At 48.6% G+C, this 141,792-nt stretch overlaps 4 protein-coding genes and 1 long non-coding RNA gene across 8 annotated transcripts; 3 read left to right on the forward strand and 2 right to left on the reverse strand.

Moving 5' to 3' along the window:
* Positions 1-17,519: 17,519 nt before the first annotated feature.
* LOC129539510 (uncharacterized) lies at positions 17,520-52,618 on the reverse strand. Of its 3 annotated transcripts, none has more exons than XR_016038699.1 (5): positions 52,557-52,618; positions 41,627-41,836; positions 28,578-28,675; positions 24,117-24,216; positions 17,520-19,185 (listed from the first exon to the last, which is right to left on the reverse strand). It is a non-coding gene; the product is annotated as an uncharacterized LOC129539510 (long non-coding RNA). The 3 variants fall into 3 exon arrangements; XR_016038700.1 differs by lacking the exon at positions 17,520-19,185 and adding an exon at positions 22,668-23,197; XR_016038698.1 differs by lacking the exon at positions 28,578-28,675.
* A 1,578-nt stretch (positions 52,619-54,196) lies between these two features.
* On the forward strand, positions 54,197-80,862 carry VAX2 (ventral anterior homeobox 2). Its single transcript, XM_055400067.2, has 3 exons — positions 54,197-54,489; positions 72,859-73,046; positions 80,120-80,862. Exons 1-3 carry the CDS (start codon positions 54,252-54,254, stop codon positions 80,558-80,560), a joined length of 867 nt encoding a protein of 288 aa, XP_055256042.2. The 5' UTR covers positions 54,197-54,251; the 3' UTR covers positions 80,561-80,862.
* Positions 80,863-82,652: 1,790 nt separating this feature from the next.
* On the forward strand, positions 82,653-109,185 carry ATP6V1B1 (ATPase H+ transporting V1 subunit B1). The gene is made up of 14 exons (XM_055400772.2): positions 82,653-82,886; positions 89,568-89,623; positions 100,890-100,988; positions 101,195-101,288; positions 101,847-101,924; positions 102,472-102,611; positions 103,542-103,643; positions 104,089-104,186; positions 105,250-105,373; positions 105,523-105,673; positions 105,917-105,999; positions 106,964-107,068; positions 107,272-107,401; positions 107,496-109,185. Exons 1-14 carry the CDS (start codon positions 82,769-82,771, stop codon positions 107,657-107,659), a joined length of 1,542 nt encoding a protein of 513 aa, XP_055256747.1. The 5' UTR covers positions 82,653-82,768; the 3' UTR covers positions 107,660-109,185.
* A 14,637-nt stretch (positions 109,186-123,822) lies between these two features.
* Positions 123,823-128,567, forward strand: ANKRD53 (ankyrin repeat domain 53). Its single transcript, XM_055401226.2, has 5 exons — positions 123,823-123,960; positions 124,265-124,464; positions 125,690-125,854; positions 126,201-126,321; positions 127,848-128,567. The coding sequence occupies exons 1-5, from the start codon at positions 123,823-123,825 to the stop codon at positions 128,565-128,567; spliced, it is 1,344 nt and encodes a 447-aa protein (XP_055257201.2).
* A 643-nt stretch (positions 128,568-129,210) lies between these two features.
* TEX261 (testis expressed 261) lies at positions 129,211-137,217 on the reverse strand. 2 transcript variants are annotated; one of them, XM_088841564.1, is made up of 6 exons: positions 137,035-137,217; positions 136,039-136,118; positions 134,749-134,902; positions 132,880-132,947; positions 132,100-132,217; positions 129,211-131,904 (listed from the first exon to the last, which is right to left on the reverse strand). In XM_088841564.1, exons 1-6 carry the CDS (start codon positions 137,102-137,104, stop codon positions 131,789-131,791), a joined length of 606 nt encoding a protein of 201 aa, XP_088697690.1. In that variant the 5' UTR covers positions 137,105-137,217; the 3' UTR covers positions 129,211-131,788. The 2 variants fall into 2 exon arrangements, with proteins under 2 accessions (XP_088697690.1, XP_055256070.1); XM_055400095.2 differs by having other exon boundaries at positions 132,100-132,202; positions 137,035-137,216.
* Positions 137,218-141,792: the final 4,575 nt, after the last annotated feature.

Here is a 141,792-nt window from a genome sequence, read left to right on the forward strand (position 1 = left end):
CAGTAAGGAGACCACTGCAATAAAATTCAACTTTCTGTTGTTAAGGCGTCTTAAGTGATACGTGCCAAGTCGCTTCAGTCATGTCCAACTCTGTGCGACCCTGTGGACTATAGCCTGCCAGGCTCCTTTGTCCATGGGATTCTCCAGGCAAGAATACTGGAGTGGGTTGCTATGTCCTCCTCCAGGGAATCTTCTTGATCTAGGGATTGAACCAGCCTCTCTTAAGTCTCCTGCATTTGCGGGCAGGTTCTTTACCACTAGTGCTACCTGGGAAGCCAGTATCCCTTTATAAAATGGGATTTGAGATTCAAATGTACATGTAAGAGTTGGGTTCTCCTCTCTGCTTCCTACACTCATGAGGGTCTCAGACAAAGTGGGGAGGATCAGCAACATCAGACCAGGAGCTGTTCCTTCATTCATGGGAGATGCTCAGAGCAGAGAGCAGCTGATTCGGTGCCCCTCTCTGAGGGACTAAGTTTTCTTCTGGGAAGCCTCTCATACTTTGAAGAGGTCTGCCAAATCTGAGAAGCCTGGTACAAAACATATTCTAAACCAATATTTCCTGGAAGATAGAAAAGAGAGGAGGGAAGAGAGGAGGGAAAGAGAAAAGGAAGAAAGTTCAGATAATTGGATGGATGGATAGAAAATGGATGTGTGAAAGGATGGGTGGATGGGTGGGTGGATGGGTGGCAGATGGATGGATGCGCGAAAGAGAAATGAATGGAATAGGTGATGGCTAATCATGACTCAACTCTGAAATCCCAGCCTGTGGACTGGAATCTGTCTCTTGGAAGCCACTGCATTTTTCTTCAGCCTCCAACTGTAAAAGCATGAGTCAAGAGTGATTTTAAATCTTATCCAAATACGCCTAATGACTCCGGCCACAGGACTAGAAAGCTGACCTGGCCTTGCTGACTCTGAGTCAGTGGAGCTGGAGAACAGGTTGGTGTCAGGGACCAAGGTTGGAGGCGAAATGATCAGGACCAAGGAAATAACTCTACTGGCAGTGGCTTCCGATGCCTCTGATATCTGAGAGGGTCCCACCTCCCTGGCTGACCAGTTCATTGCACTTATAGGCCCCTTGCAGCTCCCTCTGCAGGCTGAGTAGGCCTCAAACTGGAGCTGTTTCTCTGACCAGTTGAAGGAACCAAAGAGGACTCTACCCTGTACTTTCCAAGTGCTGGGAAGGAAGCTGAGTCACAGGATAGAGTCCCTTTCAGTTTCGTTTCCTACCTCTCCAAATAGCACCCAGGCCTGCCCGACTGTCGGCTCTAAGCCTTGACGTTAGCTAACTCCCTGTCAGTCTCTGAACAGTGATAACCATGCCCACTCTCTTAAAGCTGCTCATCTAGTTGAAGAGCCTTGGTTCTACCAGGGCTCAGCAGGAGTGAAAATGTTCTGTTTCTGGGCTCTCCTTCTTGTTCCCCAGTCTAATCCCAGAGTCGCCTCAGCCTTTCTACTCCTGGTTCCTGGCCCCACAGCCTCACCCCAGGGCCTAGAGATAGAGAGGAATCCAGATTACTCAAGACCCTGGTAGAAAGTGCCCTTTGGGATCCTGGTCTCCTTCTGAGGCACTTGAGAGCGAGCAGCTACCACAGAACACTCACGAATGTCTGACCCTTTCCCTCTCTGTTGAAAACTTGATTTTCCTCAAACCTCTGCTGGTACATGGCATGAGTGATTGATGGAATGCCCATGTGCCCTACCAGTGGCCCCAGGAAAGGGTCCGGAAGCCTTGCCAAGATGGGACAGGACTCAGTGCAGAAGAAGGGACTGGGATTGGGGGCATCTGCTCAAGTGATGGAAATGGGAGCTGCAGGTAGATGTTCTGCTGATTGCTGGACAAAAAGGCTGATCCAGTATGAGGAAGCTGGGCAAGAAGCAACCACAATTCTGTGGGCCCTCTGGGGTTTCAGAGACAATTTCTTGTAAAAGCCTCGACCATGAGGAGTTTCATTTCCCATTTTGCAGGGAAGTTGCGGATCATGAGCTACATTCCTCTAATCATGCTTATCCGCAGGTATTTCCTGAAGTCTCCCTGGGTGCGCTGTCTCTCCTGGCCTGACAGCCCAGAGGAGAGAAGAGGAGGAGAAAAGACCAAGCAGAAGGCAGGTGCCCCAGCCTCACTTTCCAGCCAGGAAGGAGGGCTGTTCTCCTGGACACTCAGGAGATCCCTGCTCTTCCAAACAGAGGAGGAGTTTGGGGTCAGGTCTAGAGCAACCAAAAATCACTACAGTGATGAGAGACAGGAAGTCGGTGCTCACTTTTCTGTTTCCCCACTGCCATGCTCCCGGGGTTCTAAGATCTTCTCTGGATAAAAATGGAGGAAGGAAACACTTTGGTCACTTTCCCCTTCTCTGGTTGGGACTCTGCTTATGCATGGAGGTGGACTGTGGGCATAATCAATGGGAGTGGAAAAGAGACCCAGGCCATCTGACACATCCCAGCAGTGCTGACAGTCATCTCCAAGGTGTGGTGATCCGAGTCCTTCCATCCAAGGCACAGAGGAAACTAGAGTGGACAACAAACCAGGGAGAGGGGATGGGGGAATGGGGGGATGGAGGGGAGGGGAGAATGAAATGAGAAAGCAGATGGTTATGACAGCTGAGCAGACTGCACCATGGGCTTCACAGGGGACCCCTATATGTCATGTAATGAGGGATTTGACCAGCAGATCCCAGATGCCAAAGGATGTCATGCTATCCTCTGGACAGGCGCCCTGCGAACAGGGGATGGGACAGAGAAACCAAGAAGAAAGAAATGGAAGGAGGGCCCTTCATCCATCCTGTCCCCTAGAATGCTTGCTCCGCACCAGCTACAAGGAGAAAGCCAGCCATGAACCCTGCCCTCAGAAGCAGTGCTTCTCTTGGGGAAACATAGCATCTGTCATCGCAGGGAGAAGGGAAGAGTCTCTCAAGACTGGAAACGGCTGCAGACACTGCACAGGGCCTCCCCAGGTCCCCCTTGACCCTGGGAATGAGCTCCTCTTTTTTAGAACACTGGGTAGGGGCACTGTTTCTCTGGCACAGTGGCCACGGCTAGACCTCAGTAAGCAGGCAGTTCCCTCTGGTGCCATCATAAATAGTGTGGCACGGATACGGGTGAGCGGCCTGGCTGCTGGGAAGGATGACTGTGTTCCAGGCAGAGAAGGCTGCTCTCAGCTACCCAGGTCAAAGAGCCCTTGCCTGTGACTCTAGTGAGAAGGGCAAATTCACGACTGCTGCTGCTAAGTCACTTCAGTCGTGTCCGACTCTGTGCGACCCCATAGACGGCAGCCCACCAGGCTCCCCCGTCCCTGGGATTCTCCAGGCAAGAACACTGGAGTGGGTTGCCATTTCCTTCTCCAATGCATGAAAGTGAAAAGTGAAGTCGCTCAGTCGTGTCCGACTCTTAGCGACCCCATGGACTGCAGCCTACCAGGCTCCGCCATGCATGGGATTTTCCAGGCAGGAGTACTGGAGTAGGATGCCATTGCCTTCTCTGACAGGAAACCTATGAAGAGCCCTTGGGGAAAAGTATGCAAATCTTATTTTTGTATCTTTTAATTCTTTTTTAATGGTACTTATTATAGAAGATAAACCAGGTGAGCAAAAAGGAAAAAAAATTATCTACCAAATAGAAAATTAACATGGCTTTACGCACAGCTCACTCTTCGTATCTACATGTGTGTACGTATAGTCATTTACATCTACAGCCATGTTGTTGCTGCTGTTCTTTAGTCACTAAGTGTGTCTTTTGTGACCCCGTGGACTGTAGTCCACCAAGCTCCTCTGTCAATGGAATTCTGCAGGCAGGAATACTGGAGTGGGTTGCCCTTTCCTCCTCCAGGGGATCTTCCTGACCCAGAGATCGAACCCGAGTCTCTTATGTCTCTAGCATCGGCAGGCAGGTTCTTTACCACTAGCGCCACCTAAGAAACCCTAATCTATATCCATTGTGATACCCAACTATAACTGTGTATATATTTATATTATATTTATATAGTATAGTATATATAGACAGCTCATATGTCTTTTCCCCAGCATTCTTCCCATCTCCATTTCTGATACGAAGAGTTAGATCCCCCTCCTTTGGGAAGCTATGCCTCCTTCTCAACCGCTACAATGCTTGGCTCAGAGCCAGCGTCCATTGGCAGGTTGAGTTTTTAATCACAATTCATTATTCTGACATTGAGTCTTCTGTCTCCTGCTTCCACTTCTAAGGCCTCTTACACTGGGCCCACTCAGATAATCCAGGATAGTCTCCCTGTCTTAAAGCCAGCTTATTTTTTAATATATTTATTTGGGGGGTAAGGGCATGCAGCATGGCTTGCAGGATCTTAGTTCCCCAACCAGAGACTGAACCAACACACTAGGCAGTGAAAACGCCAAGTCCTAATCACCAGACTGCCAGGGAATTTCCAAAGCCAGCTCATTAGCAGTCTTAACTTCACTTTACCATGTAACTTAATATACACTTCACATTTCTGGGATTGGGATGTGGACATTTTTGTGGCCATTATTGTACTTACCAAGCTTCCTCCTTCTATTAAGTTCAGTTCAGTTCAGTCGCTCAGTCGTATCCAACTCTTTGCGACCCCATGAATCACAGCACGCCAGGCCTCCCTGTCCATCACCAACTCCCGGAGTTCACTCAAACTCATGTCCATCGAGTCGGTGATGCCATCCAGTCATCTCATTCTCTGTCGTCCCCGTCTCCTCCCACCCCCAATCCCTCCCAGCATCAGACTCTTTTCCAGTGAGTCAACTCTTCGCATGAGGTGGCCAAAGTATTGGAGTTTCAGCTTTAACATCAGTCCTTCCAATGAACACCCAGGATTGATCTCCTTTAGAATGGACTGGTTGGACCTCCTTGCAGTCCAAGGGACTCTCAAGAGTCTTCTCCAGCACCACAGTTCAAAAGCATCAATTCTTCAGCGATCAGCTTTCTTCACAGTCCAACTCTCACATCCATACATGACCACGGGAAAAACCATAGCCTTGACTAGATGGACCTTGGTTGGCAAAGTAATGTCTCTGCTTTTCAATATGTTATCTAGGTTGGTCATAACTTTCCTTCCAAGGAGTAAGTGTCTTTTAATTTCCTGGCTGCAATCAGCATCTGCAGTGATTTTGAAGCCCAAAAAAATAAAATGACACTGTTTCCACTGTTTCCCCATCTATTTCCCATGAAGTGATGGGACCAGATGCCATGATCTTTGTTTTCTGAATGTTGAGCTTCAAGCCAACTTTTTCACTCTCCTCTTTCACTTTCGTCAAGAGACTCTTTAGTTCCTCTTCACTTTCTGCCATAAGGGTGGTGTCACATGCATATCTGAGGCTATTGATATTTCTCCCAGCAATCTTGATTCCAGCTTGTGCTTCTTCCAGCCCAGCGTTCTTCATGATGTACTCTGCATATAAGTTAAATAAGCAGGTGACAATATACAGCCTTGACATACTCCTTTTTCTAATTGGAACCAGTCTGTTGTTCCATGTCCAGTTCAAACTGTCGCTTCCTGACCTGCATATAGTTAGGGTGGCCTTAATAGAACCATTCAGGAAGTTTGGTATTTATCCCTGTAGTTTGAGAGATAGAGTCTGGTACTTGACATGTGGATGAAAGGTCTAAGGCTTTCAGTGGGTGATAATAAATAAATAGTAGGTAAATAAACTGTGGTACTTCTAAACAATGAAATATTATTCAGCACCACAAAGAAATGAGCTATCATGTTACTGAAAGGAAAACAGATACATAAATCAATGAAACAGAAAAATGAGAGCCCAGAAATAAACTACACATATATGGACAATTAATTTATACAGAGAATCAAAGAACATACAAGAGAAAGAATGTGTGCTTAGTCACTCAGCTGTGTCCAACTCTTTGAGACCCCATGGACTGTAGGGGATTCTCCAGGCAATAATACTGGAGTGGGTTGCCACGCCCTCCTCCAGGGAATCTTCCCGACCCAGGGATCAAACCCAGGTCTCCCACATTACATGTGGATTCTTTACCATCTAAGCCACCAGGGAAGCCCAAGAATACTGAAGTGAGTAGTCTATCCCTTCTCCAGGGAATCGTCTCTTCAATAAATGATGCTGAGAAAACTGGACAGCCTCATGCTAAAGAAAAAGAAAGAAAGAAACTAGACCACTATTTCACACTACAGGGAAAAACCAACTGAAAATGGACTAAAAGACTTAACTGTAAGCCATAAAATTCCTAGAAGAAAACATAAGCAGTACACACTTTGACTTCAGTCTTAGCAATATATTTCCAGAAATGTTTCCTCAGACAAGGGAAACAAAAGCAAAAATAAACAAATGGAACTACCTCAAACTAAAAAACTTCTGCACAGCAAAGGAAATCATCAACAAAATGAAAAGATAGACAACCAAATGGGAAGAGATATTTGTACATGATATTTCTGATAAGGGGTTAATATCCAAAATATATAAAGAACTTACACAACCCAAAAACAATAACAGAAATCAACTTGGTTAAAAAAGATGGGTAGAGGAGCTGAACAGATGTTTTCCCAAACAAGACATACAGATGGACAACAGGCACATGAAAAGAAGTTCAGCATCGCTATTTGTCAGGGAGATGCAAAGCCAAACTACAGTGAGGCATCACTTCATACCTGCTAGAATGGCTTTCATCAAACAAAGCAAGAAATAACAAGTGTTGGTGAGGATGTGGAGAAAAGGGAACGCCCATATGCTATTGGCAGGAATGTAAATTAGAGCAGTTATTACAGAAAACAATGTAGAGATCCCTCCAAAAACCAAGAATAGAATAGCATGTGGCCCAGCTTTCCCACTACTGTGTATTTATCCAAAGAATTCAAAATCACAAATTCAAAAAGATATATGAGGACCTCCCTGGTGGTCCAGAGGTTAAGAATCCACCTGCCAAAGCAGGGGACACAGGTTTATCCCTGGTCCAGGAAGATCCCACACGCCACCAGGCGACTAAGCCTGCGTGCCACAACTACTGAGCCAGCACACCTAGAGCCCACGCTCTAGAAAAGCCACCGCAAGAAGAAGCCTGCATACCGCAACGAAGAGTAGCCCCCATTCTCTGCGGCTAGACAGAGCCCACACGCAGCAATTAAGACCCAGTACAGCCAACAATGAATAAATAAAAACAAAATTATAAAAAAGATATACACACCCCTATGTTCACGGTAGTATCATTTACAAAAGCCAAATTATGGAAACAACCTAATTGCCATCAATGGATAAAGAAGCTTCATGTGGCATACTACTCAGCCATATAAAAGATGAAACCTTGCTGTTTCCAACACCATAGATTACACTCAGTGAAATAAGTGTGAAATAAGTGAGACGGTGAAAGAGAAATGCAATATGATGTCACTCCTATGTGGGTGAAAAAACAATAAACCAAAGCAAAAAATAAATGAATAGACCAAACTAAAGGAAAACAAGGACACAGACAGATTCAGAGAATAGAACAGTGATTACCAGAGAGGAAGGGCCAGGAGGGAGGATGGAATGGGAAAGGGAGTCAACTGTATGGTGATGGATGGAAACTAAATTTTGAGTATTTTCATTCCCATAAAAAAGTGTATATTATTGTTAATGGATCCCTAGGATTCTAACTATAATGATTTATGCAACCAGTTCCTTGTTAATAAACAATCAGGATGCTTTCCATTGCTCAGCACTATGAACAGCCTTACAGAGAATATTCTTCAGTAACGTCTCTGTGCTGTATCCATAATTTTTCCTTGGGATAAATTCTTGCAAGCATAGTTGCTGGACCAAAACATATATCTTTTAACAAATAAGATTTATGATAAGTTTTGACAAATAATGCTCTAAAAAGATTTGTATATAATATTAATAGAACAGTTAATTTCCCCTGGACCCTCAACAGTGGGAATGAGTAATTCCTTTTTTTGGACCAATATAATAGTCAATTTTTATACTGCATTTTCTCGATCGCTAGTGAGACTACTGAAGCCCTCATGTGTTTTCTCAGACATGTTATTGTCTTTTGTGGATGGAGTTTATTATTATTGTCTTCATGATTTGTAAGCATGATTGAAATATTGAGGCTATTAAACCACTGTCATATGCTAAAAAAGAAAAAAAACTTAGCTATGATGAAGAGCCACCAGTTATGGCCATGAACAGAGAAAGGGCAAGAGGTGAAAGTGAACATGGCCTCAGCCTATGTGGAGAAAGAAGGAACATGCAGAAGGGAAGCCACAGAACCGAAGCTTTCCCCTTCACCACACGGACGAGGCATTAGCACTAGCAAATGTATCAACAGTCAGCACTAGTTAACTGGTCAGCAAAGAGGAACTGAAGAACTGTTATGATAACAACAGTGTAACTGTGGCACATATTTTATAGTTCATTCATCCATATTTCACACTGCTCCTGCCCAGGTCCCCTCCCCCAGCAGCGAGGGGGTATGGAATGAGAGCTGACCTTTCGCCTCCATGAATAATGCATAAATAACTTGTACAATAATCATTTAGTACTTGACCTCATGGATCCTGCTTGGCCATTGGAGTAAAGTTGACAGTAAGTAAAATCCAGCAAGTGTCCAGTTCTGTCTTAATGGGACTTTTTTGTGGTGCATGAACTACTCAAACCGGTGCCCAAACCCACAAAAAAGAACAAGACCTCCAAAAAACCAAAACTCCATGGTAATATCTCTAATACCACAAAGGGACATTTGTCCTCCACAAACTAAAATCATTAAGCCAAGAAATTATAAAATCCCAATTTATGGCCACATTCTCATAAATTGTAACACAGTTCACTTTATACACCAAGTTGGTTCCCTCCAACTTGCTTTTTCAATCTTAACTACAGGCTTCTTTTCCCAGATATTTTCATTCCGAAGGGCACTTATCAGAAAGTAAATAAGATAACTGCTCTCGGCAGCTATTTTGTACTTTTAGTTTCTTTTCCCATCTTACTGAGGCTACCAACTTCTTTTTCCCTCATTAAGCTCTCCAGCTGGCCCTTCAGCTGGGTCAGTCTCACCAAAAGAACTTAAAACTTTCATTTCCTTCCTGCTGCTCCCTAGAGATGTCCCTGAAACCGCTGCTTTGACCTAGAATGCTTAGAACGGGTGTATTTCTTCATATTTTTAATGGGAACATCCCCAGAGAAGTGGCTAACCTTGCCTATCATCCATCCATTCAGGCATCCATTTATCCATTCAGTGAAATGTATCAAGTGCCCTCCGTATGCCAAGCTCTGTGATGGATGCTGAGAACTCAGCTATGGTTCCTGCCCCGTCAGTTCAGTTCAGTTCAGTTCAGTCGCTCAGTTGTGTCCAACTCTTTGCAACCCCATGAATCACAGCACGCCAGGCCTCCCTGTCCATCACCAACTCCCGGAGTTCACTCAAACTCATGTCCATCGAGTCGGTGATGCCATCCAGCCATCTCATTCTCTGTTGTCCCCGTCTCCTCCCACCCCCAATCCCTCCCAGCATTAGACTCTTTTCCATTGAGTCAACTCGTCGCATGAGGTGGCCAAAGTACTGCAGTTTCAGCTTTAGCATCAGTCCTTCCAATGAACACCCAGGATCGATATCCCTTAGAATGGACTGGTTGGATCTCCTTGCAGTACAAGGGACTCTCAAGAGTCTTCTCCAACACCACAGTTCAAAAGCATCAATTCTTCGGCGATCAGCTTTCTTCACAGTCCAACTCTCACATCCATACATGACCACTGGAAAAACCATAGCCTTGACTAGACGGACCTTGGTTGGCAAAGTAATGTCTCTGCTTTTTAATATACTATCAAGGTTGATCATAACTTTCCTTTCAAGGAGTAAGCGTCTTTTAATTTCCTGGCTGCAATCAGCATCTGCAGTGATTTTGGAGCCCAAAAAAATAGTCTGACACTGTTTCCACTGTTTTTCCATCTATTTCCCATGAAGTGATGGGACCAGATGCCATGATCTTCGTTTTCTGAATGTTGAGCTTCAAGCCAACCTTTTCACTCTCCTCTTTCACTTTCATCAAGAGGCTTTTGAGTTCCTCTTCACTTTCTGCCATAAGGGTAGTGTCATCTGCATATCTGAGGTTATTGATATTTCTCCCAGTAATCTTGATTCCAGCTTGTGCTTCTTCCAGCCCAGCGTTCCTCATGATGTACTCTGCATATAAGTTAAATAAGCAAGGTGACAATATACAGCCTTGACGCACTCCTTTTCCTATTTGGAACCAGTCTGTTGTTCCATGTACAGTTCTGACTGTTGCTTCCTGACCTGCATTCAGGTTTCTCAAGAGGCAGGTCAGGTGGTCTGGTATTCCCATCTCTTTAAGAATGTTCCACAGTTTATTGTGATCCACACAGTCAAAGGCTTTGGCATAGTCAATGAAGCAGAAATAGATGCTCTTCTGGAACTCTCTCGCTTTCTCCATGATCCAGCGGATGTTGGCAATTTGATCTCTGGTGCCTCTGCCTTTACTAAAACCTGCTTGAACATCTGGGAGTTCACGGTTCACATATTGCTGAAGCCTGGCTTAGAGAATTATGAGCATGACTTTACTAACGTGTGAGATGAGTGCAATTGTGCGGTAGATTGAGCATTCTTTGGCATTCCCTTTCTTTGGGATTGGAATGAAGACTGACCTTTTCCAGTCCTGTGGCCACTGCTGAGTTTTCCAAATTTGCTGCCATATTGAGTGCAGCACTTTCACAGCATCATCTTTCAAGATTTGAAATAGCTCAACTGGAATTTCATCACCACCACTAGCTTTGTTCGTAGTGATGCTTTCTAAGGCCCACTTGACTTCACATTCCAAGATGTCTGGCTCTAGGTCAGTGATCACATTATCGTGACTATCTTGGTCATGAAGATCTTTTTTGTACAGTTCTGTGTATTCTTGCCACCTCTTCTTAATATCTTCTGCTTCTGTTAGGTCCATACCATTTCTGTCCTTTATCGAGCCCATCTTTGCATGAAATGTTCCCTTGGAATCTCTAATTTTCTTGAAGAGATCTCTTGCTTTTCCTATTCTGTTGTTTTCCTCTCTTTCTTTGCATTGATCACTGAGGAAGGCTTTCTTATCTCTCCTTGCTATTCTTTGGAACTCTGCATTCAGATGCTTATATCTTTCCTTTTCTCCTTTGCTTTTCGCGTCTCTTCTTTTCACAGCTATTTGTAAGGCCTCCTCAGACAGCCATTTTGCTTTTTTGCATTTCTTTTCCATGGGGATGGTCTTGGTCCCTGTCTCCTTTACAATGTCACGAACCTCCGTCCAGAGTTCATCAGGCACTCTATCTATCAGATCTAGTCCCTTAAATCTATTCCTCACTTCCACTGTATAATCATAAGGGATTAGATTTAGGTCATATCTGAATGGTCTAGTGGTTTTCCCTACTTTCTTCAATTTAAGTCTGAATTTGGCAATAAGGAGTTCATGATCTGAGCCACAGTCAGCTACCGGTGTAAAATCCTGAGTCCTGGGATGAAACTCTGGCTCTGCCACTCCCTAGTGGGGTAGGTGATCTGGGGACCCCCTCCATCACCTGTGCCAGTTCAAATCGAGTAAGATAATGCTGTGTGGAAACATCTTGCTTAGTGCCGTGTGACAAGAGCTGCCCACTCTGAAACACTGTACTTGACCACTTATATTCAGGATCTAAACAATACACAAACTAGTGAATATGACAAAAAAGAAGCAGACTCACAGATACAGAGAACAAGCCAGTGGTTACCAGTGGGGAGCAGGAAAGGGGGAGGGGCAATATAGGGGCAGGGGATTAAGAGGGACAAATCACTAGGCATAAAATCAGCTTCAAGGATATGTTGCACAACATGGGAAATACAGACAATAGTTCATAAATGGAGTATAGCTTTCAAGTATGGTGAATATACTGTACACCTGCAACTCATATAACATTGTACAGAAACTATACTTCAATAAAAAACATAATAAATAAGAAAATATACTTTAAAAAGTAAAAGAGTTGCCCAGTCTGGATGATTATTGAATGAAGATGACTGGCAACGTTTGTCCAGAGTTAAGGGTCTTGAACCAGAAATGGAAAAAGAAGACAGCCACCTTGTGGCCAAAAGAACCAACCTCAAGCCCCAGTAGCTTAACTGCTCTAGGGCTGCAAGGGTCTAGAGAAGGACGCACCCTGTCAGTCACACACATAGAAAAGAAAACACGTGCCCAGAGAATCAAAAACACACCCAGAACCTCTCACCAGAGCCAATCAGACTGAGAATGTGTGGTTTCAGAGACGCGGGAGAGTCTTCAAGGAAAATCTTGGGAGTCCTCTCACAGCCAGCCTCCCTGATGCTGCCCCATTTTCCACATCTTCACACTGAATCTAAGAGCAAGGGGTTGTGAAAGTGAAAGTCGCTCAGTTGCGTCCAACTCTTTGCAACCGCATGGACTATACAGTCCATGAAATTCTCCAGGCCAGGATACTGGAGTGGGCAGCCATTCCCTTCTCCAGGAGATCTGCCCAACCCAGGTCTCCTGCATTGCAGGCGGACTCTTTACCAGCTGAGCCACAAACATCCCAATAAATTGCTGTGCTGTGAAAGTCGCTCAGTCATGTCCACTTTGTGTGAGCCCTGCCAGGCTCTTCTGTCCATGGAATACTGGAGTGGGTAGCCATTCCCTTCTCCAGGAGATCTTCCTGACCCAGGAATAGAACTGGGGACTCCTGCACTGCCGGCGGATTCTTTACCAACTGAGCTACCAGGGAAGTCCTCCTTCCCAATAAATTCCTTTTCTGCTTAAATTACGTAAACATGGGCTATGTTTCCCATCAAGAACCCTGAGTATCATACCCATCAAAATAGCTCCTTTCTTCCTAAGATGGATCCAGTTTTCCCAAAGTGTTGCATAGAACACTAGTCCAGAAATATGTTTTGCCCAAAAAGGGTTCCAAAATTAAGTAAGTTTGGTAAATATCCCATGCTCTGTGGCTTTCTTAGAGATTCATGGTAACTGATCATATTAAAGATTCTGAGACACCCTGTGTTAAGAAAAGCTGTTTAACATTGTTCATACCGGAATTTCTATTACCATTTTTCTTTCACACTTACTTGATGGATGACACTTCTCACTCTGATAAACACTGCCCTGAAGCTATGAAAGGAAGATTCTGAAAGAGACTCCAGTTCCCTCAGATTTCCAAATTCTAGTTTGCTCTGAGGTCTTGTCACCTCCTCAATTACAGAAAGACTCATCAGCCCCTTCACAAGTGTCCATGCTAACCAGAGAATATCAGCACCGTTCTGTTGGCTAATCTGTACCTTCACCATTAATTTCAGATGCTTCCTGTGTTTGACGTTAATAAAGTGTCTTATTCTGGGGTCTGTTGAGGGCCTCTCTAGTCTGTTTCATTCACCTAAGAATTCTTTCAATATACCAAACTAATCATTTCTTCACACAATATTTTAAAATATGGCAGGCCCCCTTTATCAACATTTTTATTAATTAAACCTTTCTTAGCCATTCTTAATTTGTTCTTTCAAATTACCTTTTGGCAGGTTACAGAAACAAAGTCCTATTAAGAGTTTAAGCAACGCTGAATTTTAGTAAATTCAGTAATTTTAATAATGCTGTAAAATAGCTTAGGAAGATTTGGAATCCTTAAAAATAATCTTCATACTGAGATGTACATGAAGTTTCTCTATTCTCTTTATATCTGTCAGTGAACATTTTTCAGTTTTAATGGAAGTCCCAACTTTCTTTTAGAGAAGAAAGAATTATTATTTGCACGACATCATTTTTTTTAAACTATGAAATCTGAAAGAAGCATTTGGAAGAGTTATCTAAATTGAAAAGAGAGTTTAAAGATCATATGGACAAAAATAATCCACATGAATAACTTTCCTGTATACCAAAAATAACCCATTGAAAATATGGATATGCAGTAGAATTGAGAGCATTCCAGATATATTTAGGAACAGAATTAACAGAGCTGGGTAATGGGTTTGGTATAGAGTGTGGCAGGATTAAAGAAAATTTTCAGAATGCTGTATGGCTTGCTTATGCCCTACCAACACTCTCCAGGAGAATCATGTTGGATTGTATAATCTCATTGCAATTTTAGAGTCCAAACTGTTGCCTCCAGATAACACTTTTCAAAGTTCTCGGCATTCCTACTTTCAGCACTGCTGGTGTGACCTTAGGCTACTTTCGTTCATTTGTCTTTTTCATTTTGGCTGGGTGACAGTGGGTCTGGTTACCTATGCAGCGCCTAGAAAACCATAAGTTTCTTTGTGACTATCTCTCACTCCTTTCTGGGTGTTAGATGAATTAGGAGGAAAAGATCATTTACTGGAACTAAGAAAGATCATCTGCTTGGAACTGAATACAGAAAACTTGAAGGCAGTTGAGTATTTACAATAGCATAGAGGAGAATGGGAGTTGGACTACAAGAAAAGCTGAGCACTGCAGAGTTGATGCTTTCTCATTTGGTGCTAGAGCAGACTCTTGAGGGTCCCTTGGACAGCAAGGAGATCAAACCAGTCAATCCTAAAGGAAATCAACCCTGAATACTCATTGGAAAGACTGATGCTGAAGCTAAAGCTTCAATACTTTGGCCACCTGACACAAAGAGCCAGCTCATTGGGAAAAAAAAAAACCCTGATGCTGGGAAAGATTGACGGCAAAAGGAAAAGGGTGGCAGAGGATGAGATGGGTTAGACAGCATTACCAACTCAATGGACATGAGTTTGCGCAAACTCTGGGAGTTAGTGAAGGACAGGGAAGCCTGGCGTGTTGCAGTCCACAGGGTGGCAAAGATTTGGACACAACTTAGTGAGTGAACAACAGAGGAGAATGAAAGAGGAAATTCGTCAAAGACAAGGAAATGGAGCAGGAAGCTCTGAGACCACATACTCATAGCAGCCTGTGATCCAAAGTGATTCTGTGAATTTCACATGCTCTCAGACCCTTTGAATAAGGAACTTACACATGGAGGCAGGCAAGGAAATGCCAAAGGCCCTTCTCTGGACTAACTTAAAGCCTTGCAAGTATGCACTCAGAAAAAAATATATATGTATTAGTGTAAATATTGTTTTCAGGGCATCAAACTATTGAGTGACAATCAATTAGAATAGTGGACTTTTAAGGGTTAAAGGTTAGGGCTTCCCTGGTGGCTTAGTGGTAAAGAATCCACTTGCCATTGCAGGAAACACGGTTTGATCCCTGACCCAGGAGGCTCCCACACACCTCAGAGCAACTAAGCCAGTACACCACAACTGAGCCTGAGTTCTAGAGCCCACGTGCAGCAACTGCTGAAGCCTGTGTGCCCTAGAGCCCATGTTCCATAAGAAAAAGCCCCGCAATGAGAAGCCCGCGCACCACAGCTTAAGAGTAGTCTCCGCCTACCGCAACTAGAGAAAAAGCCTGCATAGCCACCAGACCCAGCATGGCCAAAAATAAATAAATAAATAAAAATAGAATTATTTTTTTAAAAAGAGTTAAAAGTTACACTTCACAATACATAACAATCTCTGAAGTCCAGCGTCTTAAAAGACTCCTGTGTTACATGAAAACAGCATTATACACTTTCAACAAGTCTTCTCACTGGCAGGAAGAAAAATCCAATGCTCTTTGTGAATATTCTCAATACACCTGTTTATCAGGACTCACTTTAACTAGGTCTGCTTTCCTGTAGTTTTGTAGGAGGGAATATTGTCTCCTTAAATTTCCAAGATCTTTATTTTATGAGCATCATGGTCAAAGTTAAACCTATTGTCAAGGTTAAGTTCATTAGCCCAGGAGAAGAGGAAAGTCCTAAGAAACTTCAATATTGAGGGGAAGAGAGTCAAAGAGAATTTCAAATGAAGAGAATACACAATGTTGTGCTCACAGATGTTCAACAACTGATCCTCTGGTTATAAAAGAGAAACTCTCTTATATAATATTTGCCAGTTACTTTTGTAGATTGTTGTTGGACTGCAAGGAGATCAAATTAATCAATCCTAAAGGACATGAACCCTGAATATTCATTGGAAGGACTGTTGCTGAAGCTGAAGCGCCAATACTTTGGCCACCTGATGTGATGAGCTGACTCATTGGAAAAGACCCTGATGCTGGGAAAGATTGAAAACAAAAGGAGAAGGGGACGACAGAGGATGAGATGGTTAGATAGCATCATCGACTCGATGGACATGAATTTGAGCAAACTCTGGGAGATAGTGAAGGACAGAGAAGATTGGCGGGCTGCAGTCCATGGGGTTGCAAAGAGTCAGACAATGTGTCAGTCATTAGTCATTAAGTTGAGACTTAATGACTGAAAATTAACACCGCTACCTTAGCCAATTTCATGTTGCTATCATGATGTCACTGAATGCAGAACTGCGAAGATAGGCACACAGTAGGCTCTTGCGAGCCAGTAAGGTCCAGTGCCCGCACATCACTAAGAGACAACAGTGTTTTCTTACTATGGCCCCAATCTATCCAATTATGTGGTTTTCTCTAACCTTGCTTTCCAGGAAGGAAAAGAGGGGATTCAGATGTAGGTCTGGCAGAACATCAGGGGTACTGTTCAATGTCACCAGGGAGACGCAGAGTGGGGAAAAGATGCAAAGACTCAGTACAAAATAGAGGAAACAAGTCCCCTTTCCTCTTGGACATTCTCTATTCTTAGAATGTATTTGTCCATTTATACCAATTTCCACCAACAATGTGCTATTGCTTGTTTTAAGTTCTCTGTAAATTCCAGAAAGAACCATTTCTCTTCCCTGGCTGCACCTCCCCCTACCCTGACCACACTGCCTGATGTGGGCACCTCTCCCTTTCCTTGGTGTGAGTCCGGTCACCGACGGTGACCTGATGGGGAAATCCCCTGGTTCCAGGGACAAGAACTATGAGGGCCCCATGTCTGGTCACCAGAGAGACGGGTGAGGGAACAGCTACACACTACAAGAAACAAAAACCCTTTCTGTGGGTGTGGTGACTTCAGGGGCCTGGGGACATCTCTGGAATGTACGGGAAGAAATGAGATGCATAATGGGATTTTAAAACATAACATTCCTGTAACTCTTGTAATTCAGTCATTCGTGTGCCTCCTTCATGAGGATTCAGTATGGCTGTGGTGCTGTTATCCCTCTGATAGGAACTCTAACTCTGTGTAAAGCCCCAAAGTTCTGTTACTTATTTTTATTTTATATTGTACTATATTTCATTTACAGTGTTGTGTTTGTTTCAGGTGTATAGAAAAGTGATACAGTCATATATATATATATATGAATTAACAAAAGCAGTTCCCATCTTTTGATGGGGTGCTCATGGTTTATAACATAAATGGCATTATTTTGAGAGAGGGATAACTTAGGTATGGCATTGGGTTTTTTTTTTTTTTCTTTTTGCAGACTGAGGCAGTTGTAAAATAACTTGATGTAGCTTTTTACAACTCTGTATTCTATAGTATTTTTTAATTTGGTGAAATTTTAACTGTTAATGTTTTTGGCATTGTGCTTTGTACCACTTATTAAATAAAAATTTAAAAAAATAAAATAAATTATATTGAAAAATAAAATAAAACATAAATCTGACCAAGTCTGTTGCTTCAAAGGGATTCTCCCTTGATGCCCATTACCCTTAAAAGAAAATAAAAAATCTTTATCATCTTTAACAGAACCATTTAAGATCTGATATTTGTCTGTCTCTGCACTCCCAGCTCTCACCATTCCTTCGTCCAGCCGTCTTTATGTTTTGAAACATGTCAAACCTGTTTATTCCATTTGGACTTGAATTGTATATGTTGATATGTATGCATAATATGTATATGTGTGTGCGTGTACTCAGTCGTGTCCAACTCTGAGACCCCCTGGACTGTGACTCGCCAGGCTCTTCTGTCTGTGGGATTCTCCAGGCAGGAATACTGAAGGGGGTTGTCATTTCCTTCTCCAAGGGACCTTCCCAACCCAGGGATCGAACCCTCATCTGTTGCATTTCCTGCATTGGCAGGCAGACTCTTTGTCACTGCACCACCTGGGAAAGCCAAGTAAGTATGTACACATACACATTTTTTCTTGCTGGACCATCTGAAAGTAAATTTCAGCCTTGTACTATCATTTAATATTTCAGCACTTATCTCCTAAACACAAATACAATCTCTCTATAATCAATCCACCATTGCCACACCCAAGGAATATAGCATGGCTGCAATATCTAAGCTGTACATGAATGTCTAAAATAAAAAGTCCCTTGTACGGGGGAGTTTCCTGACTCTTGGATCCAGTTAAGTTTGGTTCGTTGTGTTTGACTGTCATGTCTCTGTAGTTTCCTGTAACATACAATAGCCTCACCACCCCCACCATCACTCACACACCTCTTTTGATCGTTCATGCCATTAACATCATAGAGAGTTCAGGACACTTGCTTATAGAACACCACCAATTCTGGATGTGTCAGATTGTTTCCTCATGATTATATTCGAGTTATGGCTTTCTTTTTTTAAAAAAATACTGTTAGTACAACTTGACAGCCCCTCATGGGGAGGATGTTGAGAGGTGACTGAACCAGGAACCCAGGACGTGTGCATCAGCTGTGTGGCCTAGCCTGGCCTGCAGGTGTTCTCTGCAGGGCTCCACAACCCTGAAGCTGCTCCTAAACCCTCCCAGCTGGAACTAAAGAATTTTCTGGGCCAATAAGTGCTCTGGAGCTCCTGGGGCCAAGTGTTTATGGTCTTCTGACAGTGATACCTGAGCCCTGGGGCAAACATGTCTTGATGGAGGACATAGAAAGTATGAAACAGCTCTATACAGAAGACCATGTTCTGGGGACCCCTCACCAAGACCAAGAAGATGCCCCGTTATTAGGTGGAGAGATTATTTCTTGCCAGTGTCGGCCCTGGGTGTATGTGTAAGGTCTCCTTGTGAGACCACGAGCCAGATATGTCACATGCCTGTGATGCCAACCGCACCCAGCTGGTGTGCAGAGGATGATGCCTTCAGTGTGGCCTCCGAGGGGTGCGGCTCCGGTCCACTGAGATGGCCCAGGAGCTTCTAGTGGTGTCTTTAGCCATCCAGGAATTTGGCGAGGCCTAGTTCAAGACTAAAGTGGTTGAATGAAGTCTTCTACTGCTGGTCAAGACAGAGTAACAGAGTCCACGTTTACTCTCCTGCCTCTCCTGAGGAGAACGGGTAGGGGGTGGCCAGAGAATACTCAGGAAACACCAGTCTTTAAAACACTGGACATCAGGCAACGAAGGATGTTATCTGCAAGATGAAAGAAACAAGTGAAGTGAGCCTAAGATTGCCCCAATTTACTGTCTTGAGAGTTTCCACAGCACAGGGAGGAAGAACAGGCAGAGCCAGGCAGACTCGCTGGGTTGAGGAAACGGAGCTGAGAGTTCAGCAAGACTGAGGCCGCCAGAGTTCACAGCACAGAGCACAGAGGCGAGGGCTGCACACAGAGCTCCCAAGGCCTGCAGACCAACGACCCCTGCAGCACCCAGCAGAGCACTAATCACGCGCGCACGAGGGAAGCCCCCGAGGCTAGGGAGAGACCCCGAGAAAGGATTAGGGGGAAAAGTGGGTGGTGCTCACACAAAACCTGTAACAGTGCCTGTTTCTGCCAGCCAGGCCGAAAAACTCGTAATTCATGGGGCCCTGGGGAGAGTTCTCAGGAAGCTGTGGTCTGAGCTGTAGCGGATACCCAGCCCAAGACTGGACACGTCTCTGGACCTGCCTCAAAAAGCACGACAGATAAATCTGAAAGGACCTGTTACCCAATAATACTGCACCCCCAGAATGAAGCAAAGAAGACTCTGCTGCTGCTGCTGCTAAGTCACTTCAGTCGTGTCCGACTCTGTGTGACCCCATAGACGGAAGCCCACCAGGCTCCCCCATCCCTGGGATTCTCCAGGCAAGAACACTGGAGTGGGTTGCCATTTCCTTCTCCAATATGTGAAAGTGGAAAGTGAAAAGTGAAAGTGAAGTCGCTCAGTCGTGTCCGACCCTTAGCGACCCCACGGACTGCAGCCTACCAGGCTCCTCCATCCATGGGATTTTCTAGGCAATAGTACTGGAGTGGCTTGCCAAAGAAGACTCACAAGTATGTAAAAATATCCACTGTCCACAAAAGAAAAATTCATAATGCCCAGAATCTAATCAAAGACTACTAGGCGTGCAGAGAGGCAGAAAAACCAAACCCATCATGAGGAGAATAATCAACCCACTTAAATCAACCCAGAATTGATATAGCCCTTATAATTAGCAGAGGCAGACATTAAAACAGACATGTAACTGTATTCCATATGTTTGAAAAATGAAGTAGAAGGAATTCCCTGGTGTCTAGTGGTTAGGATTCCATGCTTCCACTGCAGGGGACTTGGGTTTAATTCCTGATTGGTGAACTAAGATCCCGTAAGCCACAAGACTTGGCCAAAAAAAAAAAAACATGAAGTAAAGACTCAAATCAAACTTCTAGAGATGAAAACTCTAATGTCAAAGATTTAAACAAGCAAACACACATGCACGCATGCACGCACACACACAAAAAAATGAGATGGGATTAACAAAGATTGAACACTGCAGAAGTAAACCTGAAAGCATACCAACAGAATCCCAAATAAAGTAGATAGAAAAAAGAATTTCAAGAAATGAGAAGAGCATTGGTAGATATTAAACTTTAAACAGCCACCTGGATTTCCTAAGGAGAGTGGGAAAAAAAATTTGAAGAAAAATAGCTGAGACCTTAAAACTATAACCCACAGGTCTAAGTTCAACAAACCCCAAGCATAAGAAACAGGAAGAAAGCTACACCAAGGCACATTAGAGTCAAATTGCTCAAATTAGCATGATCAACATTATCAAGGGTTTTAAATATATCTTAGCCAAGGTGAAGATCCTTCCAAGATGCCTGTCAGGACAGCAGAGGAAGCCCTGGGGAGAAGTGAAAGAGATGACAGCATCCATGTAGACATGCCAGCCAGGTCACCACCAGGCAGTGGTGACAGGCAGTGTTCTATTTGGCCAGCTGGGCCCCTGGTGTGGCCAATGCTTTTACCAATACTTACTGTGTGACAGGAGCCCCACCCACTGTGCCCAGCCTTGTGCCCTACGTGTACTTTGTCATGAAAATCGTCTTTCGGTCTTATGTACTGTTTAGGACATGTCCAATTTGCATTGAGAGCCTACCACACATTATTACATGGCCTCATCCATCCAAGGGCTTCCCTTGTGGCTCAGCTGTTAAAGAATCCACCTGCAGTGCGGGATTGGGTTTGATCCCTGGATTGGGAAGAGCCCCTGGAGAAGGGAAAGGCTACCCACTCTAGTATTCTGGCCTGGAGAATTCCATGGACGGTATAGTCCATGGGGTCACAAAGAGTTGGACATGGCTGAGCAACTTTCACTTTCACTTTTATCCATCCAAAACAACCTCTCAAAGCGGGACCCACTTAGGTCCCCTTGAAGAAGTAAGGAAACTGAAGCAGAGTCCCAGTGGTCTGCCCAGGATAACAGATAATATGTGACAGAGCAAAGGTTCAAACACAGCCTGAGTCTGAAATCAATGATTTTCCTGGCAAAGACAGTAGGTGAAGCATAATAAGCCTTCAACTCTAAGTTCTATAAGCTCTGTAAGCCATTCCAATAAATATGTTAAATGAATAAGCAGTTCTGACATTAGACAAGCTTTGTTCAGATCTTGGCTCCAATTTCCCGGCTTTATGACATCAGAGCAAGTCATCTTAGCCAGGTGGGATTAATAATCAATAGTACCTATCTCCTGGACTTTAAAGCTTCACTGTGGAGACTGTAAAAATGACTAGCAGTGTCTATCACAATAGACATTCAATAAATGTGTTAAAAATTAAAATAAGTGAATAACTGAAGCTAGTGATGTCTCCCTGCTACCCATCATGGCTTTCCTCTTGTGGGAGAATTTCGGCCCTTCCCGGTTCTCTGCTTTCCCAGAAATTGAGGCTACTTGAGTCCTGTCTTTGCTGTGAGGCCACAAAAGGGAAGCTGACCGTGGGGAAGGAGAGGCTGGGGAAGGGGTGCAGACACCACTGACAACTCCCTCTCTGTCTCTCATACACCTACCACCCAAAATGAGGCAGTTTGGGAGGGTGACTGACATCCCAAGAGCAGCGAACAAGGGGAAGCTGCGGACAGCATCCCTGCCCTTCATGCGCTGCGGATGCCATTCGGAGCCATGGCCATCACAGACCAGCTGTCTCACAGAACGGAGGATCTCCCAACTCTAGAGGTCCCAGTGCAGGAGGCTGGAGGGCAGACCTCTGTTCTGGGGTACCAAGTACCTCAAAGGCCTCCCCCGATCCCCGTCACCCCTCACTGCCAGCAACTCAGAAAGGAAGAGTCCGAACGGGGGTCCCCATTCTTTTTTATATTTATCTATTTACTTGGCTTCGTCAAGTCTAGGTTGCAGCACATTGGATCTCTGTTGCATCATGAGGGATCTTTCACACAGTCCACGGACTGGCTAGTTGTGGTGCACAGACTCAGTAGTTGCAGCTCTCGGGCTTAGCTGCTCCTCAGCATGTGGGATCCCAGTCCCCCAACCAGCGATCGAACGCAAGTCCCTTGCATTGCGAGGCAGATTCTTAACTCCTGGACCACCAGGGAAGCCCCAGGGGGTTCCCACTCTTGAGCAAGGGGAGTAGGTTAGTATGAGTCCTCCAAGAGGTAGATGTCAAAACAAAACGAAACAAGCAATAAATTTATTAGGGGAAATGCCTGTGGGGGAAAATCTGGAGGAGCTGGAAGAGGCTGAGGAGCCGTAAGACCCCAGTGAAGTAGAGAAGAGGGGAGGTTGGGGGAAACTATCCCAGGACGCTGGTCATCCAAGAGTGTCTGGCAAAGCCAATGGGCAATCCTGGAGCCAGTGACCAATCAAAGGAGACTCACATCTCTCAGGCATCCCCTTGGGATCCTGCCTTTGACTGGGAGCCACGGTGGGAAGCACAGCCTCAACACTAAGGAGGTGACAGATTCAGAGTGCAGCAGCTGAGGACCTCCATCAATCACCCTCCTGGAGTTGAAGATCTGACAGGCGCACTTTCAAGACCGCCATGGGCCAGGTCTAGCAGAGTGGAGGTTAAGGAGGAAAAGGAGTAAAGTGGGTCTCGCAGAAACCTTCAAGGGCATGAAATTTCTCTGAAGGTTGCTGTGAGCTTCTCACCAAGCTGGTGACTCAAAGCTTTCTGCCAAATTAGGATACCTCCTCCTTCTTCTTGAAGGTCTCATTTGTTTCAGATTCATGCTGCATGCAACAAAATGAGAAAAAGAAAGAGGAAAGATGATCGTTCCAGAAAGGACCTATGGTCAGCTCACCTAGCTCTCTGCCTGCAGGCCAGCAAGATGTTGCTGTGGCTATGTCCGGTGCAGGACAGACCCAGGTGTATGGAGTCCATATTCCCCAGCAGACCACAAGCACTTGACCAGGAAGCTCAGTCAGACGGTTGCCACCCACCCTCAACTAGGATCTATACCCTGGATGGGGAGAAGAGCCTCAAGAAAACCTACAAAAGACCTTTTTCCTCCAAATTCATCCCAACTGCTGCTGGATTGTTCTTGAGGTCAGCAGCATCCTCCTCTCATGATCTTCCCCCTTCTCAGCACTCCTTCCTTCCTATTCCTCTGCATCCCCAGCTGGACCCAGCACTAAGGTAGCACCTGCTAAGATGCTTAACCAAAGACCCAGATCCTCCCCAGTGGGCTCCCCCAGAGCTGCAGGGGAGCAGACAACCACGAGCAGAGAAGGACTGAGAGAGAAAAGCTGTGTCCCAAAGGGAGGCACGTAGCTTGGGAGCACTTTCAGGAAGGAGCAGGGAGACCTGACCAGACTCCTCCTCCTGAGTGTGGCCCCTTCCTGGTCTGCTGTACCCTGTACTGGGCTGCTCTGAGGAGTCCCCCACCCTAGTTCCCATTCCAAGATTAGAAAGACCAACAGGATCGTTTGCCTGTGGCTCTGCTCTCTCTGAAGGGCTGAGTGGGGTGTCCACAGGGCTAGGAGGCAAGGTACTCACTAGGACACCCAGCAGCCACTGCCAGGAGATGCCCCACCGGGCAGGCCCCGTCCCCATCCCCTGCATCCCTAGTCAGCCACACGTGGGCAATGCACAAGTGGAATGGTGCATCTCCACTGAGCAGAACATCACCAGATCCCCCAACCCACTTACCGCGCACCTAGTTCTTCTTCCAGTGAAACAAGGCGGAGCGAAGGCTCCAGGTGACGCTGTCTTCTGGAGCATGCTGGCAGAACAGCCGCCTTAGGAGGCACTGGGGGCAGAGAACAGAGGATGAGAGGGAAGATATCTGACTACAGCTCACCTGGCTTCTTTCCGTTCTGCTGCTCCTCACTCACAAACCCCCACACGCAAACTGGTGCCAGGCCAGGAGACCACCCTGGATCCCTAGCCATGAGCAAGTCTCCATGTCCATCACCCTTGGAGAAGACCTAAATTCATTTTTAAATCTAAATCAGACCATGACACTCCCCTGATTAAAGTTCTCCCATAATTCTCCATCCGTCATAAGATAAAGTCTACAAAAAATAGACTCAAGGACCCCAAAAGGCCTGTGGCTGTCGGCCGCCCCTCAGCAGACCCTGAACTCAGTGCTGTATTAGTGCTGTCCTGGCTAATGAACACTTTAATCAAAACCACCAATAAATGCTTACTTTATGCTCCTCCTGCTCCAGTTTGAAAGGCAAGGAACAGGCAATGCATTTAGAATGATGTACAGCAGATGACTCATTGGAAAAGTCCCTGATGATGGGAAAGATTGAGGGCAGGAGAAGAGGGCGTCAGAAGATGAGATGGCTGGACAGCATCACCGATGCAATGAACATGAACTTGGGAAAACTCTGGGCGATGGTGAGGGACAGGGAGGCCTGGCGTGCTGCAGTCCACAGGGTTGCAAGGAGTCAGACATGACTGGACGACTGAACGACAGACGTTGGTGCAGACGTAAGGACACCGGACAGTGCTGGAGCTGCAGTCTTGGCTTCCTCATGCTGTGTGAATTTGGACAAGTCACCTAACCTCCCAGTGCTTTAATTCCCTTCTGTATAATGGGAGCTAAGATATCATCTACCTCACAGGGTTGTTGTGAGGGTTAATACACATTTTGAGAATGTCTGGCACGTGGTAAACAAGTATCGGGTATTATTAAGTAAATTGAGATACACAGACTTGACTTCTCAGCCTGAATTTGATTGCATCCAGCCCTAGATTTCTCCCCAAGCTGTGATCCACTACTCTGCCCGCACAACTACATACCCCATCTCCATCACTTTTTTCTTTTTTTGGTCATACTCCGGAAAGAAAAACTTTAGCTCTACTTTTGCAGGGCACAGACATCCACAAGCTTGATCTTTCCCCGCCCGAATGCACACTCAGGCTCACATATTGGTCCATCCATTTCTTGTGTTTCTTTCAAACATCTGGTCATTAAACAAAAATCACATCTCTATAAAGTTCACTTCTCATTAGTCAACAGAAGAGCATGGAATCAGGCTCCAGAGGGCCCTGCCACTGATACTCCTTTGTGTTATCACAATTACACCCAGGCTCACTCCTCCAGTGACCCATAGATGGCACTGTTACCTTTGGCTGGGCACAGCAGGACTATCTGCTGTTTAGAGTAGTATCTTAAGTGTGAATCTGGTCCTCCTTGCAATTCTATGAGGCTGAGTGATAGATATGATGAAATGCTGGCTTTCCAGGGATTCCAGACCCCCTCAATAAATGTGGCCAGTAATTCTATTAATCCCAAACCTCCCCTCCCTTCCTAAGGGTGTAAATGGATTAAGACATCAGTAAAAGGATAGGGCTGCCAGATTCTTTGAACAGAGAGACAAATGCTGGCTTCATGGGAGACAAATAGCTGCTGGCCTTATCCCCAAGGAGAAGACACAGAGGATCAGTCTTGGTTTTTGGGACCTAGCCAGAATGGAGGTGGCTTCTTTCCCACCAACTGTTGAAAGCACCAATCCCTGGCAAGTTCAGTCCTGAGAATCTAGAACCTCTAGAAACAAAGCACCAGGGCATCCTGTTGTGAGGATGTCCCCCAAAATGTGAGTCAGGTGGCAATGGGACTACACACATCCTTGCTCCACCAAAGCTGTTCTTGTCAAGGTCACAGTGAAAAACTGCCCCATTTGTTTTTGTTATGGTCTGAATGTTGATGTCCCCCAAAACCTAAATGTTGAAATCCTAAGCCCCAGTGTTATGTTCTTAGCAGGTGGGCCCTTTGGGAGGCAACTGGGTCATGGGGGTGGAGCCCCCATGAAAGGAATTAGTGCCCTTATTAGAAGAAACATGCAAGATGATTCCCCTCTCCACCATGTGAGGGCACAAAGAAACAACAGCTGTCTGTCAACAGGAAGAGGGCCTCTGCAGAACCTGACCATGCTGGTACCCTTGTCTCAGCCTCCCAGGCCTCAAATAAATGTCCACTGGTTTTCTGTTACAGTAACCTTAACAAAGGCAGCTTTGCAGCACTCCTTCTTGCCCCCGCCCTGCCCCCACCCCCTTTAAACTCCCTGTGCCCTTGGGCTTTGTGGCGCCAAGTACTTCTGGTTTTCTCCTGCTTCCCTGGCTGCTCCTACACAGAAGCCTTCATGACTCTCTCTCCTTCACCTTTTCCCTCTTGTGGGTCTTCCTTGTAGGTCTAATCTTGATGCTCTTCCCTGCTCTCCACACAAATCCTCCCTGAGTAAACCTCCTCTCTTCTCCCCTCACTCCCGACTCTAAGTCTGAATCAGCTAGCCAGACTCTGAATGCAGCCACCATGGTTCCCTTCGCTTACTCATCACGCAGACCCTCTGAAGGCAGTAAAACCTGAATCAAACCTCAGCATCTGTCTACCGCGGTTCCTGTCCCCGCCCCAGCCACCGAGTCTGCCCTTGCCCTTATGTCCCACATGTCACCTACACCAGAAACCTGAGCACCACCCTTGACTCCTCTATTAGTTTTCTAGGGCTGCTAGAATTAAGTACCACTAACTGGGTGACTTAAAACAACAGAATCTTTTTATCTCACAGTTCTGGAGGCCAGAAATCTGAAATCAAATGTTGGCAGGGCCCCTCCCTCCAAAGGCTCTGAGGGCAAGATCCTTCCTTATCTATTCCAGCTTCTTGTGGCTCCACATGTTCCCCAGCTCATGGCAACATCACTTCAACCTCTGCTGTCAGTCTACTCATGGCCTTCTTCTCTGCCTCTCTGTGTTGTTTTCTCTTATAGGCAATCTTTCTCACTGGATTTAAGGCCACCCTAAATTCAGGGTGATTTGTCTTGATCCTTGACTTAACTACATCTGCAAAGATCTCATTTCCAAAGAAACTCACATTCTGAGGTTGAGGGTGGTCATGAATTTGGAAGGGACGTTATTCAACTCACTAATATTCCTCCACTCCTCCATTCCTCCCACATTCTAAGTTAATTCTACCTGCTTCACACAATGGACCCACTCACATCTATTCATCCACAAGGTCAGGCCACCACCTCCTGGGTCATAGCATCTGGTCCAGGTCTCCAGGCCTCCAGCACTGCTTTCTATCCACTCCCTATACAGCAGCCAGAACAGATCAAGTCCTGCTCCTTACCTCACAGCTTTCAACACACATACACACACTCTGCACACATTGCCTGGGCCCCAGGTCTCTGGAGATGCTGTTCCCTCTGCCTGAAATGCCTCTTAGCCCTACCTCACTGCCCCACTTCGCCACCTCACTGAATCATCCAAATCTCAGGTTAGACACGATGCCTCTGCTTAGATAGTTCTAATCCTCACCAGGGCAGATTCCCCACGGGGCTCTCCCATCTCCCAGGCCACCCCCAGCACGGCCCTGGTTGTTCTGTACCACCTGCAGCTCCCTCAGCCACGGGCTCATGCTCACCACTGGGCTCAGAGATGGATATAACAACATAATAACAAACACCACACTGTGAGTGCCCAGTGTAAGCATGGGCTGTCTTCAGTATTACTGAAATGTAAAGCATTACTCTTTGTCACAGCCCTATACTGTTAGCTAGTATGATTCCCATTATCCTCTAGTCAAATATTTATGGAAATAATTAATTAGTTAAATTAGTTAGCTAATGTAAAATGGAGTCACTGAGGTCCAGAGAAGTTGCTAATTTTTCCCAAGTTCACCAAGGGAGGTTAGTTCTTTGACTTAAGCTTCAGTAGTTGTGGCACACGGGAACAGTAGCTGCGGTTCACAGGCTCTACAGTGTAGGCTCAGCAGTTGTGGCACATGGGCTGAGCTGCTTCAAGACATATGGAATCTTCCTGGACCAGGGATCAAATCTGTGTCTCCTGCATTGGCAGGCAGATTCTTTACCACTGAGCCAAAAGGGAAACCCTATTTTAAATTATTGGCTGTCCATCTATTCTAATTTTTCAAAAGATGCATTGTCTAATTTTTTCTTTCCTTTTGATTTAGTTGTTCTCCTCAGGTGTCTAATAATTTTGACCTGTGACCTCATCTTGCCCACATAATGCCAACTACTCCATCTGACAGTGAGTGTGGAAGAGGAACTGAAGCTCAGACCCTAGTTTTGGTCAGTCCTGTGAGCACAACAGGAGGCAGATGCACCCTGAGTTCTGAGCAGCAGAACCACAGGTAATCTCACCTGTTTTCTACCACCCCACCAGGAAACTTCTCAAGTCAAGGTTTGAACCTCAGACCCATGGAGAAGCAGCACTGGGCAAAAGCGGTCTCCCCTGCGACCTGGCAGTGTGAAGGAGGAGAAAAAAGTGAAAATTAGTCTCTCAGTTGTGTCCGATTCCTTGCAATTCCATGGACTGTAGCCCACCAGGCCCCTCTGTCCATGGAATTCTCCAGGCAAGAGTACTGGAGTGGGTTGCCATTCCCTTCTCCAGCGGATCTTCCGGACCCAGGGATTGAACCTGGGTCTCCTGCATTGCAGGGAGATCCTTTACCATTTGAGCTGAAATAGAGGATAAATGCAGGAGACCAGTCAGTTGCCAATGATTTTCCCCATTACTCCAGCAAAGCCTGTGTTCTGCCCTAGCAGTATCCCCATGGACACCTGCCAAGACTTATGGGCTGTTTTCACAGACCAAGGGAATAAACAGTGGTGTCCCAAAGCATCATGGTGGGGGCAGAGCAAATGGAAATTCAAATAATAGTCTGCCGAAGTTAAACTGACACCTCCACTCCCGTGCAGGTGTTTAATGTCAGGGTTTGAAGGAGTAGTTCCAGGTTCACTTCAAAAATCATACAGCCCTGTCTTTGGCTTCAACAGGAATGCTTCCAGTGTTCCTTAAGTTCAAGGCAGCTTTTCGTGTACTAATACTGAACCATCTTCAAAATATAAGTGAACAAGCAGGATACAAAACAGTGCAGTAGGATGTTGTTTGTGTAAAGAGTGGATGCGTAGGTATATGTGCATTTACCTGTATATGTACCAGACACTCCTGGAAGGCTACACAAGAAAGTAACACTACCGAATGCCTCTGAGGAGGGTGTCTGAATGACCAAAGACTGGGGTAGAGCATTTAAGCTGTTAAACTTTTTTTGTAATTTTTTATTTTAAAATATGACTTTTTCAAGTTAATAAATATCTCAAGCATATACACAGTGTCTTACCTTTAGGTTCCAGGGATCGCCCAGCTTTCAACTAATGTCTCGATGAGTACAACACATGTCCTTCATTCAGCCTTCTCTGAACACAACAAGATTGTCTTTCTCCTGTGAACTCTCAGTTCCTTTTGGGGACAACTGTTTTAAAGGTCCTGGTCACTTTCTACTACCTGTTAGTTACCAGCTTATCTGTCATGGCCCTACTCAGTCATTCATTTGGCCCTGAGGAATACAGCATTCCACTTGATGCTAAAATGGGTCCTGTACGCGAAACACCACAAATTCCCAGTGGCATCCTCCAGGCTCCGTCTAGATGATCCCCACTCACACAAGCCACACATTCGGCCATACCAGTGTCCCCTGGTAGCCACTGTCCTGGTCAGGGGCATACCACACCCCAGACCAGTGACCTGAGGAGTGCCAGGCTTCCATGTTCTGATATACCAATGAATTCATAGTCAGGGGCCATGTCCTCCAATTCTTCACAAACAACAAGACTGAGCCACAGAAACCGATAGTCAGAGGTGGCCAGATTGAGGGATGACAGCAGCAGCCTCTGATTCCACTCTGTGACTATTCTAGACAACAGCCCTCAGCCAGGTAAAGTCCTTCCCACAAGACAGAAGGAGGGTCTGGGAAAGCCTGTCCCCCTGATCCTTAAGGGGACCCACCTTCCCCTGACATATTCCTGCGGCCATGCTCTACCTGTTCAGTTGAAGGTAATGATTCTCTTAAGTTGGCAAGCACAGTAGAGAACCGTCACCCCATGGTCTTGAAGGACCTAATTGCCCACCCTGTGCCAAGATGTAAGACCGGAAGCTCTGGAAAGAAACAGGCGCTGCTGCTAGGAACAGAGCAGACCCAGAGGTCAGAACTGCTCCCCACCATCTCTCTTTCCCCAGCCCTTCTGCATATGGAAGGTCCATCTGGTGGGCCCCAATAGGTGCTGCGGAGCTTTGCTCAGGTGCAACCTCTTGGTGACCCTGACCCTCCCAGCACCAGGCTTGTACTTTCCACCCAGAATTATTCTCCTATACGTCATTCAGCCTCACTTACTCGGACGTCTACCTCCCCTCCGAGACACTCAAAACGGGCTCTGGTCACTGGGAGGAGGAGGGCGGTGACGTCAGGCCGCGGGGCGGCCGGGGTGGGGGCTGCCACTGTCCACTGCGTCACAGTGGGGTCTGCATCATCCCTGGACCTCGGCACCCAGAGCGAATGCACGGCGCTCCTCGCGGGGCCGCAGTCCTCCGGGCTCCGGGTCCTAAGGGGCCCCTGGTCCCGCCCCACGCCTACCCCTCAGGAGCGACTGGGGCTGGCAGAGCGGACCCCGGCCCCGGGCGCAGTCAAGTAAACCAAGGACAGGCGACCAGCTGCTCGCGCCTGGCCCCTGTCCGAGCTATGCCCCCCACTCCCCGACCGCCACCCGCCACGGCTTCCGCGGACCCTGGGCGCAGCGGAGCCGCGGGGAACCGAGCGGCAGGCGCCCACGACCCAGAGCGCAGGCGCGGGGAACCAGGCGCGGCGGAGGCGCCGTCGCGGCCGTACGCCCGCGGCCAGCAGGGGGCGACACGAGGCCGCGTCCCTGCGCTGGCGACGGGCGTGCGGCTTCCGGCTGCAGGACGGGCTGCCGCCTGACCGAGGCGGCGGGAGAGAGAGAGAAAGGGGGCCCCGCCTCACGGTATAATGACCGTGAAGACAGAGACGGCGCGGCAGTGTGCATGCCTGGAGCACGCCCTCATCACACGTGGACCGGAGTAGTTAGTTACGAGCTTGTACCGCTGTCACTGACGTATGGCATGGGGCCCTGCACTGCAGAGACGAAGGAAACAGCCCTGAGACGGAGAGAACTTAAGTCTCACTGTTCACCGTGTGACTCCCGGCAAGTTATCGAACCTGTCTGAGCCTTGGCTTCCCCGCGTATTAAGTCAGGGCGGTAGGGTCCATCTCGTTCGGTCATTATGGAGCTCACACGCCTATGATGAGTGCTTAATAAATGTTAGCCCTTATCAGCACTTTTCTTATTGCATCATAACTGCCTGTCTGTTTCTCCTCCTCCACCCCTCACTAGACCCATCGCAGCGGCTCACACTGAGAGCTCCCCTGGGTAGATAACACGAGTCAGCCATCTTGGTATTACCTGGCCCAGCACCAGCCCTTGTAAAAAATAACCGCTCAGGAAGCTAGTCAGAAGCCAAACTGAGTTGGGATGAGGTTATGGGGGTTCCACCTAGGGCCCTACAGAGTCCTGCCCAGACCTCAGTTCAAATCAGACAGACAGACCCTAACACTCCAGTCCCACAGAGCTTTGCTCTCTCCAGGCAGCCTAGCCTCCCTGCTGTGTGAAAGGATGGATGGTCTCTCCCCCAGCCCCCAGTGGTCCATCTAGCCCACACTGGCTGTTTGGTCCACCTGAGAGGGCTCTGCCTGCACCTGAGTCTCCATACACTTCAGTCTCTGGCTCCACCTAACGCTACCTGTGCTTGTGTCTGTCACAGGCTGTTGATTCCAAAAAGATGAAGAGAAAGCATGCATCATCTCTTTTTAATTTCTAACTCAAGTGCCAGAAGTTGGTGTATATAATCAGTCCTCCTCAATTCTTCCAAAGAAAGCAAGATGAAAGCTCCTAACCCAGTCACCTCCTTCTGCAGCCTGTGAACATTCTCCTCCCCTGGTCATGGCACAGCCCTACTCAGGCCCCACAGGGTAGGATCTCCCCAGAGAGCCTGCGCTGCCCTCCCTGAGGGACTGCTGGGAAGGGACACACTCTTCAGGAAGAGATGGTTGGTGAGAGAGAGGTCCTGGGACCCTCCCCTGGACAATTTCATGTGTCTGGCCTGAGGCCATGGAGCCCTGGGCACTGGCTCTCTTGGCTCAGAGGCAGGTGCCCCTCTAACCCATGCAGCACCTCTGTGAAAATGAGCTTAGACTGGTTTTCAGTCCCCATTTACTTTCTGGGCCAGGCGACCTTGTCCAGTGGACAAGCTACTCCACTGCGTGGCAGAAAACTGCATTCTGCCAATCCCCATGGAAAGGGGAATTCAGACTGTGAATATGTCTGTGATCAGGCAGATGTCTACTTTCTACCTTCACACTCTGGAGCCGTGAAGGGAAGAGGGAAATGGGGAAGACAGTCGCTCTTCTTGTGAAAATATAACATTTGTCACTTCCATCTGTAGGCTCACAACTCCCCATGGCTCTCTCCAGAGACTTTGACTCTGGACCTGATGGAGTTTACTGGGCAGTTTCAGGAAGCTTGTCAGGGGACCTTCTCTCCCACTGCCTGGCATACCCTGGCCAAGATGGTTGACTACGGCTCTGTGTTCAGGTCTGTTTCCTGGGGGCAGTTCTCACCACCTAACTCTTCAATGTCCCTTCACATTTCCAAAACCAGGAGCCCTTCTCAGTGACACCGTCTTTCTTCCCAAACTCTTGTGTCTGACTGAGTCCCAAGTTTCTACTACAGACTTGAAGACACTGCTAGTGTGTGTGTGTGTTAGGAGCTCAATCATATCTGACTCTTTGAGACCCCATGGCCTGTAGCCCAGCAGGCTCCTCTGTCCATGAGGATTCTCCAGGCAAGAATATTGGAGTGGGTTGCCATGCCCTTCTCCAGGGGATCTTTCCAACCCAGGGGACAAACGCAGGCCTCCTGCATTACAGGTAGATTCTTTACTGTCTGAGCCACAAGGAAACCTTCACTAAATACGCTGTCTTCAAAAATGCATTCTAAACTAAAGACAACATTTCTAGAAAGTCATCTAAAGAAATTCTGCCACAGTGCAGAGATGTGTATTCCAGGATGGATATGGAAGCATTTGTTTGTGGAAACTCCTGAAAGAGACCAGATGCCCGTTAATAAGGAAATGGCTTACCACTTTATAGGTCATCCAAGCTGGAGACCTTCATGCGGCTGATAAAAAGATTCTCAAGATACTTTAAGTGAAGGAGGAAAGCTGGAGAATAATATGAAGAGTCAGATCTATTTTGGTCTTAAGGGAAAAGAGAACCAACATAGCTAAATGCTTACAGACAGACCTAGGACAGTCAAAAGGCCAACAAGCACTTGGAGACATGTTCAAGATTACTGATCATCAGAGATATGAACATCAAAACGAACAAAATACCCCTTATGTGTCATAGACCGGCAGCTAGAGCGTCAGACGTGCCAGGTGAGAGGCGGAAGGGATATATGGATACAGAAACCTGTGTGCCCTCCTCATTAGTGTGGACTGGAGCAGCCATCCAGACAGCAAACTGCCAGTATTTAGGCAAGTTAAGATGTTCTCATATCTTATGACCCAGAAATTTCACTCATTGGTATCCAAGGGTATTTCCCACTGATGCTTAAGGAAAACTGCACAAGGATGTTCTCTGTGGCATTATTTGAGGTGGCAGGGCAGTTGGAGCCACCTGCTGTCTGTCCCTAGGAGAGTAGATGACTAACACACCACGGAGTGTTACGCAGCAGTCTGAAGCAACAGACCAAGTGTGCACAGAGCAACAGAGATGGATCTCTAAAGCCATAATGTTGTGCTTCCTTCCTGAAAATTCTGCTCAAAAGCCATTTGATGCGGCCCAGAAAGACTAATGTCCACAGGCAGAGTGTGGGCTAGTGATCCAGAGTGGGGGGTGGGATCCAAGTTGGGAGACCCAGTGGTTCAGTGCTGAGTATCTGAGCCCCCAGAGGGTGAGAAGGGCCCCAAGGGTGGGGAGAGGCAAGGTAGCAACAGAAAACTGGCTACACACCAGGGAAGTGATCAAATAAGCAGATTGAGGGTACTAGGAGTCAGGTTTGTCACTTCAGAGAAGGGAGCTACAAATAAAGAAAAGAAGAAAACTAGAGAGAGCCCCATGATGTGGGGTTGCAATTGGATCTATTGATGTGAATGTATCAATAAATGTAAGTGTAAAAGTGTCACAGGTACATTCACATATCCCCTGGTTCTGTCCACCTAGAGAGTCTTGTAGCTACAACCCCCCAGGAGCAATGGCCATGACTAGAACCCAGATCTCAGCTTCTAAATGACATTTGCATTAAAAGAATCAGAATTCCTTGGGGAAATGGCTGATTCAAGACCTAGAGCTCTTGAATGGAAAAGTACAAAGTGAAAATGCATTTTATGCTATAAAGTAAGGAAATGCTCAGATAAGGACATGTGAAAAAGAAACAGGAATTTTTTGACAAGAGTGCCAAGGCAATTCAGTGGAGAAAAACTAGTCTCTTCCAAAAACAGTGCTGGAGTAACTGGATATCCACAAGCAAAATAATGAAGTTGGATTCGTCTCTCGCTCCATATACAAAAATTGACTCAAAATGAATGAGATTTAAATATGAGATAAAAGTATAGGCCTAAATCTTCATGACTTGATTTAGCAATGATTTCTTAGCTACATTACCAAAAGTATATGCAGCAAAAGAAAAAAATAGATAAACTGGACTTTGGCAAAAGTAAACACCTTTGTGCTTCAAAGAACACCATCAGAAAAGTGAAAAGACAGCCCACAGAACCAGAAAAAATATTTGATGATGGGCTTACATCTAGGCTATACAAACAACATTTACAATTCAATAATATAAAGATAAATAACCCAATTTAAAAATGGTCAAAGGATCTGAATAGACATTTTCCCAAAGATATGTGTATGGCCAATAAGCACATGAAAAGATAGTCAGCATCATTAGTCTTCAGTTCAGTTCAGTTCAGTTCAGTTCAGTCGCTCAGTCGTGTCCGACTCTCCGCGACCCCATGAATCACAGCACGCCAGGCCTCCCTGTCCATCACCAACTCCCGGAGTTCACTCAAACTCATGTCCACAGAATCGGTGATGCCATCCAGCCATCTCATTCTCCGTCGTCCCCTTCTCCTCCCGCCCCCAACCTTTCCCAGCATCAGAGTCTTTTCCAGTGAGTCAACTCGTCTCATGAGGTGGCCAAAGTATTGGAGTTTCAGCTTTAGCATCAGTCCCTCCAATGAACATCCAGGATTGATCTCCTTTAGAATGGACTGGTTGGATCTCCTTGCATTATAAGGGACTCTCAAGAGTCTTCTCCAACACCACAGTTCAAAAGCATCGATTCTTCGGCGATCAGCTTTCTTCACAGTCCAACTCTCACATCCATACATGACCACAGGAAAAACCATTGCCTTGACTAGACGGACCTTGGTCGGCAAAGTAATGTCTCTGCTTTTTAATATACTATCAAGGTTGGTCATAACTTTCCTTCCAAGGAGCAAGCGTCTTTTAATTTCATGGCTGCAATCAGCATCTGCAGTGATTTTGGAGCCCAAAAAAACAAAGTCTGACACTGTTTCCACTGTTTTTCCATCTATTTCCCATGAAGTGATGGGACCAGATGCCATGATCTTTGTTTTCTGAATGTTGAGCTTCAAGCCAACCTTTTCACTCTCCTCTTTCACTTTCACCAAGAGGCTTTTGAGTTCCTCTTCACTTTCTGCCATAAGGGTAGTGTCATCTGCATATCTGAGGTTATTGATATTTCTCCCAGCAATCTTGATTCCAGCTTGTGCTTCTTCCAGCCCAGCGTTCCTCATGATGTACTCTGCATATAAGTTAAATAAGCAAGGTGACAATATACAACCTTGACGTACACCTTTTCCTATTTGGAACCAGTCTGTTGTTCCATGACTGGTTCTAACTGTTGCTTCCTGACCTGCATACAGGTTTCTCAAGAGGCAGGTCAGGTGGTCTGGGATTCCCATCTCTTTCAGAATGTTCCACAGTTTATTGTGATCCACACAGTCAAAGGCTTTGGCATAGTCAATGAAGCAGAAATAGATGTTTTTCTGGAACTCTCTTGCTTTCTCCATGATCCAGCGGATGTTGGCAATTTGATCTCTGGTGCCTCTACCTTTTCTAAAACCTGCTTGAACATCTGGGAGTTCACGGTTTACATACTGCTGAAGCCTGGCTTGGAGAATTTTGAGCATGACTTTACTAGCGTGTGAGATGAGTGCAATTGTGCGGTAGTTTGAGCATTCTTTGGCATTCCCTTTCTTTGGGATTGGAATGAAGACTGACCTCTTCCAGTCCTGTGGCCACTGCTGAGTTTTCCAAATCTGCTGGCATATTGAGTGCAGCACTTTCACAGTCTTCAGAGAAGTGAAAATCAAAGCTTCAGTGAGACACTATAAACACTGACTATATGGCTATAGATAAAAAGACAGGTAATTACAAGTGTGGGCCAGGATGTGAGAAACTGGGACCCTCATACACTGCTGGTGGGAATGCAAAATGGTGCGGCCATTTTGGAAAATAGGGTGGCACTTGCTCAGAAAGTTAAAACAGAGTCAACTGTTTGATGGAGCAGTTCCACCCTAGATATATACCCAAGAGAAATTAAAACATACACTCACACAAAACCTTTTTTTTAAATTGAAAACCTTTTTTTAGTTGATGTACAATGTTGTGTTAGTTTCTGGTGTACAGCAAAGTCATATATGCTCTTTTTCAGATTCTTTCCCATTATAGTTTATTACAAGATATTGAATAGACAAAAACTTTTATTAAAATATTCATAACAGCAATACTCATAATAGCCAAAAAGTAGAAGCAACCCAAATGTCCATCAACTGATGTATGAGTAAACAAATTGTGGTATGTCCATACAATGAAATATCTCTCAGCACTAAAAGTGAATGAAGTTTTTACCCAATATCTTGTATTAACCTATAATGAAATACAATCTGAAAAAAAAAAGAAAAAGAATCACTATGCTGTATACCTGAAACTAACATAATATTTTAAATCAACTATACTTCAAAATAAAACAAAAGCTATGGGACTCCAACTTGGGAAAGGCTTCCTAAAATTAAAATAGTGCTTCATGCTACAGAGTGGATAAACTTTGAAAGCACTATGCTAAATGAAAGAACCAGTCACAAGACTGTACAATTCCATTTGTGTGAAATTTCCAGAATAGCAAAGCTTATAGAGATAGAAAGTAATTAACATGCAGTTGCCTGGGGCCTTGGGATATGAGAAGATTAGTACTAGATAGCTAAAGGGTATGAGGTTTCTCTAGGGAATGACGAAAATGTTCCAGAACTGATTGTAGGGGTGACTGCACAACTCTGTGACTACACTAAAATCACTGAATTGTATAGTTTAAGTAAGTGACTTGTATGGTATATGAATTATATCTTAATAAACTGTTTAAAAAAAAAGAAGAGGCCAGCTTAAAAGGACTCCCACCGATTGCATTTGGGACACTTTGCAAAGTAAGTAAGTAATGAAGCAAATAATGAGAGTAACAAGTTATAATTCATTTAATACAATAAAATGCCATTGAATTTTTTCCATTAACATAGAGAATTTTATAAGTAGCAGAGTATATACATAGTCTCAAAGTTCCTCCCTGAAAAATATGTATTAATTACAATGGAAAAAAAATTTACAGGGAGAAATATAGCAGATACTACCTTACTCGTTTGATCGAAGTAATGGGATTAATCAATATTATACCCCACTTGGTTAAGATACAATGAGAATTCAGCATCACTTCAGTGATATTCTTGCCAACGATGCATAATCTGAATTGAATCATGAGGAAACATGAGACAAAATCACACCGTCAGACCTTCTACAACATGATAACTGGCCATGGAAGTCAAGACAAGACTGTCTGTTACAGATCGAAAGAGACTAAAGTGACAATGACAATTCAGTGCAACAAACAAACTGACTGTATTCTTTTGCTATCGAGACATTGTCAGCATGATTGATAGACTTCATCATCTCAGCAGTTGATGGCAACAATGTTAATTTTATGACTTTGATGACAGTATTGTGATTATTGGGGAGAATGCCCTTGTTTATTGGAAATACAAAATAAAGCATATGTCAGAAATTTATTCTCAAATTGGTCCTGGGTGCAGTAAGATCTTTATACTTGACAACTTCTGTGTAAGTTTCAGACTGTATAAAATAAAACAAGAAACCAAAATGTGTATAAAATAACTGGTCTGCATTCTTCAAAAGTATCTATGTTACAAAAGGCAAAGAAAAGTTGATGAATTGTTCCCAACTAAAGGACACTAGCAGAACTTGAAGCCTAAGTGTAATGAGTGATATTGGATTAGATCCTGGAGCAGAAAACAATAATAACATAAAGAACATTACTGGAACAACTGGCAAATTTTGAATAAGACCAGAAGATTATATAATAGCATTGTATCAGTGTTAAATTTCCTGATTTTGATCATCATACTGAGGTTACGTAGGTGAAGGTCTCCTTTCTTAGGAAATACTGCAGTGTTTAGGAATAAAGAGGCACAGTGTCTGTCACATTCTCAGATGCTTCAACAATATTTTTATAAGTACAGAGGAAAAGAGAATAATAAAGCAAATGCAGCTAAGAAATGAGTATGCTGAAGTTCTTTGTACTATTCTTGCAACTTTTCGATAAATTTTAATTTATTTTAAAATAAAGTTTTAGAAAATAATGGAAAAACTCCACACTTCTGAGGAATGGAGTGGGATAGGCAAGTATGAAGAAGCGAAACATCAGAAAAAAGCCACATTGTTTTATCTTTATATTCTGGCATTGTTTGATTTGTTTTATGATATAAAAGACATTCATGTATTGTTTATGTAAGTTTCTAAGCAGAGAAAAATGGTGAAGAGCTATTAAAAATGAGATAGAGCTACAGTCCACTGCCGTGTAAGAATGCCATGGCCTATTGACAATCTTTTTAAGCGCAGTCTGTAGAGTAGCAGGGATAATATGAATCATTGCCACAAAAAACTTACAGTTTGCATATGCAACACTAACTATCAGCCATTCTACTTCTGAGGGAGGATTAAGGAGAGGAATTTGTATACACTTCAGTCTGTTTATTTCACAATAATTTTGTGTTAACTTATGATTTTTAGTTAACCATATATGTAATATTCTTATTATGGAAAAAATCAAGTAATCTATTTATTGCTTTTAAGATACATATTACTGTGGCTAAGAGAAGGAATCGTTTCTTAAAGGATAGTATTTTAAAATAAGGAAATGTGAACTCCTTTCAAAAAGAGGCAATATCTAAATATAATGGTTATGTAAGTATGCCTCTCTTAACACGGCAACCCTTTAAAATAGTGCAAATGCCCAGCACTGAGGGTTTCCGCTTCCCTTGCAGGGGTAGTGAGCTGCACCTTGCCGGACTCCCACCCGTGCTCGACATTCCCGGCAAAACATAAGGCACTACTTACCTCTCCAAACTCGCAAAGCTCTCCCACTGCCCAGAGGGTTCACGCAAAGGTCACTCTGTCCTTCCCTCAATTTCTACTTGGCAAGCCCGATCTGAGACTATCGGCCCTCACCTCCACTGGGAGGCCTTATCTGGCTTTTTCCAGGCAAGGGAAGGAACCCCGCTCTTCTCCCTTGCCCAGCGCTCCCATTCCTTAGAGGGGAAAAGAGCTAAGGCCTGACCGCCAGCACCACGCCCAGCCCATAATGACCCGAAAATAAATTGCTTTGGAAAGTGATTCGGCAATATATTAAGAGCAATGAAAACGTCCCTAGCCTGTTGACCCAGTAAGGATCCTGAAAAAAGAATCCTCCCGGAAACAGGAAGCCAAATATTTGGTCGCTCTGGTTTGAGCACTATTTTAATGCTGTAAAACTAGGCACGCTGAAATAGCTAGCAATTAAATGATTATTTTACACAGTAACGTAACATAATATTACTCGGACTATAGCATCTGACAAATAATGCAGGAGACACCTGAAGTAGCAAGGGCTGAACACAAAATCACACATTCATTCATCATGACTAAAATGACGTAAATTAAGCGCGCAGTGAAAAAAAAACTTTCTCCCCTTTTTGTAAGGAACGAGGGTGATGATTTTAGGTTTGAGCACTGGGATATGTTTTCCCTTCTTTCGAGTCTATTATCGTCGCTCTAACCTTTTGAACAGGGTGCAGAGGTTGGAAGCCGCATTGAGAAGGCTCTCAGCATTGTTAATACGATTTCAAATCAGAGGTATTTTCAGCTGGAGGGACGTATTTTGCATCTCAACGGTCGAGTAGGGGCCAGGGAGCGGGAGAAGAGGTTCCCGGGTCTTTCGGAACAAAGCCAGAGGCGTCGTCTGTACCTAGACCGAGGAGTGGGAAAGGGACCCGCTGCCCACTGACCCCGCACGGGCCACCGCAGCCCGCCTGGGCGGAGCTGAGCGCCGGCTGGCTGGGTGAGAGGGATTTCTCCGGGGCTCGGCCCCTTTAGACCGGCTTCCCCAGCCTGCCCGGCCCCACCTGGACCAGCAGATCTGCCCACCCGATCCAAAGACAGAGGAGAAGCCAGGGAAACGCGCACCACTGCGGGCCGGGAGCCTGCGGCGCTTTGTTCGCGCGGCGGGCGGCCTCCGGGCTTCCGGCCCCGCCCCTTCCCCCTCTCCGCGGCCCGGGCTCCGGCTCCGCGGACCCAGTTTTCTCCTCTTCTCTCCCTTCCCACCGGCTCAGTCCCCGCTCTGCTCTTTCCCTTTCTGCCACCTTCACTCTTGCCCCCAGTCCCCCATCACCACGACCCCCCGACCCGCCTCCACCACGACCTTCACCCCAAGAACTGGCCAACTTTGCCCCGAGAAGCGGACTGTTCAGGAGAGATCCCCGCGGAAAAGCAGCGGGGCCCAGTCCAGAGAGGCTGGCTGCTTTCGTGGAGCTCAAGACGGACTCCTGAGCATCCTGGCTTCCGCGCTCCAGACCGAGCCTGTCTCGCCCTTGGGAGAGGGCAGGAGAAAGGCCGAGGCTGGGGAAGGGAAAAGCAGGAACCTGGGGAAGGAGTGACCGTGGGTGGGGACACTGGAGATGGCTACCGGTCGGGGTCACCTCCACCAAGTGACTCTGAGAGCCATCCTCATCTGCTTATCAACGCCAGAATTCCAGAGTGGAGCACCCACTCCGCACCTTGCGATATTCCCACGTTTATTCCCCATCAGTATCGAGGAGCTCTTTCAGGAGAGCGAAGTGGTATATGAACACATTCTCATCCTCCTTAAAAAAAAAAACACTTCAAGTCAGAGGCTCACAGGACACCCCCCACCCCCACCCCCGCCACACTCACTTCTTTCGGGGCAGCTCTGTCCCTCCTCCAGCTCTGCCTTAATACATTTCAGAAGTGTGGGCTGTACGTGGTGTCTTGGCATAACACTCCGCAACTGTCCCGCAGCAGAGGCGACGGAAATCTTCCGCGGGGAAGGAGAGCGCCCAGCAAAACTTTCTTAGCACAGTTCCGCACAGTTTGTCGAACTGTTGGCGTAAGAGATTTTCTTCCCTTGCCAAAAAGGGGGAAAAAAAGAAAGTTTTGGTTTTCTTTTAATTAAGGGAAAGGACTTCCCCCGTGGTTCAGTTGTAAAGAATCTGCCTGCCAATGCATAGGACACCGGTTGGATCCCTGATTCCGGAAGATCCCAGATGCCGTGAAGCAACTAAATCCGTGTGCCACAACTACTGAGCCAGTGCCCTAGAGCCCTGGAGCCGCAACTACCGAGCCCACCTGCCACAAGTGAAGCCCGTGCTCCCCCAACAAGAGAAGTCACCGCGACCAGAAGCCCGAGCACCACAACTGGAGAATAGCCCCCACTCCCTGCAACTAGAGAAAAGCCTGAGCAGCAAGGAAGACCCAGCACAGGCAAAAATAAATAGTTTTTGAAAAAATTAAGGGAAAGAAATGGGATTAAAATTTAAAAGAACAGATCTAAGCGAAAAGTAGGCTAATCCTGTCCCGCAGACACGTGCGCGCATAGAGAGCTCAGATACATTTGCTCTGTGTTCATTGACATTGTCTCCGGCGGGTGTCTGGGTTCACCTCTCCGCCGGCCCATTCCCCGAGGCCCGGCCGCACACTCGGGTGAGGGTGAGGGGGTGCTAGTCCAGCGGCCGCCCTAGGACCAGGCCAGCCCGCGGAAGGCTGTCCAGCCTCTCCGCGCTCCGACCTCAGCTTCCCCGTCTAGTCGGCCCGCGTGCGCAGTCCCCGCCCGCTGCCCTTCCCGCGCCCGGCCCGGAGCGCGCCTCTGCCGAGGACCTTGACCTCCCACGGACCTCGTCGCCTCGCTTAGCTCTCTCTGACCTGCTTTTGAACCCGCTAATCCTGTCCTGAACTCTCGCCCAGCGGCGATGCCTCGCCCCGGCCCCGACGCGCTAATTCCCGCTGACCCAGCCGCCCAGCCGTCCCTCTCTGCTCGCCCGACTTTGAAGCGCGCCAAGGGCTGCGAGCCGCGGATCGTCTGGGGCGACCACAGCCCCGCATCCCTGGCACCCATCCTTACGCGCCCTCTGAAGGCCACGGCCCGGTGTCGCGAGCATTTTTTTTCCTTCTCTTGCTTTCCCTTGTCTCCTCTTAGATTAATTCGTTTTTTTTAAAGAAATCTATCAGACCCACAAAGATCAAAATCTCAGGTAACACCCCATACTGGCGACACTGTGGGGAAGCCGGCACTTCCACGTGAGGCTGGCGAGCAGTGAGGACACGGAAAGGGTAAGGCGGACCGGGCTGCCAGGTGTAAGCGCCAAGGCACGGGGAAAGCAGAAGAGGCAGGACCGAGAACAGAGGACAGGGTGACTTCATTGCTATTTTAAGGGGAAGGAAGGAAGGGTTGATATTTGTCCGATACGGCGCTACAGCTTGGGGCTTCCAACGGTAGGGTCTGGAAGACACCTGCTTGTCACTTCATAATTTTTTGTGCTGTTTTGAATTTTTTCCCCTCCGAGTCATGTTTCCCTTTTTGGAAAATAAAATTAATTGTTTAAAGAGTTAATGAAATTAGTGCACATCGTATGGGCTTACAAACACAAGCCCACAGGCACACCAAGGTGTGGGTCCTCATGCTTGGGGGTTTTTGTTTGTATGCTTGTTTGTTTTGTTTTGTCTTCCAACTGAACATAACAGGAGGCAATGCATTCCCTTTTTGGCCCTTCGTTTATTGTAGTTGGGCTGCTGAGGCTGCGCTAAGGAGTCTCTTTAAGGAGAGTTATTTTCAGAGACGTTCTTTAGCCAGGAAAACAAACCTGTGCTTAGCCGCCCACTGGCATACCCACCTCTGTGAGCCACCAGGTGGACTGGCCCTACAAGATCAAACTCCAAGGTCCCCTGCCTTGAGTCCCAGGACTTGGCTCTGTTTGCTTCACAACTGTCCGCCAACACCTTGCACCATACCAGCATATAGTAGTAGCTCAGTAAATAGTTGTTGAATGAAAGATACGCCAAAGAGTTTGACAACAGCTCCTGGGAAACTGTTCTTAGTAATTATAAATTCCTGACGACATCTGGGAGTAGGGGAACAGGCTCCCCAAGGGACAGTCACGGGATCACAAGAGGATCTTAGTGAGTAGTCAGGACATTGCCAGCATTCCCCCCAGAGCTCCAAAAGTTCAACACCCACTGCCAGGCAGTTTCTTGCCCTTCCCTTCAGATGTCCTGGCCCTGAAGCAAGTGATGGAGAATTCTAGCCTCACCCTCCCTCTCTGCCCAGTAAAGAATCTGCCTGCAATGCTGGAGACATGGGTTCAATCCCCAGGTCGGGAAGATCCCCTGGAGAAGGAAATGGTGACCCATACCAACATTCTTGACTGGAGAATTCCACGCACAGAGGAGCCTGGCAGGCTACAGTCCACTGAGTTGCAAAAGAGTCAGACTGGACTTGGTAAATAAACAACAAAACAACCCCTGGCCCTAGGTGGTCCATATTTCACCCAACTCCTGCCTGGACCCAACCCAACCCAAAGAGGAAGGAAGCCTTGGGCTCGCAAGGTAGGGAAGACTCCAGAACCAGGGTCACCACTGAATGGGGTGCCAGCAGTGCTGTGCTTCCTTGCTTCCCTACCGAGCCCAGCCCGGAACCCCGCCTGCTGGTAACGTTGATCACAAATGACCACTCTGGGGTGCAACTTGACCCAAGATGCTCAGCTTTCCTTGTTCTGGGCACTGGGAACTGGTGGTTGATGACCTTGAAAATGCACCGTGGTGGAGGGCACGATCAAGACAAAAAGGAGCCGCATCAACATGGCAAGTCACTGCCAACCAGCCAGTCAGACGAGGCACAGACTCAGGAGGGAAGACAGCAGCCGCCCTTGATGAAAGCAGGGACACAAAATGCTCTCAAACCCATTCTAACAACGACTTTTAAGAAGTTATTTTTCTGGGTACGTTCTAACTGCGGCATCCCACAAATTGGAAAGATGTCAAAAAATATAAAAGGGAGCCCTCTGGCTGTCGGCACACTCTCCAAGGCACACCTCATTGGAAATGCCTGGAGAAGGGTGAAGGGCCTGAATCCTGCCCACCATGAAGCCCCTGCCTCTGGGCAGGACTCTGAATTTTCAGTTCATGCTACTGTTCCTCGCATCCTTGATTCATTTTTCCCTGGGAAAGACCACCAGGAGGCTGGTGATCTGCATAATCTGTCTTGGGAGCTAAGATATGGCACGACTGGAACTATAAACACGTAAAGCTCAGTAGTGTGGGCACCAGCGCTCTCAGCTTTAACTCTTAAACGATACAAGCGTCCATGCTGTTTCCTCCCGTACCCACAGGGTGCCAGATCCTGGACAGAGTGCTCACATGAACTAGCTGGCTCCTCACAGCAGCTGCAGGAGGTTGGTACTAATATTACCCCATCTAAGAGATGAGGACACTGGAGCACAGCGAGGTGAACAACCATTAGGAACTGGTTCTCAGTAGAGCCAGGATTCCAGCCTGCCTAGCAGACAGCCACACTCTGAATCTTTACTTCAGAGTCTGTGAGTCCTACAAACCTGCCTGGGCCTCCCCTCTTTAGGCAGAAGTGGAAAGGATGCGTCCGGAAGGTAATGGATTAGGTGGGGATGCATAGTCAACGGAAGGCTATTCCCTGAGCTTCGCCAGTTTCCCCCATCTGCTCTCAGAAAAATTCCTCTTTCTTCTGGCCAAGCAGGGAACCCTGAGCTAGAGGAGCCCCCACATTCTCACACAGATAAAATGAAAACAATCCAGATGTCTATCAGTAATGAATGGATAAACAAATGTAGTATAAGCATACAATGGAATGTTATTTGACCATTTGCAAAAATGAAGTTCTGATACAGGCTACAACATGAATGAAATTTGAATCATCAAGTGAAAGAAGCCAGACACAAGATCATGTATTATATAATTCCATATATATGAAAGTTCCATAATAGCCAAATGGGAAGTTGTGGGTAATAGCTAAAGGGTACAAGTTTCTTTATTTTTTTTCATTTTTAAATTGAGATATAATTGACATACATTTGTTTCAGGTATAAAGACATGGTTCCATATTTGTATATACTGCAAAATGACCTCCACATAAGTGTAGATAACATCCATCATCACACATGGTTACAGTTTTTTTCTTAGGATGAAAACTTTTAAGATCGACTCTTAGCAACTTTCAAATATACAATACAGTATTATTAATTATATATAAGGGCTTCCCCGGTGGCTCAGCGGTAAAGAATCTGCCTGCAGGAGATGCATTCTATCCCTTGATTGGGAAGATCCCCTGGAGGAGGAAATGGCAATCCACTCCAGTATTCTTGCCAGGAAATCCCAGGGACAGAGGAACCTGGCAGGCTATAATCCATAGTCCATAGGGTTGCAAACAGTCGGACGCAACTAAGCACATTATTAATTATAATCACCAACAAATTTCTTTCTGAGGTGGTAAAAATATTCTAAAATTTACTGTGGTGATGGCTACATTGTATAGCTGTGCCTAAACTATGTATTTTGGTATACCTGTGAATGTACAAAAACCATTGAGTTGTAAATATATTGATGAATATATTGATTATATCTCAATAAAGCTATTATTGAGAAACAGCAAAAACAAAATAACTCATACAGGGTTCTGGGCAGTAAGTACACTGTCCACATCAGCTGAGGCTCTGCTCTTCCAAAGCCTGCATCCTCCAAGTCTAGAATCCCTCCAGTCTCCAAAGAGGCTAAGGCTTTCTGCGAGGGTGCTTTGCCCCTCAGTCCAAAAGCACCTCCCCAGCTGCTGTGCTGGGGGACCAAAACTTTGAAACTCTGGCCCAGAGAGTACTTATCTGTGTTTGGGAGAGGGAGCCCGGTTCTCAGTGTGAAGTAAGAGTGAAGAGAAGAGATTTTTGCCTTGGTAGAGCCCCAAGATCCAGCATCCAGGTTTGAATCCACTGTTTGATCTTGGTCTCAGTTTCCTTCTCTTCAAAATGGAGCATCCGAGTCACCACGCTACGAGTTGTGACTATTTCATGAAAGTATGAACCTTCAGAAGGTTAGCCACATGTCCCTTGCTAGAAAACAAATGAAGGTGCTCATCTTAGGGGATGATCCGTATAAAATCAGGATGCAGTAGTAGAAATGAAGGAATTTTTTAGGCAAGAAGGATTTTTTTTTTTTCTTTTTAGAAGATTCTCTCAAGTCTCTGGTGTCTTTTCATTAGTTTTAACTCCGAGAGCATGTCAGGATCCTAATTTCCAAAGACAGACAAGTAGAGGAGGGTGCTCCTCCTGCAGCAGGGGGAGGACTGAAGAGAAGAGGGAAAAGAAGGGCTCTGGAGAGGGAGAGCGGTGGGCGGAGGATGAAGAGGGGCTGGAGGGAGACTGCTGTGGCCTGGTGGGGAGGAGAGCAGTGCAAGGAGCGGTGACCCAGAGAGGGGAGAACGCTGGAGAACCTGAAGGAGAAAAGAAGCAAATGGAGAAAGAAAAGGCTGCAAAATCTTCAGGTGGAGGCGGGGAGCAAGGAAGAGTCACAGAGAAATATCTGGGGAAGAGATGCAGGAAGTCAAGTAACCATTCTTGGTGGAATCTGTCTGGAAGAAAGCAGATGGGAAGAGAAGACCCCCAAATCCAATTTCCTATCCTAGAACCTCAAGACACCCATCCAGTCCTACCAAGCCCCCTCCCTCACCCCTGGGTGGCCATACCCAAGAGAACCCTGAGTCCTACTGGTGGGGGAGTTTTCAGATCAAGTTGGATACTTCAGGTTGGGTCCAGTTGTGCCTTGTCCACCCTCTCTGATCCCCTCCACAAAACTGCCCCCAGCACTGCTAACTCCCCTCCCCCCACTTCACCAGAGGTCTTGGCAGAAACAACCATTTCTTATTCCCTGACCTGCTACTATTGCTTCACCATTGGCTCAGATGGTAAAGAATCCGCCTGCAACACAGGAGACCTGGGTTCAATCACTGGGTCAGGGAGATCCCCTGGAGGAGGGCATAGCAACCCACTCCAGCATTCTTGCCTGGAGGATCCCCATGGACAGAGGAGCCTTTACGACCATGGCTTCCGACGCGACTGAGCGACCAAGCACGGCACAGATCTGCAATATAAAGACCAACCGAGACCCTTCCGCCTGCCTTTCTCTCAGCTGGCAGGCAACACCTGCTTCCCCCATTCTTGGCCCAGTTCAGTGGTTTACAAGACGGCTTCACCTGGAAGACTTTCAAATATAAGGAGCCCTCAAGGAACCAGATTTTAAGCCATTTGGTCTGTGGCCAAGCACAAGTTTGCCTAAGTTTTCCAGGTAATTTAATATAGGGCAGGTGTTGAAAACTCCTCTGCCTCCTCCCCTAAGCCTTCTTGGCCCTGGGCCAAGGCCTTCTTCAAGGGAGGAGCTCCCTGCTGGCACCGAACTGCCCTTCGTGGTAGGCATCTGACAAGGGTCACTCCAGGGGGCCCTGCTTACGTTCTGGCCAAACCCACAGCTCCCTTTGAGCAACTCTCCCAGATAGAACCCTGGACTCATAGGCTCAGGATGGGCATCAGTGAGATATACCAGGACTGGGATAGGTGGAAGATCTTGATGGCCCTAGAGCTCAGCAGCCTGGCTGGGGTCCCTGCCCAAGCAGAGGAGAGGACAGAGTGCAGTAGGAGAGTGGTGTCTTGGTGGTGGGTGGGGGGGGATACAGGCTGTGCCTAGGAGGTGCTTTCAGGAGTCCAGGCCATACCCCAGGACTCCACACTGGATGAGGCAGGGGTTGGGAAAAGGATTCAGCAGCCACCCAAGTGGTCTGGAACTGGCAACAACCTGGTGCCAGGGAGAAAAATGCCAGCTGGCTGAACAGGCGCTCCCAGGAGGTGGTGCAGCAGCAGGGATCTCCCCCACCTCACCTGTACTTCAGCCCCAGCCAGCCCACTGGGGTCCCTCTTCTCCATACCAGGTGACCTCCACCCCTACGAAGGGCACCTCTAGCACCCTGAGGGTCCTGCTCCCTGCACAATTCTCAGAGTGCATCTAGCGCAGACAAGCCTCAGTCATCTTGCATTGCCTGGAATAAGTCAATGACACTGCAGTGACTGAGCCTGCTGGTGGTTACTGATCTAGGAGGGGCCTAAGCACTGGAATATGAAGAGCCTTGATTGCCCCCAGTGCCTGTCCCAGCATCCTATCTTTAGAACTGCCCTCCTTGGGTTTCAGCATGGCTGATCTTCTCAGAAAAGATACACTTGATGTGTTACAAAAATAATAATCTCATTATTTTAAAAAAATCAAGAACATCCCATCTCTCTCCTTTTAAAATGTCAATCCCTTTCTACCTGAGGGTGGACAATGGCTTCCTCCTTCATGTGCAGGTGCAGAGGTCTGGCAGGTATGTAGGGTGGGGTACAGGTGGATTCAGGGAAGGAAGTGATGAATGGCTTTTTTCTACAAGCTGGGTCTTGTGCTCCCCAGCTGAACGTGCAAGCAAAATGCTCCTCCCTGTTCACCGTAGCTCCCCAGTGCTCTTAACTATAGGGGAACCCCTGTTCCAGCAGTGATGGCTGAGTAGATTCAACCACCTGGGTGACTGGATTCCCTGGAGGCAGAGCAAGTGCTGTCCAGGATCTCCCACAGATCTTTGCGTAGGGTCCCAAAACCAGGAGGAAGGTGATCAAGACAGGGCAGAGGAAGCCAGACCCCTTGAGCCTATAGGCACTGGGGAACGTGCTGGAGGGATGCACAGGCTGAGGGAGGGAAGTGGCTTGGTAGAGATGGGAAAGAAAGCCAGCTGGGGAAGGCAACTGAATTGGCTGCAAGCTCAACAGAGGCTCCCCAGCAGTCCTGCGGGAGTGGCCTGGCCCTAGCCTCAGCAAGGGCAAGGCCATAGGGAGTGGGATGAGCTGGGACCAGAAGTTCAGGCCTGGAGACCTGGCCTGTACAGCTGCCAGAGCACCCAAGGGATATGAAAGATGGAGAACAACCAGACTCAGGACCAATCCTGTGAGGTTCCAGGCTCTGAGCACCAGAGGAGGATGCTGAAGGCTCTGCCAGAGACCAGAGCTGCAGGCCAGCTGGCATTGGAGGACCAGGGGCCTGGGCAGATAGGTATAGGTAGCTCCCGGGGGAACCCAGGCTCTGACTCCAACCCACCTACATACACACTTGTCTCCTCTAGAACCCCACCTCTGATCTAGAAGGCCTTGACGCTGAGCGTGAGTGCACGCATGTGTGCACACTCACTCACTGCTGTCCGACTCTGAGACCCCTTGGACTACACTCCACCCGGCTCCTCTAGCCATGGGATTTTTCAGGCAAGAAGAATACTGAAGTGAGTTGCCATTTTCCTTCTCCAGGGACCTTCCTGACCAGGGATCAGGTCTGCATCTCCTGTGTCTCCTGCATCACGGTGGATCCTTTAGCTGCTGGTGGGAAAGGGCCGCTATTTACCCACAGGTGACTGGGCCCCAGCGCTCTTAGCACAGAAGCTCCGGAAGTCAGACTCACCCACTGAGACACCAAAAGGCAAGGAGAAGATGGGTGGGGAGGGACTGAAATGTTCCTGGAGAAAGAGTAGAACAGGCTCACTCCTTGACACAGAGTGAGCAGTGGGAAGGAATTGGAGATGTATGGTACTGAGCCAGGCAAGGGGGTTCTTTTCCCAACTCAGGGGTTCCTTGAAGAAACTCTCTGGAAACCTAGTCCTAAGGGGTATCTGAGGGGAGCTGGGGTTGGTGGCCCCTTCCTGAGGATCTTCTCCACACTCCATCTGTGAGTGGAGAACCTGACCCACCATGTTTTCCAGGAACTCCTAGTGGCAACGTGTCACCTGTCTCCAGCCCAGGACTCAGCAGTTTGTGCCCAGACCTGCACATCCCCGAACACCCAAGGTCACTAATTCTTCAGACCTGCTGAGGCCAAAGGGAGACTGACAGCGTGAAGTGAGCTGGGCCTTGAGTTGTGGGGCCTTTTAGATCCCAGGAAGGGCTGGATCAGTACCTGGGGTCTGTCTATGTTCAGCCATGGCAGAGCAAGAGCTCCTGAAAACGCAGTTTAGCCCATCGCCCGGCCCCGTATCTTCTGAGCTCACCCCACATCTCCCAAGCTGAAGTTCTCTGATCACTTTACAAAAAGGGTGGGGGTGGGGCTGAGAGGCAGAGGAAATTCTCGGGGTTCCTAGTGTCTCCGACAGGATGAAATGTTCAGAGGGTGGTTGGAAACTAGCGGTGAGGGTGAAGGCAGCAGGCGCAGAACAATGCGCCCCCCCTCCCCGGTCCCCACTGTCAGGTGAGGAATCCAGGATCCCTGAAAATTCCCACAAGGCAGACTCAGAACTTCTGGAGCTCTGCGTCCCACTTAGCCTGCAGGAGGGTCCCGGCAGAGTCAGTGCTTCAACCTGCCTGCAGGCGTGCGCATGTGCACACACATACACATACACACACACACCCAGCAAGGCCGATCTGACTGTATAGGATCCTACTTCGTGGTCCACATCTCCCGTGCGGAGCACTGGCGCTCCCAGCCTTCCTCCGCTGGGATTCGCGACAGGCAGTCCGTCAGAGCACGGGTAGGAGCCCCGTGGCCCCGCAGGACTCGCTTCCTGGGCAGGCAGCTGGAGCTAGGGCGCTAGGTGGACCCCGGTTCAAGGGCCTGGATTTAGGGGCCGCCCAGGCTCCCGACTCGGCTCGGCCAAGGTCTCTGCTGGTCTGGAGAGGAGGTTGGTGAGGAGATCCAGCCCACCCCCACTCCATACACCCCCACACACACCACAAACTGTGTCTCAGCGTGCAAAAGCTCTACGTTCCTCACTGGATCTCCGCGCACACAATCACGGAGGCTGGGACCCCACTTCCAAGGCCTGCAGTGTAGAGAGGGCCAGGACTCCTGCGGGACGCCAAACCTCAGACTGCCAAGAGGGAAGGAGAAGAAAGAAGAAAGAGCGCCAGCGGAAGACTGCGAACTCCCAAGAGTCGACTGGAGCGGGCCTGTAGCCCCTCCCATGCTCCTTGCCGGGCTCTCCCCGCAGACAGGAAAGGGAAGGCGGCCCGACTTCCATGGACACGGGTCCACGGGACCCTTTGGGAAGCCACCGGCATCTCCGGAAGGAGGACCCGGCTCCCCCGGGAGTGAGCGCACTCCCGAAAACCCATCTACGGACTTTGGAAGAGGACACCGAAACGGAGGCCCGAATTACTGGCACAGAAAACCACCATTCATGAAATACCATTTAGAGCAGCGAAGACAAACGAAACCCGGTAGGGTTCAGCAGGTGGCTGTCCCATTTTTCTTAGAACAGAAACCCGGGCCTCCTCCCATGAGGCTCCAGGGAACAGAGGGGATTTGGGGGCCGGGAAGATTCCCACCGAATGTTTGCTTTCTGCTTATAACTTTTCTACACCAGACACGTCTTAGTTGAATAATAAAAATAAACTTGAGAGAATCACGGAGAAAGATTGAGAAGCAGAGCGAAGATGACGTACTAGATCAAGCGACCAGCGTGATCCGGCGCTGGCCCATCCTGGGGAAGAGAGCGGTTCGCCGAAGAGCTTGGCATCTCCTCTAGACACCAGGCTCCAGGGGACCAAATGCAAGTGCAGGGCTCCTGGTACCACGCGGCGTGCGTCCTTCCAGTGGGGTTGGGTCCCGCTGAGTTACACTCCCCAGAGCCCTTCTGTAACTCTAATCCTCCTTTCTCCCTCTCTGAGAGTCAGGGCACCACAAATTCTCGGCCTGGCAGCGGGTGCGTGCTGCTCACGCTTCGCACACCCTACCCTACACCCCGGGCTCCAGCCGCCGCTCCCCTTCCCCACCAAAATACCTTGTAGCAGAGTTTCCTTCCTTCCTTCCATCCGTCCCTCCTTTTCGTTAGTAAGGACCAGCAGGCCTTTTCCCCTGCCCGCCCCCTTTACCCTCCTTTTTTCCTGTCCCAAACCCTGCCGGGAAGCGCCATTAGTCACCCAATTAAATAACTGGTGGGCCCCGCCCACTTCGCTTTCCGTTGGGGACATTCGAGATTGGACACAGACACACACTCAACCGCTCACATGCACACTTGACATCGATTAAGGCATTGACTCACGCTCACTCATTCAACCGCTCTTCCTGCTCCAAGAGTCCTTCAGGCTGCGCGAGCAACGCACTCGGCCGCCCCACAGCCACTGGCACCCGGCACATCCACAGGCGCTGCCCCCAGACGCTCTCGATCGGACCCCCGGACACACCGACGCACCCTCGTTCACAGTAGCACGAGGAGCACAAAAGGGAAGCCGGCTGCTGTTCTAACGTTTTAGGGGAGAAGGTTAGGGCCCTCCCCCGCGCGCGCACACACGTTTGCACACACATTTTCGCTGCGGTCATTCAATCTTTCTTCTAAGCCCCTTTCTGAGTCAAAGGAAGGGAAATCCGACCTGGCCCCTCCTGGCGCTGTCAAAAGAGAAGCTGGACTCAGGAGAACCCTGGGAACCTCACAAAGCGCTTGGGACTCGGAGGGTCCAGGGACCCCACTGCTCGGTCTGAAGCCCAGCCCGGCTTCCAGCCGCGCTCATCTCCGCTCTTCCCCTCTCTCCGGCCTGGCGAGGCGGGCTGAGACTCGGGACTGAGGAGGGGAGACCTCCACGGGGCCGAGAGTGGGGGAATGGAGGAGTTAGGGAGATTTTTCACCTTCTGTCCCAATGTAGGGGTGCGACTCCGCTTCTGAAGGCCTCTGAGCCGCAGGGGCCCCGGGTCTTTGCAGCCTACCACAGTCTTAGCCTCACTCGACCCTCCTGGCTCCTGAACCCGGCTATGGGTCTGCAATCAGTCTTTTCTCCCCGGCGAGTGCAGACCGTCCCCTCGTCCCCTTGCCTCGCTGTCTGGGGCTATTTTACCACACTCTTGGCCTTGCTCCGCCAGGAGCACCGGGCAGGGCCCGCGGACTCTGCTCCTCAGTGTGGGTGGAGGTATGAATCTGGGCGGTGGGGTCACTGAATCCCAGGCTTGAGCCCCCAGCCCCAGCTCCCTACCCCGCCAAGTACTCGAGCAAGGCCAACCTCCTGTTTTCTGCTCGGTCTCGCCGGGGTCGCCTTCCTGGAACACTTTGGTTATTGATTCCGCTGAGAGAGCCGGAGTGCGGAGACTGCGATTCCCAGGGGACGAAGGGAGTGGGGAGGGGAGCAGGTTGGTGGTTGGGGGAGGGAGCTGAAAAACTTTAGGAAGGATGCAGGGCGTTCCTCGGTACCCCAGGGCCTCCTCGGCCTCCCTCTGCCGAGCTCGGCGTGCGGCTAGACTAGTGGTGGAAGAGGAAGGCCGACGACCCCCCACCCCAGCGCCGCTCCCTAGCGCCGCTGGGAGTCGGAGAACCCCGACTCGGGTCCAATCAGCAGGGAGGGGTGGGGCGGCCGGGCGGGGGCGGGGCCGGAGAGGGAGGAGTCGGGCGGGGGGCGCCGGGGGCGCCGGGGGCGCGAGGGGCGGGGAGGCGCGGGCTTGGCGGGCCCAGGCTGGCCAGGCGGTGGCGAAGGCGGCGGTGGCGGCCGGCATGGGCGATGGGGGCGCCGAGCGCGACCGCGGCCCCGCACGCCGGGAGTCGCGGAGCGCGCGCGGCGGGGACGGCGGCGGAGCAGAAGACTCGAGCGCTGATGCGGGCGGCCGCAGCCCCAGGGAGATTGCGGGGACCTCCGACTCCAGCCCTGCGGGCTCCAGGGAGAGCGGCGCCGACAGCGACGGGCAGCCGGGGCTCGGCGAGGCAGACCACTGCCGCCGCATCCTGGTGCGAGGTAAGGGACGACTCGAAGCCCTGGCCCACTGGACTCCCCTCCCTTCCTTCACCCGGGCCTCCGATCTTCCTGCAGCCTCCACCTCCCAAGTCCTATATTCATTCAGACGATCGTCGCCCAGTCATTCATTCAGCAAACATTATTTTGAGCGCCCATTGTGTGCTGGACATTGAGCTGAGTGCAGGGGACAAAGCGGCGAGCGGTACGGAAGAGATCCCCGTTTCACTGCCTGGAGATGCTCAGCTCTCCAGTCTCACCCGGGCGGGTTACCGTGGCGGGGGCCGAGATGCGAGTGTGGGATGCGGAGAGCCGAGTCCCCGCCCCGCGGCCCTCGCGGCGGGTGCGGAGAAAAGCGTCACGAGCTCTCGGCGGGGTCAGGGCGAGGAGGGACCAGCGCCCGGAACCGCCGGAGGAGCAGGCCCGGGCTGCGCTCAGCTGCCGGGCGCCTCCCCGTCCCCTGCCCAGCCCTGCTCACTTGTCCCGGCCTCGCAGGCGCTCGGGCTGCTCCCGGGAGACCGCACCGGAACGCAGAGGGCGGCGTGCGTCGCGCTCGCCCGCCCCGGCTTCGCTCTCGCGGTTCCCGCTTCCTCGCGGCGCCTGGGCCCAGCCGGCTCTCGGCGCGGCCTTCTCACGGCCTGGCTTCTCGCGTCTCTCCGATTCTCCCTCACCCTTCGCCCTGCTCTCTTCTTTCCCGGCCATTTCCCTCCGCCAAGCTCGTCTTCCCTGCCTTCCCTTCCTGCAAGAGTCCGAGTGCCCCGCTCTGCCTGGCTTCCTCGCTGAGAGGCTGCAGCTTCCCCGGCCCCCAAAGCCAGCCTCACGCCCACCTCTAGGCTCGCCTTTCGCCGGATCCGGGCCTCGCCCAGCGAGATAGGAGAAGAAAGGGTCTTGCCTTAAGCCCGTCCCTAGGCCGCGGCGAAGCCCGGGGTCTGTTTCCCCCACTATCCCAGAGTCCCGGACTGGGAGACGCAGCGGAAAGAGGCCGCTCGAGGGTAACGGCTGCCCCCGGTTCCTTCCGCTGCGTTTTTCTTGCCCTTTCTTTTTGATCGCTTCTCTTGCGAGCCTAAAGGCCTAGAAAGAACTCAGCCGGAGCTGATTTACTCGGCCACCGCCTAGGGAAGGGAGACGAGCACCAGGACCCCCGAGTCTGATCTGGGCTGGGCTGTGTGTGAGCTACCCACACATAGACTGAAACACCTTGGCCTGGTCGCTCACAGTTGCTGAGTCTGGGTGACTCTGGGAATGGGGGCTAAAGGTACAGCATGGAGGCAGCCCAGTGTGAAGTTGCCTGATGACCATCCTGGACAGTGACTCGGGGACTCTTCAGGAAACACAGGAAGCTCCAGGCCAGGTATAGTCACTCAGTGCCGTTCCAGGTCAGGCTTTGGGGGTCAAAGGACAGAGCATGGGGAGGTGGTCCCCAACCAACAGAGATTCCAACAGGTGTGTGGACCTCCTGGGCACTTGGGATTAAATTAGATCCATTCCATAGACTGTGGGGTGTCCTGTGTACAAGGCGTTTGCAGCCAGTTTGGAGCTCCGTTAAGGAAATCTGTAAGGCTTCCAGAAACAGAGAAATCAGCCTCCTAAGCCCACATTCTCAGATTAAGGACACTTACCACCTCACACTCCATCTGTGGGTTTTTCATTTCCTTCTGCCTGAACAGTTGTGGTTCTGTGCCCACCTACCATCCCTTCTGCTCTCAGATGGAATAGATTTTGTGTCTGCATGCGATGACAGATAACTCCCAGGTGTTGAGTCATAGAAGGCAGGATCAAAAATGATGCCCTCCAAGAGACCACCCACTCCAGGAGCAATCCATGGACTCCCTGCTGGATGTGGGGCAGCTAGTTTGCACTGTCAGGTGTCCTTTTCCAAATTCATGTAGGTGATACCGCAGTGCCATTACACTTAGACAACATAATGAAAAGAGAATACAGAGGAGACATTTATTCACTTAAAAGAAATAAAGGTAAATTCAGGGCCCGCATAAATCTCTCTGTCCTTTTCTATTTAACAACAAGGAGGTTATTACAGGCCTCAGATACCAGGGACGTCATTTACCACTAATCCCTCCTAGCCAGAGTCACCTGCGTCACTCTGGGCCCCACTGGGCCCAGGGCGGAGGCTCTGTCAGATGACAGGCCCTGCACTGGTGAAAGGAAGTCCGAAGCACCCTGGTCCCTTGCTGAATGTCCCTCCAGTGTGCTCTGAACAGACAGTACATTTTGCCCTTGACCTCGGAGGATCTATCCTCCCAAAGTACCCATGGAGGAAATCATAAAATGGGGGAGAGTAGGCAGTTAGTGTTGTTAAGTTGCTGGCGGGGTGAAGATTCTGGGAGAGAGCCCCACTCTCTCTGAGTCTTTTTTTCTGCCTCCTTTCCATTCTGCCCTTGCTCCCTTGAGGGCTCCACCCCAAGGTAGCAGACCTGTTGAGGGAGTCCCAAGATGCAGAGGAATAAGAGAAAGGCCTGGTGCTGGAATTACGTGAAGCTGATTTGGAGTACAAGTCTTACAGCCCTTTGAACTTGAACTAGTTTCTTTGCCTTTCTGTGACCCAGTTTCCTCATCTGTACGAAGAAAGCATAGCTCTTCCCTTGAGTGCCCGTGCTCAGGGTCAGATATGTTGTCTATAAAACTGCAAACAAGCAGCGGGATCTCCATAAATACTCTGTAGAATGAGAGGGGTGGGAGCTCCAAGGAGACTAAAACTGCTTCAGGCCGTGGGCCTCCTTCCTCAGAGGCCTCCCCCACCGCAACCCCTGGCTGCAGAGGCTGTGTAAGCGTTCAGAGGTGAGCAGCCAAGGGGACAAGGAATGGCTGATGAAAGGAGGCCCAGTGCCACCTTGCAGACCACACAGTGCGGCCTTCCCCAGTCCCCTTCGAGGAACCCTCGCACAGCCAATCGCTGAAGTTTCCCTGCCTCTGCAAAATGTGGGTCAGGGAGCCAGGGAGGCCGACCTGCTACAGCCCCTGCCTCAAAATGGAGGCCGCTTCATGCCATACATGGGCACAAGCAGGGCACCGAGATAACAGGGGTGTGACACAACAGGCAGCCCAGGCACTCCACTGAGGAAACAGCTAGGCTCCACAGGGCCCCTGAAGCCACCTCGGCTGCCCCACGCCTCTGCACGCACAGCCCGTTGACTGGGGAGGGACGGGGGTGGGAGATCCTTTTGTTTTATATTAACATTTGGAAAAGACTAGCCATGGGCCGGAAGCAGGTGGAAAGACAGCTGCAGCTCCAAGTTCGCTGCAGCCTGAGTGGTACTGCCTTTTCGGTGGAGCAGGGATCCCTGCAATCAAAAGAGCGGGGACAAGTCTCACCCCAAACCTCACAATCCATGCTCACATCTGCACACTCAGATGCATTTAGGTGATTCACACATGGACCTGGAGTCAATTCAGCAACGCTTCTGGACAGATCCTGGAATGGCCGTCCACCAGCCTCACCCACCCAGCAGATGTTACGAACAATGCCTAGCGCTGGTCCCAGCTCACCCAAAGCGTCCCTCTGAACTGCCAGTCTCAAAACCCCAGTCGGGCCTCCTCAACTCTGCACTGCCACCTAGGCCTGAGTCAGGCAGAGTTCAGGGGCACCCCCAGTGCACTCCTGCACCTTGTGACACCCTGGGCCTGACTCAGCACCCCTCCTCTGGTAACAGGCAGACAGGAAGACTGCGGGAATCCTCGGACTGAGTGAATGACTACCCCCTCCCCCCTGCAGCACCAACACCCACTAGCAGAAATGCTTTCTCCTGGGATCCTGATGGATGTGTCCAGGGCCTCTGGCTGTGGCTGAACAATTCCCTCTGTGGATGTGAGTTTGGGGCAAGGGGTGATTGAATTTAGCGGGGTCTAGTCCCCTGAGAATTAAGGGCAGTACTGGACCTGCGCTGCAGAAACGATTGGTGGAAATAGCACAGTGGCATACACCAGGACATGTTTGAAGATGCTGGGCAAGGAGCCAAGCCTTTTGGGGCTTGAGCTGGTAGCAAGCCAGGGAACAGACAAACCCCTTCTGCAGCCAGGTCTGGGCTCAGCTGTTGACCGGCATCACCTGCTTTCCAGTTGGATTTACAGCAGTCCCTGGACCCAGGATGACTCAACCTAGACCTGGCTAGCGTCCTCACCCCCCACCCAAGGCATGGCAACTCCACGAGGACACACCTGCCACCCCACCCACCCCCCCAGATGGGGAGTCTTGGCAATGGAGTCGGTGACCCAGAGTGTTTATTGGAAGGAGCCGCTGGATTGCAAGTCCCTGTGTCTGGGCCCTCTGGTCACCAGACCTTGGGACTGGAGCCTCAACATAAGTCTGTTAAGAGATAACCAGGACCATTCCTCCCAGGCAGTGGTTGAAAGCTTTAAATGATTCACGCAGGAGATTGTGCCTTGGGGATTTTGGTTTTAGTTTTATTTTGGGAGCTTGTGGGGAGTATTAGGTTGCTTTTTTATTTTCCTAGGATTGTTTTCATTTTTTGTTTGTTATGTTTTTCCTTTTGCTTTGTTTTTGGTGGAAGGACCCACATTCTCAAGGCGGGTCTACATGGACCCTATCATTTTGGGTCTTTATTTTCTACTTGATATCCATGCTCCCACCCCACCCCCAAGACACACACACACCCAGAAGGAGACCTGCAGACAAATGCGTCGTCTTGTTGGTGTGTCTTGCGTGCACACTTTCATTTTCTGGGAGCTGTGAAGGGCCTTCTGAGGCTCCTCGGGTTCTCAGCTAGTGCTGCCGCCCTGAATGGTCTCTTGAACTCGGGTGCCTGTGGACCCGCCGCCAGCATCCCGCGCGCAGCAGATACGCGCGCGCCCGCACCTGAAAGGTCAGAGCTTCTAGGTGGCCCCCGGGTGACCCAGCTGGGCAGGGAGGCTAGGACAGTGGGTGGTACTGGGAACTGGCGGGGAGGGAGCGGACTGCCGCAGCGCGCGTTCCTGGACCTTTGTTCGGCTTCACCAAACACGCTGAGTCTCCGCACAAACTGCGCACCCCTTGTAGAGAGACAGGGCTTCTAAGGCTCGCGTTGGCTCGACGCCATTTCCTCAATTAGCCCGACTCAAGTCTGGGGCCGAAGTATCCAACCCAAGCTTGCTCTCAGTTCGCTCTTTGATTTGTATTTTAAATGGGCGGCGAGGTGGGGGACGGTATAGGAAGCTTATGAATTTTGTCTGTATTTCCTGTGTGCTTAGTGTAAACTAAAGATCGGCCTGAGCCTCCTCGGAAAGCGGGTAGCGGGCTGCCGGCAGTGCGGCCCGCGGAGCTGCGTACCCCAGTGAGGAAACCTCTGACGGAGGCCGCCGGCGCCAGTGGGCCGACCCGGGGATCCCCGGACCCGGGTGCTTCGTGCGCCTGTTTCGCCCCACTCCGTCCGCATCCAGGAGGGAGGTTGGAGGGTCTCGGCTAGGGGTGGCAAGGTGGCAGTGGACACGGCGTAACGGGGAGGCGGCGCCAGGGCGCAATCTGGCCTACAAAGCCGAGGAGTGGGCCGCCCGGGAACAGCCAGGGCAGCGAGCGCGGCGGGTCAAGGCTGGGCGGGGAGGGGCGCGACTGTGAGACGCCACTGCCTCCCCCAACCCCAGGACAATCCCCCGACCCAGCTCACCCACGTTTTCCCATGATCTTGGCCTTCGCTTGCTAGTTGATTGATTCCACAAACATTAACGAGTACCTACTATGTGCCAGTGGAGTAGGAAATGGCACCTCACTCCAGTATTCCTCCCTGGAAAACCCCATGGACAGAGGAGCCTGGTGGGCCACAGTCCACGGGGCCGCAGAGAGTTGGACACGATTGAGACTGAGCAACGACGTGCCAGACCAACACGGTGGGGCTGCTGGCCGCCGACAACCAACCGAGAGACCATTTGGAGAGCGGGGACACTCGAGGTCCCTGGCCCGCCGGCGCGGCGGCAGGGCCTGGGTGGCGAGGGAGCGATGTAGGCGAGCATTTCCAGAAAGGAGGGTGCTGGAGCCGGGTCCCCTAGACGCCGCGCAGGGACCACGTAGGAGGCGGACACCACACCCGCCAAACCCTAGCGATCTCCCCAGACGCATTCCGTGTGCATACAGTAGGCACTCAGTAAATATCTGCCGAATGAGTTAGAGAAAGCAAAACCAACCCGGTGTTTCACTAGGTAGGAGGCCGCAAATCCCCTCCCCGGGAAGAACGTCTGTCCTGCAGTGACCTCCTTATTCTTTGACGTTACAAAGGCGTTGCTTACATGAAACGGTGACGATGCCAGAGCACAGAATAATTGTTAAACTAGAAAGTTGACGGCGGCCTATTTTGGGAATTTTGTGCAATCGTCAACTTCGGGGGCCACTGAAATATAAAACCTGAAAAAGCTCAAGTATGGTTCTTTTTACTCGTTCTTTGGATCCCCAGGGCCGCGGAGGCAGTCTGGAGGCAGGCAGCGTCTGGACGAGGAGGCCGGGCAAGAGCAGGGCCCGCAGGGCGGTAGTGAGTCTCCCGGTTCTCCGCAGCTGCTTGGGGGAGGTTCCGCTGCAGAGCCAACCAGGGAAATATTAATAATTAGGTTAATCTGCGCCCCTTCTCCCCACTCAATTCACAGGCCTCCATGTCTTGGCTGGAGCTTGAAATAACGGGGTAATTAAAGTTAGGTTTGTTGTGTTTTGTTTGTCCCACCGCCCATGGCAGAGCCAGCCAGGGTGGAAGACACCCAGCGAAGAACTGTAAGGCCACGCTCAGGAAATAGAGGGGAACAAAACAGGTAGAGCATTTAAATTCAAAAAGCAATATGAGGACTTCCCTGGTGGTCCAGTGGTTAATGCAGGGGGAATAAGGGTTCCATCCCTGGTGGGGTAGCTAAGATCTCACATGCTTGGTGGCCTGTGAAAAAACAAACCAAAATGTTTACAGAAATATTATGGTAACAAATTCAACAAAGACTTTTAAAATGGTCCACATGGAAAAAAAATAAGAAAAAAAGCAATATGGTCTCAAGGTTTGAAAAAAAAAAAAGCTGGTATAAAGCTCCCAGAAATAGCCACCATTCCTAGTTTCAGGTGTACTTCAGTAGATTTCTCCCTTCATATTCACATTACATAAGCTGTCTTGCGACTTACCATTAAAAAAAAAATTTCAACCCCAGGGGCCATCTTTTCTGCCCAGCCATTTCACACTGTTCCCTTTCTGCACAGTACTTCTTTGGAGGAGGAAAGCAGATTTTCATATTTTCTAGAAGGATGTTCCTGTTGTTTTCCTCTGGTACATTGAAACTTTGTAATTGTGAAAAAGTAAAACCAACCTAAATATCCAACAACAAGGGACTGGTTAAATAAAATTTTATTATAGCTGCATAATGTGGTACTATGCAGTTGTTAAAAATAATGAAGCACTTCTAGATGGAAAGATATTTATTGAATAAATTTTATCAGATGAAAAACAGCATTTTGCAGAAAATCCTACTTTTGTAATATATAACTTACATATTAATTTTTTCAATTACTGGGGAGTTTGAGAGCTTGAGAAATGAACTCCCAATGCCCAGGTCTTTGAGCCCTTGAGTGTTTGCTAAAGATGAATTCCTAGCAGTGGAATTGCTGCTTCAGGTCAGAGCTGCAGGGGCACAGCCCTCAAGTGTCATGGTGAAGCTGGTCACTGATCTCTCCATTCACAGCCTGCAGTCATAGTGTACAGTGATGAGATAGTTATTTTATGATCTTTTCATTAAAAGCTTGATTGAAAACTTATGTGGGAAAAAAAGTTACACTCTACAAAATTTAAATATGTTTCCTTTAATTTTAAAATAGTAATTCATTTGATTGAAACATCAAAAAGTTGTTTTAAGTACACATGAGAAATCTCTTTCCCATCCTTTCCCCCCATCCTCCAATTCCCACTGGGCTCAAAGGCAGCCATTATTTACTGCTTTCCAATATGTTATTGCAAATCATTTCTATGCTTCTGTCAGCCAGTCCATTATTTTTTCTTCCTTTTGCTTGTTATGCATATAGTCGTATCTATATATATTTTCCTGCACCTTGCTAATTTCACTTACCAGTGTATCTTAGGGTATAAAGAACTTCTGTTAGTTTTTTAGAAATGCATAGTATTTCATTTCTAGAGACTGGGTAGACCATAATGTATGTTATACCGCCTGTGCCCTAATGGTAGACATTTAGCTTTTTTCTTATCTTCTGTTATTATATACAATGCTACATTAAATGTGCTTGTTCCTTGGTCATTTACACATGTGTGGGTCTTATCTGTCAGATAAGTTCCTCAAAGTAGGTTACTGGGTCAAAGAATATCTCTGTAATTTGAAAGATAATGCCCAAGGGTCCTCAATAAGATGGTACCTACTCCCCTTAGCAATGCCTGAAAGTGCTTGTATCCCCAAGTCTTGCTATCACAGTTCACACTTTTTATCTTGATAGATGTTAAATTGTTTTTTCAGGGGAAGAAAAGTTTAGCAATTTAGACCCCCACCTTTGCCCTCTACCCATATTAGGCGTTATATATCTTACACATCTTTGCAAAGAAGTTCCTCGCTGGCATTTTAATTTTTATTCCTTTGATTATCAGTGAAGTTGAGCATCTTTTCATGTTTATTGACCAGTTGCACTTCTTCTGCTATCTATTAATTTATTTCATGTGACGATTTTAATTTTCAAATATTCCTTTCTTTATTGATTTTTAGAAATTCTGTATTGTGAACAGTGGCTCATTACTTTCGATATATGTTGCAATTTGGGGGGTTATAAATGGTCCTTTAATTTTTTTCTGATGTCTTGTTTTCTGAAGTATAAAATCTCTAATTACAAAATCAATCCATGCCGTTTTGCTATATCATGTAAAAGTTGCAATTTCTTCATTTCCCCCACATAATACACTTCTACTCCCAAGATGCAATCTCCCAAACTTTCCCTAGACATTGAAAAACATAAATAAGTTATAGATTGCAAGAGTGAGGTTTTTTTTGCAAACTTATTTTCTTCATTTAATAGATCCCTTTCAATCTAGAACTGCCTTGTTATTTTTAACAGTTGCATAATACTATATTATGCAGATATAATAACATTTATTTAACCAGTCCCTTGGTGATGGATATTTAGGATGGTTCTACTTTTTCACAATTACAAACAATGCTTCAATGCTTTGTATCCTAATTTGAACAGATTTATTAAAGTTCTCATTTATGAGACAATATGAAAAATATGAAAACAAGTGAGACATTTTATTATAGTAGGGAAAAGTTGTTAATGTTTCTAATTGTGACAGTAGTATTGTGATTGCTTTTTAAAGATATGTATAAAATGATTTATCAAAAACATTTATAAAAATGTTTCTGGATGAAGTCATATGGTGACTGGGATTTGTTTAAAATTATAGGGAGATAGACGAGCTAGGATTGTTACTGAGTTTATAATTGCTGAAGTTGGAGAATAGGTATATCACAATTCATTATACTTTCTCTCTTTCTCTTCTTTTTCTCTCTCTTTTATTTTGTATGTTTGAAATTTCTCATGATAAAAATTTTAAAATAAAAAACATCATTTCACATATATCTGGTATGCATATAATTGCAGGGTAAGTTCCTAGAAATGAAAAATTTAAATCCAAGTATATACACTTAAAATTGTGATTGATATTTCTAAACACCAAAATGTACTAATTTATACTCCTGGAGATTGTGTATAAATATACCATTTCTCCCTCACATCCTCCCAACCCAGGATGTACTTAGTCTTTTAGAGCAGAATCTTTTCAAGTGAAAAAAAAATCTTGTTTTAGTGGTGTTTTTGATTACTAGTCAGGTTAAGTGTATTTTCATATACTTATTTTTTATGTTTATTTCCTCTTCTGTGAATTTTTCATTCATATGCTTAGCCATTTCTCTATTGGCTTACTCATTGTTTTCTTATGTTGTAAACTATTTATAGACTACATAAATATATGACATATATGTAACATATGTAAACATACAAATATGCATATATTTTAGTATATTTATATAGAAAGAAAATGATCCCTTTTTCTGTGACATATGTTGCAAACATCCCCAGATCTTTTTCATTCTTTTTTCTTCTTTTTCTTTTTTAACCTTGCTGTGAGTTGGGTTGTTGTTTGTTTGTTTGTTTATTTTTTTTTGACTCAAATTTTTTGGGCTTCTATGTTTTAGTTCTCAACTAGATAGTTCTTCTCCGACCAAAGGTAACAATATTACATATATTACATATAATGTATATGTTATATATATATTTAGAATACTCTTAAAATTTTTGTTACAAAAATTCAATATATGTTACAATTTTTGAGTTTATAATTTGTCTTTTATTTTTCTTTCTCATGTATTTTCATTTCTAAAGTATAAAATATTCTTTTAATTATAAAACCAACTCAGGCTGAAATGAAGTGAAAGTTGAAAACTCTTCATTTACCCCACCCAAGGCACTTCACTCCCAAGATATAACCTCCTAGACTTACTTTAGTAATTGAAAACATAAATGTGTAAGTTATATATTACAAAAGTGGGATTTTTTTCACACTGCTAAAATAGTCTATTTGCAGACTGTGGCAGTCTTTGCAAAACCAAATAATAAAGAAGTACATGAAGTAAGATGGGGGAACTCTTTCCTTCCTTACCAGCTTCCACTCCACAGAGTAAACAGAAAAGAGGTGTGCATCCTGCCAGATTTAATTCTGTATAGGTATAAGCACATGCGCACACACAGGCACAGTTTGCTTTTGCCTTTTGTTCTTTATAAAACTGGGCTTGTACACGTGAACTTGTTTCCACGTAGCAGTATATAATGGACACCCATTCAGGTCAGTATATGAAGGTGTACCTCATCTTTGTTAATGTCTACACAACAGCCAAAGGCATAACTCTACTGTGGCTTCATCAACAGCGTTGCTATTGATAAACATACAGCTTTTCCTCTCTCCCACCCCTTCTTACAAACTGCTACAAACCGTGGCTCTTTATGAAATATACAATATTTCTCTGGGGTAGAAACCTCTGTAAATTTTCTGAAACAAAAGAACTATACATTTTTAAATTTAGCTAGGCATTGTGAAATTGTCCTTCAAGAAAAACTTTTCCTCTATTAACCTATATTCTCACCAGTGGAGCTTGAGAAAACCTATTTTCGTTCACCTTTGCCAGTACAATTTTCCCAGTCTGATAAAGTATCTGAAAAAAAAAAATTCATCTCTTTTCTATTCTAGCTTGCATTTTCTGTTAAGTCCCTCTGAGAGTATTTTTTCATATTTATTAGCCACTAGTATTTCTTCTTCTCTTAGTAACCCTTTCATATAATTTGTCCAGTTTCCTACTGGACTGCTTGACTTTATTCGTTAGACTATAAAGGCTGTGTGTGTACTAGACATTAAGGCTGTTATGCATGTATTATTAATATTCTCCCAATCTGTCACTTTTCTTTTAACTGTCTCTCAGCCTGCAGCCGTTTTTTTCTCTAGGTACTCAAATCTATTATTTATTTTTTAAAACTCATCAGTGTTTTTATTCCACTTTCAGAGATTTATTTATTACATCTAAAGTTTTAATCCATCTTGTATATATTTTTGCCTGCAGTGTGAGATAAATGACTTTATTCCAGATGATGCACCAACTGTCCAAAAGCGAGGTCTTGAGTAATCTTGTCTTTCCTCTAACTAATTTGAAATTTCATCTTGATAATATTGCAGTTCCTCATATAGGCGTGGATTTGCTTCAGAATGCCAGCATCACCAGTTTAGTTGCTGTAGATTTGTAATATACTTTGCTATGACGGTAATGCAAGAATTCTCTCCTCATTCTTGCACTTTTTTCTCAACTGTTCTTCCACTTTCAATGTGTCCAGTAAAATGGAGAATGAGGTTTTTTTGTAAGGAATTTTCATAGTGATTACATTTCATTTGTAGATTAAGGCAGAAAGGACATTGTTACAGTTAAAAATCTGTGTTCAAAGCTAATCATGTAAAGAACTGCCTGGGTGCTACCTGCATGAAGTCTGGGTGGGACTTTGAGGGGGTCTACTGGGAGAGGTAGTGGGAGAGGGTCATTGTTGGTGCTGGAGGTCAGGAGCATTAGCTATCTGTAATCAGGCAGGAGTTACCATGTCTCGCATGGCAAGGGATCTTTGGGTGGAATTCACTCTCCCTGGTACCCCGGAGGCTCACCCGTCTTTGAGGAGACCTGAAGGACAGCAAAACTCAGCCTTCATTCCACTTAGACTTATGCATTTCACCCTAACAAGACCCTACCCACCTAGAGGCTCTGGAATTAAGCTGTCCCTCTTTCCTAGTGCCCCCGCCAACTCCACCTAGAAAAGCAACAATTCAGAGAAGAGGGCTCTATCAGTCGGAGGGACTAGATTTTGCTGCAGGGACAACCTCAAATCTCAGAGGTTTAACAAATAAATATAGTTCTAAGTCACATGATGAGTTCATCACAAGTGGGCAGGGGCTTGTCTTGGTACTCAGAAACCCAGGCTGATGAAGCTTCAGTTTGACTTCTGCCTCTGTGACCATCCCAGTAGAGGGAAGGAGAGGTGGGAAATCAAGACCTGGCTTTTGACATGTCCCCTGAAAGTGACTGCATCCCTTCCTCTTGACTAAAACAAATCGTGTGGCCGTATCTGATTTCAAAGGGCAGAAAATGAATGCAATCCTACCATGTGCCTGGAAGGAATTGGAAACACTGGTGAGCAGCATCCTTGGTTTATCCATTAGCTTGACTTTGATGAGCGGTCTCTTCTGCTGGTCCTATCTAAAACAGAAAGCACAGAAACATTGACTATTGGATGTTAGCTATTTGGAGAAGGTCAGAAACATCCCATTGTTTTATTTTCTTCACAGTGTTTATCATTACCTTACATATTAGATTTTTTGTTTTTGTTTTGTTTATCTGCACTGGGTCTTCTTTGGGGTGTGTGGGTTTCTGTAGTTGCAGTACTCAGGCTCAGTTGCTGTGTGGCACATGAGATCTTAGTTCCCCGACCAGGGATTCAACCCACATCCCCTGCACAAGAAGGCAGGATTCTTAGCCACTGGACCACCAGGGAATAGTCTCCACATATTCTCTACACATTCATTTTTAATTTATTATCTGTCTCTCTCCCCAGTACAAGATCTACGTGAACAGGGACCTTGTCAAATTTGCTCATTTCTATATCCTCAGACACAAGAATACTATTTGCCACATAATAGGCGTTTATTACAGCTTTCCTGGTGACTCAGACAGTAAAGAATCTATCTGCAATGCAAGAGACCGGGGTTCAATCCCTGGGTCAGGAAGATCCCCTGGAGAAGGGAATGGCAACCCACTCCAGTATTCTTGCCTAGAGAATCCACGGACAGAGGAGCCTGGCAGGACACAGTCCATGAGGTTGCAAACAGTCGGACTGACTGAATGACTAACATGCAAGCATTTTTAAAATTTAAGTTGAATGGTTGAAAATACACAGTTGTTTTATTTACATAAATAGGATATACTATTTATTTTCTTTCACTTAATATCAGTTCATATGGATACTGCCTCATTCTTTTAAATTGCTACATGGTATTTTATAAAATATGATTGGCATGAATGTATCATAATTTGTTCATCTGTATCCCTTACGGGAAACACTCAGGATGCTTTCAAATTTTCAACATTTTGAACAATGCTGCAGCAAACAACCTTATGTATACCTTGGAGCACATGAGTCTGTGCTTAAAATAAAACTGCTGGGGCAGTAGTTATGTGCTTCTATATACCTGACAAATGCATTCTTGAAAGATTGTGACAATTTATGGTCCTACCACCAGTTAATGGGAGTGTGGAATCACCAACAATGCATCTTTGCTTTATTAATCATCTACTAATGTCTCTCCAGGGCTTCCCTGGTGGCTCAGAGGTTAAAGCATCTGCCTCCAATGCGGGAGACCCGGGTTCGATCCCTGGGTCGGGAAGATCCCCTGGAGAAGGAAACGGTAACCCACTCCAGTATTCTTGCCTGGAGAATCCCATGGACGGAGAAGCCTGGTAGGCTACAGTCCACGGGGTCGCAAAGAGTCGGACACGACTGAGCGACCGAACGGAACGGAATGTCTCTCCAATCTTATGGGAGATTAAAAAATTATCTATTGTTGCTTGGACTTGCATTATTCTGATTACTGTGAAGCTGTGTTCATCTTTTCACATATTTATTGGCCATTTGGTTATCTTTTCTGTGAATGGCTCACAAAAATTACTTGACCATTTTTTCTGTTAGACTATTGCCCCTTTTAAAAATAATTATTCTTAATTGTATTTTATATATTTTGGATATTTCTTTGCCTTTTAAAAAGGATTTTCAATTGTGTATTTTGTTTTTATCTTGGTTTTGATGCTTTTGTCATATGAAGTTTTTAGGTGTATTATAGTTGAAAACATCCTTTGTTTTTCCTTTATAGTCCAGGTTTGCATCTTGCTTGGAAAACTCTTCCCAAGCTTAGGATTATAAAAATGTCCTTGTATATTTTCTTATAATGCCTTCATCATTTTATAGTCTACAATTTTCTCTCTATTCCATTTGAAACATTGTTCTTTATGGCATCAGACATGAATTTAACCTAATTTTATTCCAAATGGATAATTTATGGTCTTCAATCTATTTAACTGCATTGAGAGACTAAACATAGAATGTTCCCTTTATCATGAACTCTGTCACTCTGTATCAGTTCAGTTCAGTTCAGTCGCTCAGTCGTGTCCGACTCTCCGCATGACTCTTAATTCTATACTCCTTATTTCGTTTTTTCCCAGTATTCAGTAATTTGAATCCCACCATTACCATTTCTATTATATCCATGTTTCACTTATTTACTTAATATTTTAGCAAACAACAGCAACAAAGATAAAACATGCCAAGAGGTTAGAATGATGTTTTGTCACAGATACTGACAAATCTGTTTGTGGAAAGAATATTTTATATTTTCAAGTGAAATGTCTCCTTTAGCTTCATGCTAAGTATGTAAAATAATAGATTTAAATTTGTTCTAATAAACACTAAAATAACTGCATAACTTCCAAAATGACAAAGATTTATTTATGTATCATTTTAAATCATCTTAGAAACTACAAGTGAAATGCAGGTGCACTTGGGAAGCTGCTCTTGTATTCTTTCCACAGATTTGTCAGTTTCTGTGACAAAACATCATTCTAACCTCTTGGCAAGTTTTTGTTGTTGTTGTTGTTGTTATTAATGTCTTATTTTGAAATAATAAGAGAATCACAAGAAGTTGCAAAAATTGTAGGAAAGCCCCATGTATCTGCAACCTAGCTTGTCACAATGGTGGCATCTTATATAACTATAATACATGATCAAAATCCAGAAATTGATATTAATTCAATATAATTAACTAGACTAATGACCTTCCTCAGATTTCACCCATTTTTTGCATACACTTTTTTCTTTGTATAGAGTACTGTGACATTTTATTACACTTATAGATCCATATAACCACCACCGCAATCAAGATTCAGAACTGTTTTGACGCCACCAAGAAACACCATCATGCTATTTACCCCTTTGTAGTCAGTCTCCCTTCCCTAACCCCTGGCAGCACACATCTGTTTGCCACCTCTACAACTTTGTCATTTTGATAATGTAATATAAATGGAATCATATATCACGTAATCTGAAGGACTGCCTTGAGTTTTTCACTCAGTGTGATTTAATTGGAGATGTATCCCAATTGTTGTGTCTGTCTGTAGTCATTGCTGTACTACGGTGTGTTTATCCATTCACCCATTGAGGAACACCTGAATTGTCCCCATTTGGGAGCTGTTACAAATAAAGCTGCTGTGAATATCCCCCTGCAGGTCTGATGTGAACCTAAGATTTCGTTTTTCTGAGATAAATGCCCAGGAATGAGATTACGGGGTTCCATGGTTAATATAGATTTAACCTTTTAGGAAACTGCCAGGTCAGTTTCCAGTGTGGCTGCACCATTGTACATTTCCAGCAGCAATGAACGAGGCATCTAGCTTCTTGGCATCCTCACCAGCCTTTGGCACTCTCACTCTTTTTCATTTTCTCTCCTCTAATCATTTTTCTCCTGGTTTCATTTTTCTCTCCTGATGGCTAGTGGGGTTGAACCTCTCTGCATGTGTTCATATGTACGGCCCTTTGGGCTTCCCTGGTGGCTCAGAAGGAAAAGAATCTGTCCACAATGCGGGAGACCTGGGTTTTATCCCTGGGTTGGGAAGATCCCCTGGAGAAGGAAACTGCTACCCACTCCCATATGTGGCCTGGAGAATTCCATGGACAGAGGAGCCTGGCGGGCTATAGTCCAAGGGGTCGCAAAGAGTCAGACACAACTGAGTGACTTTCACTTTTGGGATATCTGGGGACAAGTCTAAGGTGCTTGGTTCCATGCTCCTGCCTCTCCTGGCCCTGTGGAGGAGGGTTGCTTCCAGGGCAATGACGGGCCTGTCAGAAGATTCCATTTTCTACCCATGACATCTATAACCTATCTCTTCACTTAACCTATTAACTGAATCACTAAGAATTACTAAAAGAGGGTATTCATCAAGTAAAATGAAGGTGTTTCTAGAGTTTTTTAAACACTGTCAGTATGATCTTGGGTAGGTACTTATAATGTGTTCCTCCGTTTCCCCATCTCTGAAATGGGGATAATCACAATTCCAACTTCACTGAGACATGGGGAAGGTTTAAGCACTTAAACTGTGCCTGGCCCAGAGCACGCAGTGCAGAGGTGTCAGCTATTACTGTGAGCGGCCAAGGCTGCTAAAGCTTCTGACCACATTGCAAACTCGCACTGTGCACGCCCTCTAGAGAGGGGCAGAGTTCCTGCAACCTTGGAGGCTTGCTTTGTTACCTCTGCCTGATCAGGGCTGCCTTGAGTTGGTAAGTTTCCCATTGACACTAATCTTCCTTCGTAATGGCAAATTACTGTTTAGCTGTATTATTATCAACAGCATGTGTTGGGGGAGGTTTCATAAATCCCAGGTGGCACAACTGTAAAAAATCCGCCTGCCAAGGCAGGAGACCCAGGAGATGAGGGTTTGATCCCTGGGTTGGGAAGATCCCCAGGAGTAGGAAATGACACCCAACTCCAGTGTTCTTTTCTGGAGAATCCCATGGGCAGAGGAACCTGGTGGGCTATGATCCATGTGTTAGCAAAGAGTCAGACATGAGCACACACATGAAATATGATGCTGCATATTTCCACACTCTAAGTTTTGACATAAAATTTTCTAATAACTAGATTTGAAGCCATCAGTGTGTGTGATTCAAACATGGATCATCTTTGCCCCTGTACTTAAGGCTGATATATATATATATATATTTATAATCCACCCTGCTTTAGCTGAGTTTCTTTAAGTGGGACTATCTGGCAAATGTTAGCTGCACATTTTTCAACCTCTCTTAAGTAGGCTTCAAAATACTGGAGATGCCATGCATGGATGACATTGGTCCGGGGACCAGGAGGGTGGCCCTGCTGTTCAGGACTCAGCACACAGGGAGTGGCAGAAATTCCCCCTCTGGAAGGCACCCCAGCAGCTTGGTGTGGTGGCAGTGGTCCTCAGGCTCCTCCTGGGGATCCCAGCTCCACCCACACCAGCGAGCCTCTTCAGGGACCCCAGGAGAGTCTGTGGATAGAGTGAGCACCCATGCATACCACACACACACACACACACACACAGGGCTTAAGACCTGGCTCTGGACATCTCCTCCAGTAAGCCTTATCTGTTTGATCATATCCAATTCTAAACCATCCTCTGCTCTTGAGGACTTGGTATTTTCTCTTTACATTTGTTTCTTAGTCTGCTGAGGAAGAGAACCCTGGCTGGGGCAGAGTGAGTCCCTTCTGCCCAGGCTGGATGATAAACCTGACATTTGTACTGAGGCCCATTCACACACATACACCCATTAGATACAACATATTGCACTGGGTGATTGAGGAGGCTAGGCTCACAGAGGCTAAGCAACTTGTCAGAGGTCACACAGCCAGGCCCAGAACTGAGGAGCTTCCCATCAGATCTTGCCACCTCTTTTTAATTTATTTATTTATTGTACTTTTGGCTGTACTGGGTCTTTGTTGCTCTGTGCAGGAGGCCACTCTCTAGTTGGAATGCTCAGGCTCTCGTTGTGATGGCTTCTCTTGATGTGGGGCACAGGCTCTAGGGTGCCCAGGCTTCAGTAGCTGTGGCCCACAGGCTTAGTTGCTCTGAGGCATATGGGATCTTTGTGAACCAGGGATCGAACCTGTGTCCCCAACATTAGCAGGCAGATTCTTAACCACTGGACCAGCAGGGAAGTCCCTCACAGCCTCTAATTAAGATGTTCATTGGTGGGTTACATCCTCAACTAGTGAACTAATTTGCCTCCTTTCATGACCCCTGCAGATGCCAAAGGAACCATCCGAGAAATTGTCCTGCCCAGGGGCCTGGACTTGGACCGGCCCAAACGGACCCGCACATCCTTCACGGCCGAGCAGCTGTACCGCCTGGAGATGGAGTTCCAGCGCTGCCAGTATGTGGTGGGCCGAGAGCGCACTGAGCTGGCCCGCCAGCTGAACCTCTCCGAGACCCAGGTAAAAGGGCAGGCCAGGCTACTCCACCGCTACCCTGGCAGTCCAGGAGTGCCCTGGGGTGTGAGACCTGTGGGCTGCTGCCCAGAAACATCTATTAGGGAAAGGCTTAAAGTGACTGGTAAACCAGAGCAAACACAGTGCTGACAAGAGAAAGTTGGCTTTTGCCAGTGGGGGTGGGGTAGTGGGGCACTTCTGGATCTATCCGGCCCTTTGGATGGAATTTGGGGAAAGGCCAGAGAGACAGGAGAGAGGGACATTCAAGATGCAGGGAGTGGTTTAAGGGGGTGTTTGGTGGAGGGAGCCTGCAGAAAGGCATGGGGCAGGGCTGGCTTGCTGGGAGCACAGGTTCAAGAGAGAGATGAGGCATTACAAATGAGGGTGGGGACCTCTCATCTCCACATACTGGGCCTTTTCGCATCCTCCCTTCATCCCAGTGAGCTTCAGAACCTCCTGTTGGAGAGAAAAGGTCTGAACGCCCCCTTCACCCAGGTAGGGCTTAGCACTTAGCAGTGGTCTGCCCAACCCAAAGGAAAGACTTTTGTAAACTGAGCACCTACTCTGTGTGAATGGAGGCATTTCAGACTGGGGGTGGTTCTTGTTCAGTCACTAAGTGTGTCTGACTCTTTGTGACCCCGTGGACTACAGCATGCCAGGTTTCCCTGTCTTCCACTGTCTCCCAGAGTTTGCTTAGACTAATGTCCATTGAGTCGGCGATGCTGTTTAAGCATCTCATCTGTCACCCCCTTCTCCTGCCCTCAATCTTCCCCAGCATCAGGGTCTTTTCCAATGAGTCGGCTCTTTGCATCAGGTGGCCAAAGTATTGGAGCAGTATTATTCAAACTAATAGATCTAAATAATACTGATAGTAGTAGTGGGAAATTCCCTGGGGGTCAGTGGTTAGGACGCCACACTTTCATTGCTGTGACCTGGGTTCAATCCCTGGTCTGGGAATTAAAATCCTGTAAGGGTGTGCAATGCAGTCAACAAAAAAGTGGTAGTAATAATAATAATACTTCCCCAATACTTATTGTGCCAAGGCACTGTTCCAAGTTAGTTTTGTTAGTTTGCTAACCCCTACAACCCTGTGATTCTAGCAACCGGTAATATCCCATTTTACCCAGGAGAGGTTATTATGCCCAGGGTCATACAATGAATAAGTTCCAGAACTAGGATTTGGACAAGCAATCTGGCCCCTTTATGCTGCCTGTATACTGGGCAACCATGCTGGAGCTTGTCATAAAAAGACTCGGAGACTCTAAGTCTAGCTACAGATAAAGAGCTTGAGGTACCAATAAATGTATCAAAAGGGCCAAACCAGAACTCATGAAAGGAAGAGGAGAGGAAGGAGAGAAGGAAGCAGATGGGTCTGGGGAGGATTGGGGAGGCTCTCCTCCCACCGCCCACTGCCGCCCTGGCCTTAGCACCCCCACCCGACCCGGCAGTGAGGTCAGGATCGCGGCTGCTGGGAGGGGCTGCTGTCTTGCACGCCACCTCTGTAGAGTCCCAAACAGCCCAGCAGATGGCCTGGGGCATCTGGGCCCTCCCTCTAGCTGAGCTCAGCTGGGCTGGACAGCCAGGCTTTGTTCAGGAGGCCTGCAGTGGCCAGGCGGGACAGAGCTCCTAGAGGGAGTCAGGGAGACCCCCTCAGACCAGGATCTGCGGTGTAGGCCCAGGGTCCCTCATCCTGTTTGGCCTAATTTCCCTTTGCCTCACATAGTTTACCCCCCAACTCCCCGCTCTGAAACTTTCTTCGCAAGGGCACCTCAGATGCCCAGGCCAGCAGCTCCTCCTCTGACCTCATCCTGCCCTGCCCTGCCAGTACAGGCCACCTTCATCTGTTCTTTGAGGCCAAAACCAAGTCCCTTCTCTTCCAGGAAGCCTCCCCTGAGGCTGCTTGACCTCACTGCAAGACCTGTTCCACATGGCTTGACCTGTGAAGTGTGGTGTGTGTGAGTGTCTGTCTGTGTGCGTGTGTGTGTCTGTGTCTGTCTGTGTGTGTGTGTGTCTGTCTGTCTGTCTGTGTGTGTATCTGTGTCTGTGTGTGTGTGTGTGGTGGTGTGGTGTGTGTGTCTGTCTGTGTGTCTCTGTGTGTGTGTGGTGGTGTGGTGTGTGTGTGTCTGTCTGTCTGTGTGGTGGTGTGGTGTGTGTGTGTCTGTCTGTGTGTGTGTCTGTGTCTGTCTGTGTGTGTGTATGTGGTGGTGTGGTGTGTGTGTGTCTGTATGTGTCTGTGTGTGTGTGTGTGTCTGTGTGTGTGAGTCTGTGTGTGTCTGTGTGTGTGAGTCTGTCTGTGTGTGTGTCTGTGTCTGTGTGTATCTGTGTCTGTGTGTGTGTATCTGTGTGTGTGTGGTGGTGTGGTGTGTGTGTGTCTGTGTGTGTGTGTGTGTGTGTCTGTGTGTGTGTGTCTGTCTGTCTGTCTGTGTGTGTGTGTATCTGTGTCTGTCTGTGTGTGTGTGGTGGTGTGGTGTGTGTCTGTGTGTGTCTGTCTGTGTGTGTCTCTGTGTGTGTGTGGTGGTGTGGTGTGTGTGTCTGTCTGTGTGTGTGTGTGGTGGTGTGGTGTGTGTGTGTCTGTCTGTCTGTGTGTGTGTGTGTCTGTGTCTGTCTGTGTGTGTGTGTGTGTGGTGGTGTGGTGTGTGTGTGTCTGTGTGTGTGTCTGTGTCTGTGTGTGTGTGGTGTGGTGTGGTGTGGTGTGGTGTGGTGGGCACCAACCTGTATGCATTTCCCCAAAGCAAAAATGTATTTGAAGGGCACGTCTGCTCTTCAGGCCTCCGTGGGGAGCCCAGCATACAGCTGGGCACACAGTGGACCCTCAAAGAGTCCTTAACTAACTGATTATTACTTGCCAGCCTCCTTCCTCTTCCCCTGGTCCTGGAGTTTGGCAGACAACATCCAGTATTACTAACCCTGAGAGTTTCCTGTGTGCCAGGCATTGTTGTAAGTGCTAGACGTGTTCTAACTCGTTTAGTCGTCACCACAAGCTCGTAGAACAGGTGTGAGGTTTTTCTTCTGACACTATGTGGTATGTTCCCACACCAACAGCAGCCAGTTCTCCAATACCAGCTGGGTGTCCAACAATGCAACTCAATTCAGTTCTGACCTTAACTCCTGGAGGTAACACCCACGCCACAGGTTATGACCAGCTATACAAGGCGGGTTCCCACACCCTCTTCTTAGGCTTGATAATTTGCTAGAATGACTCACAGAACTCAGGAAAACTCTTTACACTCTATTTACTTCTGCAAATGTATTTATTATGAAGGATGCATGCATATATGCTGTGCTAGGTCATCTCCGACTCCTTGTGACCACTTTGGACGGTAGCCCAACAGGCTTTTCTGTCCATTGGGATGTTTCAGGCAAGAGTACTAGAGTGGATTGCCATTTCCTGCTCCAAGGGATCTTCCCAACCCAGGGATAGAACCCACGTCTCTTGTATCTCCTGCATTGGCTAGGTGGATTCTTTACCCACTGAACCATCAGGGAAACCCCATTATAAAGGATACAACTCAGAAATAGGCATATAGAAGAGATGCATAGAACCAGGTTTAGAGGGGAGAGTTCAGGGAGGAAACATCATTGTTCAAGAGTCTTTATAACCCAGTCTCCAGCTCCACTAAGTTTCCTGGAGGGAAGGGAATGAAAGTTCCAACCCTCTAATTACAGGTCTGGTCTTTCTGTGACCAACCCCCATTCTAAAACGAGGGGTGCACCCTGAGTCACCTTGTTAGCATAAACTCAGTTGCGCTCAGAGGGGACTGGTTATGAACCTCAAAAAGCTCTGGACCAAGAACCAGGGACAAAAACTAAGTGTACTTTGTTTTAGTACAACAGAATGGCTCTTTATTATTTTTATATTAAAGAGAAGGAAACTGAAGCACACAGAAATTAAATAACATGCTCAAAATGTAAAGCAGGCACATTCATTAACTCATCTAATCTTAATAAAAAGTTACCTTTCAGGACTTCCCTGGTGGTCCAATGGTTAAGACTCCAAGCTTCCAGTGTAGGGGGCGCGGGTTTGATCCCTGCTTAGGGAACTAAGTTCCCATAGGCCACAAAACACAGTCAAAACACTAAAAAAAAAAAAAAAAAGATGACTTTATGAGTAATATTATTCCCATTTCAGAAAGTTGAACTCAGACTAATTACCTTGCCAGGTTTATAAGGCTAGAATTTTGTGGAATTCTCAGCATATTCACCCGTGCATGTGCGTGCACGCTCAGTCACTCGGTAGTTTCCAACTGTTTGTGCCCCCATGGACTATAGCCTGCCAGGTTCCTCTGTCCATGGGATTTTCCTGGCAAGAATACTGGAGCAGGTTGCCGTTTCCTCCTCCAGGGGATCTTCCCCACCAGGCATCAAAGCCGAGTCTCCTAGGTCTCTTGCATTGGCAGGTGGATTCTTTACCACTGGGAAGATATATTCACCCATACTCTTGGGCAATATATTATTGACTGCCTGCTGCGTACCAGGCGCTGTTCTAGGCAGGCCCTCCCCTCCCTGTTACACTCAGGACAGGACAGGACGGGGCCCCTGGGAGAGCTCCTCGTGGGGGGCAGCACCGTTACTGCCGCTCCCTTTGTACCTGCTTGCCCTGTGTTTGCAGGGAGCGGTCAGTCTCTCTCCTGCTACATCTTCAGGGTCCAGAGGGAAGGAACCATGACCTCTGAGTCTGTCCTCCGCCTCCAGGTCGGAGGTAGGAACAGGGAAGGTGAGCAGTACACCTCACACCGAGTGTGGGCCCCAAGGATTTCGTGTTTGATCTCTGCCACAACCCAGGTGTTTTTGTCCTTATCTTAAAGATGAGAACTGAAACTCAAGGGTCCCTGGGGGTGGTGCCTGGCCTAGAACCCAGAAGACTTCCCAGCAGGGGAAAGGATTACAGTGACACACAGAGCCACGTCCCCAGGGATCTGGCAGGACCTCTTCCTGGAGCAATCAAATTCCAGTGTGACTGACGGTCACATCCTTCAGCCAGACTCGGCCGAGTCATCCTTCTTCCTTGACTGCACTTCATTGATAGCCGCTTCAGATGTCACCCCTTTAGAGGGGCCGTGTTTGGCACCCACTGCTACGCCGCTGCCTCCCCGCCTCTCCTCTCCTTACTGTGCCCCCTTTCTCTCCACCAGTGTCCCCAGAGCGCCAGCCCACAGCTGGCGTCTGTGCATACCAAGTTAATACAGAAATGGAGAGGACGTGTTTAGAAATACACAGAGCAGTTTTCCTGATAACTCACTTTAATTGTATTTTACGAAAGTATTGGTCCACAACAGATTGGAAACGTTAAAAAGTGACTCCTCACCACGAATCGTCTTAGAGATGCTGCTCAAAGCACTTCCTGCCACCGACAGCCACGTCTGTTCGCTTGTATTTGTTGTTGATCATCTGTCTCCCCTCTACCCTGTCCACCCTACATAGCAAGGATCCTGCAGCCTAGAACAGCGCCTGGCACACGTGCTGTGCGGGCTGAGTAGCTCAGTCATGTCCGACTCTTTGCGACCCCATGGACTGTAGTCCACCAGGCTTCTCTGTCCATGGGATTCTCCAGGCAGGAATACGGGAGTGGGTTGCCATGCCCTCCTCCAGGGGATCTTTCCAACCCAGGGACTGGATGCTCAGTCCACATCTGCGGAATGCATGAGCGAGTGAGTGAATGCAGGAGTCAACCTCAGGTGGACCCCCTAGCTCCCTGGTCACTTTCATTTATCGAAAAGCAATCCAATCCTGTTGAAAATAGCCAACTCATATGCATTTCAGAATTTTTCTTCTCCCCTCTCCTCCACTCAGAGCAGGCATGACCCACTGCTGGAGGGACGTGCAGGGGAAGAGCCCTCTAGAAAGCCTCTAGAAAGGAGGGGGGAGTGTGCTACCCTCCCCCACCGGGGTCAGGAGTGCAGGGAGGGTGGCGCCTTTGGGCCTGAGGAGCCTCATGGCCAGAGGCCTTGGCTGGAGGGTCGGTTGCTCCCACAGGGGGCCTGGTAGGCATCGTCCCAAGCAGGCTCAGCTCTGCCCTCATCCTCTCCCGGGCCAGCCTCCCGGCCCTGCTCTTCCTCCCCACCTCTCCTTCAAGTTGCAGCGTCCCTTCTGTCCTCCCTTCTGCCTCCCTTCTGTCCTCCCAGGCTGAAGGAAACTAGCGGGTCTCTCCATGCTTCTCTTTCCCAGCCCTCCATTCCATGGCCCCCTGCTGGCACACTGCCCAGCCAACTACCAGCCTTCCGGAACCTCCCAGCCAGGAGCAAGGGAGCCTCTGCTCCTGGGGACGTGGATCTGGGTGCTGCAGCAATTGACAGGCTTGCCAGCTGGGGAGCAACTGTCAGTCCCTCCTCCTCAGGACTCCCAACCTGCCTCCTTGGGGAGCACCCTGTCCTTCCCCAGAGAGGGGAGAAGATCCCATCACCGTGAGGGGCCCGCAGAACTGACCACTGAGCTGGCCTGCCCTTCCTTTCCTTCTACAGATGAGGAGGGGGTTGGAATGCTACGTGCCAGGTGCCTGGTGCTGGCAGAGGGCAAGTTCTCCTCCTCTCCTCGGCCTTGAGAAAGGTCCCTGCTGTTTGGTGGCTCCATTTAGGAGGTGGGATACTTGGCACCACTCTGTCCCCAGTTTGGGGAGTGTGGTCATTGGAAGTGTCCCTCACCATCCTGACATGCCCTCTTATACTCGGGGTCATGTTGAGAGGTGCTTATAGGTGATGGGGTGGGAGGGGGCTGCCGAGAGGTTCAAATAGGGGGATGGCCAGATGGGCTAGGGAGCTCCCTTCAGAGGCGGGGCTAGGGGTGTGGGGGTGAGACAGGAGGAAATGGGGGTGGCTGAGAGTGAAAGGTGTGTGGGCCAAGAGGCGAACCTCATCTGTGCCCTCCCTCCATCCAGGGGTCAGGGTAGCCGTGGAGGGGTGCCCATGACTTGGGGGCCAGGGTCTCTTGTTCCCCTCGCCAGGCTGATGCCGGGAAGATCCTGATGGCAATCTGACTGCTTTTCTTCCCTCTCACTGCACCCCTGCTCCCCCCACTCCCTGGCCCCACGTTGCTCGCCTGTCCCCTCTCCCTCACGGACTCCCCTCCTGTCGCTCCGCCTCAAGGTGAAGGTCTGGTTCCAGAACCGCCGCACCAAGCAGAAGAAAGACCAGAGCAGAGACCTGGAGAAGCGGGCATCGTCCTCGGCGTCCAAGGCCTTCGCCACCTCCAGTATCCTGCGACTGCTGGAGCACGGCCGGCTGCTGTCCGTGCCCAGGGCCCCCAGCCTCCTGGCGCTGACCCCTGGCCCACCGGGCCTGCCTGCCGGCCACAGGGGCACCTCCTTGGGTGACCCCAGGAACTCCTCCCCACACCTCAACCCGCTGACCTCGGCCTCAGCATCACCCCCACTGCCGCCCCCTCCGCCGGCGCTCTGCTTCTCCACCGCCCCGCTCCTGGACCTGCCTGCTGGCTACGAACTGGGCTCCTCGGCCTTCGAGCCCTACAGCCGGCTGGATCGGAGAGTGGGCAGCCCCGGTGGCGGTAGCAAAAAGGCCAACGCTTAAGTCTCCACCCTCCGTGTGACACTGAGTCCCCAAGCACAGCACCACCCCTGCCTCCTGGGCCCAGAGACAGAGGGGGCAGCCACACGCCCTGCCCCATCACCCCCCAGCTCAGAGACTCTCCAGTGGACAGCGTTGGTCCTGCAGCTTGTGTGTGTGTGTGAGTGCGGTGTGTGTGTGTGTGCCTCTCACTGAAATAAAAGGAAAACAATGACAAGAAGGGAAATGGAGTCCCCACAGCATGCCACTGCCTCAATCCCCTCTCTTGCCCCTCCAGGGGAGGTAATCAGGCTACGGGTCTCCCTGACGGGAGAGGCAGAAGCTGGGGCCACGTTCACAGCCGGGGAATCTGGTACCCACCTGACTCCTGCTCCCAGTTCAAGCTCCCACCAAGGTGTTTCAATTCCCATGGTAGCACCATCCTTGCTTTTGTTGGTAAGTGGTGCCCTTTGCAAGCTTCTCTTTCACACGTGTACTCTAGAGGTGGAATGTCAAGTCCTTGGAGAGGGTGACCAATGAAAGATGAAACGAGGATCCAGGAAGCCAGAGAGAGGGCATCACAGGTAAACCCAGGCAGGATCCCACATGCTTTAGAGGACCTGCCCATCACAAACACCCCAACTTGAAGCACTTCAAAATTTTTTCCTTGGTTAAATAAGACACTTTTGTTTAACCTTTTAAATTTTGCAGCAATTGTAGACTTACAGGGAGTTGCAAAGATAGTCCAGAGAACTCTATGTACCCTACACCCAGTTTCTCCCAATGGTTGCATCTTCCATTACTGCTGTATAGTATCAAAACCGGGAAATTGACATTGATTGTGTGTGTGTGTGTAGCTCCATGTCACTTTATCATCTGTGTAAGATTCGTAAAACTACCACCACAAATATGATACAGATATGATATGTTGACCACCTCAGAGACCTACCCCAGTGCTGCCTGTCAGAGTCACACCCACTCCCCACCCCAAGCCAAGAGGGTTCTTTGAAAGACTAGGAATTGTGAGAGGGACCAGGAACCTGAAATGGGTTCTCCGATCCTAGGATGCAGGATGAGATTTTGCCTCTGAGGAAGAAAAGGTAAGCACAGTCAGCTCCAGTCTCTCGGGAAGTGTATTTGGTTTCAGGTTGAGTGCTCTGAGTCATCCAGAGAGGGACGCTGGGAGACAGGGAGCCCTAGCTGTGCTTCCCCATTCCCATGGTGGGGTAGTGGAGTTTGGGAAGGTGCTTAGAGAGGCCAGGAAATCCTGAGTCTGGAAGGAGACATGCAGGTCACCCGAGCAGCCACCCCCTAGCACTGGTGCTGCCTTGCCCAGCAGACCTGTGCTCATTTTCCCACCCCTGCCAGGGGACAATTTCTTTAGCCAGCAGGCATGAAGAGGGACCCTTCATTTGTACTTTCTGCCTTGGGCTGAAAAAGTCAGGGCAGACCTGCTGCCTGGGACGCTGGAGGTGAGATGTAAGGTGAGACAGTGCAGTCAGAGGGAGAGGGGAGCTGGTCCCCAGGGAGCCCTCAGTGTTATGAGACAGAAAGGCTTATGAAGACAAGTCTGATGAGCAACACAGGCTGAGCTCCTAGGGGCTCACCGTCCCAGGTGGCAATGAGACAACTCCCCAGAACGGCATGACATCGGAAAGAGATCAGACATGTGGTGAATCCACGGTGCTGGAGGATCCAGGAAGGCTTCCTGTAGGAGGTGGCCCTGAAGCGGGCCCAAGAATGATCCTCTATAGATGTTCAAACAAGATGATGATGGAATATTTCAGGAGGAAGAGGTACCGAGAAGTAGTCAGGGCAAGGGGGCATGGGGCAGGGAGAGAGCATTTTGGGAAGACAGAAGACCTGCAGAGGTGGCAGGCTGCTGGAAATGGGCTTTTGGGGGTGGGGTGAGCCCAGGAGGAGATGTGAGGGGCAGCACCAGAGTTTCCAGGGGAAGGGCTGGGTCAGGAGCGCAGGAACCGACTGACAGGTGGGAGAAGCCCGCCCCCGCCCCTCCCCCAGCCTCCCACTCCCAGGCGGCCCAGGGCACCTCCCAGATCTGGAAGGGCTCCCAGCCAAAGGGCTAGGTTTCCGTGTTTACAGTCAACCCCGGGAGAGGAGAGGAGGGCCGAAGGAGGGGTGGTTGCCCGAGGAGGCCGGCCGTTCTCTCCAGCTCCAGCTCGGCCAGTTTTGGGAGGCTCAGGCACTCCGCTCCCAGCCCGCCACCTCGCCATGGCCGCGGAAGTAGACAGTAGGCCCAGGGGTCTGCCCGGCGGAGGCGCCAGCTTGGGCGCCGCCCGAGAACACGTGCAGGCGGTCACCCGAAACTACATCACCCACCCCCGCGTCAGTGAGTATGACCCCAGCCCGTGTGGTAGGGTAGACTGCTGCGTCCTCAGGGTCGGAGGGGGACCCAGACCTGGGGAGACCTTAGGGGCTTCGGTCCTGCCGAGTGGCCAAGAGCGGGGAACGGAGCTCCCCAGCCCAGGGTAACCCAGAGGAGCGGCAGCGGAGTAGCTGCAGGAACCTTGCTGTGATCAGTGGCCCTGCACTGAGGCCCCAAGTCCACAGAGAGCTCCCAACTGCCCCCAAGAGCATGCGTGAGTGCCCCTGTGTGAATGTGTTTGGGGTGTGTTCACATGCACCCCAGAATACTCAGCGTGAGGGTTGTGTAATCAGGTGCCCTGTGTGTGTGTGCATTCTGGGGAAGGGGTGTGCCTGGGGGGTGTGTGCTCCCATCTCCACTTGGGTGATGATATATGTGTGTGAATACGATTGTGACAGCTTGAGAGTGTGTACCATCAGAAAACGTGTGAGGCAATGTGTGCATGCTTGTACACTCAGGTGAGGGGGTGTGTGTGCCAGCATGCGGGCTCACAGGGAGAGCACGGATGACTATGGTCAGATGACGTCACACGTCTCTGTGTGAGCGGCTGGGAGAAGGGCGAGTGCCTGGCACCCAGGTGTCGGGTGTGGGGGCTGTGGGGGCTGGATAGACTCTTGTGAGTTTCTAAGGGAGGTTGGGAGTGGCTTGAGTGCCTGTCCTGCAGGCGTGGGCCAAGTCCAGATGTCGGGGGCCAAAAGCCTGGTAAGGCCCCAGGGCCAAAGCCGCACCACCCCCACCCGTCATCTTTCCTTGTTCAAGGTCACATTCCCTGGTCTGGTATGGCAAATTCCCGGATTCTCAGACACCCAGCTCACTGGAGTAAACCGGCCTGGCCGGCACCAGCTAGGCAGAGCCAGAGGCTCCCATGAGGGTGTGTATGGGGGGGACTCTGGCCTAACACAGCCACTCCTCCGTCTGCAGCCGGCCAGCCCCACCGGGGCAGGGAGGGTGCACAGAGGGGCAGCTGAGGGTTTGGGGTGCAGCACGCCCACGCCATGGAGAGCAGAGAGCGGAGCAGAATGACCAGGCCCAGGGCTCAGGGAGCAGCCCCAGGTGGTGGCACTGGCTAAGGCCCCTGGAGGGCACTGAGGGGCATGGAAAACCCCAGGCATGGAAAACCCCAGCCAAGGAGAAACTGAGTGGGGTCAGATTTATCAAGGAGGTGCTATGGGGGACCAGGGAAGATGAAGGTCCAGATTCTCTGCTAGGGCAAAGCTGGGGTCACCAAGGCCCAAAAATGTGCAGTGACTAGGCCCCCCTTGGGTCCAGAGCCCAGACCTGGAGACCTGAGCAGGGTTGGTTGACCTTCGTCCAGGCCCTGTGATGGCCTCCCCCTCCCCCTGTGAGAATGGGAGAGCTGCCTGGGTGCTGAGTAGGGGTGGGTCTGAGGTCTGGCTCCCTTTCCTCCTTCCTGGAATGTGCCCTCCCAGGGAGCAACCTTACCCCAGGATCCCCTCCTGCCAGTTCCCTCCCAGCCGGCTTGTTTACAATCAACAAGCCCTGGCACAACAGGCAACACCCAGGAGGTTTGACACGGGGCTGGAAGCCCGGGCAGCAGCTTCCCCCCGGTCCACACCATGGGGCCCCTACCCAGGCGACTGTGTTCACACCCAGCAGCCGACCCAGAGTCACGGGTCAGCGCGGGGTGAGCCCCTCGCTCCAGGTCTGCGTTAAAGATGTTATTGCGATGACAAAGGACACCAGTGTCCTCCCAGCACCCACCCAGGGGCCCGGGCCGGCCGGCACCCCCACCCGAGGGAAGCTGGATTCCTCAGCCTGCTTCTGCAGTTTGCTCCAACTGCCCCCTCCTCCTCGGAAGCCTGGAGGGTTTGTTTCTCCCTGGGGGTTTGGACTCCTGTGTCCCTCTCTGCCCTTCTCCCCCTACAGTGGCTGAGGGAGGGGAATGGGTCAGAAAGGAGAGTGGGGTGGAATCAGAATGGGGAGGGACCCCGGCAGTATCCACCCTGGGAAGGAAGGGACCCCTTTGCCTTCTTCGGAGCTAGAGCTGTTCTGCACCGAGAGGAGGTGACCTGGGGCTTTAGCTGGCTGTGTGGGGCAGAAGACGGTAGGGCGACAGGTCGGGGCACACAGCCTGGACAGAGGTTAGGACGAACCGGCTGTCAGGAGGGCTGGAGCCAGATCAGATCGCCTAGGGACTTGAGTGCCAAACCACTTGGCCGCCTTGGTTTCCTCAACCGAAGGGCAGGGGAGGTGGCACTGAGAGAGTTCCACTGCTCAGAGTCTTGGGCTGATTCTAAAAACCCTCCTGACCTCTGCCCGCCCTCCCCTAATCCCTCCAGCGGGGATCAGGGAGGAGGTGCAGGACCTGCAGCCCCGGGCTTGCCCCCACCTTGGCCTCACGCATGGGCGCCCGCAGAGCCCGCTCCCAGGACGCTGCAGGTGTGGCGGCCGGCCCTAATTAGTGGAGCCCCGCTGAGCCTTTGACAGGGAAGGCGGTGGGGAGGTGGGGGCAGGCAGGGGCCCGAAGCCGACAACAACCCGAAGTGTCAGCTAGGACAATGGAGAGGGGGTAGGCAGAGCAGCTGGAGGGAGTGTCTGCAAAGTCTCTGGAGGCCTGTGCCCCTCAGGGGTCTTCTGGTTCAACCCCTGCCTCCAGCAGCACCTCCGGGGTCAGGGGCATGCCCTGGGGCTGGGGTAGGGTCTCTAAGGCTCGAGCATCACCAGACACTGTCTTGATTTGTGGTGGGCCCTAGGAGAAATCAGTCGACTTCCTGGGCCTCAGTTTGCCACTCCATGCAATGGACACAGTCAGAGTTGGGCGTGGGTGCAGACAAAAGGCCTGACTTCCAATCAAGGACACCTTTGTTGCACAGCCACCACCTTGGCTGTGTCCAAACCAGAAAGGCTCTAAGAAAAGACACTGTCTAATCCAACAGAGGAGACACCCCTAGTTTGAGGGGAGAGACACTATCTGCCTCAAGTAACAGACAAATTGGAAAGCAGGACACTCTCCTGGGTGCCAGCTGTGGAGTTTCAGAGGGAAAGGACCTGGTCAGTCACAGGCGAGGCCTTGAAGGAAGCCAGTCTCCAGAGGCTGAATGGAAATGGCCATATAACTGGATTATCTGCAATGAATAATCCAGGCTATGCCATATGAAAGTCATTCAGTACTGTCTGACTCTTTGTGAGTCCATGGAATTCTCCAGGCCAGAATGCTGGAGTAGGTAGCTGTTCCCTTCTCCAGGGGATCTTCCCAACCCAGGAATTGAACCCAGGTCTCCCACATTGCAGGCAGATTCTTTACCAGCTGAGCCACCTGGGAAGCCCAAGAATACTGGAGTGCATAGCCTATCCCTTCTCCAGGGGAATCTCCCCCCGAGGTCTCCCACATTGCAGGCAGATTCTTTACCAACTGAGTCACCTGGGAAGCCCAAGAATACTGGAGTGCATAGCCTATCGCTTCTCCAGGGGATCTTCCCGACCCAGGAATTGAACCGGGGTCTCCTGCATTGCAAGCGAATTATTTACTAGCTGAGCTACTGGGGACGCCCCCAGTGCTGTATTCAGCCAGCAATGAGAGCCCAGCTCCAGGCCTGCCAGAAGCCTAGGAAGGGAGCTTGTGGATGGGGCTGTGATGAGCTGGAACTTAATACTATGTGGAATTGAGAAATGTGGATGGAGCTCCCAGCCCTGTTGCAGGCAAGCACGCTGCCTGGCTTCCCCAGACCCACACCCAGATCACTCCCTCCTTTGTGACCATCACCACTCCTCCCCTCTGCAGGTAGAGTTGTTGGGTATCACCAAGCTGTGAGACTGGGGGGAGCCAGCTGTGAACAAAGGGAGGAAGTTGAAAGACTAGTCTCCCCTGGTGGAGTTAGAAATGATTCCCTGGGGATTTCTGGACCTGGTGGAGGGCACTCTTCCTCTCCTGCACCCCCACCTCCCTGCATGGCACGCCCCCCAACCCTGTATCTTTCTTCCCGCTGGTCTTGGTATTTTCTCCACAGGCCCGTAGGATGCCAGCACTTCCCTGGAAATTCGGTGTCTCCCTGCCCCATGCTCCCTCCCCTGTCCTCGCAGTCCCCCACCTTCCCTCTGCCGGGCTCCCCAGCCCTCTCCACTCCACACAGTCTGGTAATTCAGAGGATGCGGGCAACGTGCCACCTGGACAGGAAGGGCACGTGCGGCTGTTGGGTAGTTTTCTTGCTGGGGAGGGGGATGCCACAGCCTCTGTCCTCCCCCTCCAGCGGCCGGGTCTTCCTGTGCCTTTGCAGGCACCCCTGCGTTCACGGGTCCTCTTTCACAGGGAAAGTGAGCCTGTGCCCCACGATGTCCTTCTCCGAGCCTCAGGACCTCCTCACCGGGCCCAGCTGTGCCCTTTGTCCAGCTCTCTGGGGGCTGCCTGGATGACCCCGTTTGACCTTGTAGCCTCAGCTCAAATGGCTCTTCCTGCAAGCTGCCTCCTCCAGCCCGTTCCCACCCACCCTGCTCTTTCCGTTTTTAGCAGTTGGCAGTTATTTCCTCTTTGTGTTGTGCTTAGTTCTGAGTCCTGTTGGACTCTGCAACCCGATGGACTCTAGCCTATCAGGCTCCTCTGTCCATGGGATTCTCCAGGCAAGAACACTGGAGTGGGTTGCCATACCCACTTGGGGAAGATCCCCAACTCAGGGATCGAACCCAGGTTTTCTGTATTGCAGGGGGATTCTTTACCATCTGAGCCACTTTGGCCCCCTTTAAATTGTAGGTTCCATGTTTTATTTGCTTCCTTTATTTGCATAGCCTGGTACTGAGAAGGCCTCTGATGGTCAGGCTTGAAGGGAGAGAGGGAGGGAAGTGGAGTTTGGAGGGCAGATGTGAGAGGTCAGAGCCAGGTAACCATCTTGAGGGATCAGAATCCAAAGGTATGAAAATAGGCTAAGGAGTAGCTGGAGGGGGTCGGAGGAGGTCTGAGGGGGCGATTAGGGCAGGGCCTTCAGGGAGCTGAGGAGGGGAACACGTCCAGGCTGAGGTGTGGGGTGCCTCCATGAAGCCACACCCCATTCTTCCTCCCTGACAGAAGGAAGAGAGGGCAATGGAGCCAGGCTTATGGGAGGCTGGGCTGTGATCATCACTTCTGGACAAGGATTGAGGCTGAGGACATGGTTTTAAGAGGGACGATACCAGCGCTTGCTTGATGGGAAGGCCACAGAGAGAGGGGGCGCTGGCCGGGGACCCCAAGTGCAGCCCTCTGTAGAGCCTGGTTCCCGGTGCCACCGGGGTGGGCCTGGCTAAGATGGAAGGTGGGAAAAGGAGAAGAGGATGTTCCAGGTGGGTGGTGGTTTGAGGGGAGGAAGATGGTTGAGCGCCCTGACTTTGGGCCCAAGTCCGAGAAGAACTTCTTGTGTTTTCCTAATTTGCTCAGGAGAACCAGGCAGACACTGTGCAAAGATCCCCTTGCCCACTTGGTCTTCTTAGCCCAAGTCCCTGGGAAAGGAACTTAGATCTCACAAGAATAAGGGGTTGACCACTGAGCCTTAGACCAGGGAGGGCGCAGGCTGGGGCATTTAGCTTCACCTGGCGGGGCAGCTGGACAGCCAGCTTGCTGGAACCATGAGAGCAGGTGGCTGGGAGCCATGTGGTCTGATGGGAAGCACAAGGTAGGGGAGCCCCAGTCCCTACTCTGCCACAAAGTCTGTGACCCTGGGCAGGCTTCCCACTCCTGTGGGCCCCATCCTCCTGGCCTGTTGAGAATAGGGCTGGACCCATCTCCCACCGGAGGCCCTTCCAGCCTGGAAGTGACCTAGCGACCTGGAAGACATCCCCAGCCATCCCACCCTGCCAGGTTCCTCCCCCCAGTTGTCTCATTGGCACGTTGAAAGGAGCCTGGGGAAGGGATACCACGTCCCCAGGTTATAGGCAAGGGAGGGACTCAGGTGCCCTCAGCTAGCCCCTCACAGAACCAAGCAAGCTTCTTGACTGCCAGTCCATGCTTCCCCTGTTGGGGTCCCCAGAACTGGAGCTAGGAAATATTTTGTGATGTCCGGCCCAATCTTTCCCTGTGAGCCAAGCTCACATCCCCATTGCAGGTCTCTCCAGCCACCAGCATGGGGACAGTCTGCTTCGTCCTCCTCTGTGGTCAGCTCTCTCCCCTCCCCCACAGGCACCCGATGACCAGGCTTCACGGAGGAGCAGGGCCCTGCTGGCCTTTCTCACTGCTGCCTGGACCCCCCACCCCACTCACACACAAAGTGCCCAGTCAGTGTGGGTGATGGAGAGGAGTGTGGTCCTGCCAGGGCTGGGGCGGGGGTAGAGAGGGCAGCTCTTATGGAATCTCCAGCTTTTGGAAATGCTGTGGGTCAGAGAGGAGGGAGTGGGTGAGTGGGCGCTGAGGCCAGAGCAGCCTCAGGGATAAGAAATCTCTGGCTGGCTACAGTGGGGAAGGGAGGCCTCTGCCCTCGCCCTGGCCCTCCCCCAGCCTCCTGCAGGTGTCCGAGACAGCGGGGGCCCTGCGGACAGGGGCATGACCCTTACAGCAATGGTGGCTGGCCCTGTCACAGCTAATGATCCTGATGGCCTGGGTCCCGAGAGGGGTGGGGGTGGTGCTTAGAGGGAGGGAAGGCCGAGGATGATTCTGTGTGTGTGTGTGTGTGTGAGTCTGTCTATCTGTCAGTATGAGACCCTCACCCACCTCCACCCTTCCCCTAGCCTACAGGACTGTGTGCAGCGTCAATGGGCCCCTGGTGGTGCTGGACCAGGTCAAGGTAAGATTGCCATCTCTTCCCAGGGACAATTAAATCTTAGCAGTCACTGCCCCTGCGCTGATCTCTTCTAAATTGCCCTGCCCTTAGGGGTCTTCCAGGTGCCCACCCCATTCTTCCTAATCCCCCCACCCTCAGTCACACGGGGTTTCCTCCTCCCACATTTTCTGTCGGCCCTACCCTGGCCTTTAAGAGACCTGCTCCTATCAGCCATCAGCAGGGCCTACTGGGCTATCACACCTCTTCCTTCATCAGCAGAATGGCTGGATCTAACTTCTCCCAGGGCAGGAATCTCCCACCAGTTGCTCAGGGATTTTTTTTTAAGGGAAGAGGAGGAGGTGGCAGGCAGATAGATACCAGCTAACTTTTCTCCAGACCTGGAGATTTTCAAAGGTCTTTGGAATACCTCAGCCTGGGAGCCAGCATCTGGAGTGGGAAGTGAAGTATGCCTCATGGAGGAGGGTGTAGGTGACTTGGTGTCCCTGGGAACTGCAGGACCATGGCAGACACTAGAAGTATTCTGAGTTCGAGGCTGGGGATTCTCGAGACACAAAGAGCCATGCAGAGCTCCCAGGTCACTCTGCTTCCCCCACTGTTAGTTCCGCCCCTGTCTCCCAGCCCAGGTCCCCCACACCCAAACTGGATCTGGGTGCCCGCCTTGATTCCTCCCTTCCTGGACCTCCGTCTTTCAGCGTTCATGTCTCACCCGCTGCTCCCTGCTCATGGCCGTGGCCTCTGGGTCCCCAGCCTGGCGCCTTCCCATCCTCCACGTGCAGTCCCGACCCCACCCCTCCCTTCCCCCAAACTCACTAGGGCTCCCCATGCCCTCACCATACCGCCCCTCCATCTGGCAGGGTGCTGCACAGCCCTCCACGTCTCACCACTCTCCCTTCCCCACTGCCTCTGTGTGGAGCTCCCACTGATGTCTCCAGGCCTTTGCACATACTCTGCCTTCTCAACGACCCTTTCCCCACCACTTCCTCTGACTCATTTCTCCTGGAAGCCTCTCTTAGCCTTCTGGACAGTGAGCTTGTCCCTGCTCTTGACTTTGTGTGCTGTCCTGCCAGCAGCATCCATCAAGGCATTTGGTCACCATCTGGCCACCTGTGGTGACCAAATCTTCTCCCTAACCCCCACAATTGGACTCGGATGGTGTTTATGAATCCCGGGCTCCCAGAGCCGCACATTGCACTTTTCCTGAAAGTAAAAGCCCATCATGCGTGCTCAGTTTGTTCAAAGGAAGGGTGAGTGAATGATTGAATGAATTTGAGCGTGACTGATTATGGGCCTGTCAAAATCTGGCCCTCTTAAAAAGATCAGACCCACTCATTCCTGGAAAACAGATTCCGAGCTCACATGGACATCACAGTTGGACCCATTAGTGTCGGGGATGTCCTGGAAGGAAGTGTGATGGAGTCAGACAGTGTGACTCAGACTTCTTGAATTTTAATCCCAGATCATCCCACCCTTTCTATTAATTACCTGTCAATTCTAGATCAGCAGCAGCACCACCACCTTGTTAGAAATACAGATTCTAGGGCCCTTCCCGAGACTGACAGAAACTCTGAGGGTGGGGCCCAGAAGCTTCTTTTCATTGCCATCCAGGTGATCTGATGTTCCTAGAAGGTTGAGAACCATCTGTCTAGGATTGTAAACCCATTTCCTCATCTATTAACTGACAGTAGGGCTGTTGTGGGGATCAAATCAGATAAATGTATTGTTATTATCCTCCTCAAGAAGAGCTAGGATATGCTGATATGCCTGATTAAACAGTCAGTCAATCTCCTGCTCCCTTGCCCACCTCCATCACATTCCCTACCTGTCAGTCTCTATAGGACCCTGCGTGGTAAGGAGTCAGTGTCCATACAGACATCCAGTTGTCAACTGTAAACTGAGGCTGGACTAGGAAACTGGAGATAGATCCCAGGCTATGATCCTGAGATTCCTAGACGCATCTGTAACTCTTGCAGAAGATAGTAACTGGGTGATGGAGAGACTCAGAAAACCCTGGGCTTGCAGAGGGAAGGAAAGGAACCATAAGTGCAGGAGATGGAGAAGGCGCCTTTACGCATCTCTCTCCACTGTCTCTACATCCCTTGCTCTAGAGTTGCTTGGGCAAAAATGCCATAATTCTGTCTCTATAGCGCCACCTTCTGCCCAAATTGAATCACACAGGCAATAACGCTTTCTGCTTCCATCTTCCTCAAAAGGAAAAATAGCTGGTGGGAAGAATTGTGTAGGTCAGTTCTTAGGAATTCCCTGGTGGGTCCAGCGGTTAGGATACAGTGCTTTCACTGCAGGGATCCAGGTTCGATCCTTTGTCAGGGAACTAAGATTCCACAACTAAGATTCCGCTTGGCAAAAAATAAATACAAAGATCTTAACCAGGTACTAAAGGCTTGGAGATTGTATGCAAACATTTTAAGGAAATAGTCATATGCCTGTGCACTGAAGGGGAGGGGAGTAGTTTCCACAGTTTAATCTGATTTTCTAGGGTCTGTGACCCAGAGAAGGCTACATCTTTGCTTTGTCAAGTATAAAATGGACTCTTCTAGATTCTTGAATAGCCACACTCCAAGACCTGATCTCACAAAAGCACACTCATGCACTCACACACGTACCCTCACAGACAAATGCACAGGTTCTGCAAGCATTAAACAGGAGTCCGGATATCTCACGTCCACCTGCCTGGGACACTTTAGAGAGATTTCACTAGAGCAGTGGTTTCTGAGTGAGCAGCCTGGGTTGAGACCCAAGAATGTTCATTCCTGAGACGTTCCCAGTGGCTACTGCTGGCTGGAGGGCCAGACCACACTGAGAACTGCTGTTCTGGAGGATCTTTGGTGCCTATATTCTGTGTTTCCAACTGGCCCTTATTTGAGACTCATCTTATCTACCAGACTTGGTTCCAGATGTCTGTGGCAGCTCCCAAACCAGGGGAAAAGCTTGTGTGTATCAGTTCAGACAACAGTCTCCAAGGAGGAGTCCCCAGACTGCCCTGGGTGTTGTCAGGGGCAGAGGTCTGGGAGGCAGCACACCTGTACACATCCTGCCAGACTTGCTAAGAACTTTCCAGGCCCCTGTGCCTGCCCCCTGGCTGGCTGGGATCGGGGTTGAATCTACAGCAAAGGAGGAGGGTTGCACGGAACTGTCCACACTCCCTGCAATCCTCTTATTAACTAACAGTGAGAACTGAGAGAATCGGGCCTGTGGCTGGGAAACAGGGTAGAAATACAAGCTCATTGCTGCACACTGGAATTCTCTCGCTGCACACCCTGCTCTAAGCGGCGAGGCCCACCCCTCCCCGCAAATAAATAACTGGATTCTGGACAGTGCTCTCCATGCCTGCCCCATGCCTGGCTGTACCCTTCTGTCTGGCTGTAACCTTCCTGCTGTTTAAAGTTCTTTTTCTCTGATGTTTCATCTTTCAGGGACACTCCATGTGCCAACTCCTCTCCCCTCTCCCTCACCCATCAAGGAAAAAAAAGATCGGTTTTATCACCCAGCTGCCTGTGTTCTCTTGGGTCCGCTGCGTGATTGCCTTGGGGCCCACTCGGGGCGTTTTCCTCCTGAGGTTAGCAGCCCACCATCTGCGCCACAGGCAACGAGGCCAGTGGCCATTTCCGAGAGAGACACGCGGGCCCACGGAGAGCAGGAGCGGGGAAGCAGCCAGGACTTGCGCTTCGCTGGTTTCCCGGCCCCCACCCCGCTCGTCCTCGCTCTCGGGCTCCCTCTCGTGGTTGCGAAGCCAAAGCCGGTCCCTCAGCGGACCTCAGAGCGCGGCCCTTGGAGCGAGCTCCCTCTCTCAGGGTCCCCACTCCGCGGGATCCGAGGGTGCTTGAGGGGAGAACAAGATCGCAGGACAAGGAGGGGCCCGAGCCAGAGCTACTGTCAGAGCTGGGGAGCCTCCGGTCTCAGGTTCCACCCTAGCAGGGGTGCCCTGGGAAAGAGGACCCCGTCTTGCTCACACCCCTTTGGGGAGCTGAGCCGTCCACCCCTCTTCCCTGGCCCTTACGGTCACTGGCTTGTGGACAGCACGGAATATAACGATGGTAATGATGGTGATAGCCACATCACTGTACTTGAATATGTCTTTTTTTTTTCTGGCCTCACGGGGCACCTCCCTCATCTTAGTTCCCCGACTACAGATGGAACCCCCACCCCCTGCAGTGAAGGGACATCCCCCCAATTTTTTTTTATATTTTAATTACGTGCACACACAAAACATGCTTTTTGTAACTAGTGAAATTAAAAACACAAAAAAAGTTAAAAAAAAAACAACACAAAGTTAACTATTTGCTCCTGACCTTTTTGTTCCCAACCTCTTGATAACCAAGTAAAGATCCTGCTACATGTGGGCAAATATAAGCATGTTACATGTTAATGTTGGTGTTTGTTAGCCTCTTAAAGTGTGTGGAGTATTTCCCCCACGCAGTAGATTTTAGTTATCCTTTTTGATAGTGACTGTGGTTTGGATTTACTGTGGTATGAATGTACTTCCTTTTTGATAGACATTCAGCCTGTTTCCAGGTTTTACTGTTACAAATAGTACAGCAAGATATATCCCTTTTATATGGATGCTTTTATTGCCACAGGATAGATTCTCCCAAAATAGAACTGCTGGTTCAAAGTGTATATTTCTTTTTATATAGATATTGACAACTTGGAGCAAAATTGCTTGTCCAGCAAGGCAGTGATACATGAGAGGACCCACTTCCTAGCATCTTTTCATCCCTGAATATGTGTTCACCTGTAATTTTAGCTAAGACTAGTTCTGTCTTGCTTCTAGTTGCGTTTCCCTGATGACTGGGGGAGGTATCTTTCTCTGCTGACATCTCACTTCCTTCTCTGTGAACTCTTCCTACCTATTGAGTTTTACATTTTGCTTTGTTTATTGCTCACCTTTGTTGATGGTATCTTTGTCATACAGAGATTTCAAATGTTTACGTTATCAAAGATTTCTATTTTTTCTTTGTGGCTTCTGGATTTTTTATCTTGCTTAAAGATGTCTCTCTCATCCAGCTTTTAGCTAGATTATTCCATAAGAAGGGAAAGAAGAAAAGTTCTTCTGGTGTTCTAGTTTTATATTTAAATCTTTATATGCCTGGAGTCTGTTTTGTGTTTATGATGGGAGTAGATTCCCAGTTATCTTAGAACCATTCGTACAATAGATTCTTTTCTCCTGTATGCCACATTTGTTCTCGAATAATCTCCCAAAATCTGGGCTCTGTTTCTGAACTGTAGCCTTCCCACGCCTCTGTTTTCCTCACGGCAACACTGACCATTTGACCTCAGTAGCTTTCGAGCATGTTTTAATACCTGACAAGGCAAGTCCTCCACTCCTAATCTTTTCCATAACTGCTTTTGGATATTCTCAGACATTTAAATGACTTTAAGATCATTTTTAAGTTCCAGGAGAAACAACCCATTGGGGAAGCATTGAATTTATAAACATTTGAAAAGGATTGGAATTTTTATGATAGTGAGTCATACTGTTTTGGAAAATATTGCTCTCCATTTGTTCAGGGCTTGTTTTCTGTCCTTTAGTAAGATTTTATTATTTTCTTGAACTTTTCTTGTTAAATGTATTTCCAGATATTTTATGGGTTTTGACTCTATTGTGAATGAAATATTTCTCTCCATTTCCTCCTCTGTTTATTGCTAGAATGGAAAAGAGAGAAATTGATTTTTTTGCTTTTTGCATAAATTTTGTTGAATGATCCCTTTTAACATTCTGTGATTCTTTTGGGGAGAAACACACTCTTTTTACATTGAAGTATAGTTGATTTACAATATTGTGTTAGTTTCAGATGTATAGCAAAGTGATTCAGTTTTGTTTGTTTTACATTTAATTGAGAAAGAAGAAAAGTCATGACTATAAAACTTAATGAAGAGAACACAAACCCAGAGTGACTCTGTTTTTTATTTTTCAGATTATGAGATAAAGTATGAGAATGGGATTAACAGGTACAATCTACTTAAAATAGCTAAGCAACAAAAATTTACTGTATAACAGGGAACTATAATAATATATAATGGAAAATAATCTGAGATTGATTGTTATATATAGCCAAGTTTTCATATTAATTCTGGGTGGGGTTGTTCCTATTTGTTTTCATTTTTAACTAGCTCCTCTGAAGGTTTTTTAGATATACAATATCACCTGCAAATAAAAGGAATCATGTCTCTTTTTCCATTGGCATACTTTAATTTTACTTTTTATTAAAACAATTTCAAATTTATAAAAAGTTGCAAAAATAAAAATAGTACAAGGAACGTCCATATGCCTATTTGTTCTAACATTTGCTCTGAGTGTATGTGTGTGTGTGTGTGTGTGTATGTGTTCTTGTTTTTATTTTCTTTAGAGCTTTTGAGGGTAATTTATGTCCAAAACTCTAGTGTGTACTTCTGAAGAGTAAGGATATACTCTTACATAACCACAGTAGTTATCAACACAAAATTGACACTGATACTTTTATCTAATCTACAATCTATATTCCAGTTTATAAACTGACCTACTAAATCTTTTTCTCCCTCTGGAATAGGATTCAGTCTAGGGCCAGGTATCACATTTAATCATGTCTGTTTAGCCTTCTATAATCTGGAATGTTTCCACAGGCTTTCTTCAACATTTCTGAACCTTTCAAAAAACAATCTATGGCTGATTCATGTTGATATTGGCAGAAAACAGTAAAAATCTGTAAAGCAATTATCCTTCAATTAAAAAATAAATTAAAAAAAAAAAAGAAAATTATGAAAAAACAAAACAGAACATTATTTATGTTTGGTATACTTTTCAACTTTTTTTTGGTCTTACTATATAAACTGAAATTTCCAAAGCAATATTATGTAACAGTGGTGGTATAAGCATCTCTCTCTGTGCATTTCTGATTTTACTGGAAATGAAATGAGTTAGCATTTCACCATTTACAAGGATATTGATGCTGGCTTTGGTAAATAGTCTATCATGCAAGGAGTTACCTCCCATTCCTATTTTACATAGAGCTGCATTAGAAAATGACTGCTGGGTTATATCGAAAGCCTTTTGGCTTCTATTTACATAATCCCATGCAATTTTTCTTTTAGGTTCACAAACTCCCTAATATTATGAACAATGTTGTGAAATGTTGACTGATTCCCGGAGGTTGGTTGATCTAAGCTGGCGTGCCTGGAATAAACCCTACTTGGTCACACTTGTTTATTTATTTAATATACTACTTGATTTGACTGACCAATAGTTTATTTATAATTTCTGCATCTATATTTATAAGAGAAATTAGTCTACACTTTCTTCAGGGATACTATCTACTAGATTTGGGGTTTGGGAGTTTTTTACTTTACAGTTTTGTTTCCTTCTAATCTCTATCTTCTCTCCGTCTTATGACTTTGGTTAGTTCCTCCAATAAAGCTGAATGGAATGATGCGAGCGGGCAGTGTTGTTTTGCTTCTAATTTTAAAGAAAATGTTTTATACGTTGTACTATTTTCTATAGGTTTTCTGAGGCTACTTTTTAAGGTTAAGGAATTCCCCTTTTATTCTCTTTTCAAAGAATAGTTTTGCTCTTTTTGTTTGTTTCTGTTTTCAATCATGGGTAGTTTTAACTTTTTCTAAAACTTGTTGAAATAATGTGTTTTTTAATCTTCTAATTCATTAATAAGGTGAACATATTAGTAGGTTTTCTAATATTAGACTAACTTTGAATTCCTGGAATAATCCTAGCTTAGTCTTTTTATTTTTCTTTGTGTGAGTGTGCATTTATCTTCATTTTTTGTTTTTTAAAATGTTGTCTTTGATTCCTTGGTTTGTTTGTAACTTGGTCTTTTTTTGGTGCGTTGCTGGATTTCGTTTGCTAATATCTGCTTAGTATTTCTGCATCTATGTTCATGATTGAGATTGCCTACAGTTTTCCCATTAATATCTTATTTTGTATCAAGATTATCCTTGACTCATAAAATGAATTAAGACTGGAGTTTTTCTTTCAGTCTTTTGAAGAGCTTAAGTAAGTTTCAAATTATTTGTTTCTTGATGGTTAGAACTCACTAATTATCTGGGACTAGTGTTTACTTCGTGGAAATATTTTAAGTTATTTATCTGATATCTTGAAGACTATAGGTGTATCCTGGCTTTCTATTTTGTTTTTAATTGGATTTGATTTGTATTCTTCAAGAAATTTATTCATTTAATTTAAGATCTGAAATGCTGTATAAATTTACTCCTAAGTTTAAAATTATTTTTTAATAGTATTAGTACAGCTAATTTTTACTTTTTTTATTGCAACAATTATTTACTCATGTCTTTTTTCTTAGTGTCGCCAGAGATTTGTCTATTTTATTAAGCTTTCAAAGAACCAGTTTGGCTTTGATGATCTTCTCTATTATGTATCTGTTTCTTCTTCAATGATCTCTGCCCTTTTATTATTTCTTCAACTTTATTTGGAATTTTAATGCTGTTCTTTTTTCTAGCTTTTCATGTTACATACGCTCAAAACTACCTCTACCTTTTCTCTTTTCTAATATAAGCATTTAAAACTTTAAATATGTCACATATATGTTGAAGAATAGTTTTTCATTTTTGTTTAGTGCTAAATGTTTTCTAATCTGATGTTTAGAATGTTTCAAAATTTCCAAACATAGGAAGTTTTTTCTCACTGTCTTTTTGTTATCAGCTTCTACCTTACTTTGCTTATGGTCAGAAAACTGTACAGCTTGCCATCAGTTGTGGCATGAAGTGATATCCTTTTTATTATTTTTTATTTCTCCTGTCATTTTACTTTTGATTTCCTCTAATGTCCAAGGAGTAATTTAAAGGAGTGCTTTAATTTCCCAGAATATTAGAAACACTGCATGGAGAGGTACAGTCTTTTTATCATTTATTTTTATTGGATTATGATTATGACTTATTCCCTGAAGTGAACCAAGGAAGCAAGATGGATGGGCAGCAAGGTGAGGGAAGCCAGGCGATGCTGTATGATCTCTTCAGTACCTCCCCTGGAAGAAGGCGCAGGTGGAGGACTTAGCTCTCTGGGTGCTGAGCAGAGCTGAGGACCAGGGTTAGAGGGAGGGGCTGCCCCCTCAGCGCAGCTTCTGCGGCTCAGCTCACAGCCTTCTCTAGAGCTCAGCTCCTGAAGCACACACAGACGGCAGAGCCTGGGGATTCCCACCGGGCAGCCCCCCACCCACCCATCTGGATCCTGGAGGGGCAGACTGATCTTTTTTTTAAATTGAATTATAATTTATGTACTATAAACATTGCTCTTTTCAAGTGTATAGTTCAGTGGGTTTTAGTCTATACACAGTCTTGTGCAACCGTCAGCACTACTTGATTCCAGAACATTCTCATCACCTCGGAGAGAACCCCTGCACCTGTTAGTTGCCACCCCCAGTCCTTTCTCTGCCAGTCCCCAGCAATCACTGACCCTTCTGCTTTGTGGATTTGACCAGTCTGGACATTTCGTATCAATGGAACCATGTCCTCTGTGGCTTGCTGTGTCTGGCTTCTTTCACTTAGCATGATGCTCTCGAGGTTCATCCGTGCTGTAGCCTGTGTCAGTACCTCATCCCTTTCTGGCTGACTTGTATTCTACGGCATGGATATTCCACCTTTGTTTATCCAGTTATCAGTCTGTGGACTTTTGCGTTATTTTCACTTTTTGCCTATTACAAATAATGCTGCTGTGAACCTTCACATGCAAGTTTTTATGTGGATATGTGTTCCCATTTCTCTTGGGTGTACACCTGGGGATGGAATTGTTGGGTCATATTGTAACTCTATGTTTAACTTTTTGAGAAACTGCCAGACTATTTTCTAAAGTGGCCACACAATTTTACCTTCACACCATCAGTGTCTGAGCATTCCAGTTCTTCTACAACCTTCACACGTGTTATTATCTGTCTTTATTGGAGTCATGAAGTGCTATCTCATTGTGTGTTTCCGTTTCTTTAATGACTAATTAGCTTATGCTATTTAGTTAGTCGCTCATTCGTATCCAACTTTTTGTGACCCCAGGGACTATAGCCAGCCAGGCTTCTCTGTCCATGGGGAGTGTCCAGGCAAGAATACTGGAGTGGGTTGCTATGCCCTCCTCCAGGGGATCTTCCCACCCCAGGGATTGAACCCAGGTCTCCTGCATTGCAGGCGGATTCTTTACCAGCTGAGCTACCAGAGAAGCTCAATGACTAATTAGTAGGGCGTATGTATATCTTCTTTGGAAAAATGTTTATTTAGATCCTTTGCCAGTTTAAAATAGCATATTCGTCTTTTTTTAATTAGCAAATAGTTTTTGGCTGCCCTGGGTCCACCTTGCTGTGCACGGGCTTTCTCTAGCTGTGGTGAACAGGGGCTAGTTTCTGGCTGTGGAACTCTGGCTTCTCGTTGCACTGGCTTCTTTTGTTGCAGAACACGGGCTCGAGTGCACAGGCTTCAGTAGTTATGGCTCAAGGGGTTAGTTGCCCCATGGCTTGTAGAATCCTGGGCCAAGGACCAAACCTGCGTCCCCTGCATTGGCAGGCAGATTCTTAACCACTGGACCACCAGGGAAGTCCAGTATTTGTCTTTTTATTGTTGAGTTGTAAGATTTCTTTATATATTCCAGATATCGGCCTGATTCTAACACTAAGAATGAATACCTCATTTGATCTTAACCAAAAGAGAAGTGATTGCCTGATTCTCTTTATTCCTGAAGACTGGGAGGACTACACATGAATTGATCCCAGCCCCGTGATTAGGGAAAGATTAATCCTGTGGTAGATGGGGACACGTGGGAGCCAAGGACAGCACTTTGCCAGTGTGTTCATCATTAGTCCACAGGGGCAGGAAGAATGGTCAGGAGACCTAAACAGCCATAATAACTACTACATTTTATTGAGCTGTTACAAGGTCCCAGAGCCAGATAATGACTTACCATATAGTATATATTCCTTCTCACAGCAGCCCTATGAAATAGGGGTTAGTATTATTCCCACTTTAAAGATGAGGAAAGTAGGTTCAGAGACATTATGTAACTTCCACAAGGTCACACAGCTTCAAAGTGTCAGAGTTTCAATTCTAACCCTGGTCTTCCAACTCTAAAGTCAGTGATCCTACCCACCCAAGCTACTGTCTTGCAAACAGAATTCAAACTTTCCACTTAACCAGTCTCTCAAGTTCATTTCCAAGAGTGTCTGGACGCAAGATAGGAGAAAGAAGCTTGAGACTGGGGAAGGCTAGGGAGGAGACAGGGAGGAGACCTCTAGTCTCACTGTCACTCTCGGCTGCTCTCCCCTCCTACCAGTTTGCCCAGTATGCTGAGATTGTCAACTTCACCCTCCCCAACGGGACTCAGAGGAGTGGGCAAGTGCTCGAGGTATCTGGGACCAAGGCAATTGTGCAGGTAAGTGGTGTCACTAAGACGTTTCTGGTTGAATAAATGAATGAACCCACAAAGTTTCCACACTCTCATCAACTCCAAAGGCAGAAAACGGCCTGTTTTTCCTGAAAGCACCTTGCCTGGAGCTGGACACAAAGGGAGCCTAGAATGGGAGGCCCCATTCTCCCCAGCAAACCGCCTATTAAAGTAACTAACCTCTTATCCTGTAGGTGTTTGAAGGGACCTCTGGGATTGATGCCCAGAAGACCACCTGCGAATTCACGGGGGACATCCTGCGGACCCCAGTGTCGGAGGACATGCTGGGTGAGGGGTCAGGTTGGGGGGTGGAGCGCCCCTCTGTCCGTCCAGTTCAGCGTCCCTGGCCAAGTACTTAACAGACCGCACTGTCATTGCCTCCCCACCTGCCTGCCTCCCCTGGGAGCCCTGTGAGGTCAGAGGTTGTGCCTTCTCTTTTACCCCCAACCCGCGCTCGGGGCCTGACATATAGCAGGTGTTCAGTACATAAGAAGGCAACTTCAGTAAACTAGAGGACGAGGACATCTGGGGTCAAGCTGGAGTGAACTGTGCATCCCCTAGTTCTCTCCCAAGATCTGCCATCCCTGGCTCTCTCCTCTCTCCAGCTCTAACACGCCCTGTTAGAGTCGTTGTCCCGGCTAAGGTCTTGCCTATAAAGGTTTCCAGGAGAGGAGGGAAGGCCCCCCTGCAGCTCCCTGGGGGTCACTGAGGGCTGAGAGCAGGGGGACAGGGGGCAGTTGGGACAGGAGGGACAGGTGGGAGCTGGTGGTGGTGTGGAGGGTGAGCAGCAGTGAGAGACCCAGGGCTGGTCCTGCGCATTCTCCAAGCCCCGTCGCCCACCCCCAGGTCGAGTTTTCAACGGCTCCGGCAAACCCATTGACAAGGGGCCAGTGGTCATGGCAGAGGACTTCCTGGATATCAACGGTAAGTGAGGCTTTGGACAGCTGTCAGGACCCAGCTTCCAACCACCTTTCCCCACCCCAGTCACAGCCTGTGTCACCTCACACTGGGAAGTTCTGCCTCAGATATTGCCCAGGGTTCACCTCCAGGACTGGTCAGACCAACAGGCCGAGCAGGTGAGATACGACGGCAGCAAAGGCCTCCCGGTCTGGGGCCAGCGGCACTTCACGTCCCATTCCTATAAGATGCCACCGTCATTGTGCAAATTCCCCACGTGCCCAAGACCCTCTGCCACTTCTAATGTGCCTAGATGGTACCATCCAACCGAGCAATGGGCTGTGGGCTTTATTTAAATACAAACTGATTCAAAGGAAACAAATTTCATGTCACAACCCCACTGCACGTGTTCAGTAGCTACAGGTGGCCAGGCCTGCATCCCGAGCAGTGCAGTTAGAACACGTTTCCATCATTGAAGAAAATTCTGTCCCGCAGTGCTACCGGGGCAGGGCTGGGGGCGGTACATGGGGAAGGGCCTGAACCCTCCTGCAGGGCCTTGACTGCTGTCTCCCAGGCCAGCCCATCAACCCCCACGACCGCATCTACCCCGAGGAGATGATCGAGACAGGCATCTCGCCCATCGACGTCATGAACAGCATTGCCCGTGGTCAGAAGATCCCCATCTTCTCAGCGGCTGGGCTCCCCCACAATGAGGTGAGGACCACATGGGGCCTGCAGGCACGACCCGGGGGAAGGGACAGAGCAGAGGCCAGAGCTCGTGGCCCAGCAAGGGCGCCTCCTCTGCCGGGCGGGCAGGGGCCAGCGGAGCTAGGGTCACCGGCAGCTGTCCTGTGGCAGCTCCGGGCCTCGGGGTTGCGCAGGACCCCTTGGTGCCCACAGACGGATCTGCAGGCCTCCTTTCTGGGTGAGTGGGGCCCCCACTGGTTCTCGAGAGAGCCCACACGTGACCTCAGTGTTGAAAGTCCTGCTCAGCTGAGAAGACAGCTCTGCCCGCTGGCCCTCATAGTGGCCTTTACTCGCTTGCACTGAGCAGAGCCCCCCTCATGCCAGCCCCAACTGTGTGAAGCTTCTCTGGGTGACTTTCCTACCCCACCCCCACCACCAACAGCGAACAACCCAGTTCTTCCCAGAGCAGCTGGTGTGACAAGGTTTCTAGATTGTCCCCACTGACCACCCGCCCCCACTCACCTGGATGCACCCCAGCTCACCTCCAAAATGCCCGCAGTGATTGGATGGCCTCAGTGTCCCTGCCTCCTGCCTACACACATGCTCATCCTGGGTCTGGTCACCTCACACACCACCGGCCCCAGAGACATCCCAGCACGGGGCGGGGGGGACAGGGGCTTCTGAAGGACCTAGTTGCCCCAAACTTGAGGTAGGTCGTTGTTCTTTGCAACTGTTTTTCCACCCTGCTCTTCATGACAGGCACCCTGGGCTGGGGTGGCCCCTCCCCTGGGAGCGGCTGTAGGACCCAGGGCAGCCCTTCCATGTGTGACCTTGGGTCCCTCCCACCTAAGGCCTCAGCAGGAGGATGGACGGAGCATCGCCCTGTCCACACTCCTCAGCGGTGCCCAGAGGTGCCGACTCAGGCTCCAGTTCTGACATACTTCCTCCTATCCCCAGATTGCCGCCCAGATCTGCCGCCAGGCTGGGCTGGTGAAGAAGGCCAAGGCTGTGCTGGACTATCATGAAGACAACTTTGCCATCGTCTTTGCAGCCATGGGGGTAAGAGAGGTTGGGCAGATGGCAAGTTCTGTAGGTGGTGGGCGGGCCCTTGGCCCCTTGGCCTCAGGCATACGCAGTCTAAGGGGTGAGGCGTTATCCTTCTCGCTGAGAACCTGGCCTGTCAACAGAGGCAAGAGTGTGAATGAGGGCTGGGCAGTGTGTCCCCCACAGCAGCCCCAAGAGGATTCTAGGGCAGCTGGGAAAGGAGGAAATTAGGGGAGAAAAGATGGCTTTGGGACGGGGAACCCAGGGGCCCTCAGAGGAACAAGAGGTTTAGCAGGTCAGGTGAGGAGCAGGGTGACACTGAGCAGCTCAGCCTGACGTCTGAACCTCTCTCTGGGGTTCTGATGAGACCCCACGGACTGATAGCTGGTCAGTAATAGGTTTTGCTGGAAGAGATGGGAGGGCCTGGCCCCGCCTCCAGCCCTCCCTGCTATGTGTCCAGGTGAACATGGAGACAGCCAGGTTCTTCAAGTCTGACTTTGAGCAGAATGGCACCATGGGCAACGTCTGCCTCTTCCTGAACTTGGCCAACGACCCCACGTGAGCACCCACACTGCCTGTAGGCTGCAGCCCTGCCCCTTCCAAGACCCGGTGCCCAGCGCCCCCTTCCAAGACCCGGGGCCCAGGTCTCAGGCTTCGCCAGAGCTGGGAGAACAACCCCTCGTTGTGCAGATGGGGAAACTGAGGCTGGGGAAGAGGTGGGGACAGTGCATGAGGAGGTAGCGAGAGCCAGACCACCGCCTGCTGGCCGCCTGCAGCCCATCCACCCTCCCTGCAACCTGCACCCAGCCACTGCTCCAAGTCAGGGCTCCTCATCTTAGACTTGCTTCCACAAGGTCACCACTAAAGAGGTATTTCCCTAAACCATTTGCGTAGAAAAACTGCTGTTTTAAAAGTTGAGAAAATGTGAATTTAAATCTGTAGGTCAGGTGATGGAAAAAAAAAAACACCAAAAACCTAATACTAATGATAACCTAATACTAATAACCTAACCAATAACCAAAAACTGTCCTGGGAGCTGGAGGTACTCCAGAAACTAGGGAGCAGAGCTCAGGAGGCCCAGATGGTGTCCTAAAGAAAAGTGCCATAGGCACAGGGCCCGGGGTCTGAGTGCCTGGAGTGGGAGGAAGGGCCCAGAGCGCTCACGGTGGAAGGCGCTGCAAGGCAGGCAAGTGTATGGCCTGCATGTGTGCTCAGGAACAGTGAGGGGAAGAGGAAGGAAGGAACCCTGAGGACACAGAGTGGGAGCCTTCAGGCTGACCCAAGCCCAGGTGCCCTCAGGGAGGGATACGCAGAGCGCCAGCTGCTGAGCTCTGACACGCCATCTGCCCTCCGGGCCCTGCCTGGCCCTCTCACCCCGCTCCCTGCCTGCCTGCCCCAGCCTCTGTCCCTGTTCCCACCTTGACCAGCAGAATGTGGTTGAGGGCCTAGTCTCCCAGGAACCATGGCCCGGATCTGGGGGCTAGGGGCTCAGGCTCACCTTCCCCAGTCCTCTGCTGCCGTGCACTGTACCAGTGTCCAAGTTCACTCTCCACACAGCAGGGGGTCTAAATGGAACACAGGCCTGGCCTCCAGGTGCTCTAACCATTGGCCATACCTGCAGGATCGAGCGGATCATCACCCCGCGCCTGGCACTGACCACGGCAGAGTTCCTTGCCTACCAGTGTGAGAAGCATGTGCTGGTCATACTGACAGACATGAGTTCTTATGCGGAGGCCTTGCGGGAGGTGAGTTGGCTGGCGAGGGGAGTCGGGCTCAGCCCCCCTAGTCATGAGTCCGGAGCTGGCCCACCACCACCCCATTCCTCTTGGTCACTGAACCCCCCATACCCCTTCCTTGTATCAGCCTCTTACCCCAAGGCCCACGGGCATTGCAGGTCTCAGCTGCCAGAGAGGAGGTGCCCGGGCGCCGAGGCTTCCCCGGGTACATGTACACTGACTTGGCCACCATCTATGAGCGGGCAGGCCGCGTGGAGGGCCGGGGCGGATCCATCACTCAGATCCCCATCCTCACCATGCCCAATGACGGTGAGCCACCTCCCTGCCCACTGCCCCCTGCAGTCCCCTGCCCTCCCGTCCCACCCAGACACTGACAGGACCCATGCTTCTTTCCATAGAGGCACAGTAGCTCCACTCCTCCAGCAGGGTAGGCACTGTCCCTTCCTTGCCTCCACCTGTCACCCACTCCTGTGAGGGAGTAGAACCTCCATGGCCCTGAGTGGGTGGAGACCTGAGCACCATCTATACTGACGCCAATGCTTCTCCTTGCAGATATCACCCACCCAATCCCAGACCTGACGGGCTTCATCACAGAGGGACAGATCTACGTGGACAGACAGCTTCATAACAGACAGGTACCGTCCCCTCTCTACCCACTTCCAACTCTCTCCACCACCTCCAAAGACAATGACTAATAACCAGTGTGCCGCTTCCCTCTGCACTTCACCTCTAGTGAATGAGGAGGGGCCGGGCAAGGCTAACCCCAAACAGGAGTTAATCCCCAGGAAGACAGTTTGGTCCCCAGACAGAAGACAAGCCTGGGTGGAGTCCAGCCTCCTTGGCTGTGGGATCTTTAGAAAATCATTTCATCTCTCTAATCCTCAGTTTCCACATCTGTAAAATGGGAATGATAATACGTATCACACAGTTGCATTGTGAAGAACAAAATAAATTGGTGGGAATTTCCTGGTGGTCCAGTGGTTAGGACTCCATGCTTCCATTGCTAGGGGGCACAGTTTCAATACTTGGTTACATGTCACCTAGTACAGCACCCCCCCAAAAAAAAACCCAAAACAACAAAAAAGTATGCAGTATAAAAGTATATATAGATATAGAAAGCATCTAGCAGGTCACAGATACAAAATAACTGTCAGTTCTCTTTTCTTTGTAGTAGTTTGCTTTACTGAACAAAAACAATAGGTAACTGACACAAGTAGATGAATACTATGCCTGTCCCATCTGAGGTTAAAGGTCACCCCCATGACTGTTTCCTCTTTGTTTGGCAGCTTCTTTCCTTGCCGCTAAGAACTATTAAGTTTCAACTCATTTTCATCTCAACAATAATCAAAAGTTTTGAAATAGCTAGACTTGCATGAACTCCCCCCTCCGTTCTAGGCACACACACCTAGACACCTGCATACCCAAGCCCCAGGATTTGTGGGAGATAAAGGGGGAGGGGTGTGACCAGCCCATCTTTCTGTGGCATGAATAAGGACCAGTCTCAGGAGAACCACAGAGGGAGGGAGGACAAATAGAGGTGGGAAGGAGGGGAAAGTTCGGACCCTGCCTTCTGCCACGCCCTGTTTCGGCTCCCCCCAGATCTACCCCCCCATCAACGTCCTCCCTTCCCTGTCGCGGCTGATGAAGTCTGCCATTGGGGAGGGGATGACCAGAAAGGACCATGGAGATGTCTCCAACCAGCTGGTAAGGAGTGAGCCCAAGGGCTGGTGGGGAAGCTAGTTTCAGAAGCCGGAGGCTGGAGCCTTAGCTGGATCACGAGCTTTTCTTCTGGCAAACGATCCCTCCCCTTTTGGGGTCCCCGCACGCACAGTCAGATGGGGGAACACGGGACTCCTGCGGTAAGCCTGCCGTGACTGCCGATCCCCTCCCTCCCCCGCCTCACCCAGTATGCCTGCTACGCCATCGGGAAGGACGTGCAGGCCATGAAGGCGGTGGTGGGGGAGGAGGCGCTCACTGCCGAGGATCTGCTCTACCTGGAATTCCTGCAGAAGTTTGAGAAGAACTTCATCAACCAGGGTGAGGCGCGTTGGGGGCATTCAGGCAGCAACCGCCTTACTCCGACACACACGCACCCCACCCCACCCCCTTGACACTCCTGCTCTGTCCTTAGGTCCCTACGAGAAACGCTCAGTGTTCGAGTCTTTGGACCTGGGCTGGAAGCTGCTGCGCATCTTCCCTAAGGAAATGCTGAAGCGCATCCCGCAGAACATCATCGATGAATTCTACTCCCGCGAGGGGGCGCCGCCGGACCCCGAACCCGACACTGCGCTGTAGCCCCGCGCGCAGTCTGGCCCTGGCGCAGGGTCCAGGGACCGCCTTCGTCCGTCCCATCCTCACGGTCCACACACCTTCACCAACTCCTGCCCACCCTCAGCCCGCCACGGGCTATGAGGAGAGAGGAGGCTGCTCCTCTATGAGGAGAGAGGACGTTCCAGTCCTCTCCCTGGATTCCCCGAATTGAGAACCAGAAGGTGGTTAAGCCTGTATTCTCTGTCTTGTTCTGATAGGAGCATTTGTATTTTAAAAGTAGCCTCCATCCCATAAGAATTTATCTCATGTAAAAACAAGATTGGCAAAACATTGATAATTGTTGGAGGCTGAGGGTGATGGATTCGTGAGGTTCATTAAACTACTCTTTCCACCTTAAAAGGAAAAAAGCACATTAGTGTCTTAACCAATGGCAACATAATTCTTCTTAGGGAAATATTTACCTTCCTTAGAAAGTATCTTGATAGGGATCTTAGGAATGTGAGGTCATGGGCCATAGAAAGCACAGTCTCAAGGCCACAAAAGATGTCTGCCTAAGAGATGCCAGAAAGGAATTTGGTTTCCTCTAGTGGAGTTGCTGGGGATATCTGATAGTCTGAAGAAAAGCGCCCCCAGTTAAGAAATGGGTGAAGAGCATCCTAAAAACCAGGATACTGATGTTCCTTTGAAAACTGCCCGCTCTTCTGTAATGCCGTCCCTTCCTGCCTCCTCTGTCCCATCTACAATGAAGTCATGAATGCTTCCTAAGAGGCAGGAAAGGTTGGGAAGGTAGAGCTTAAGGCTGTGTCCCATTTCTGGGTCAGTGTGTTATGGAGCCAGGCCAGAATTCTTGGATCAAGAGCTGACACCAGGGACTTCCCTGGGAGTCCAGTGCTTAGGACTTCGGCTTCCAATGCTGGGGATGCAGGTTCAGTCCCTGGTTGGGAAGCTAAGATCCGGCATGCCTTTCAGCCACCAAAACAAAACAGAAGGAATATCGTAACAAATTCAAAAAAGACTTTGAAAATGATCCACATCAAAAGAAAAGAGCTAACACCAAAGGAGGCCCTGAGAATAAAATTGCCATCCCCAAGACAATTTATAGCCATTTTAGGGAAAGCTTTTGGGTGTCCACAGGGCATAGGGTTGTTTTTACTTACTGATAGCTTTATTGAGATATGAGTCACATACCATACAATTTACCTATTTAAAATTGTACAATTCAACAACTTTTAGTGTATTCAGAGACCTGAGCAATCATCACCACAACCAATTTTAGAACACCTTCATCACCTCAAGGAGAAACCCTATAGCCTGAGTTATCACTCCTCAAACCCCTCTTCTACCCCTTCCCCAGTCCAAGGTAATCATTAATCTATTTCTGCAGCTTTGCCTGTGCTGGTCAACTCATATAAATGGAATCATACAATATGTGGTCTTTTGTGTCTGGCTGATTTCTAGCATAATATTTTCAAGGTTCATCCATGTAGTATGTGTCAGTACTTCATTCCTTTCGTTGCTAAGTAATATTCCACAGTAGGATACACCTTTTATCTGCTGCTGCTGCTGAGTCACTTCAGTCGTGTCCGACTCTGTGTGACCCCATAGACGGAAGCCCACCAGGCTCCCCCGTCCCTGGGATTCTCCAGGCAAGAACACTGCAGTGGGTTGCCATTTCCTTCTCCAGTGTGTGAAAGGGAAAAGTGAAAGGGAAGTCGTTCAGTCGTATCCGACCCCTAGCGACCCCACGGACTGCAGCCTACCAGGCTCCTCCATCATGGGATTTTCTAGGCAAGAGTACTGGAGTGGCTTGCCATTGCCTTATCTACTTATCCATATATGGACATATGGTTGCTTCCACTTTTTCACTATAGTAAATGATGTTGCTATGAACAATCACGTACAAGTTTTTGTGTGTACGTATGTTTTTATAAATGGGTGTCAGATAGTGACTCTGTGTAACTGTTTGTGGAACTACCAGATTGCAAAGCTACTTCCAAAAGTGGCTGCACTGTGGTACATCCCCCAGCAATGTAAAAGGGTTCCAATTTCTTTACACCCTCAAGTTATTATTTTTAGAAAAATTTTTTAAACTTTTATTTATTTATTTATTATTTCTGGCTACGCTGGGTCTTCATTGCTTTGTGTGGGCTTTCTCTAGTTGGAACAAAAGGGGGCTACTCTTCATTGCACTGCTCAGGCTTCTCATTGGGGTGGCTTCTCTTGTTGTGTGGGCTTCCCTGGCAGCCAAATGATAAAGAATCCGCCTGCAGTGTGGGAGACCTGAGTTCGATCCCTGGATTGGGAAGATCCCCTGGAGAAGGGAATGGTTACCCACTCCAGTATTCTGGCCTGGTGAACCCACGGACAGAGGAGCCTGCAGGCTACAGTCCTTGGGGTCACAAAGACTTGGACATGACTAAGTGACCTGCACTTCACTTCTCTTGTAGTAGGCTCTAGGTTTGAGGGCTTGTGTAGTTGCAGCTTGTGGGCTCCAGAGCATGGGCTCAGTAGTTGCAGTGCATGGGCTTAATTGCACCACAGCATGTGGGAACTTCCCAGACTAGGGACTGAACCCATGTCCCCATGCATTGGCAGGTGGATTCTTATCCACTGGACCACCAGGGAAGTCCTCAACAGTTTTTTTTTCTCTTTTTTAAATTGAAGTATGATTAATTTTGAATATTATATTAGGTTCAGATGTACAATCTAAAGACTCGATATTTTTATACATTACACAATAATCACCATGAAGGTCTAGCTACCATCTGTCACCATATACAGTTATGACAATAGCATTGACTCTATTTCCTATACTGTACATTACATCTCTGTGACTTGTTTATTTCATCTGGAAGCTTGCACCTCTTAATCTCCCTCATTTACTTCACTCATCTTCCCCTACTCCCCCCTGGGAACCACAAGTTGGTTTTCTGTATCTGTTGGTCTGTTTCTGTTTTCTTGTTTGTTTTGGTTTTTTTAGATTTCATATATAAGGGAAATCATGCAGTGTTTGTCTTTCTCTGACAGTTCACTTAGCATAATACCTTCTAGATCCATCCATGTTGTGGCAAGATTTGTTTTTTTATAGCTGAGTAATGTTCCATTGCGTGTATATATTTATATACCATACCTGTATCCATCTATCAATGGACACTTAGGTTACTTTCATATCTTGGTGACTGTAAATAATGAACATAAGGTTGCACATATCTTTTTAAATTAGTGTTTTTGTCTTCTTCTGAAAAATACCCAGAAGTAGAATTGTTGGATTGTATGGTAGTTCTGTTTTTAATATCAGAGGAATCTCTGTACCATTTCTCATATTGACTGCACCAATTTGCATTCCCACCAATAGCACATGAGGGTTCCCTTTTCTCCACATCCTCGCCAATACTTGTTATTTTTAGTCTTTTTGAAATTAGTCATTCTGACAGCTGTAGGTGAGCTCTCACTGTGGATTTGATTTACATTTCGCTGATATCTAGTGATGTGAACATTTTTTCATGTGTCCATTTGCCATCTGTCGTCTTTGGAAAAATATCTATTCAGGTCCTCTATGTAGCATTTCTTAATCAGGGAAAAATGTCTTTTTTTATGTTGAGTTGTATGAGTTTTTTTATATTTTGCATATTAACTCCTTATCAGATTTATCATTTTCAAATATTTTCTCCCATTCAAAGCAGTCTTTAGTATTAAGCTCTTTAGATTCATGCAGACCCAATTTGTTTATTTTTGATTTTGTGTCCCTTGCCCAAGGAGAATATTGCTAAAATTGATGTCATAGAGCATATATGTTTTCTTCCAGGAGTTTAATAGTTTCAGGTCTTACATTTAAGTCTTTAACCCACCTAAAGTTTATTTGTTTATGTGGTGTGAGTCCAGTTTGATTCTTTCGTATGTAGCTGTGCAGTTATTGTGTCTCTTTGACACAATAGCCATCCTAGTGGGCATGAAATGACATCTCATTTTTTATTTTGATTTGCATTTCCCTGATGACCAATGATCAGACTTAAATTGAAGAAAGTAGGGAAACCACTAGACCATTCAGATATGACCTAAATCAAATCCCTTATGATTATACAGTGGAAGTGAGCAATATATTTAAGAGACTAGATCTGATAGATAGAGTGTCTGATGAACTCTGGACAGATTTTGTGACATTGTACAGGAGACAGGGACCAAGATCCCCATGGACAAGAAATGCAAAAAAGCAAAATGGCTGTCTGGGGAGGCCTTACAAATAGGTGTGAAAAGAAGAGAAGCCAAAAGCAAAGGAGAAAAAAAGGAAAGATATACCCATTTGAATGCAGAGTTCCAAAGAATAGCAAGGAGAGATAAGAAAGCCTTCCTCAGCCATCAGCAAAGAAATAGAGGAAAACAATAGAATGGGAAAGACAAGAGATCTCTTCAAGAAAATTAGAGATACCAAGGGAACATTTCATGCAAAGATGGGCTCAATAATGGACAGAAATGGTATGGACTAACAGAAGCAGAAGACATTAAGAAGAGGTGGCAAGAATACACAGAAGAACTGTACAAAAAAGATCTTCATGACCCAGATAATCACAAAGGTGTGATTACTCAACTAGAGCCAGATATCCTGGAATGTGAAGTCAAGTGGGCCTTAGGAAGCATCACTATGAACAAAGCTAATGGAGGTGATGGAATTCCAGTTGAGCTATTTCAAATCCTGAAAGATGATGGTGTGAAAGTGCTGCACTCAATATACCAGCAAATTTGGAAAACTCAACAGTGGCCACAGGACTGGAAAAGGTCAGTTTTCATTCCAGTCCCAAAGAAAGGCAATGCCAAAGAATGCTCAAACTACCGCAAATTGCATTCATCTCACATGCTAGTAAAGTCATGCTCAAAATTATCCAAGCCAGGCTTCAGCAATATGTGAACCATGAACTTCCAGATGTTAAAGCTGGTTTTAGAAAAGGCAGAGGAACCAGAGATCAAATTGCCAACATCATGGAGAAAGCAAGAGAGTTCCAGAAAAACATCTATTTCTGCCTCATTGACTATGCCAAAGGCTTTGACTGTGGATCATAATAAACTGTGGGAAATTCTGAAAGAGATGGGAATACCAGACCAGCTGACCTGCCTCTTGAGAAACCTATATGCAGGTCAGGAAGCAACAGTCAGAAGGGGACATGGAACAACAGACTGGTTCCAAATAGGAAAAGGAGTACGTCAAGGTTGTATATTGTCACCCTGCTTATTTAACTTCTATGCAGAGTACATCATGAGGAACGCTGGACTATAAGAAGCACAAGCTGGAATCGAGATTGTTGGGAGAAATGTCAATAACCTCAGATATGCAGATGACACCACCCTTAGGGCAGAAAGTGAAGAAGAACTAAAGAGCCTCTTTATGAAAGTGAAAGAGAAGAGTGAAAAAGTTGGCTTAAAGCTCAACATTCAGAAAACGAAGATCATGGCACCTGGTCCCATCACTTCATGGGAAATAGATGGGGAAACAGTGGAAACAGTGTCAGACTTTATATTTTTGGACTCCAAAATCACTGCGGATGCTGATTGCAGCCATGAAATTAAAAGACGCTTACTCCTTGGAAGGAAAGTTATGACCAACCTAGAAAGCATATTAAAAAGCAGAGACATTACTTTGCCAACCAAGGTCCGTCTAGTCAAGGCTATGGTTTTTCCAGTGGTCATGTATGGATGTGAGAGTTGGACTGTGAAGAAAGCTGATCACCAAAGAATTGATGCTTTTGAACTGTGGTGTTGGAGAAGACTCTTGAGAGTCCCTTGGATTGCAAGGAGATCCAACCAGTCCATTCTAAAGGAGATCAGTCCTGGGTGTTCACTGAAAGGACTGATGCTAAAGCTGAAACTGCAATACTTTGGCCACCTCATGCGAAGAGTTGACTCACTGGAAAAGACTTTGATGCTGGGAGGGACTGGGGGCAGGAGGAAAAGGGGACGACAGAGAATGAGATGGCTGGATGGCATCACTGACTCGATGGACATGAGTTTGAGTGAACTCCAGGAGTTGGTGACGGACAGGGAGGCCTGGAGTGCTGTGATTCATGGGGTCGCAAAGAGTCAGACACAACTGAGCGACTGAACTGAATTCAACTGAACTGAACTGATGACCAATGATACTGAGCATATTTTTTTTTCATGTGCTGTTGGCCATTTGTATATTTTCTCTGGAGAAATGTGTGTTCAGATGTTTTGCCCATTTTAAAATGAGGGTTCCTTTTATTTGTCTTTTTATGGTTGAATTCTAAGAGTTTTTTTTTTATATTTTCTGGACACAAGTCTTTAATTAGTAATTTGTATATATTTTCTCTTGTTCTGTAGATTGCCTTTCACTTTTTTGATGGCATCTTTTGCAAAGAGTCGGACATGACTGAGCGACTGAACTGAACTTTGAACCACAAATGAAGTGAATTTATAATATCCAGTTTGTTTGTTTCTTTTGATGTCATATCTAAGAACCTATTGTCTAATCTAAGGGCACAAAGCTTTACACTTACAATTTTTTTCTAAGAGTTTTTTGGTTTTAGCTCTTACATTTGTATCTTCCTTCACTTTGAGTTAGTTTTTGTCATGGTACAAAGAGGGTACCAGGGGTCAAATTTTACCTTTTTGCATGTGGATGTTCAGTTGCCCCAACACCACTGGTTGAAAAGACTATTCTCGCCTCCATTGAGTTATCTTGGCACTTTCTTAAAAATCAATTGACAATGTGAGGGTTTTTTTCCCCCCTGGATTCCAGATCTATCCCATAGATCTATATGTCCATCCTTTTGCCAGGACCAAGTTCCTTAAGATTTTCAATATGGAAGATCATATCATCTTAGTAGAGAAAGTTTTACTTCTTTCTTTTGAATGGATGTGTTTTATTTCATTTCCTTGCCTCATTTCCCTGGCTATAATACTTCAATGCAATGTTGACTAGAAGAGGCAAGAGCAGACATCACTGTCTTGTTCCAGATCTTAAAGAGAAATCAATCTTTCACCATTAAGAATAATGTTAGCTGTGGATTTTATACAGATACTCTATCAGGTTGAGGAATTTCTTTCCATTCCAAGTTTGTTGAGTACTTTATCAAGAAGAGGTGTGGAGTTTTGTTAAAAGTTTTGTTACACTCTTTATTTTTATTTTTTTTACACTCTTTAAAGGTTTATCTCTTTATTATGGCTGTGCTGGGCCTTCGTCACTGAATGTGGGCTTTCCCTAATTGCACTGCACAGGTTTCTCATTGTGGTCGCTTCTGTTGCTCTGGAGAACGGACTCTAGACACACTGGCTTCCTTCGTTGTGGTTCACAGGCTCAGTAGTTAGCCTAGTTGCCCCGAAGCGTGTGGGATCTTCTCAGACCAAGGATTGAACCCTTGTCCCTTACCCACTGACAGGCAGATTCTTAATCACTGGGCCACCTGGGAAGCAGTGTTAAATGTTCTTTCTGGTCTGTTGAGATGACCATGGATTTTGTCTTTTATTCAATTGATATGATAAATTACATTAATTGATTTTCAGATGTTAAACCAATGTTGCTTTCCTATGAAAAATTCCATTTCGTCATGGTGTATAGTCTTTCTTACATATTACTAGGAGATCAGTCCTGAATGTTCATTGGAAGGACTGATGCTGAAGCTGAAACTCCAATACTTTGGCCACCTCATGCGAAGAGTTGACTCACTGGAAAAGACTCTGATGCTGGGAGGGATTGGGGGCAGGAGGAGACGGGGACGACAGAGAATGAGATGGCTGGATGGCATCACCGACTCTGTGGACATGAGTTTGCGTGAACTCCGGGAGTTGGTGATAGACAGGGAGGCCTGGCGTGCTGTGATTCATGGGGTCGCAGAGAGTCGGGCACGACTGAGCGACTGAACTGAACTGAACTGAAGGTGGAATTTTAGATTTATCTGAGATCTTTCTCCTTTTTTAACCTAGGCATTTACAGCTATAAAAAGTCCAGTAAGCTTTAGCTGCATCCAGTAAGTTTTGTTATCCTGTGCCTTTGTTTTTATTCACTCTAAGTAATTTCCCTTCTGATTTATTCTTTGACTCATTTGTTATTTGGAAGTTTGTTTCTTAATTTTCATATCTTTGTGAATTTCTTAACTTTCTGTTATTGATGGCTAATTTCATTCCTGTGTGTCAGAGAACACACAATTGTATAATTTAAATTTATTTAAGTTTATTGAGGCTTATTTTATGGCCTAATTTATAGACAAAATTTGTTTATTTTGCAGCATGTTCCCTGTACACTTGAGAAGATTGTGTATTCTGCTGCTTTTGGATGGAGAGCGCTATAGATGTCTGTTAAGCCATTGATTTACAGTGTTGTTCAGGTCTTCTTGTCTCCTTGTTGTACTTGTTCTATCCGTTACTGAAAGTGGGGTGTTGAAGCTTCCAGCTATTATTGTTACACTGTATATTTCTTCTTTCAGTTCTGTCAGTTGTTGCTGCATATTTTGGGGGCTGTGTTGTTAATTGCACATCTGCATATCTGGTATATCTTTCTGATGGACTGACCCTGTTATCATTATGAATTGTCCCTCTTTGGCACTAGTTTTTTGTGTTAAAGTCTATTTTGTCTGATATTAGTAGAACCACTCCAACTTTCTTACAGTTGCTGCTTGCAAAATACTTTTTCTTTCCTTTTCTCCTTTTACTTTCAACCTATTTGTATCTTTGAAGCCAAAGTGTACTTCCTGTAGGCAGTATATAGTTGGATCTTGATGTTTACTCAGTTTGATCATTTCTGTCTTTGGATTGGATTATTGAATCCTTTCACATTGACTATTATTTCTGATATGTTAGGATGTACATTTGCCATTTTACTTTTGTGTCAAGTCTTTTTTGTTGTTACTGTTTCCCTATTCCTCCGTTAATGTTTCCTTTCACAATAAGTGAATTTTTTGTAGCGTAGCATTTTAATTCTGTTGATGCTTTAAACTTTTGTTTTTTATTTCTTAGTGTTTTCTCTAGGAGTTATCATATACATCTCATCTTAGCAGAATCTAGGACTTATGTTAATTTAATTTCAAGGAGATACTGGATGTCCTGTATACCCTCATATCTCTATGTTTCTTCTACTTTCTTGTAATATTATTATACATACTACAATTTGTGTATATATTATATATGCAACAATACATTGTTAATTGAGAACAGTATATATTTACAGATTTTGTTATACTTGTTTTCTAATTTACCATTTCTGGTTCTCTTCATTCAAGATTCTCTTGAATCTCTGTGGATTCAAGTTAAAAATCTTACTTGTTTTCTTACTCCATACAGCTTTGTTCCCATCCACCTACTTTGTGTTGTTATTATTCTTATTGTTCTATATGTTATAGGCTCAACAATACAATTATATATTGTTTTATACAATTCCTTTTTAAAAAATATTTATTTATTTATTTATCTTTGGCTGGACTGGGTCTCTGTTGCTGCACTAGGCTTTCTCTAGTTGCAGCAAACAGGGTAAGCAATGTCTTTATTTTGTCATCATTTCTAAAGATGGTTTTGCTGGATATAAGATTCTTGGTTGATAGTTTTTCTCTTTCAATATTTGCATATGTCATCTCACTGAGTTTTGGCCTTTTTTCTGATGCGAAGTGAATTGCTTATCTTTGTGGGATCCCCTTGTATGTGGTGAGTCACTTTTCTCTTTGTTGCTTTCAAAATTTTCTTGTTGTCCTCAGAATTTTTAGTATGATCGCCTGGGTGAATCTCTTTATGTTTTCCTACTTTCAGTTTGTTGAGCTTCTTAAATGTGTAGATTAATCTTTTTCGGCCATTACTTCTTCAGGTATTTTTTCTGCTCCTTTCTCTCACCTCTCATCCTGGTGCTCCCATTATGTGTATGTTCGTGTGCATAATGATGCCCCACATATTTTTTTTTTTTTTGAGAATTTTTCTTCACTCTTTTTTATCTCTGTTCTTGGAACTGCATAATCTCTACTGCTTATCTTCAAGTCTGCTGATTATTTCTTCTGTGAGAATTTCTAGTAAATTTTTCATTTCAGTTATTGTATTGTTCAATTTCAGGATTTTCGTTGTTTTTAATAATTTCTCTTTTCTGACATTCCTTTTTTGATGAGACATTAGCATACTTACTTTTACTTTTTAGCATGACTTCCTTTGGTTCTTTGAAGATACTAATAACTGCTCTGAAATCTTGGTTTGTTATATCTGATATCTGTTGTATGCTTTTTTCCCCTATTTTTTGTTTATTTGTATGTCTCTTAATTTTTTGTTGAGAACTGGACTTCTAAAGTAATGTATTGTAGCAACTCTGGATACTGATTTTCTCGCCCCTTCCCTGGTGGCTCAGATGGTAAAGAATCTGCCTGCAATGCAGGAGACCCAGGTTTGATCCCTGGGTCAGGAAGATCCCCTGGAGAAGGGAATGGCTACCCACTCCAGTACTCTTGCCTGGAGAATCCCATGGACAGAGGAGCCTGGCGGGCTGCAGTCCATGGGGTCACAAAGAGTCAGACCTGACTGAGCGACTTTCACTCACTTACTCACTCCCCAAGGTTTGTTTGTTGCTGTTTGCTTGCTTATTCCTTTAGTGACTTGGATGGATTATTTTGGTATTTTCCACTCTTTGTGAAGCCTCTGATATGCTGCTCAGAGGATGCAGCCCTGGATATATGCACAATAACTCTAGGATGGCAGTAGTTACAGCCGAACTCTCTGAGACTGTCTCTTTCCCTGAGCTCTCTGTTAAACTGGCTGGCTGCCTCTGCTGGCATCATACCCAACTTTTAGGCTCCACTAATTGTCAGCTTATTGCTTTGTTCGTTGCTCAAGGGGATACATTACTCTAGGGTCTGATTCAATTAAACTTGGGTGCCTTTGTGAAGGTAGTTTATAAAGCCAGTGTTTGAGGTTTGTTCTTACCCCATGAGGGCTCTTCTAGGCTTTCCTTTTCCCTGGTTCACTCTGGTAAACTAGCTGGCCTACAGCTTGTTTTAAATTGCTTACCACCCAAATGTCCATTGTTTTCAGAGCACTCTTAAGTTTGAATGTCCCCATGTTCTGTTTCAAATAAAATTCGCGATTTTTTTTTTTGGCTGCACTGTGCTGCTTGCCAGATCTTAGTTCCAACCAGGGATGGAACTCATGCCCCCTGCTGTGGAAGCATGGAGCCCTAACCACTGGACGGCCAGGGAATACCCTGAAGTCAATGACTTAGGGAAGAGCTTCAGAGTTCTCAGTTTTTGTGGATTGATTGGGCATAATCTCTGAGTCTCTGTTGTAGAACTGAGGGCAAGGAAAGTGGTTCATCTCCTACAATAACATCTGGCTTCGTGTGCTGGGTTCTGGGCAGCGGTGGTAGCCTTTCATTCTGTCTGTGGACATTTAGGTTACCTGCAATTTTCTCCCAACACAGAACATCTGCCCCATGAACATGCAGGCTGGGACAAAGAGATCAGTATTCTTAGCCCACCATGCCTGAACTCAAGCCTTTGTCCCATCAGCAAAAGCCGGGTGGAGGAAGGGAGCCCCCATCTCTTGGCTATCCTCACCAGGAATTCAGCCTCCACCACTTGAGCAGAGAAAGTGGGAACAGAGAAAGGAGGCACTGGTGAGATGCTGGCAGCCTGCTTCTTTCAGTGAGATATCCTATATCTCGACTGGGAGCTGAGAGGAAAAGGAGACCCATTCTCTTGGCCATACCCACCTGGATCAGAGCTTCAGGCATTGCTCTGAGATGGGTAGAGAAGAGGGAAGGAGCAGGTTGCTGCTTAAGTGCTACAGACTCTCATTGTTCTTGCTGAGATTGAGTAGATTTCCTTGCATAAGTTTCTTTATTTGCGTATGCCCTTAGGAAAATGTCAGAGACTTTGACAATTGGTTTGTAAAATAATCTTCACCGATTATGGTGGGACAGTGGGTCAACAGAGCGCCCCATTCCAGAAGTGACAGCCAGGCATAGGGATTTAAGATAAACTCACTCCAGCTCTCAGCAGTTCAAGAGACATTGGAATTACATTTTAGATCCCTTATGGGATCATTAAAATTAAGCAGGATACTCAGGTGCTAGCCTGATTAAATCATCTCCCTGGTACTGAAAGCTTCACATAACCTCCAATCTCTGAGACATGCAGTGGACAGGTGAGAACACCAGATCAGCTACAGTTCTGCTGATCCTTTGGAACTACTTTGAGACTGAAGCAAAGGATTCATTCAAATTTGGCCCATTCCCTGAGAGAGTACTCGGGAGAACAGATAAGAAAATGGGCACACAACTTGGAAATCTGGTGAAGAGACAGGACCTGCTCTCTCTGGAGTTCCTGTCTGGCACAGACTCCATCTCTACGCCCACAATGTGATAGGCACTCAGATTCCTGCTTTTCTCTAAATCTGGTCTCAAGATGCAGGCATTCTCTCTCCTACCTCCTGAGGGTGTGTCTTTCAGGCTTCCTTTCTCCCCCTGATGGGAGTGTTTACCCCCACAGCTACAGCTGGATACCCAGGGTGCATGCTAAGTTGCTTCAGTCATGTCCGACTCTTTGCGACCTCATGCGCTGTAGCCTGCCAGGCTCCTCTGTCCTGGAATTCTTCAGGCAAGAATACTGGAGAGGGTTTCCATGCCCTCCTCCAGGGGATCTTCCTCACCCAGGGGTCAAACTTGCACCTCTTACGTCTCCTGCATTGTAGGCAGATTCTTTAACACTGGGCCACCGGGAAGCCCAGATATCCAGGGTGCTGATCTCAAGGCCAGTCAGTCCTCTTTCCTATGCCATTACCACCACAGCCATAAACCAGACCTGCCACTTGAGGGCTTCAGCGCCTTGCAGCCACGATCCCCTGTCCTACCGCTATCCTCAGGTGATGCACTAGCCCTGCCCGATCACAGTGACAGTGTCAGCCTCCCTGCCCCTGCCCACATGAGTGTTCCCCCACTCAAACCAGCCCATTCTGGCTCTCAAAGCACAAACACCCACCCCTCAGGGACCGGTCCCAATGTTCACAGTGCCCTGACCCACACAGCTCCTTTCAGGGACACCCCCACTGGTCTCAATTATTTGTTCCTATGGAGAATTTAACCTCAGGAACTTTTTAGTAGTCAGACTTCAGTTTAAAGGTACAGAAACAGTCTGAAATAGCCTAAATTTCAAAAGGATCCTGGAGTGGCTTAGAGAACAATGAGGAGCGGGACCAGGGTGTGGAGACAACAGGCTCTGAGGCCCTGCCTCCGTTTCTCTCTGGGTTTGCCTCCTCTCTCAGCCTTCCATCTCTCTTACCTAGGGCTGTGAAAACCTGCTGTTCAGGAACCATACCCTTACCATCCCCTTCCAGAGAGGAAGTCAACTCTCCCTGGGCGTATTCTGCCATCTGCCCTCCCCGTGGTCTGGCGTCTGCTTTTCTGTCAGGCACTGTCTGCCCAGCCAGATGGCTCTAGCTCTGGCCAAGGGGTCTTTAGGTCACCCATCCCCCTCCTGCCTCTGTGACCTTCTTTCCTTGGGGTCACCTGCAGCCTCTCGCCTCCTCAGGAAGAGCACTGAGGCTGGAGTGCCTCAAAGTCCTTCTCACCCCTGGCTGCATGTGATGATCACAAGGTGCCCACTGCTCAGGCTAGAAACCTGATCAGTTGAACTAGTTGGCTGTTGAACAGTCTGGGGCTCAATCCTCATACAATGTAATTGGCCTTGCATAAATGTGGTCCCTTCGTATCTGTATCTTGTCTACAAATTCAACCACCCAGGAACTATGTAACATTTAGTATTGAAAAATATGTGAGTAATGAAACTGCACAGCTCAAACTCGTGTTGTTCAAGGGTCAGCCTGTAATTGGAATCACTAGGTGTAAGTCCTCTACATTGGTGTTTCCCCCCAGGTGATTCTAATGTACAGCCAGGGTTGCAACTACTGTATAGAGACCAAAGGTGAAGATAAAGAGGATTTACCTAAAGAGGTCTTGAGATAACACCCTCCGACCCCAACACACATAAGGTCTTGCTGCCATTGTTAGAATAAGCAACAGTTCCAAGAATCCTTCAGTTTCCAGGAAATCCTCAAAATTTGTCCTTGCAAAGCATTGTCACTTTAATCTTAATTTGAAGTCAGTTGCTAAGGCCCCACCAGAGGCAAATCTCCAGTAGGATTTGCTGGGTTTTAAGGTCATGTATCGGAGAAGGCAATGGCAAGCCACTCCAGTACTATTGCCTAGAAAATCCCATGGATGGAGGAGCCTGGTAGGCTGCAGTCCGTGGGGTTGCTAAGGGTCGGACACGACTGAGCGACTTCACTTTCACTTTTCACTTTCCACTTTCACACATTGGAGAAGGAAATGGCAACCCACTCCAGTGTTCTTGCCTGGAGAATCCCAGGGACAGGGGAGCCTGGTGGGCTTCCGTCTATGGGGTCACACAGAGTCGGACACGACTGAAGCGACTTAGCAGCAGCAGCAGCAAGGTCATGTATGGATGTGAGAGTTGGACTGTGAAGAAAGCTGATCGCCGAAGAATCAATGCTTTTGAACTGTGGTGTTGGAGAAGACTCTTGAGAGTCCCTTATACTGCAAGGAGATCCAACCAGTCCATTCTAAAGGAGATCAGTCCTGGGTGTTCATTGGAGGGACTGATGCTAAAGCTGAAACTGCAATACTTTGGCCACCTCATGCGACGAGTTGACTCACTGGAAAAGACTCTGATGCTGGGAAAGGTTGGGGGCGGAAGGAGAAGGGGACGGCAGAGAATGAGATGGCTGGATGGCATCACCGACTCTGTGGACATGAGTTTGAGTGAACTCCGGGAGTTGGTGATGGACAGGGAGGCCTGGCGTGCTGTGATTCATGGGGTCGCGGAGAGTCGGACACGACTGAGCGACTGAACTGAACTGAACTGAAGGTTCTCTGAAGGAGTGCTAACTTCTTCTAGCCACTGGGATTGGAAGGCAAGTGGGCTACCAAAGGAGGCTTCCCTGGAAAGGGGGAGAGGTGCTTCTGGGTGGAGAATTGCATTTTTGTTGCTCCCTGCTCCCTGTCACTGAGGTCTTAAGAGACCCTCCGTTGTCCATCATAGACTTTTCCAGGGGCAACACTAAAAAGTCAGGCACAGAGGAGAGACAGCTGTTAAAAGTGGGCAGTGTGGTCAGATAAGCGTAGAGTTGACCCTGGGGTCTCAGTCACCCTCTGATAGGCCTGGGGTCTGTTTCCCCTGTGAAAGGGTGAGAATATGGTTGAATCAGTAACATGCAACACTGTTCCAAGCATCATCCGTTGCTTGGCTACCTGACCAGAGTCATGAGACTGATCTACAGTGTACCTGTTTCACGGCAGGTGGAAGCAGAAGGGAACATAGAACCTTACTGGAGGGCCGTTTGGAAACATCTATCAACGGCTTTAAAATGTTCATTTCCTTTCACCTAGTAATTCCACTTCTGGGAATCCATCCTAAGAAAACAACCAGAGAGGAGCCTTTTTGTTTTCTGCATCACAAGTGAAATGGCAGCGCATCCATTATGATGCTGGGCTATGGTCGCGTCATAATTCACGTTTAGTATGTGGACTGACAACGGAAGCTAGTTCATTGTATAAGGCTGAATGAAAAGAGGCAGGAACACGTGTAGGATATGCAGACACGTAGCGAAATAGATCAAGATTTCTGTGGGTAATGGGGTGATTCTTCATATCTTTATTGCCCTTCTGTTTTGTTTTGTTACAATCAGCACTTATTAATTTTGTAATCAGAAGCAAAAGCTACTCGTCTTTCCGTGTGGGGTGTTGAGATGCCGAGTCTCCAGGACGCGTGGGCAGTGGCGGGGGTGGGGTAACCGACTGGTCGGTGAGCCGGCCAGGGAGGCGCGCAGGTCCAGCCCCTCCACCACGACGCTAATCCGGGAGCGCCCGCCGGCCTCCGCCCGTAGCGCGAGCTGGCACTCCGGCAGGTGGGCGGCGGCACCCATCAGGTGGCGGTACCTCTCCGGGGACGTATACCTGCAGCTGGCGAAGAAGGGCTCAACCACCCGCAAAGAGTCGGCGGTCCGGCGGCGCAGGTGGGCGCGGGCGTGGTGTGTGGGCTTCGGAGCGGGGAGGGCCGGGCTCAGGCTGGGCCGGGCTGACCTCCCAAGAGGTGCCCGGGGACCCCCGAAGACTGTCACTTCCCCACCGCCCTGCCGCCGGCGCGCCCTGGGCCGGCATCCAGGCTCACGCCCACCTTCCTCCCCGCGCTGGCTCCAGTTCCATGAGTATAGCCGAGGAGTGGGAACAGAGGGCAATCGGAGGAAGCTACTACGAGCTGTTCGCGGCCTCATTGGGCAACCTGGAATGGTTGCGGTTCTGTCTAAATCGGCATCGTGGTGAAATCCTGGCCGATGACAAGGTAAGGCCTTGGACTGCAGGGGTAGGAACCGAAGTCTTCTCCACCCTACAAAGAGCTCCGCACACAGTGGTTACCTGGCGAGGAGTGACAGTGGAGCTTCTGGGTAGACAGTTCTAATTCACCTTCCTACCATCTGGAGGGCAATTTTGAGGGAGCGAGTTAAGGGAGTGGGAAAGGGGACCGTGGGATTCCCGGGGACACAGAGAAGAGGTGAAGGTAATCCTAAGAAACCTCTCTAGGTTAGGTTGTGGGACCCGGGGCCCAGTCCTGCTAAATCACTTCCTGTCTCCTCTGGCCCTCGCAGGGTTTCACTGCCATCCACTTTGCAGCCCAGAGCGGCAAGCTTGCATGCCTGCAGGTCTTGGTGGAGGAGTACAAGTTTCCCGTAAACCTGCCCACCAACAGTGGCCAGACACCTCTGCACCTTGTCATCCATGGTGACAACAAGACCATGGCCCTCCCCTGCATTCATTATCTGATTAAGCAAGGGGCGGCCCTCAACACGTGAGTCCAGCCTGTGTGGGGAGAGGGGCTGGCAGGCTGGGCAGATAAGAACCCCACTTCCAGGCAGGAAGATTCAAGGAGGAGAGGGAGAGGAGCTGTGGGGTGCCAGGAACTCATTCCCACAAGAAGCAGTCACATGGTGGTGGCTGAGAGGCTCTGAAAGAGGGCAGACCTACTTCATGTCCCAGTTTTGCTACCTGCCCGCAGACAGAAAAACCTCAGGCAAGTCACTCAATCCTAAATCTGAGTGCTCTGGTTCCCAAACCTGTCTGTACACTGGAATCACCTGGGGTGCTTCAAAAATACCAATGCCTGTGTTTCAGTCCAAAGCAGCCTGTCATTTAATTGGCCTGGGATGTGGTGTGGGCTTTGAAGGTGCAAAAGAGCCCCAGCTGTTTCTCATTTGCAGCAGAGTTTAGGAACTACTGCCTCAGTGTCTGAAACTGGAATCTGGGTGGGTGACAGTGCCCATCACATGAGACTACTGTGATAATTGAGAAAGTGAATGGATGGCTCATAGCAGGCTGCATTCATTCCAAATATTTACCCAGCATCTAATGTGCTGAGCACGGGCCAGAATTGAGGAATACGGTGACTGTAACAGCCATGGTCCCTGCCCTCCTAAAGCTGACATACTAATGTAGGAGTGGCCAGTCAACTAGCAAACACATGAACAAAATGACAGAGTGTGGTAAGCAGTTGTGAAGGGTAATGGCGCTGTGAGTAAAGGGGACACGGAGACCTATCTGGGAACGGGCAGTTACCTCTAAGGAGAGAACCGAGAGGAGCCGGCCAGGTGAAGAGCCAGGGAGAATTATTCCAGGCAGAGGTGCAAAGGCCATGTTGGGAGAGAATGGGGCAAGGTCAGAAGATGAAGCTGGGGAGGAAGAGGGCCCTGGTCATGCAGGCCTTGTGGGCCACGGCCAGGCGTGGGGAAGCGGGGGAGGCCTGGGTGGTTGAAGAGATGCGGTTCATGGCCTCTGCTTTCCAGCCCACCCAGCTCTCCTTTTGGAGGTCCTCATGGTCACGTACTCCATCATCAGACTTTTGCTGTTCATTTAGTCCAAACCCTCCCTCAACAGTTGAAACCGAGGTACAGAGAGAAGGGGCATGCCAGGGTCACTAGTGGACTGGTGGCACAGCAGGCCTAGGAGCTGGTTTGCCCCCCTATCTGATGCCCTTCATTCTTCCTTTCTCCCCCCTTCTCCCTGGCGGGGCCCTCCAGGCAGACATGCAATGGCTCCACACCTCTGCATCTGGCCGCCCGCGAGGGCCTGCTGAGCTGTGTCAGAGTCCTGGTGCAGAAAGGTGCCAATGTCCATGCACAAGATGCCACAGGCTGCAAGCCCATTGACTACTGCAAAATATGGAATCACCGAGTCTGTGCCCGGTGAGGGTGTGAGAACTACCCCCATCTGCCACCCTTCCCCAGGGCCCTCACCCACGGATGAGTCTGCGGAGGGGAACCCCTCTCCAAGATGCTATTCCTGGGGCTCTCCACAGGGCCTCACCCCTAGGGTTTAGCATTACCTCGAGGTCCTAGCCCTTCAGCAGAAAGGTGATGATCACTTTCCTCTCTCACCACCAGGGAAATAGTTAGCCAGACGGGGGATGGTCCATCTTGCTCACCTCATCTCTGGCAGCTCCCCCTACCCTCACCCAGACCCTCAGCAGCAGCCAGTCTTCCCAGCCCAGGGTGAAGCTGAAGGAATGACACACCCCTGCCTTGGCACCAGGTTCTTGAAAGATGCCATGTGGAAACGGGACAAGAAGGACTTTGCCCATGAGATGAGGAACCTGAAGAGGCTCAAGGACCAGCTGGCCCTCATGGAGGCGGCCTACCTGACTGAGAATCAAGTGAGGGGCAGGGCGGGCAGGGGCGCTGGCATCAGCTGTGACCCAGGCGTGCGCGCATGACTCCCATGTGTGCTTAGTTACAAGAGTGGCTAGAAGGGGTCCCATCCAGAAAGAGCCTCCCCACTCCTGAGGAGGGAGCTCCAGGAGGGTGCCGGAGGGATAATGCTGAAGAGTCTATATAGGTGGGCGGCAGTTGGCTATATGAAAAATCAGGGAAGCGCTGACCTGGTAGAAGGAACAGACAGCCCTGTGGAGAGGCATGGGGGCCCATGAGAGCATGGTGTACCTCAAGAAGTGCAAAATCAGAACAGACAAGGAATCAGATGTGAGCTGGAGGCTGACAAGCTAGAGACCTGGCAGGGGTCCAGGTCAATGTCAGACCTTGACTGGGGCAGAAAAGGAGAGGAAAGGATTTTAATGCTAGGTATAGCTACATAGAATGCAAGAACCAGGAAACTCCAAAAGAAGATGCTGGGACTCCTAAGTGGATCCAGGGGTGGGGAGGGCTTTGGGCCTGGCAAAATCTGATATTTCAGCTCTGATCCAGCTGCATTCCTCTCATTTTCCCTGTCATGCCCTCTGTTGGGTCACCCAGCTCTCAGTCACGTGTGTACCCAGAGGAGGCAAAGCCCATCTGTTCCTGTGTCTCTAAGCTTTCCCCTTATCTCTTATTGGCCTCAGCTGGATCAGCTGTGCATTCTTGTTCCAATCCCTAGAACTCAAGGAAAGCCATGTGCTGAAGTCTGGGGCAGGGCTGATGGAATTATGATGATTGGCTTAGCCTAATCGGGCGGGGGAGGGGGGGAGGTCTACCTCTGGAGCTAGGTCAGTCTCCAAACCACCTGACTGCTTGGCAAGTCTGGGAACTGAGACACTGAGGCGGGGAGGAAGGAAGGGGGTGGTTCTGTGACAAGCTGCAGGTTCAGCTCTAGTGGAAGGAAGCACAGGGTGCATCGCCATCCAGCCTGGAGCACCAGCCAGCTGTCTCTCTCCCTACCCTGACTGCTCAAGGCCTCCACTTCCAAGCAGCCTGCTCAGATTCGCTCCATCCAGTTGCTGGCCTTCCAGACTGTTCTGTTCTCTCCTTCCAGGGTCAAGGATAAGTTTGTACCACTCATTTGCCTTTCCCCCCCATCAAACCAGAAACTTTTAAGGCAGGCAGGGAACTCCTTTATGGGGATGCAGGAGTCTCAAGCTTTTCCATAGGGCAGGGATTGGGTCTCCCCACTCAACCTAGAGACCTCACCTAGGGCAGAGGCTGAGTCTCCATCTGATTGGAGGTCTCCCCTGTGGGAAAGGCGCTGTCACATGAGCCAGGGGCCCCTCCAGGCACTATTTTCCTCATCAGAACAAGGGCTCCCACAAGGCAGGGGTTTCTCCCATCAGACTCTGGGCTCACAAAAGGCAGGAAGGTATCTGCTCAGTTAGACCTGAGGTTTCCAGGGCTACAGCCACAGGGCCTGCTTTCATAGAAAACACAGGGGGAGCAGCTGTCCAGAAGTATCTTGTGCCTTCTAATGTTGCAGAAAGAGCACCAAATTCTGAGAGAAGCTGACTTCAAGAAGTGGCTCCATCGCAAGTTGCTACTCCAAGACCAGTCCCTAATACCCAGCGTTCAGCAAGAGCCCCGTGCTCCACCCCGGGCCATGGCCCTCTCCAAGATCTGCAAGGACAGGGTACTGTGGCCTCCCACGAGCTTCCACCCCTCCCCTGAGGCACGCCTGCAACAGATACAGCAGCCCAATCTGCCCTTGGTGATGCCTGCACCCACCTACAAGCCGCCCACGATCAGGCGGCCCAAGGTGTGGAATCTTAGCAGCAACCCAGCCAGGTCCCCCACCGCCCAGATCAGCTACCCACAGGGAGTCCGCCTGGGCGTGCATCCCGACCCCAGGCCAGAGCACGACTTCGGCTGCTTCATCGAGGTGAGGTCCGATGGGCGCGGTGGCGCGCACCTGCGCACGGTGGCCGGCCACCAGGTGGAGCCTGTGCCCCGGCTGCCTTTCGAAGTGGTAATCCGCGAGCTGTACCCTTCGATGCGGCCCTACAGAATGAAGGTGCCCCAGGGCTTCTGCTGTGTCTCTATGGGAGAGGTGCCCCGGAAGCGGCACTTGGGTGACAGCAGCTTCTGGACCGACACGCTGAGCATGAACCTGCGAGAGACATTTGACGAGGCCTTCCTGGCGGCTGTGCGAGCCCATCAAGGACTCCCTGCTCTGCCTTCCCCTAAACCACCCCTCCCTTAAACTTGCTTTGGTAGCCTCTCCACTGGAGACTGCTTGGTGAAGGCTGAGGTGTGGTGATTCTGTGTGGATGGGGAGGAAGGGGCAGAGCCCACAGGCTGCCCACCCTCAAGCTCAAGGATAGCAGCCTCCTCCCCCACAGACCCCAGATGCCCTTCTCTCCACAAAGGAATCTCCCCCAGGAGATCCAAGTTAGGGCAGTATCCCAAGGCTCAGAGTGGGGATTCCTCTGTTCTGGGCACTGGCATTGGAAAAGTGACACCTTGGCATCCCCGTCTCCCCCTCCCACCCCAAACAGCTCACCAGGGGTGAGGATTCCAGGATGAGGGACCACTTCGAAATTCTGCCTCTTGTTCATGTTAAGTCCTTCCTGCTGCAGGTTCTAAGCCTCATTCTGCATTTCCAGATCCAGAACAGGGAAGAGGAAGGCTAGTGTGTCACCCTGCCATTGGCTTTCCTGCCACTCTGGTCATCCTTCATCCCAGTTGCCACTGGGGTCTCTGCAGTTCAGAGAAGCACAGGCAGTCTCTATACAGAGGATGCAGGGAGGACCTGTGGCTTCAGGTGGAGACTGAAAGCACTTGTACTTCCTCCAGGAAGCTCACCTGGATCCCCTGCTAGCCCCTGTACACGTCACTGCAAATCATTCATTAAACAAACATTTATTGAGTACTTTCTATGTGCCAGGTGCCAAACTAGGCGCTGTTGATACAAAAACTGGACAGTCCCTGCCCTCAAGGAGCTTACAGTCTAGTGGGGAGACAGACCAGTCAGCAGGCAAGTGAGACCAGAGTGACCTGTTTGGTGTGCTGGAGGGAGACGGGACATTCAGAGCTCCTTGGAGGAAGTGAAGTGAAGTTGAGAACTGAAGAGAAGGTACCCAGGTGAATAGAATGAAGGAGAAAAATGGGGCATTTCTGGATACAGGAGGCTGAAATTCAGAGTGCAAAGTGGCCAGTGACGAGGCCAGAGAGGCAAACAGGAACCAAGACACCACGAGTCTCACGAGCCATGCTAAGGGTTCTGGACTTTATCCTGAGGGCAGTGGAGAGTCATGGAAGGTTGTAAGCCAGAGAGTGACTGGACCAACTATGCATTAGAGAGACAACTCCAGCTGTGGGATAGAGAAGCCAAAGGAGGCTGTCACAATAATCCAGGTGAAAGCTGATGACAGTGGGAGTGGCTCAAATAAAGAGATGTTAAGAAGGTACACTTGACAGTTGTTAGAGATTGGATGTCCGGGCAGAAAGAGAAACCAGTGTCTGGTTGGGCTCCTGAGTGATCTTCGGGCCAAAGCAGGTACCCAAAAAAGGCAGGTTTGCAGAGGACGGCAAGAAGTGCTATCTGGGCCACAAGATTTGTCCGCATGCCCAAAGGCAGCAGAACAGTGGTTCAGAGGACCAAAGGGGATGCTGGGGTTGGAGGTCAGCTCTCAATTCCTTGAAGCCATCAGCAGGGACAGGCTCCTCCAGGGAACCCGTGACGGAACCCCGTGCACAGGGTGAGGGGAGAGCCTACACTGGCCTGGAAGGGAGCAGAGAGGCAGAATGGCCACAAGAGGGCTTAAGAAGCTGGCAGGGGTGAAACCTGCCCAACGCTGCAGAGATGCAGAAAGAGATGTGACAAGCGGCCGCTGGACTTAGCACAAGGCCGCTGGCAACCCCTGGAACATGAGCAGTGGAGTGAATGGAGGGGCAACGCTGCCACTGGGGTGAGAAAGAAACAGACCGCAAGAGACAGCACGGCCAGCTGCTGGCCAGCAGTCAGGAGGACACTGGCCTCCAGCGTCCCTGACCTTGTCCTGCCTTGTCTGCGTAGGACAGAAGGGCCTGGCAGCCTCAGTGCCACTGAGAGGAGGCCGCTCCTCCCCAGGAAAGGGGAGGCTGACTGTTTCTAAGAGAAAGGGATTACTAAAGCCAAGGAAATGAAGGGCTATGGTGGGACTGGAGGCAGGAGGTAGAAATAAGGCTTTCAAGCACAGAGGTCTTCCCAGTGGCTGAAAGGTACCATATGTGTGCTGTCCACCTCTGCACCTGCCTGCTGTGCTGTGAGGTATAGGACACGCCGGTAATGGCTCCCGTGGGGACTTCATTCCCATGCATACTGCTGACTACTTGGAAGGCACTATAGTTGGAGTGCAAGGTCGACAAATGCTGCCCTATGCCCAGGGCCTGGCCTGTCTTCTGAGAAGACAGTCACCTCCTAGGAGCCATGCCCACTCAGGAGAGAGGGCCGGCCCTGTGTGCCCTCAGAGTAACAAACAGCTGCCACCACCTGTTTCTTACAAAACAGGCTGTAGTCCAGGCTGCCTGAAAGCCAATTTTTATTGTTTCTCCTCAAGCCCGAGATAGAAATCAGCCAGAAACCACTCCTCTTCCCTAGGACAAGACTTACAAATAGGATATTATACATGTTCTCCTAAAAAATCGAACCCAGTCCCACACTATCCCCTCTCTGCCCCCAGCCTGGCAGCCACAGAGCCCCAGGGAGAGGAGACACGGAAGAGAGAGGGGATTAAGAAAGGTTGCCTCCACTTCCACTCCCCATCCCCCCACCAGGTTCGGCTGTTCATCTCTGTCCCCTTCCCACTAAGGGCCACAAGGACGGTCCCTTCGGAAGGGCAAGACCCCAACGTGGAAAGAGAGCCCTGGTGCAGCAAAGCCAGTCCAGGCGGAAGGTCTGCAGGAAGAAAGGAAGATGAACTTTCAGGGTATTAAGGCAAACAGTGCCACCTAGAATCTTTATTCAAATGGGAATCAGCACTTGGACAGAAATCACAGTTCAACAGCAAAAACTCTCTTGCAAGTGCTAAGTCACAGCCCCTCCCATGGCCATCTGCCCAACGGCAGTTATCACTGTCTGCTCTTCAGCTTCATGGCCCTGGCCCTACCTGCCCGGGCTGAGCCAGAACTCCTGACTGATCACAGGAGAAAGCAGGAGGGCCACAGGGGCTTGGCTTCTGTGCACCCGGGGGGCTGGTGGCCTCCTGGCTAAGCAGGCCCTGACTCCTCCCTGGTAGCCTCTGAGGTCTCAGCCTCCAGCAGTATCAGATCTGACCTGAGCTGAGCATCCTGAGGAGGGTGGGGATGAGGGTTTCCAGGGGAGTGGAGGGAAGGAGGGCCAGGGCTGGGGGAAGGTGCCTTCCAACTCCCGGCCCCCACCCAGTGCAGAGGCCCAGGGGCCTGACTCTCCGGCTCCTGCGCCAGCATCCCCTCCCCAGGGGTTCAGTATATCTTCTGCCGACTGGGTAGAATGGCCTCTTTGATGAATGAGAAGACAACCAGGATCCCTAAGCGTTTGCCCCGCTTGCCTTTGGTGAAGTAATTGGAGACCACGTCATCTGTGGAGACACAGGCAGGGAGATGAGTGTGTGTGTGTGTGCGCATGCGTGCATGTGCGTGCGTGTGTGTGTGTGTGTACAGTGCTGCCCACCCAGAATTCAAGTGTGTCTATCACAGGGTGGGCTCTGGCTCCCTCTGCAGTTCAGGCCTTGCTGGTGTCCTCCCACCATGACCCCTTCCCACCCTCTTCTCACCTCCTGGCTGCATGGTGGAGGGCAGGACGTTCTCCCCAGCCGAGAGCGACACGAAGAACGCAAACGGGATTATCCACAGACAGAAAGTGAAATAGGCCAGGACCTGGCAACAAAGACACTGAGAAGATGGTGCTCCTGGAGGTGCCAAGGCTGGTCCAGGAGCGGCCACTGTTTATCTCAGAAAGGTGGTCAAGTGCACGCTGACGATCCCACATGGGATCTCTGAAGGGGACCAGGGCCCAGGAAGCAGAGACAGGACAGTCCCAGACATGGAGAAGATTCAGTGGGGAAAGGTGGAGACTGAAGATGACCACAATTCAGGCCAAAATCCCTGAATCCTGGTCACCAGAACAAGCAACTCCTCTGAGCCGAAGGATGTAGATGGAAGGCAAAACCACGACTGACCCATATCTCCTGGAGAAGTGACCTTGTTCTTCTCCAGGGTTCAAACTAGAGCAGCAGGGTTCAAGGCTGTGGCCCAGCCCTGCCCTGTGAGGTGTGCATCAGACCAGGTCACCCCACGCCCCTTCCTGACCTTAGGATGTCAGGCTGGGAGGCCCAAAGGACTCACTGGGAGACAGCAGTGGCCTTCTTCCTCAGCCAAGGGTCCCTGCTCCTCACACTCAGAGCTTTCTAAAATCATCTATGTTATTTGTTTAATGTATTATCCCTGAATAGTCTCAGTTTCAAATCACAGGCAAATTCACAAAGAAATCACACAGATCCCCTTTACCCCTGCTGTCTCTGTTAGCAGTCTGAGGACATACAAAGACTCCTTACCTCTGAGAAAGGATAGTATTCCTCTGCAAAAAACTGAAATGCTAGGTAATGATTCACCACCACTAGCCCTGTTGAGGGAATGAAGAGTCAGTCAGTCTCAGGGATGACATAAAATAAGACTTTTAGCCTTCACAAGGCCCCGGAGGTCGGAAGCCAAGTCTTGGTCCAGACTTTACACACGACCCAGAGTGCAGCTTGGGCCAAGCACACTACTCTCCAGCACTCGGTTCCCATCTGATAAAATGAAAGAATGAGCTCCCATCTGCCCACTGCGGAGTGCACAAATGAGTTAAATTAGAAGTAGACAAAAAAATTCCTTGCATGTTATAAAAATGAGACGGCAGTGCTACACAGCCCACAGCACCGTGCCAAATGACTTGGTCTAGAGCGGCCTGAAGAGAGGTCTGCATGGGCGACGGTAGAGGAGGAAGTCACAGCCCAGCACTCGCTCCTGCGTCCCCTCCAGACAGGAGGCGGCTCCACAGAGGCTCTCACCCCTCAGGAATTAAGGGCACCATCTGCTGGATGCTTTGCGGTGCAGTCTCAGGGTTCCTCAAAGTTCCGGGGACGGGGGTCTCTCCTTATCCTGCCCCAGGGTAAGGCTGGCCGATCTGAACTGGTATGTTCTGCATCCCTACACACCACCTTCGTGTGCAGTCAAATTCAGACAGAGATCCTGGGGACCCGCTGCTCAGACACAGGCATTCCTGTTGCGGTGAAGTGAAGGGTAGACATCCCCTCAAACCCAGCACCCCTCACATACACCTCACCGGCAACAGCACAGGCCCCTCCCTTCTCCTCTCTTGCCACTCCCCTTCGACAGCAGGGACAACAGCTCAGCCATGCCTAGCCATGCTCTAGGGCAAGGGCTTGCTGGAAGACGGGATGGTGCCCCACGCCCACAGACCTTCAGAAAAACTCTCCCAGGCATCCAGAGGGCAAGTTGAGGGAGTGACAAAGGGAAGCCAAGGGAGCATGCTACTGTAGGTGGGGGTTGGGGGGAGTGGAGAGCACCCTCCCACCTAGGAAGATGCAAGAGGGGTGCAGTGTCCAAGGAAGGACACCTCACACCAGCCCCCACAGAACAAAGCTTTCACTGGACTCACACCAAGGCACTCAGTCCTGGCTTGAACACCGTGCCCTCCTGTGAATGACAGTTTCTTTCCCGTTCTCACACAGAAATAGAAAAGTAGCTCTAAGGAACCCCAATTCCATCCGACATCTTGACAAAAGGCTATGGTGACCAGTAACAACTGAAGGGAGAAAAGGCAATCCTGGTAACCAGATTCTGTCTAGAACCTTTTCCAGAAATAACTAGAGCATCTATGTGCCGAATGACTTTCCCAAGTATCACTGAACAGATGGAGACGCTAAGGTCAAAAAGGGAACTGACTCCATGGGGTCAGAAACTGGTGGCAGAACAAAGGCAGGAAGGCCAGGATCCTCCAAACACGTTTGTCAACCCCAAGGCAGCTGTCTGCAGGGAGACCCGCAGCCCCATGAAGCTCACCTTAATCATGACTTATGGCCAGACGACTGGATGGGGCGCTGCCTGCAGGCCAGGGAAAGGCTTTGGGCTTTTCCTGGCCAAGTGGTTTCTTAAAGGCTGTAACTACTCAGCCGACCCACTTCTTCTCCCTTCTTGAATCTTTCAAACCCCACCTGCCCCAGGAAAGCCATCCCTCTCTGAGCCTCCCAGCCCTCCCAGAGCCAGTATGGGCTCTCGGTTCCTCACATGTGAGCGCCCCAACCTCCAACCGGCCTGGCCTCCTGGAGGACCTCAGTGGTTCGCCTCCCCCTTCGGTGCCATAGACGGAGCTGGGCACATCCCACCACCTCAGCCGTCCCTCCCATTCTGTCCCCTCTCACCACACGACAGGATGAAGTTAGGCGAGGTCAGCATGATGAAGGGGAAGGTCTGGAGGAGGCCAAAGTAGACAAGGTTGGTGAAGAGGCCCACGCCAATCATGTAGGTGGGGAAGCGCTCAAAAACGTAGAGGCCGATCAACACAGCTGTGGAGAACTGAAACAGAGGCACACAGTGCGGGGAGCTCCTTCGAGGCGGCCTTCCTGGACTCGCTAACCCCTAGCCTACTCAGGGCAACACTGTTTTCATGCTTCAGTCTTTCCCTGTTTCACAGCCACAGTTCTGACCTTCCCAACTAGCCTCTTGGCTCCCAACGGGCAGCACTTTTTAATCCCAAAGTTTGTTTGACAGCACCCCACAGTAAGGAAAACAGCTTACACTGTGACCCCAACAGAGATACATATATATGATCAAAGTTCAGATTTCAATTCTAGTCTTTTCCATCCCCTTTTTAATGCTGATAATGACCTATTGAATTGATTGCACAACCCAATAATGAATCACACCTGCAGTTTGAAAACCACAGTTCTGAAGGACTTATAGTTGTCAGTACATAACAAATGACAGGCAGTTAGCTGAATGAAGGACTGACTCCTGTACCAACACCTATGAGCTGGGTCCCTAAGAGCTATGGTCTTGTCTCCACCATTGACTCCCTATCCCAGGTCATGCCAGAGAGAAAGCTGCTGCTGACAGCAGGTGATTTGAGAGGCAGTGGACTTCTTCTGTTCAAATATGCCTCCAGCCCCTTCCCAGCCTCTCCTGCAGCTGCAGAAACCACCAGCAGTCTCTCCTGTGGCTTTGACACTGATGGCAAGGATTGTATCTTCAGAAGAGAAGCCTTCCATGAGCCCTGAGCAGGGCAGGGCCTGTGCCAGGGATGGTGTTTCCCTCTTAGAACAAGTCACTTGGTCCAACAAGTACTCAAAACTGTCCTTAAAGTTCCTCTCAGTTCTAAATGCTGTGAACAGAGCAAGGGCTAAGACCGCTGAAGATAATCAACCAAAGGCAAAGCCATGGTCCTGTCAACACACAGCAGGCACTTGGCTCTCACCTTAAGGAACCGAGAACAAGGCCTGCAGTGAAGCGATGCCGCTGGGGAAGGAAGCTCCGGAGGACCTACGCCCAAGAGAGCAGACCCAGGGGACCAGGTACAGGGCAGGGAGGTGGGCGATGGTACCCTCAGGAAACAGCAAGGTCAGAGGTCTCATCACCCAGGCCAAACTTTCCCCACTTCCTCCTTTTGAGGCAGGTCAAGAGTGAGGGGGATCCTGGGGAAAGCTATCACTTACCCAGATCATGTATTTGATGATCCTGCTGGTTGCAACTGTGTATTCTTCGATCAACTCGGCCAGGTAATAAAGTCCGGCGGCTGGAGCGGGGAGGAGAGCAAGGCAAGCAGCGAGAACATTAGCCAGGGTCACTCCCGCCATCCTGATCAGCCCTCTATCTGCAGCTGGGTCCCACCCAACCCTTCACGGGTCCATGAGGTAAGGATCAAACCAAACCACCCGTGTGTAACCCTCCCAAGTCACAAGTAAAACTTTGTCAAGGCAACTAAGGAGAGATTTCATAAAAGTGAATGGAAACCTGTATTTGATGCGTCGGCACAAACCTAACCTCTGGCCCATAAAAGGGAATTTCTTTCACTCATCCAATAAATATGCCAGGTGCTGGGCTGAGAGCTGAGCACACTACATGACAGACAAGATCCCTTCCCTGACCCAACTTTGAGTGGTGGGGAGGCGGGGCGGGGGCGGTTGAGTAGTAATGGAGTCAGACGATCCCAGTGTGACAGGTGCTACTTTAGGGCAAGCACAAGGCGCAGCTGGACCATCAAACCTCATAAGGAGGGCTTCCCGGAGGAGGTGAGGTCTCAGCTGGGATCAACAGTAGGAACTAGCCAGGAGGGGAAAGCGTGTCAGAGAGAGCAGGAAGCACGAAGGGCCGGAGGCGAAAGGGCGGCGGTAGGGGTCGGGAAAAGTTCGGCGCGGCCGGCTCTGCGAGGCCGGGCTCGACAGCGGCTGGCGGTGCGCGGGCAAGGGGCACCTGAGGCAGCCTGTCCCGGGCACCGCTGGGGTGGACTTTGTGACTCCTGGAAGCACCCGCGGTCAGCGAGGCTGCCGGGGCCAGGAGGAGAAGCAGGCCCGGGCGGGACAGGAGGGGCTGCGAAGGCGGGAAGGCCGGGCGGGGGCCTCGCCGGTCGCGCCGGCGCCCTCGTGACGCGACCCCCGGCGGGCTCCGACGCCGGAGCGGGAGCCGCGCGGGGCCGGGCCGCGCACTCTCACCGACGGCCAGCGTGATGAAGGCCACCTGGATGAAGAGCGACAGCCAGCTCAGCACGTACATGAACCACATGGCGGCCCCGCCCGCCCCCCGACCAGGACGGGCCTGCGCGCTCCGGTCCGGGCGACAAGTAGCCGCCGCCACCGTCGCCGCGTCCCCGCCCCGCGGACGGTCGTGCGCCGCCGCCGAGAGCAGCCGAGCCCGAGAGCCGCCCTCGGCCGGGACAAGACTAGCGCCGCCTGCCGGCGAGGAGGGCCAACCGCTGCTGCCCCCAGCGGCGCGCGCCCGCGGGACCGCAAGGGCTCCCCGGGCTGCACCCAGAAGACGACCCGCAATGCAACCCGGGGAGGCAGGACAGCCGGTCCTGAGGGGCCGGAACGCGGAGCTTGAAAGGTAACCTCCGACCCCTCCCTGTGCACTCCTGCGTCAGCCTGGAGCGTGATCCCGGGCCTCCCAACCCCTCCCCAGTAGCCTCGGACCAGAAGCCTCCAGGCAGGTTGCCCAGGGCTTTCTTTTGCTCCTGCAGGTAAAGGGAACAAAATTCTCGAGTGCCAGGCAGTGTGGTAAGGCTAGGCTGTAGGTTCAGGATGGAAATTAATCCGATCCCAGGAAAGTTACTTGCCTCAGGTTGTACCTCTACAGGAGGCACAGGTAGAAACTGGGGCTTCTTTGATTAGCCATCCTGAAGCCTAACTCTCCCTCTCTGTTGACTTCATCCATTAGTGAATGCATTTACTCCACCTCTGGAAGGGCTGAGGGGCCACAAGGAGCAGGGCAGCCCATCAAGAAGTCCCCCATCTGCTGGCGGAGACAGGCATGCAAAGATAAGGCATGTATAAGGGGCCTCTGGTATGTTTATCTCAGAATATTTTTCATGCATAGAAATAAATACATATGCCTCAAAAAATTAAACAGAATTACCATGTTATCAAGAAATTCCACTCCAGGGTATATACCCAAAAGTACTGAAAGTACTCTTGAGAGTACTTTGGACTACAAGGAGATCAAACCAGTCCATCCTAAAGGAAACCAGTCCTGAATATTCACTGGAAGGACTGATGCTGAAGCTGAAGCTCCAATACTTTGGCCACCTGATGGGAAGAGCCGACTCATTGGAAAAAGACTCTGATGCTGGGAAAGATTGAAGGCAGGAGGAGAAGGGGACAACAGAGGATGAGATGGTTGGATGGCATCACCGACTTGATGGACATGAGTTTGAGTATGCTCCAGGAGTTGGTGATAAACAGGAAATCCTGGCATGCTGCAGTCCATGGGGTCACAAAGAGTTGGACACTGAGTGACTGAACTGAACTGATTCAAAGTAGAGATCCAAAGGAATATTTGCACACTCATGTTCATAATAACATTATTCACTGTAGTCAAAAGATGGAAAGAAAACAAATCAACAGGTGAATGGATCAACAAAATGGTACATGCATGCAATGGAGTATTACTCAGCCCTAAAAAACAGAGAATTCTGACACATACTACAATATGCGTGAATCTTGAGGACATTATGCTAAGTGAAATAAGCCAGCCACAAAAGGACAAATATTGTACAATTCCACTTACCTGAGGTATCTAAAGTAATCAAATTCATAGAGACAGAAAGTAGAATGGTAGTTGGTTGGAGGGGGAAGGGACAGTGGGTGGTAGGGAGTTCCTGTTTGATGGTACAGAACTTCTGTTTGGGAAGATGAAAAAGTTCTGGAAATGACCGGTAGCGATGCTTGCATGCTGCTAAGTCGCTCAGTCGTGTCCAACTCTTAGCGACCCCATGGACTGCAGCCCAGCAGGCTCCTCCATCCATGGGATTTTCCAGGCAAGAGTACTAGAGTGGGGTGCCATTGCCTTCTCCGATGCTTGCATGACATTGTGAATATACCTAATACCATTGATCTGTACGCTTAACAAGGTTCAAATGGTAAATTTTACGTATAGTTTACCATGACTAAAAAATACATAAGATTACAAAGCAAAAAAAATCACTGAAATACAGATATCAAAAATATTTTAGATAACTGTGTGATATAGTCATATATATATGACTTCCCTATGGCTCAGTGGTAAAGAATATGCCTGTAATGCAGGAGCCACAGGAGATTCAGGTTTGATCCCTGGGTTAGGAAGATCCCTGGAGAAGGGAATGGTAGCCCACTCCAGTATTCTTGCCTAGAGAATCCCATGGACAGAGGAGCCTGGTGGGTTACAGTTTATAGGATCACAAAGAGTCAGACACAACTGAAGTGACTTAGCACGCAGCACACACACACACACATATGCTTCTTTTTGAATGAATAACATAACCCGTTCTAACAGAAAGTCTAGTAACTACCTGCCTGAGACATAATAAGAAATATATATATATATATTCAGTCTCTGCCCACAGTTCTTGACACAGAACTCCTAAGTTCCTTGGAATTTCCTGAGTGATAGAAGCATCTTTTGTTCTAATGGGGGACTCTTGGTGAGCTCCTGGTTAGCTTCAGGATGGGGGCTGGTCACCAGATTGGAAGTTTGGAACTCTTTTTCTTTTTTTGACCACGCTGCTTGATTTGGTGGGATTTTAGTTCCCCAACTAAAAGGATCGAACCAGGGCCCTCTGCAGTGAGAGCTCGGACCTCCAGGGAATTCCCTAGATGCTTGGAACTTTGAATCCTATCCTCTGTCCAGCAGGAAGGGCAGAGGGGCTGGAGATTGAGTTAATAATCATGAGGAAGCCTCAATAAAAATCTCTAAAGTATAGGGTTCAGAATTGTGAACACATCCACCTGAGGGGAGGGTGGTGCACCCCAGCTTCCTGAGAATAGAAGTTCCTGGACTCAGTCCCTTCAGACCTCACCTCTTCATATGGCTGTTATCTCTGTGCTTTATAATGTCCTTTATGATATACTGAACTAAGTGTTTCTGGATTTGGTGAGCCACTGTAGGAAATTATCCAATCTGAGGTGGGGTATGTGGGACCCTTAGTTTTGCAGCCAAGTTGAACAGAAGTGGGGTACCCCAGGGACCCAAGACTGTAACTGAATCTGAACTGAAGGAAGTGCTGTGGGACCAAGGTCTTAAAGATGTGGACTCTGACAATAACGCCAGGTGGATAGTCTCAGAATTGAATGCAATTGTAGGGCACCCAGTTTGTGTCCAGAGAGTCACAAAATTGATGTGCAGAAAAAACCCACACGTTTGGTGTCAGAGTGTGGTGAGTAAAGAAACCGTTTTCCTTCACTACCACGATGACAAAGAAGGGATGAGTGTAAATATTTTCAAAGTATCTTCAACCATGTAAGATGAGAAAGTCACAGATACTGCCAGTTGTTGTGAGTGTGTTGGCTGCATTCATAACGGAAGGAAATGTTAAATTTCTGTTAGACCTTAGTGTAAATAAAGGAAGTTTTTTCCCTTCCAGGTTTCTAGAGTCCTTTAGTTTTGTCTCCCTGAATTTTATATCTGCTGACTTCTAAGGAGTCCCCACGCCCCTGGTTAAGAATTTCTGAGGGCTGTGTATAAGAAATGTGACCTTAAATGGCTGTGTGCTTATTTGCAAGGCTCTTCACTGCAGCACTGGGAGAGATCAAGAACAACCTAAATGTTCATTAATAGGAAACTGGACAAGTACGTTTTGGTACATTTTAAAGCACAGCCATAGAAACAATCGAGACTGTTCTCTATGTCCCCATATAGGAGGGTCCCCTTTTGAAAAAAGCCAAAGAATAAGGAGAAAGAATCTGCATAGATAATTCTTTATATGGGATATCTCTGGAAGAGTCCATCTGAAAATGGTCACTTTGCTTGCTTCCTAGACAGAGAGGAGCTGGGTTCAAGAGTAAGAGACGGCGTTTCCTGCATGTTTTGTATATCCTTACAGGACTGGACTATGCAAATATATGTAAATGTATCACCTATTTATGAATTAAATTTAAAATGTAAGTGTTTGCAGTATGCTGGACCTGCTGCTGCTGCTAAGTCGCTTCAGTAGTGTCCGACTCTGTGCGACCCCATAGACGGCAGCCCACCAGGCTCCCCCGTCCCTGGGATTCTCCAGGCAAGAATATTGGAGTGGGATGCCTCAAATTGTCTGTCCTTACTCAGTCTCTTTGTGAGAAAAGCATACGGTGCCTTACAAGTCAGTCAGCTAGCCTTGGATCACGTGATCTGGCCTCCTGATGGGCCCAATAGGGGAACTTCCTGGTCAAGTCTTTTCTGTTGGATACTTTGTATTTGAGACACAGAAGTATCAATAGTACAATAAAATCTCAATTGATGTTAGTTTTAATTTTCCTGAGCATTATCCTCCCAAGGAAGGAGGAAAATATAATAAAAGTATCCCCCCATCCCTCCCCAGAATTGTAGATAAGGGAAACATGAGGCTGGAAAAGGTTAAGGGCATTCAGATGACTGATCCAGGACTGTTATTCCTCAGCTGGGCATTTTTACTTCCCCACCGTCTTAAAGCCAAAACTGGCCCTGGGAACCAAGATTGAGGACTCACACTTCCTCTGGATAGCAGGAAGAAACTATGATTTCCCAACAAGGCAGGGCAGGGCTCAAGGAGGCTCTTTGGGACCTGCACTTAGGCGGGAGGTCACCAGGATGTTAAAAAAAAAAACACAACAGCGTCTCTTTAAGTAGGAATGGGAGGAAGCAGAAGGGTTCTCATGCTCAATTCAAGGAACCCAAGAGTGAAAAGATTTGTAGAGTCAAAGGTTTATCAATTTCCATATTGACAGACCTTGGTAACCATACATTTTTACCAATGTTAC

Source organism: Moschus berezovskii, chromosome 11 (assembly GCF_049115385.1).
Source record: "Moschus berezovskii isolate FMDL1 chromosome 11, NW_MosBer_1.0, whole genome shotgun sequence".
NCBI classification, from domain to species: domain Eukaryota; kingdom Metazoa; phylum Chordata; class Mammalia; order Artiodactyla; family Moschidae; genus Moschus; species Moschus berezovskii.

Bases quoted from the DNA above. Each gene is read 5' to 3' on its own strand.
- VAX2 (XM_055400067.2), top strand. From the start codon at position 54,252: ATGGGCGATGGGGGCGCCGAGCGCGACCGCGGCCCCGCACGCCGGGAG. The intron at 54,490-72,858 runs GTAAGGGACGAC...TGACCCCTGCAG, and splicing joins CCGCCGCATCCTGGTGCGAG to ATGCCAAAGGAACCATCCGA. The intron at 73,047-80,119 runs GTAAAAGGGCAG...CTCCGCCTCAAG, and splicing joins TGAACCTCTCCGAGACCCAG to GTGAAGGTCTGGTTCCAGAA.
- ATP6V1B1 (XM_055400772.2), top strand. From the start codon at position 82,769: ATGGCCGCGGAAGTAGACAGTAGGCCCAGGGGTCTGCCCGGCGGAGGC. The intron at 104,187-105,249 runs GTGAGCACCCAC...CCATACCTGCAG, and splicing joins AACTTGGCCAACGACCCCAC to GATCGAGCGGATCATCACCC. The intron at 107,402-107,495 runs GTGAGGCGCGTT...CTCTGTCCTTAG, and splicing joins GAAGAACTTCATCAACCAGG to GTCCCTACGAGAAACGCTCA.
- ANKRD53 (XM_055401226.2), top strand. From the start codon at position 123,823: ATGAGTATAGCCGAGGAGTGGGAACAGAGGGCAATCGGAGGAAGCTAC. The intron at 123,961-124,264 runs GTAAGGCCTTGG...TGGCCCTCGCAG, and splicing joins AAATCCTGGCCGATGACAAG to GGTTTCACTGCCATCCACTT. The intron at 126,322-127,847 runs GTGAGGGGCAGG...CTAATGTTGCAG, and splicing joins CCTACCTGACTGAGAATCAA to AAAGAGCACCAAATTCTGAG.
- TEX261 (XM_088841564.1), bottom strand. From the start codon at position 137,104: ATGTGGTTCATGTACGTGCTGAGCTGGCTGTCGCTCTTCATCCAGGTG. The intron at 134,903-136,038 runs GTAAGTGATAGC...CCTCTGTTTCAG, and splicing joins TCATCAAATACATGATCTGG to TTCTCCACAGCTGTGTTGAT. The intron at 132,218-132,879 runs GTAAGGAGTCTT...CCATCTTCTCAG, and splicing joins AATACTATCCTTTCTCAGAG to TGTCTTTGTTGCCAGGTCCT.